The sequence below is a fragment of the Rattus rattus genome, chromosome 7 (genome assembly GCF_011064425.1).
Source record: "Rattus rattus isolate New Zealand chromosome 7, Rrattus_CSIRO_v1, whole genome shotgun sequence".
Taxonomy (NCBI): Eukaryota; Metazoa; Chordata; class Mammalia; order Rodentia; family Muridae; genus Rattus; species Rattus rattus.
In genome coordinates, this window is record NC_046160.1 from 117,161,736 (window position 1) to 117,305,914 (window position 144,179).

Genomic DNA, 144,179 nt, shown 5'->3' on the forward strand with positions numbered 1-144,179 from the left:
GAATGGGGAAAGGGGAGGGAGGATGAAGGAGGAAGAACAGGGAAAGGTCAAGGATGAAGTGACCAGAGTCCCAGTGATTCCTTCAAGGTTATAAACCATGCTTCCAGATTCATGACACAAAGGGAAAGATCAGCTGGAGAGCTGGCTCAGTGGTCAAGAGCACTGACTGCTCTCCCAGAGGTCCTGAGTTCAATTCTCAGCAACCAAGGCTCACAATCATCTGTAATGGAATCCGATGCCCTCTTCTGGTATGTCTTAAGACAATGACAGTGTACAGTGTACTTACATAAAACAAATAAATAAATCCTTTTTTTAAAGAAATGCATGTATAGTTATTTTTAAAAAGTGAAAGATCACTCAAACAGAAACTTGGGTGAAAATGTCCACAGTGGTTTTATTTATAAAACTCCCAGAGGTGGAATATGCACACAGAGTAATATTTCAGTCACAAAAGGAATTCGATTCTGATAAACATTTGAATCTTGAAACATGCTAAGTGAAAAAACCCAAACACAAGAGGAATCAGTCATAGACTTAAAGAAAAAGTCAAAGGTTCAGAGTGTGTACTAGAATTTATTAAAATTGGACAGTGAAAGAGTTATTATTTAACGTAAACACAACTCACTTTGGGGGAATGAACCTTGTTTGCAGATGACTAGTTATGCTGGTTGTCAACACTACATAGGAGCCTAATGTCACTGACCTTAACTCTACCCTTTTAAAATGTGATATTATTATTGTTATATTACCTATATTTTGACACAATCAAGTGACTTTAAAATTCTGCATTTCTATTAATGTCTCACATAACACTTAGTTGCTGGTTTGGAGACAATGAGTTATAAGACTTCAGTATGGTGGGGAAGGTAATGTAAGTTCCTTAGGAAATGGATTATCTTTTAGATTCTTCTAACTAATAATTGGCTCATATATAAACTCAGTGTTTTGAGTGTAATTTGTAAAGGAATTTGTAAGACATATAATATACCGAGGTAATATATTTGTAAGGTGAGCCAAATGTTGACCATAATACAGATATTACCAAACAGCAAACACAGAGAACATCCTAGGGAGCAGTATAGAGCAGTATAATCAGAGCCTCACACAGGCTGTTGCATATCAGTGTGCTGCTGATGTACTAAAAATTTTTGTTTTATTCAGCTATTATAAAAGGCTGGAACTAAACAGCAGAAACTATGTGTGCACTCATTGCAGACTGTTTTCAAAGAGTAATTTATTCTACTCAGTGGATTCGCTTTTGCTCTCATTTCCAACGGCAACATCATATGAAGAACACCATGTGCTTTATACATGGGACTTCATCGATGATTATATCAGATAGTACAGCTGTCTGAGCAGAACGCAAGGTTGGCTAAGCACCAGCATTAGAGGAAAGTTATTTGTTGAGGAGAAAAGCCACACATGAGTCTTGCGTACATGGACAACAGATCATGTTCTTACTGAGGTGAGATTTAATGCACCTTCATGTTATGAATGTGGGGTTTCATATAATTTTATTATATAATCATTAGTTTTATAATATGTTAATGATACTTACCAACTATTTCATGACTTTCTTATTTTAACACTTTTCTTTTCTTATGTATGTATGAAATTAGAGGTGTTACAAAATTGCTATGGAACGTGTCAATATCTATTATACTCACTATGGTGAATGACTGCATTGTTTTCTTTCTTGGTGCTGCATTCCTTTCTGACCCATTTGGGACACAATAATTCATCAGGGACATCATTACCTGAAAGCCTATTATCACTCCATATGCTTTGGTACTATTCAATTAATTAATTAGTAATCCCACTCTACAAGTTATACCAATATCTTTAGTATCAACTCAGTACAGGGCGATACGCTGTATGCTTTAACAAATGAGACTGGCCATGGGCATATTTTACCAGTACGGAAATAATAGCTTGTGCACCCAATGATGGGCTTAGGACAAGCATAACCTAAAGGAAGGATTGTGCTTAATGCAGCTCTAATGACAAATAGGTCTCCAAAATACTCTAAGCTCTAATACTACAAATCTACTTATGGTGGGTTATCTAACTCTGTACTTGGCAAAACAGAAAACTACCCCCTCAGAATGCTGGATAGAAAGAATAGTAATATTCCACATTTTATAGAGAGTCCCAAGCACCAGGTAACCTCAAGGCTTCCCATGCTAATATCAAATCAGGGTTAGAGTAGAAGTAAAATTTAATATCTGGGCAATCATTTCTCCCTTTACTTTCCTTGTTTTATTCCAATTCTAAAATTTCGGTTAACTCCAATCCTCAGCTAAGAATGAGGTAAAGAAGTCACAAATTCAATAACAAAATATGAACAAGATCATATTTTGAAGATCACAAGAAGCTTCGCATGCAAGGGAATGCAGGCAGGGTGCATTCTGAGCACCTTCTGTGGCAGATTGTTAAAGATGCAGCATTCTGTTGTATGACAACCAAGTGAAAACTTCACCTGCCCATGCTATATTGTTGTTATTTTTTATTTTAGGAGAATTAAACTATAAATAATATGGCACATTCTGAAAGAGCCAACGGGTTGCAAGAAAGTAATCAGAGATATGGGTAAGCTTCCCCTAAATTGTACAATTTTTCCTAAGATTTCATTATACCTTTCACAGCTATAATTTAAAAAGTTTTCAACAATGCCAACCAACCAGAGCTTCCAGGGACTAAGCCACTACCCAAAGACTATACATGGACTGACCCTGGGCTCCAACCTCATAGGTAGCAATGAATAGCCTAGTAAGAGCACCAGTGGAAGGAAAAGCCCTTGGTCCTGCCAAGACTGAGCCCCCAGTGAACGGGATTGTTGGGGGGAGGGCAGTAATGGGGGGAGAATGGGGAGGGGAACACCCATATCGAAGGGGAGGGGTTGGGGGATGTTGGCCTGGAAACCAGGAAAGGGAATAACAATTGTAATGTAAATAAGAAATACCCAATTTAATAAAGATAGAGAAAAACAGTTTTCTTTTTCAAAAGTAGCAATGTTTGTATTAGGTGTACTTTAATTGTTATTACCACTAATGCAGTTGTTATTACAATTGCTTCCATGTTGGTTCCAGGATAGGTAATTGCTACAGAAAGTGTTGAGTTAGGAATTCCGATATCACCTCTTTTGAATTTCTTGTGGCAGTATATCGAGTAAAGGAAAGATGGTTGCATAATTTCACTTCACATTGATAGACCCTTGGTTCCACATGGTACAGGTATTTTCACTAAATATATGTTTTTGTGCCTATGTACAGTATACTGTTTTCTACATTCAGAATGCATTCGTGTAGAGATACAAAATAGAAAGAGTTTTAAATCCTATTTTCACATTTGCCATTAAGCACAGGCTATATTTGGATACACATTCTGTATAGCTAGAGAGCAACTCCCTAGCCCAAATGGTTTATAACAGGAAATATCCAGAAAAGGATCTCCTACCATTTTAACAATTTTCAAGCATTCAACATTCAACCACCAGCTGCCCTACTCAGCCTACAACATGCACAATCACAATCTTGACTGTGGGTGTAACTTTTATTTCATATAAAAGTTAGACCATGCAATATTTGTCTTTCTGTGGTTTTCTACATGGTATAATGCTCTAGATTCTTACATGTTTTCATATATGATATAATTCTTTTCTTTCCAATGCTGAGAGGGATGGGACACATCTATTTTCACAATACTTGGAAGGATAAAAGAGGGGGATCTAAAAGCCAGCCTAGGCTGAATAGTGAGCCACTATTAAAAGAAAGGAAGAAATAAAGAAGGAAGGAAGGAAGGATTAGAGACATGAGCTCTGGCCTTATTTGCCAATTTGAGACATTCCTGTACTATTTTTCACATGGCTGAACTTGTGGCTATTACTAAAAATTTAAAAATAAATATTGGGAACACTTTGAAAGTCAAGAGTTGCATCCCACAACTGAATGTGCGAAGGCCTCTAATCTTTTGATGTGGCTGCTATTTTCCCATATTGTTGAGCTGTTTTCTTATAAACTAAATGTTCCTTCTCTGATTTCTATGCAATCGATGTCAGCATGAGGGAGTGATGTGGAGACAAATCTGTTTTAGATTTTGTTTGTGCATTTAAGCATTACCTGTGAACCAAATAAACCATATCTTCAGCTCACATTTATCAGCATCATAATGACTTCATAGATGAAATTCAAGTTTTGGATTATGATCAAGGTTAATCCCTAGTGGTGTAAACTAGGACTGTTCACTTTAGTGAACACTTTGTTCACTTTAGTTCAATTTAGTCTTCTCTGAAATGGTCATGGCACTATTGACCTTGTGGGTCTACTACAGCCGTAGACCACAGAGCAGGTAAGGAACACCTCGGAAAAACTGAAGTAAGGATGTGGCTAGTTTTGCTGGTTACCTGGTAGGACTGAGGAGTTACACAGCTCACTTGCCTTAGAGACAAAACTAAATAAGGGAGGATGCTAGAAATCAGCCAGTGGTGAGAATTAAAGGCTAGGTTGAATGGTTTTGAAAGGCCGGATTCCTGAATATGAAGGTTGGCTCTGTTCTTAAAATCTGGGCAAGATTCTGATGAGGTGAAGATTGCTCAGTTGATGATAGGAACAGAAATTTGGACGTTTTGGGCCATATAATCTTAGTTACTCAGTCATTAACTTATCTCAGCTTGCAGCCAAGCAGAGAACACAAAAGGCTCATGAGCAAAGATTCAGACAACCTCCCTGTGCTCAAACTATGCACCTGCACATTGGCAACCTGGCCTCTGACTGGGAGCCAGCCTGTGTCTCCCCTCTTGCTTCTGATAGAAAGGAGTCAATTACTGCAAGGTGACACAAACCTTCTAAAGGTCAGGGGCAAGGAAATGTTCTCCTGCAAATGAAATTTATCAAGTGGCAAAAGCTGAGGTTGGCCACAGGAAAGGAGTTTACAGTTTCCAAGCACTGTGATTTTTGTTTGTTTTCTTGCTTGTTTGTTTTTGTTTGGTTTGGTTTTTTCCACCTATGCCTCCTCCTAGACATCAGCCTGTACATAAATTAACTATTAACCTGAGGCAGGAGATGGGGCACAGAAAGGACTTCATCATGGTGAAAAGAATTGCACATTTCAAAGCTGGAGAAAAGACATGGAAGGGCAAGTTTGACACAAGTTACAGCTTTTCCTTCTTGTCTTTAATGTGTTAAGTGTTTCAGAATTGTGTGTATTTGGTATAAACTCAATGCACAAAAGTCACATGCTACATTTCAGTTTCCTTGAAATGTGAGCTAAGGGATTTTCAAAGGGATGACAAAATTCAGAGTATCCCGTGCAACGCACTTGACAGAGTTTGGTTCCTGTACAGATCACAGCTGCGCTTCCGCGTTTTATCCGAGAAGACCATTTTTGTGTTTTTTGTGTTTTAATTCCACTCTTCATGCTTGGTAGGTTGCTGCTGTCCTAAGGACACAGGAACAGATGCTGGTGCAGGTGTGAAGCAGCAGAGCCCTCATGCACTGTGGTAGGAAAGTGCTGGAAACTGCACAGCCTTCCTTGTAAAATTAAAAACAGGGCTAGTGCGGTGGTTATATGGGTAAAACTGCTTGCTGAGCAAAACTGATGCCCTCAGTTCAATCCCTGAATCCCACTTTGGAAGGGAAGAACTCCCAAGAGTTATCCTCTGCCCCTTCATTCATGTTCTGTGGCACACGCATACAGATACACACACACACACACACACACACACACACACACACACACACACACATGCAAATAAAACCTTTTAAACATAATTTAAAAACCTGCATACCTGGTGGGACTGAGAAGCTACAAAGCTGGCTTGTCTTAGAGGAGACTAAATAAAGGAGGAAATAGAAATCAGCCAGTGATGAGAACTAAAGGCTAGGTCGAATGGTTTTGAAAAGCTGGATTCCTGAATATGAAGGTTGGCTCTGTCCTGAAAATCTGGGCAGTCCCACCAGGTAATTGGTGTATTCATTAGAAACTATTTCTGGGTATATATCCAAAAAGATTGAAAGCAGAGTGTACACTCATGATCATAGATGCATTGGTAGCAATTGCCAAAGCATGGAAGAGATCTTAGCATGTGCTGACTTAGTATGTGAGGAAGACAGGCAGTCCAGTGAGAATAGTAGTCCACCTTAAATATTAGAGAGGGACTCTGCAGAATGGAGGAAACTGTCCTGCTAAGTGAGTAATTCCAAGATGAGCCTTGAAGACGTTATGCCAACCGCAAAAGGGGAAGTTCTGTATGATTTCACTCAGCTGAGTCACCTACGGTTGTCAGATTCATAGAGAAAAGACGCAGAATGTGGCTGAGGAAGTAGGACAATAGGCACAAGGAATAAGTTTTGTAATGAAGAGTTCTGTGGCCCGGCGCGGTGGCGCACGCCTGTAGACCCAGCTACTCGGGAGGCTGAGACAGGAGGATCGCTTGAGTCCAGGAGTTCTGGGCTGTAGTGCGCTATGCCGATCGGGTGTCCGCACTAAGTTCGGCATCAATATGGTGACCTCCCGGGAGCGAGGAACCACCAGGTTGCCTAAGGAGGGATGAACCGGCCCAGGTCGGAAAAGAGTTCTGTGGATGGCGTGAAAGATGCATTTGGTGACCTCGTCACTTACAGTGGTTATGAAGATGGCATCTGCTATATATATTTTAACACAATTTAACCATTTTCACTCCAGATGTATGTATTCAGTTCTATGCAGACAGCCACAGGCGACTTTTTTTTTAAAGATTTATTTATTTTATTTATATGAGTACAACTGTTGCTGTCCTCAGACACAGCAGAAGAGAGCTGGTTGTGAGCCACCATGTGGTTGCTGGGATTTGAACTCAAGACCTCTGGAAAAGCACTCGGTGCTCTTAACCAATGAGCCATATCTCCAACCCCACAGGCAACTTCAAAAGTTTGTACTTCCTGTCATTAAATCTGCTCTTCAGATTTAGCAATTTGTATGAACTTGCTGCCGAAGGTGGTATTTCTCCAGCACACTTTGGCAAAACATTAATTGGAAAATTATACAAATTTTATCCACATTGTACATTTTCTGTCTTCATACTTATTTTTCAGATCTCTGCAAGAAAAACTGCCTAAAGCAGGAAATCAAGCTGTCGGACCTATTGAGATAGTAAGTAAAACCAGGGCACAAGTGTATGCATTAGAAAATTGTGGGAATTGATGGTAGTACATGGAATGTTCTCATTTGTTTGCTAGTTTACATTCTCTATGTGCCAAAAACAAACAAACAAAAAAACAAACAAACCAAAGAAATGGATTCATCATAGTGTCTGCCACAGTCATTGTTCTATTGCAGTGAAGAAACACTATGACCAAGGCAACTCTTCTAAAAGAAGGGATTTGACTGGGACTTGCTTACAGTTTTAGAGGGTAAGTCCATTATCTTCACGGCAGGGAGCATGACAGCAGGGATCATAGTGACAGGTAGGTGTGGTTCTGCAGAAGTAGTTCAGAGCTATGTCCTGATCCACAGGAAGAGAGAGGAAGAGACGCTGAGCCTTTTGAAGCTTCAAGGTCCACCCCCAGTGACACACTTCCTCCAACAAGACCACATCTCCTAATCCTTCAATCCATTCGAGCAATTTTACTCCCTTGTGACTAAGCATTCAAATACATGAGCTTACAGGTGTCATTATTCAAACCACCACAGTGACTTTCCAAAACGACAAAATGAAAGAATCTCAAAGCTTCATAGCAAAAGATAAGAAAAACATGCAGTCTCTGAACAATGATATCAGCTTTCAGCAGCATAAAGTTCTAGATGTGATGGGCATAAATGCTACCTAAGCGTGCTCAACAGCATGGACAGTTATGCACAACTTTTACTATGTTTCCACTTGGATAAGTTCCAATATATAAACATTAATTTATGTCAATAGCATAAAATTTCTTTTTTCATGTAGCCTCTTTAATGATTATTTTTATTCTTTCAGAACCTTATATATTCATATAATGAATTTTAATCAAATCCATCAATTCCCTCTCTTTCAGCTTTTTCCCTATTCCATCCCATCACTATCCCCCCTCCCTCATATATCCTTTTATAAAAATCCACCGAGATCACTTGGTGTTGCCAGTATGTGCATGGATATGGGGCCATCTATTGGAGCATTTGTCATCCAGGGGCATCATGCTTAAAGAAAACTGACTCTCCCATTCCCGGAAACCATCAGTTGCCAATGGCTCCTGAGCTGGGGTGGGACTTCATGGACCTCTCCTAACTCTGCTGTGATTTTGTCTGGTTTACTCTTGTGTCAGTCTTATGCATGCAGTCCCAACCATTGAGAACTCATGTGTATCATAGCCTTGTCATGTCTATAAAATACTACTTTAGTGCACTCATCCATGCCCTCTGGATGTTTAATATCCTTTTGGAACCTTTCCACTTCCTCTTCCACCATGATCCCTGATCCTTGGAACGAGGATACTTTATGATATAGGAGTTCCACTTAGAGTCAAACTTTTTAGTCTCTTATCCTCAGCATATTTACCAGTGGTGTGTTGTTGTCTTAATTAATATCTACTATTAAAAAATTTCTCTGATGAGAGTTGAGAAATGCACTAATCAATAGATATAAACATAGAACTTGGGGGACAGTTTAATACTATACCCATTGAGCGGAATTATAGTATTAGGCTCTACCCTAAGGTCTGCAACCAACCAACTCATTAGATTTTTCCCAGTTGACTATACCATGCCTGAGTTATGTCTTATAGAACAGGCCTTAAATCCAATCAGAAAGTGGCTGGTTATGTCCATGATGTTTGTGCCACTATTGTACTATCAGGTACTATCAGATATATCTTGCAAAGACAGTTATTGTAACTCACAGGTTGGGTAAGACTGTTGATTGCTTTTCTCTGAAATAGAACTTTCTAACACCATAGATGCTAGCCAGAAGTGATGAAGCTTTCAGTGGAGCAAAAAACGTTGAGTAGGGTTGACAGTGGTGTGTGATAGATAGGGTAAGTGAGAAAATATTGGGAAAAATATAAGGGATAATTAACTCTTAAACATTTTTAAAACATTATATGGATACTTACTGTAGAAGCATGTATGTATGTATGTGTGTATGTGTGTATGTATTGTGCATGTATAAAAGAGTTTAAATGAGTTACTACCTTACAATAAGGAGATAATGCCTAGCTGGGGTGGCACAGGCTATCAAACAAAAAAGTCCAGTGCCTAGAATTTGGTGCCTTTTTTCATGTTATTGGCTTCTGGGATCCCATAAACCTCCCCCTAAACATTACAAAATATTGGCACTGCTCTTGGTTTCCCTTCAGAATTTGATACTAAAATTCTATTGCCGAAGTCCACATACTTGAGTTATAGGACACAGAGAAGTCAAGTTCCTACGAAGAGTTTTTAAATAATTACTATGTAAAGCCTGTATATAGTAGAAAACATGCCAACACACATATTTAGAATTATGTTAGAATTATGTTCAAAGAACACTGTCATGCATATCCTCTGATACATCTCTTCAACACTAATCTCTTTGCTCAGTTGACAGTGATGTGGCAACTGTTATGGCTTGGTTTCTGTTGATGTGATAAACATGATGAGGAGAAGCAACTGGAGAGGAAAGGGTTTATTTCAGTTTATATCTTATAGTTCATTGTCAGAGAAAGCCAGGACAGGAGCTCAAGGCAGAAGCTTGAAATAAAAACCAAGGGGGAATATCGCTCACTGGTTTGTTCTCTGACTCATTTCAACTTACCTATTTAAGAGCCCAGGCCCATCTGCCTGGGAATGGCAGTACCCACAGTTGACTGGGCCTTCCTACTATTGTGTCATGAAACATTCATGAACCCCAAAAGACCACCAAGGAGCTGAATCTGATGTAATCACATTAGGGTCTCTAGGGTCTGACACAGCAGGAAGGTGGAGCCCTGAGCCTAGGTTCAGGCAAGCATTTATAGAAGCAAGAAATGAGTGTCTACCCGGGTTCACATCTGATTGGGGGTGGGGGTCATTATGGCCTTTAACATAATTGGCTGTGCTGGGAGCCAAACTATAAACTTAACTTCTGCTTTCCTTGTATGGTTTCCTGCTGGTTATTAGGCAAGGGCAGGCTTGTAACCTGGAGGTGCAGATTTGTTGGGGGTTCCCCTGGAAACTGGTGCTAGGTACCAGCTGTTACTTGAGTTCAACCTTAAATCAGGTTCTCTAAGATAAAGTATGAATCCAAAAGATTTGGTCTCTCACTACATTGATCACCAATTATTTAAAAAATGCCCCCATAGACATGACCACAGGCCCATCTGATGAAAACAATTCTTTAGTTGAGGTTTTCTCTTCTCAGGTGTGTCAAGCTGACAATCAAAATTATCTGTCACAACAAAACACATCTGTTTCAAAAGTTAAAATCTAGGAAGTATCAGAATGTGCATAACATTATCAATAGGACAATAAACCTCTAAACATATGCACATGTGGACAACACTAATCTACTTAGTAGTGTTCGAATTTGTGGGTATGATATGTGCATGCGTGTGTGTGTGTGTGTGTGTGTGTGTGTGTGTGTGTAACAATGATAATTATAGATGAGATTATGAATTCAAGAGGGACTTAGGGTGACATGAGAGGACTTGAGGATGGGAGAGGAAGAGGTAAAAATTATGTAAATGAAATGTATCCATACATGAAATTCTCAAATTTTTTAATTTAAAAAACAAGATAAAACACTATGCTGGTGAAAATGGGGAGGCAGACACCCATGTATCATTCGTAGTGCTGAAAAATGCTCTGGCCATTCTTCATAACTACTGCTGAGCTACTGCAATGAGTGAACAAAAATACAGTTTGTATACACAAAATATGTACTGTGTGTGATGCTGTTCAAATCTAATACATTCCGGCAACATTGCATTATAATCCTCCTCTCTCAAGGGTCATTCATGGTTTGGTTTTGGATTGGTATTGTGGGGACTTGATATAAGATGGAGCATTCAATGTTTGGCTTTCAGGCATCCCATTAAATAATTATTGACCCTTGTTTACAAGATAGACATTATTTGAGGGCAAATTTAATATAAGGAACCGTAAATAAAAAAGTGGAACATATAATCCATCACGTTTTACCAGATGGGTGTTTACAGCTAGTAATGGAGATCAATAATGCTCATGAACAAACATGGGTTGATTGGCTTTGCATCAAGACCTTTAAAATAAGTGGAAATGGAAGCTTTGGAATCACTCCCACATGGGATCTGAAGTACATTTGTTTTTCAGCACCTCCTCAAACCCTGATGTGAATCTTTAAGAGCTAAGCCTGAGTGCTGGCTTGCTTTTTCCTGTGGAGAGAAAGGCATACCCATGGTTTTATGATTGATTTACTCTCATGCTCTGTTGGTTAGGTGATATTTGCTATGGGTAGAGCTATAGGTTGGAGTTTTGCTTGTGTTTTATAACATTTTCACAATTTGTTTTCTCAGTTCCGTTTTGCTGATAATCTGGACATTGTCCTCATGACTCTGGGAATACTAGCATCGATGATAAATGGAGCCACTGTTCCTTTAATGTCCCTGGTTTTAGGAGAAATAAGTGACCATTTTATTAATGGATGCCTAGTCCAAACTAACAAAAGTAAGTGCAAGACCTTCCTGTATCACTGGAGACTCAAACACATTAAATAAGGCAATCGGATATTGGGTTTATATATTATTATAAAACAACATTTGTATAAATGTATTTATCTACATTGCTTGATACTAAATAACCAAGGTCTGTATTAGAGATCTTCAGAAAAATCACCAGCAAAATGTGTGTCTGGATATATAACACTATTGGAGAGAAAGAAAAAAAGGAAAAGGAAGAGAGAGAGGAGAGAGGGGGTGAGAGGAAATAGGAACAGAATGGGAGAAAAAGAAAAAGAAGAGAGAGTGGAGGGGGACAAAAAGGGATGAAATAAAAAGGGGGTAGAGGAGGGGAAGGAACTGGTTTATATGACTATGGAATCTGGCAGAAAACAGCCAGTGCTGTAGCTAAAGTCCAAAGGCTGTTTATTGATGGGATATCATCTGAGACCTCTGCAGTTCATCTTGTCTCTCGAAATCTTAATAATGTTCTGAAAATAGTGGTGCATTGCGTCAGGACTTAATCAAAAGCATGACCCATTTGCATCACTCACCTATAATGCCTATAATGTCTCCTTATGAAGAAGAGATCAGAAAGTTAGGTGTGACTAAATCTGTTGGTTCACTAGCTCCTTGGTGGTCTTTACCTAGACATGGACATATGTGATATTACCAGCCATAATTCAGTATGAAGGCAGCAAAGAACATGCAGAAAAGTATTTTTGCTAAAGTCAAATGCCCCAACAATAGGAAAGAGGAGGAGACCCCTAGCAAAGAAGCTGAAAGCTGCTTTCACACCACTCGTGTTCGTGAGCATCTCCCCAGCATCACATCCCTCACACAGCTTCAAGGCGATGTCCTTTAGGTAGCTTTAATTTAGTATATAATTCCAGTGGTCTTTTAAGACATTAGGGCAGCATTTAACTTAATGTATAGTTTCAATGGTTCTCCTGTGCATGGATGTATTAAGAATCTGGTGTGGTTTAATGGATATTTTAAATATAGTAACTCTTTAACTTTACACAGGTATTCCAAATTCAGCATCCTTATAATTAAGTATCTGTATTTATTGCAACTGAGACAAATATCTCATTAAAAACCTGTCCCATCTCTTAGACACTTGCCTAGCTTTTGCAGTGTGACTCCCTCTGTGCCCTACTTGCCTTTCAATACATCATGCCTTCTCATTTCCTACTCCCTGGCTGGTATTTCAAGTATCTCCCTTTTATCTGAATAGAACTAATCCATTGCTTCCATCTCCGTGCCTTCCCGAGTGATTGTTTCCTCCCTAAACAGCTATGCGATTTTTGTCATTTTTATGATATAAACAAAACAAAACTAAATATGTGAGTAAAATTAAAAGTTTGTTCTTTATAGGGGCTGGAGAGAGTTTAGCCAGATAGGACACTCATGATGCAAATGTGGTGTGTGTGTGTGTGTGTGTGTGTGTGTGTGTGTGTGTGTGTGTGTATACATATAACACCTGTAACCCCAATGCTGCAGGAGTAGAAACAGGGGCTTATTAACAGCCTAGCTCCTTCAGTGAGAGAACATGTCTTAAAGGAAAAAGTGTAGAGAGTGATCAAGCAGGACACCTGATGTGTTTCATGTATGCAGGCACATACACCTATAAACACATGTATGGATACAACACACATACACAAATACACCACAAAATGTGTATGTAAAAAAAACGAGTGTACCCTTTAGTTGTCCAGGTATGGAAGTGAGCCTGCAAAGGGATGAAAATGAAAACTCAGTTCGGACTTCAGGGGGTCTAATGCCAGGCAGCTCAATGTCAGCATATTTGGAACAAAAGGTTTCCAGGCAACAATGATCCCAGTTACAGGTGTACAATAAAGCTTGCGGTGTGACTAATTAGGAACTCCTTTACAAATTATATATGTCCATGAAGGTGGGTTCTATGGCTAAGGATAAAGGTCTAGGGAGAGAGAGTCTGGGATAAACATTCTGGGGGAGTTAAGTGAGGTTTGCCACTATAGTAAAAGGTGGATGAAAATAGCAAAATGGTCACTGGGTCATTACAATATCTACTCCTAGCTTTCTGGGCAGGAAAACAGGTATTTTATCTCCTACTTGAGGAGAGGCCCCTATATGTTTAACATTCCTGTTTTCCCTAGTGATCTGTGGACAAAAAGACCTCTGTGCCATCAACACAAAAACATTTGTATTTTAGTAATATAAGCTAAATTTAGTGATATAAACTAAATATTGTTGTGCATATTGATTCATAAGTTCACTGAATAGATATTTACTGATTGTCAATTCTGTCGCAGGGAAGCAGTGATGAATACGGCAGCTTAAGGCAGTATTTTTAGGAGTATTCAATTTCTTGAGGTATTCTATAACTGATTATCTTACTTGATATCATGGTTTGAATGAGAATTGCCCCCATAGATTTATGTATTTGAATCCTTGGTTCCGTGTTGGTGAAACTTTTCAAGAAGGATCGGGAGGTGTGGTCTTATTGAAGGAAGTGTGTCACTGGTGGTGAGCTTTGAATTTTCAAAAGCCCATGCCACTTCCAGTTCTTCTCTCTCTCTCTCTCTCTCTCTTCCTCTCTCTCCTCTCCCATCCCTCCTTCCTTCCCTCCACCTCCACCATCTCTCTTTCTGACTCATGCTTGTGAATCAGATGTGATCAGCTCCAGTTCTAGCACCATGTCTGCTTGCCTGCTGCCATACTCTCCAACATGATGGTCATAGATTCTCACCCTCTGGAACCATGAATCTTAAACTAAATGCTTTCTTTCTTATAAGTTGTCATAGTAATGATGTCATGTCACAGCAATAAAAGTAAGTAAGACTCTTGCTTTGGGTAGGAATAATTAGTGCACATGCAATAGATACTGCTGTGGTGCATTTTCTCAGTGTGGCAAAATGCTTGACACAGGGCAAGTGAAGTAGCTCAGTGGGTCAAGGTACTTGCTGCTGAATCTGATGACCTAGATTTGATCACCAAGATCCACAGAGTAGAAGGAAAGAATTAATTCCTGAGAGTTGTATTCTGACCTACATACACACTAAACAAGCAAACAAATTTGTTGTCAACAAATTAAAAGAAAGCTTTACTTTGGCTATTGTTTTGCAAGGTTTGGGCCCACGGTACAATGGCTCACTGCTGTGGGCCTGTGATAAAGCAGAAAAGCATAGAGAATGGGTGTGGCAGAGATCAGAGCAAAGCCCTCCTGCTTACCTCCTGGTAGATAAGAGACAAAGAAAGCAGAGACCAAGCCTGAGCTTGGTGGCTACCTCGTTCTTCAGCTTTTGTCCCATGCTGGCTTGTTGGATGGCACTGCCTCCATTCAGAGGTAGCCTTCCCCTTCAGCTGTTTCCCTTACGTCAGTTGTACCTGAAAAGGCCCTCACAGACTCTCACAGAATGTGCTTTACGAGTTTTCCCAATCAAGATGACAGTCATAATTAACCATCACTGTGGTAAACATAAGAGCAGTTTAGATTTAGGTAAGTTTCTTGGATATTATTGTTATATCACATTACTAAAGAGATGCTCAGGGGCTGGAAAGGTGTCTCAGTGGTTAATAGCACTTGCTGTTTTTGCAGAGGATTTGATCCGAGCACACCACAGTTCCAGGGAATCTGATGCCTTCTTCTGATCTCTATAAGCACCTGACATGCAAGTGGGGTGTTTACATACACAAGTGGGGCAATACATTCATACATATAAAATAAAAATAAATGTTTAGAGAGAAGTATAAATATGAAGGGGTATTCTTTTAACATTTAATGATAGTTATGCTAATTACTAATTACTGATGTTAATTTTCTGGAGGATAATAAGGAATTATTTCCCACAAACAAAATAAAAATAGTAACTATCATTAGTTAGAGGTTCCTTTCTATGTAAACATTGAACTTTTGCATTGGCTACATCTATTGATATAATCTAAAATTTGAGATTACACTATTTCTATGTCAGGGTGATAATATTTTAGAAAGAGTATTGATTGTCTTTAGTAGCTGGGCTAAATCTGTTAACATTTCTGTTAAGATTTATTATCTGTACTCTTTCTGCATCAATTCTAATTTTTGAAATGGGCTAATTAAAATTATGTGTCACAATTCCATAAATGGCATGAGGGGGATAACTATTCACATATAAGTAAATACACAGACATTGGTATATGCAGCAGAGAACATTAAAGTCTGCAGTTTTTTCCAAATGTTTATTGTGAGGTTTATTTAAAAAATTGTAATATTGGATACAGTCTATGGTTTTATATTGCTGGTTAAGTCAGGACTTTGGTATTGCTAATGGTAGGCAATATTTTTCCAAGAGACACAGAGAAATTTTTGCATCAGAGACTCAAAAGCAAAGATTGTTTGAAACAGTTTTGTTATTGGTTCCCTTGGTGGTAACCCCCTATATTTCAATGAGATTTGTGTCCATTTTTTTGCCATGACTTTTAGAACTTCCCCACATATACTTGCATTTCTTGAACTTTCTAAGTCACTCTCTGGGACATGTTGAATTTAATACTAAAGTGCATAACCTTGGGCAGACAATGGGACACTATGGCTGTAACTCTCCTTGCTGTCAGCTGACTGTTAAAGGTATCCTAGAGAACTCTTCCCAGGTATGAGCCATGAGGTCAGTGTTGCCTCTTAGCTTTCACTGTGGGGAAACATTTTGAGAGAAGAGATAGTTCTTGCAAATTCTCCTTTAAAAGACATGGGCAGCAAGTAATCATGACCCCGAGGCATTGATTCCATTTTCTATAAAAGCAAGCAAACAAACAAAAATTATATATTTGGTTTGGAGGGATAATTATGAAACACTCTGGCCAACTATTAGTTAATTTCCTTTATAATTTAAAAAACAAATCTCTTTTTTTACAGCTAAATATCAGAACTGTTCTCAGTCTCAAGAAAAGTTGAATGAAGATATCATTATGTAAGTCCAAATGAATTAAGTTCCTACTTCCTGCATGCTGCTTTATCCAATACTTGTAAGAACTAAAAACCCTAATCATTTATATCATATGTAAGCGATTAAAGTAAGCCCGTGTTTTTCTTCCATTCCATATATAGAACAATTAGAACATAATTTTCCCATCTATTTCAAAGGTATGAATCTGGGGAGACGGTTAGTTCAGTAAAGTGCTTTCTGTGCAAATGTGAGGACCTGAGTTCAGATCCCCAACACCCAGGAAAAGCCAGGCACTCAGCACTGGAGAGAGACATAGAGGATCCAGAACTTATTAGCAAGACAGTAGTCAAATCAGCAAGCTCCTGATTAGGGGAGCTTCAAAAATAAAACAGAGGACAATGAAAGAAGAGGGAAAACAAAAGCATTGATACCTTTGTCCTTCTAAGAAGAGGGAACAGAATACTCACAGGAGGAAATAAGGAGATGCAGAGTGGAGCAGAGACTGAAGGAAAGGCCACCCAGAGACTGCCCTGTCTGGTGATCCATCCCAAGTGCAGCCACCAAACCCAGTCACTATTGCTGATGCCAAGAAGTGCTTGCTGACAGGAGTCTGATAATAGCTGTCTCCTGAGAGGCTCTGACACATACAGAGGCCAATGCTTACAGCTAACTATTGGTCCCCAGTGGAGGAGTTAGAGAAAGGACTGAAGAAGCTGAAGGGGTTTGCAACCCATAGGAAGAACAACAATATCAACCAACCAGAATCCCCAGAATTCCCAGGGACTAAACCACCAACCAAAGATTACACAGGGGATACCCATTGCTCCAGCCTCATATTTAGCAGAGGATGGCTTTGTCTGACATCAATAAGAGGAAAGGCTTTTGGTCCTGGGAAGGCTCAATGCCCCAGTATAGGAAAATGCCAGGGTGGGGAGGGAGTGGGTGGGGAGGGAGCACCCTCACAGAAGCAGAGGAAGAGGGAATGGGATAGGGGGGTTCCAGAGGGGAAACCCGGAAAGGGGATGACATTTGAAATGTAAATAAATAAAATAGCCAATTTAATAAAAGAAAAAAACTAATGCTGAGCTTTGCCTACACATGTGTGAACATGTACATGTTTTACACACATAAAGACTGGAAAAATAAAAGGTGTGTAGTCATCCTCTCTGAGTTATATTTGACAAAATTGTCACCAACCCAAAAGCTGTGAGGATCTTCGATTTTATGCCAGTTTTGTTCCTAGAACTGAAAGAACATCACTTAGAGGATAAAGGATTCTTTTTCCTTTTCTAAAAATTGTTTTTCTTTCCAACCATCATAGGAAAATGCTACCTAAATAGATTTTAAATTTGAAAAGGTGTGCTAAAGATAGCATTTACTAGAAGAGCATGTGTAAGGCCTTGGATTGATCCTCAGCATCATAAAAAGAAAAAAGGAAGGAGTTAGAAAGAAAGAAGAGAAGGGACATGAATTAAATGAATACAGTGAAGCAAATAATTTTGAAAATAAAATAACTCAAAATAATAATAAAGATTGAGAATAAATCCCATCCAGATTAATAATCTGAAAGTCTGAATAATAAAGAAATCATAAAGGCATTCTGTTTTGTAAATTATGAGGTAAATAGTAGATTTGACTTTATTTATCTACCAGATGCAGAGTTAAATGTTTTGTCTTTACTGGTCTCTTCATATTCTTCTCACTAAAAGTTTCAGTCTTCAAACAGACCAGAGTGACACCTAGTCTTTTCTTCTACGCCTTAGCTTTGTTTACCTGCTTTGGTTAAAACAGGATCTGTATGACTGAGACTTGGAACTCTCCATGGAGCTCAAGCTGGCCTTGAACTCATGATCCTCCTTCTCTAACCTCTATCCAAGGATGAGAATATGACACTATGCACTGTCTAATATGTTAGCCACAGCCTCGCGTAACTACAGAGATACAAACTAATTGAAGTTAAGTAAATTCTAAATTCACTTCCTCACTCTGTGTCATTGTTCATGGACTCCGTGAGTATATCCGTCTGTGGGTACACCCCCCACTGATGTTCTGTGAAGTACACATTTTTAAAACTGTAGCATTGCCTTATGATTGAGCTGAAGGAGATCTTATAAATTCTGAATATACATTCTTTCCCAGATTTAATAGACAACTATTTTCTTGCACTATGTGGCTAGTCTTCGTTTACTTAAATGGTTCTTTTGAAGTGAAAATGTTTTACATTTTGATGAATTTAAATTTATCAATTTTCTTAAGGACTGTGATTTTGAATTTAAGAATTTTTTGAGCAACCGAGGGTTACTACTTTCTTCGATAAGTTTTCGTGGCTTAGCCCTTCCCTGTAGCCCTGTGTCCATTTCGGGTTAACTTAGACTAAGGAAGGGTCTAACCTCATCTTTCTCACGTGTTGTCCCAGCACCTGTGAAAGACAAGACTGTACTTTCTCAGCCACACTGCTTGGCACTTTGGCTAAAAGCCAACTCTCTGTAACTGTAAGGATTACTTTCTAGCTTCTGAATTATCAATGCATCTATCTTTATGCTAGCACCACACCTTTTTAACTACAGTATCTTTTTAGTTAATAAGTAAATAAAATTAGAAATTAAGCCCCAGAACAATTTCCTTTTTTAAATTATCCTGGCTACTCTGAGTCCTACCCTCCTACATACATTTTAGGATGTCTGCTAATTTTTTAAAGGAAGATAGTGGATTGTTTGTTTGTTTGTTTGTTTGTCTTACTATGTATCACTGGCCAGCGTAGAAATTGCTGTCCATGGCAGGCTAGCCTTAATTCACAACACTCTGCCTGCCTATGCCTCCTAGTGGAGTTAAAGCCACATGCCACCATTCTGATAGATACCATTTCAGCCTGATGCTTGCATAGGCAGCAAAGAATCAACAGAATCACAAAATTCCACCACCAGGATGACAAGGTTTTCGTTTTGTTTTGCTTTGATTTGATTTGCTTTGTTCAGAGAGCTGAACTAAGTTTCAAACCTCAGGTGGAACTGTTGTGTCAGAGAAATTAATTATTTCACGTTGGAGCCAAAATCAAAGTTGAGTGCTAGACAAACTTATAGCTAACATTGAGTTAATGCCAGTTTTGTTTTCTTCTTTAAATTTACAAAGTACTTAAGTCCCTTGATTTCCAACCACCTCTCTGCTTCCTTTGCAGTCTCTTTCTCTTCAGGCCAAATCCACCTGTCTGCAGAATTTCTGAGCTTCATCCTTGTCCCTCTTTTCTTGTTCTACATTTTAATAGTTTGTCTCCCACAGTGGTCTTGCTCAACCTGTTTGCTGGAGTTACTGCCTGGAAGCTATAACTTTCAAAGTTACATCTCCAACTTAGTGACTTCAGTAACCCTTCAATTTTCCAGCTACCATTTCAGCATATTTAATATGCCCAAACCAGAACCCTTGGTAATGTCTAAAAAGCTGTCCTATTCCCAGCCCCCCATGTCTCTGAAGAGCATTCTGCTGACCCCATTGGTCAGCCAAAAGCCAGGAAGTCACCCTTGGTGTCTCCCCTGCTTTTGTTCCTTGCATCATGTTCTGTTGGTAACTTCATTAGGAAGGGTATATTAAAGGAAGAATTGCCTTATTATTATTATACACGCAAAATACAAAGAGGTAAAAAACACTGAGAAATCAAAACAATTGTATCATAGTAAGGAGATCAGCAGGATCAATCTGGTTCAGGAAGAGAGCTACAGATGGGAGCTTCACCATAGGTACCAGAGGCCCACCAGGGAGAGCAAATTCTCCCTCCCCGTTAGGGATCATGAGAGGCACTGAGCTCAAGAGTAAGTGTGCAGGCTAGCAATCAAAAGACAGGACATACTCTCAAGGTATATAGAATTTAATTATGGTAGGAACAGAGTGGGAAGGGGGTTGTTCTTCTTTACAGGCTTATGGTAGTCTTTATAACAAAGAAGACCATTTGCCTGAAGGTCCCATTCGTCTGACAAGTTGAATTTCCAAAATATATCTAGAGTGTGTGGACTTTTTTAAAAATATATATTACCTGTTTACTTATTTATATTTATTTATTTAATGTGTGAGTGAATTTTTCTCTTTGTGTGTGTACACATGTGTCACTATGCACATGTTCAGGTCACAGAATATCTTGTGGTGATCAGTTCTCTCCTTCTATAATGTGAGCTCCAGGAATCCAGCTCAGGCCATCAGACTCAGCACCTTTACCATTTCTCTGCATCTTCATAGTTTGGGTGCCACAGTTCTCATCTAAGCCTTTATCCTTTTCCTGTGGTGCATTAAAGTGACTTCTTGATTCCATTGCTATCATCATGTCTACCAGTTCTCCACAAAGAGGCCAGAATGGTCTTTTACACCGTTCGCCATCCTACCCATGGTTGTTCTGATGATCCTTCGTTTCCCTTGGAATAAAACGGAAAGAGTACGTGGTCTCTACAGGCCTGCACTGTGCCACATTCTCCTGCCTTATCAACTAAACATGTTCTTGGACCATCCCAGGAAAGACCTTCTCTTTCCCTAGAATGCTTTTCGTAATATGTATATGTATGTGTGATTGTGTATATATACATGCTATTTGTAGTTGTGTTCATTTACATATTCATATACATTTGCATTTATATGCAAATATATTTACATTTATGTATTTAGCATGATGGGATCGTTTATTTTCCATGCCACACGAATGGAGGTCAGAGGTCAGTTCACGGGAATCATTTCTCTCCTTCTACCATATGGGCCCAAGGGGTCAAACTCAGGTTGTCAGCTAAGTGACAAGTGACTACCCACTAATTCATCTTGCTAGCTCCTCTCTTTGGTTTTAATGATTAAATCTGCTTCACAGTTTAGATCCCAGCAATAGTATTAATTCCTCAAGGAAACTTTTCTTAAGCATTTTATTATCTGTATTAGTTCTTCCAACTTATGCTTGACCACCAATTATTCTGAGGCCTGTGCCCTGTTCACTCTGTTCAAGTACACCTGAAATTCTTTCTCTGTGTCTTGTCTGTCTTTCCATCAGAATGTTTCTTTAGAACTTCATATACTGTGCTCCCCATATGTGGTTATTAAATGACCCTGTTTCTTACCTGTCCTCCTAGTCAGGTATTAAAATAATTTCAATTCTTCTGTATTATTATGAATTCTAAAATGGCCATCCACAAAGTTTAACTTTAGTGCATATTAGCTTAACGTAAATTCCTTACATTGGATTTTAGAATTTTATTCCTGTCAGTTATTTTTGAATAGGAACATTTTCTTTCCACTCCTATTCACTTGCACTTATCTTAATTACCTCAATGTAATTTTTCCCTCTGAAGGTATTATAAATACTGGAAGAAGATAGAACAACCATGTTTCAAAGTACTAATTTCTACTAATAAGCACAAAGAGATGATCTAGATGTCTTAAGGGAAATTTTACAATACTATTCAATATTTGTTCATTCTGTTACGGGTGATTTCTACATTCTAGAAAAAACTTTACCAAATATTAGATTTCTTCTCTATTTTGAGTAGTGTTGTTGGTGACGGTTTTTGCTTTGTCTTACTTGGGGGAAAGCTGTGCTCCCAGCTAACATTCAGTCATCTTCCCTCAGGTTGACTCTCTATTATGTTGGGATAGGAGCAGCTGCCCTCGTTTTGGGCTACGTGCAGATTTCCTTTTGGGTCATAACCGCAGCCCGGCAAACCACAAGAATCCGAAAACAGTTTTTTCATTCAATTTTGGCACAAGACATCAGCTGGTTTGATGGCACTGACATCTGTGAACTTAACACCCGCATGAATGGGTACGGGAAGAAGGGTCTGTGTGGCCGTGGTGTTAACGTACAGCCTGTGTATAACTGAGCCACGGGGACTTCTCTGTTGCAGTGACATCAGCAAACTCTGTGATGGTATTGGAGATAAGATCCCTCTGATGTTTCAGAACATATCTGGGTTTTCTATTGGCCTGGTGATAAGCTTGATAAAGAGCTGGAAACTCTCGCTGGCGATTCTGTCCACGTCTCCTCTCATAATGGCTGCATCAGCGCTGTGCTCTAGGGTAAGCAAGCTAATCCTGGTCCTGGCAGCAGAAGAAGAAGCACAATGCTTACCAAATCTGCAAAAGAGAGAGGTGTTTATTCTGCCTGTCTATTCTGCCCAGAGTGTAAGAGTGTTTATTGACCTCTGATCTTTTAATCAATAATCATCTTTATGCCTTTAAATTAAATGGCTAAGATATGATTTTTCATTAATATCTTACTAACAGAAAAAACATAGCCTAGTACTGCTTCAAGTGATAGCACAGAGAGAGGATGACGGCATTACACACTGGGCATTTAGCTGTTGCAGGGGGAGTCTTGTATATTCTAAATCCCCCCAATGAATGCATTGAGGTTCATTGTACTGGGTACAGCTGAAGGGAAAGATCCTCAAGTAACACCCTTAAAGCGCTGTTTGATAGCAATCTCCTCCAGTTTACATTGTACACGCCTTTAAATGGTTTAGAAAATATGTCAACATCTAAGTAAACATGACTCAGCTCTTTAAACAAATTTGTATTTGCATTCTCAGTGGCATTCTGAGCAGGATTCTAATGTACATACTGGAAGATAATAATGTTGTTTACAAAAGTGTGTGTGTGTGTGTGTGTGTGTGTGTGTGTGTGTGTGTGTTCATCCTCCAGCAGCCCAAGTATCCCTAATATCTCTCAAAATCATATCTCCACAGTTGTTGTCCAGTGCCTGTGTCCATCACATCAAAGGCACTGTGCTCTTAGTTTTGTAATACTCAGTTTTCAAAAACCAAATCCATAAAATTTCCTGGCTCACTTGCTATCAGGATAATACAAGTTTAATCAGGATTTCTAGCAGTAAAAATATTCTGTAGTTGACTGTTTTCTTAAAAGGAAGCTTGGGTGTTTAGACAACAGATCTTTTTAAAGTTTTCTACTAGCATTTATTAATTGTACTTAGCAATGGGTTTCATTCGTGCATGTTTAAAATGTAGTTTATCACATTCTCTCCATTGTCTTTCTTGTTGCCCCCCACCCCACTCTCACTCCTTCGCTTCCTCTTCCTGACTAATCACCTGTCCCCTTTCATATCTTCTGTGTCTGTGACTCAGTATGTTTCAATGGGTTGTTCATGGGCATGTGAGTGAGTAGTTGCTTAAAGGAACATGGACAGTGTACCCATGTCTATCCCACTGAAGAGCATTAGACAGCAGGTCTCTGATCTTCTGGCTTCTCGTGTTGACCTTGTAATCCTCATCTTTATCTCAGGCTTGCATGAAATGAGGATCACCCAATAGGAAAAAACCCAGAATGTGTTACTAAGAGCAGAACCTTATCCTCTCATGAGAAAAGTGGACAGAAGTTATAAAGAAACAGCAGAGGGGATCTAAGTTCTACTACTATATTAACTGAAGAGAAAGCAAGTGAGAGTCAAAGTTCCCCCAAATGACTAGGGTGCATAAGTTCCCTCAACTCAGGTTAATTTGGCAAGTATTTACTGAATATTCAATCTGTACAAGGCTTAGCACTGTGCTGTTGCCCTCCAGTGATCTACTGTGGAGCTGTCTTTGTTAAGTAAACTCAGAAAATAATGAACTATTCTGACTAGTTTTATATCAGCTTGACACACGTTAGAGTCATCAGAGAGAAAGGAGCCTCAATTGAGAAAATGTTTCATTAGATCTGGCTTTAAGGCATTTTCTTAATTAGTGATCAATGGGGAAGGCCATCACATTGTGCTGATTGTCCTCGGTTCTATAAGAAAGCAGGCTGACAAGACAGTAAGCAGCACCCTTCCATGGGCTCTGCATGAGTTCCTGACCCCAGGTTCCTGCCTCGTGTCAGTTCCTGCCCTCGCTGCTTTTGGTAATAAAGTGTTAGACAGAAGTATGAACAAAATAAGCCCTTTCCTCCCCAACTCGTTTTTGGCCATGGTATTTCATCCCAGCAATAAGAACCCTAAGGAATACGTTAATTAGTATTTCATTTATGTCATCCATGACTTTACCAGCCACAAAAGCTTCTTCTACACCAAATCAACTCCAGTTGTATGGAAGGTACTCTGGTATTTTGGAAACAAGTGGTTTGTTACATGAGTGGGCAAGACAAAACTCCCAGCTTTGACTTGATAGTTTTCTCTTTGCTCTCACCGAACTGTTTTACTAATAAAACTACAAAGGATTGACAAATGGATGATCATAAAGGAAGGGGTACCTGCTATTTCAGATTTTTAAGACATCAGATAAACCCACCTACTGTCCACAATACTAATGATCTTCTTTTTTTCTTTTTAAGTCTCACCTCCTAGTGTTGAGAGATACAACATTTACTGAGTATACTCCAGCATATATGAATAGCAATGGTTTCAGGACCATTCTCCACATATAAGAGAAGTGAAGTTTCCTCTTCCTGCCATAATCTTGTGACCTAACCCCCCTGAATCTTTTCTTTTGTGCATAATAACAAACCAATTCAAGTCAGGCTCACTAATTTTCAGTGTCCATGACACAAATAATGTTTCCAATGTCCTTTGCTAAGTCAAATACTCCCCGTTGTACCAGTGAAACTACCCACATCCGAAAGAAGCTTTTAAAACACAGAATTCAGTGAAGCTTCACTGGTAGAAGAAAAAGTCAGACAAGGATTTCGATGCTGGGTAATGAGAAGCTACTGAAATTGTGTGAGAGCTAAGTGCTTTGTAAAGTCTCAGTCTCTCTGGTTCTCTATTGGTTAATGCCCTAGTTTCCTTTCCTGCTGCTGTGAAAATCTACTCTGATAAGGGCAACTTGGGAAAGGAAGGGTTTGTTTTAGCTCAGAGTTCCAGGATACAGTCCATCACAGCAGAGAAGTCAAGGGCAGAGAGAGAATAAATGTGTGTCTACTTGTACTCAGCTCCCTTCTGTCCTATACAACTCTGGATCACCTGCCAAGGGAATCAGTCCACCTGTAATGGGTTGGTCGCCCCACTTCAAGTACTATAATCAAGATAATGCTCAACAAACATTCTCAGACCAGGCTGATCTAATTCTAGATCTGCTGAGCTGACAATTAAAACTAACCATGAGAGTCAGTTTTGTGTTGCTGTAGTACAAATAACAAGAGAGAATAAAGTTTTATTTTAGTCCTGTCCTGACTGGGTTGGGTACTGAGATGCTGAGGTAGGACACAATGTCAAACAGAGGCCAAAGGCTGATGACTCCTGGCTTTTAACTCTATCTTACTGTTCTGGGGACCACAAACTGATGACATCTGGCAATTTTGAGTTCATAAATTTAATCCACCATGACAGAAAAGTTAGAGGGTGAGCCAGTAATGGATGAAGGGTGTGGCTAAGGACCCTTTCCTACCTCCAAGGACCAGGAAGTAGAGAAAGAGAGTAAAGCCAGAAGTGGACTATAACTCACCTGTAGTAGTCAATGTCCATCAGCTAGACCCCATTCCTGAAGGTCCCATAGACTCCCCCAAAATGATACCACCAGCTGACCCTCTGGGGAACATTTGAAATCATAGCAGATTCATTCTTTGCCTAACAGTGGTTGTGCTTATTACAGATGGTCATCTCATTGACCAGTAAGGAGCTGGATGCCTATTCCAAAGCTGGGGCTGTAGCTGAAGAAGCCTTGTCATCAATCCGAACAGTCACAGCCTTTGGAGCCCAAGAGAAAGAAATTCAAAGGTCTGTCCCTTTAATTATGACAAAAGACACTTGGTTCTGTTTTCTCCAAAGGCTACTATTTGGTGTTTTGCTTTGCAAGGTATACACAGAATCTAAAGGACGCAAAGGACGCTGGCATAAAGAGGGCTATAGCTTCAAAGCTGTCTCTTGGAGCCGTCTACTTCTTTATGAATGGAGCCTACGGACTGGCTTTTTGGTATGGAACCTCCTTGATTTTCGGTGGAGAACCTGGTTACACCGTCGGGACTATTCTTGCTGTAAGTTTTACTTGCAAACAAAGATGGTAGGCTTAGATCATCTTTCCTTACCTAGAGTTTAGTTTTAAAAACTTTACTTTGAATGAGGATGATTACCTTCTCATAATTTGCATTTACATATATATATATATATATATATCAAGATTTATTCATCTGACATGTTTTGTGTCCTCATTGTGGCAAGCATTGTGCTTTCAGGGGAATCATAATTGAATTCCCCACTAATACATACAGTTTTCTTAGTCTAACACTGAAAATGGCCAATCTGTAGTGAAACATTTCCTCTCAGGTTTCCTGGGATTCAATCACAGTCCGCAGAGATGCTGCTAACTGAAAAATCCTCCAATAGTTGGATCCATCTCTTGTACCTCTATCCTTTCCTCCATGTAGCTGAATGTAGGCTGGAGAGGTGGCTAAGTGGTCAAGTACACATTGCTTTTGCAGAAGACCCAGGTTCAGTTCCACCACCAATGATGGATGGGGTTGGTCCACAATTGCCTTTATCTTCAGCTCCAACTCCAAGGGTCCCCATGCCCTTTGGCCTCCTCTGATTTCAGCATTGGTGTGCAAAATCTCCCATGCAGAGACACATACACAGAAATATTGTTTTAAAAAATATAGTATTTCAAGCTTTGGAGCTAATATGCACTTATCAGTGAGTGTGTAGCATGTGTGCTCTTTTGTGATTGGGTTACCTCACTCAGGATGATATTTTCTAGTTCCATCCATTTGCCTAAGAATTTCATGAAGCCATCATTTTTAATAGCTAGGTAGTACTCCACTGTGTAAATGTACTACATTTTCTGTATCCATTCCTCTGTTGAGCGACATCTTGGGTTGTTTCCAGCTTCTGGCTATTACATAAAAGGCTGCTATGAACATAGTGGAGCATGTGTCCATGTTATATGTTGGAGCATCTTTTGGGTCTATACAAGAGGCTACCAGTACCCAACAGAAATGAGATTAGTTGAAATGCCCAACAAAGGGGAGAGAGAACCTGTAGAGATCATGTTCAGAATTTTATCCCAGACCATCTCCAAATTTTCAACCCAGAAAGGCTCCTATTTAAAATAAATTCAGGGACAAAGTGTGGAGCAGACTGAAGGAAAAGCCATCCAGAGACTGCCCCACCTGGGGATCCATCCCCATATACAGACACCAAACACATACACTATTGCTGATGCCAAGAAGTCCTTGTTATAGCTGTCTCCTGAGAGGCTCTGCTAGAGCCTGGCAAATACAGAGGTGGATTGTCACAGCCAACCATTGAACTGACATTGAGCACAGGAAACCCAATGGAGGAGTTACAGAAAGGACTGAAGGAGCCAAGTGGTTTGCAGCCCCATAGGAAGAACATCAATATCAACCAACCAGACCCCCTAGAGCTCCCAGGGACTAAACCACCAACAAAAGAAAACACATGGAGGGACCCATGGTTCCAGCCATATATGTATCAGAGGATGCCATTGTCTGGCATCAATAAGAGGAGAGGCCCTTGGTCCTGTGGAGGCTCAATTTCCCAGTGTAGGGAAATGTCAGGGTGAGTGGGTGAGTGGGTGAGTGGGTGAGTGGGTGAGTGGGAGGCAGAACACCCTCATAGAAGCAGAGGGAGGGGGTGAGATGGAGGGGTCTGGAGAGGAAACTGGGAAAGGGAATAACATTTGAAATGTAAATACATAAAATATCCAATTTAAAAAAATGAAGAAGGAAGGAAGGAAATAAAGCTTCATGTAACCCTTTCCAATCTTGCAATCCAGAGTCTTTTGAACTGCTACAATTGTGTATGAAATTATAAATCATTCCACTAACCTCCAGTCTCTACATCAGACACATCAGTTCAGGTTTAAAGAGATCTGTCATGGTGAGCAAAGGGACCTTCTCCACTGCTTCCATTTTTGTTTGGTCTTTCCATCTTAGGTAGGTGACTCTTCTTTCAATTAAATTGATCTTTTAAATTTGAGACTTTCATAGTTAAGGCTTTAAATTGTTCGTTCATCTCATATGAAGAACAAGGAGCTGATATCTTTATTCCTTTAGTTCCCACATCAGTATGACAGAGAAAAGCGCATGACTTTCTAGAACTTGTTCCTTATTTGACCTTTTCTTGCAGAGGCATTTGCCTAAATAAGGAAGGTGACAGAACAGTTTTAGAAACAGGATGGAAACAATACAATGTCTCTGAACTATCAGTTCAATCACCCTCTTGCTGAAACTCCCAACGTTGATCACAGTGGGGGAGGAGTCCATAGGAGCACACTCAGCTTGTGGTCAGCTTCCCGTGGGCTGGTACGGTTCAGGCAGCTCAAATGTTGCTGCAACTGGAGAGACACAAACTCATGCAGTGGAGAGTCAGACTGCTGGGGCAGCCTGTGTTCTCCTTACAGGCTTCATCCTGTCTTCCACATTCATATGTGAATCCTCTCATAGTCCACGAACACAGGCCAAACTTGCCTCCCAATCCCATTGTCTTTCTTACACCACTGCAACAAGGTGACTACTGTTTACTTTGCCCCTGTAGGTTTTCTTCAGTGTGATCCACAGTAGTTACTGCATCGGTTCTGTAGCCCCTCACTTGGAAACCTTCACTATAGCCAGAGGAGCTGCTTTTAATATCTTTCATGTTATTGATAAGGTAGGAGGTCTCATTGCGTTGAAAGATAACTGTCTCTTACTGCAAGAAGGAACCTGAAAGACAGGCCCATTCGACTCACTAAAACCACAGGTTGGGTAAAAACCTACACATTGGTCATTTGGTTATAGAATGAAAGATTGTGGGTAACTTTTTGAGGGGGAATGTTTTTTTACTAAAAACTTCGTGTATGCCTGGCGGTGGTGGCATACACCTTTATCCCAGCACTCAGGAGGCAGAAGCAGATGGATCTCTGTGAGGTCGAGGATAGCCTGGTCTTCAGAACCAGTTCCAGCCAAGGCTACACAGAGAAACCCTGTCTCAAAAAACCAAAAAGAAAAAAAAAGAGGAGGAGGAAGAAAAAAGAAAAAGAGATAAAAGACGAAACTTCATGTCTAGCTTCATGTACTTCTAAAACAGGAAAGATACTTTTAAAAGAATTTTAAGGTCCATCTCTATACTGTTCTTGGAGGAGTCACCAGCTTAACCCTTTAAAGATGTGTAACAATCTCTTTTTTTTTCCCCAAGAAACCCAATATAGATAACTTTTCAACAGCTGGATATAAACCTGAAACTATAGAAGGAAACATAGAATTTAAAAACGTTTCTTTCAGCTATCCATCAAGACCTTCTGCCAAGGTATGTTAATTCTTCCATTTTCTGACATTGTCTTCAGGCCAGAATCTTCTGTTGTGGGAAATTTTCTTTCTTTCTTTCTTTCTTTCTTTCTTTCTTTCTTTCTTTCTTTCTTCCTTCCTTCCTTCCTTCCTTCCTTCCTTTCTTCCTTCCTTTCTTTCTTTCTTTCTTTTTCTTTCTTTCTTTCCTTCTTTCTTTCTTTCTTTTAAGATCCTTTTGTTCCTGTTTGTGTGGTATGTGAATATATGCATGTTCACCTTTGGGGGGTGTGCACGTTCCTGTGTGCGTGCACCTGTGGAGAGATCAGCTTTTGGTGTCCTCTATAACCAATCTCCACCTTACATATTAAGGAAGTGTCTTTCATTTGAACGGAAGCTCACCAGTTCAGCCAGTTTGCTCCAGGGATCCCCTGTTGCTGCTTCTCACACTAGGATTACAGATGGGCTGCCCCCACCCCTTCCAGAATTGGTATGAGTGCTCAGGAGTTGAACTACAGTCCTCACGCTTGCAAGCCAAATACTTGCCCAATGAGCCATCTTTGGGATGATTTTGTCCACTTGCTTAAAGATACAAATAGACCAATATCTAGGCAGACCAACAAACAGTAAACAAGTATCTCTGGATATTACGGGGCTTTGGGGCGACCCACTTGTAGTTTAATAATAAACATGGGGAGACATCTGTATAGTGTTATGGTGTTGGCCTGTTTGCTGAGCTGTCGGGCTATACTCAGTGTCTCGCCATTTGGCACGTGCTCCACCCTCCCCCTCCCTCCCTCAGTCCCTCAGTCCGTGTGTGGGTGTGTGTGTGTGGGTGTGTGTGTGTGTGTGTCTCTCTCTCTCTCTCTCTCTCTCTCTCCTCTCTCTCTCTCTCTCTCTCTCTCTCTCTCTCTCTCTCTCTCTCTCTCTCTCTCTCTCTCTCTCGTCACCCACAGCCCTTCTGCCCTGGCGACAGCTGCCAGCTCTTTATTATGCAAAAATTCGCCACCACTGCTTGCCTTCCTCTTGGGTCAGGTGAGGAAGCAACAAACTTTTACATATACTGCTAGACCCAGCAATTAACAATTGAGAATTCAAGAACATACCTTAAAACACGTGTGGATGTGGGCTATCCCAACATTTGGAACAGTGATTTATATTTTCCTTCCTCTCTCCTGTACTTGATCGATTGGCATTTTTTAACTACCTATGTTTCCTCCACTCTCCACCGCTAAGCACACCAAAATGTCTTGGGTTAATGCTGCCACCTACTGGTGGTACCCGGGATATTATCCAGCTGCACTTAAATAATTCGTTTGAGTCTGGGAATTTCCAACCATCAGGTGTTGTGTATCACGTTCTCAGGGTTCTAAACAATTCTTGTTTCTTTGTTTTGAAGCTGGATTTTTACCCCAGGCAAACTTCTTACTAGTGTGTGCTACCAAATCTGTGTATGTAGGTTTATAACTGGCACCAGTTGTAGGGTTATTGGGATCTGCTCCACCACAGGGCTAGACCACTCAGGAAGGTAGGATGCAGGAAATTTGACCACACTTACCCCATGCCGCTGCCGGGCGGGTGTCAGATGTGGGAAGCCCCGGGACACTGCTCCAGGGTGGAGAGGTGGGAGCTGGATGGGGGTGGGGGGAGGAGCGGTCCCTGGGCCTGCAAGGAGGCTGGGGCCATCTGGTACTCAGGGCATCCAAGTGGAATGCTGCAGAAGAGCTGAGAATGGAGTGGAGGCCCACAGGCTGGATCTAGCCCGGGGCCGATGGGGAAAGAAGGGGAGCTCTGGCTGGTCCTGCAGGGGTAGTCCTTGGCTTGGTGGTGGTGGACTGCAGGCTTAGTGGTGGTGGTGACTGGGAGTGCAGGAAGGACTTCTACAGGAGATTAGACTGCAGCTCTGTAGGCAAAGAACCTCTGTGGCTCCCCAAGGTTGACCCTGATGAAAAGAGAGAGTCCATTGTTTTAAGGCGTTTATCATCATGGCGGAAAGTAGGTAGATAAAACTGTACCCCACTTCTCAGAGTGGGACTGAGATTTTGCAGGGAGGAGTGTCTGGGAAGGAAAGGTTATTGACTGAGTCTCTAGGCCTTTGGATACTTCATTATAATGGAGATCTGTCTTGAGCATATGTGACCTGTGGTCACCTCCACTACCTGTGGAGGGGCTTGAGGCATTGCCCTTACGTGACTGATGGCCACAAATCTATGGAGGGCTGTGGCTAGTGACCCATCTGGTTTTCTGGGAGTCAGGCGAAACGCCTACTATCCTTTTCAGAGTCACCGGGGTTTCAAGCCTCTGTTCAACCGGGAACCAGGGTGCCTTTCACTGTCTCACATGGGTAAACAATTGTCTTTAATGTGTGCGTCTGTGTGAGAGCCGGCGGGGAGGGGCATGCCATTTTACACAGGTGTAGGTCAAGCACGGCTTTGCTTTCAGAACTTGATTCTCCACTTCCAACTTGTTGAGGCAGGTTCCTCTCCTATCTCTGCTGATTTGATGAACACTCTATGCCAGCGGTCTTCCTATGTGAAAGCTACAGCACTGTTTTTGTTTGTTTGTTTGTTTTGTTTTGTTTTTCTTTTTTTGTTTTTTTAAACGTGGGTTCCAAGAATTGAGCTAAGGTCATCTGTCTTATGTGGATAGCATTTTTACCTGCTGAACCATCTTCCCAGCCTTTAAATGAACTTTTGAACATAACCCTTTCTGTTAAACTAATTTTGAAGACCTACCCACGTTAAGGAGAGGACACACTCTTTCATGGGATGAAGAGAAACCGACTTGGGTGCGAAAGTGACAGTGGGAAAAATACTCCTTATTAGTCCAGAATGCTCAATTCAAAAAACAAAAAACAAAAATTCTTTTCTGGTTTGCTAACACTGTGTGTGTGTGTGTGTGTGTGTGTGTGTGTGTGTGTGTATGTTTTTTATAAATGATGAAATCAAAATGAAAGATTCTAAAGAGCTACAAACCTACAGTTGCAAGCAAAGAATATTCCCATCATGCTGAGATGTGTGCTTAGATCCAGGCAAGTGTCCAGAATGCCATGGTCTCACCTGTGTCCTAGTGGGCTTGCCACTTGCTATTTTGAATGTACCTTGTAAAAATATTAGACCTATTCCAAGGGGGAACTTTCTTAAGGAACCCAATTATTTGTCAAGATTCCATTCATTACAAATTAAGAGATAAAATGTTAATTTAGTTGTCATAAGATTCATGTAAGGTATTTCAGTTAAAAATGTGAAGTTTGCGGGCTTGGTAGATGGTTTACTTGGTAGTGAGCAGGTAAGGTACTCACTGCTCAAACATGAGTCTCGGGGTCCAGTACCCCAGCACTCACTTAAAACCTGGTATGGCAGCCCAGTCAAAATCCCAGTATATGGGAGGCAGAGATGGAATCCCCTCCCCAAATGCTAACCAATCCAGACTCACTGAAAACCCAGGCACAGAGACCCTGCCTCAATATATAAGGTGGAGAAAAATTGAAGAAGCCTCCTGCTGTTAACATGGAGCCTCTGTGTGCATGCACACATATATATATGTGTGCATACCTGCACATATGCAAACATGAATCATGTGCACATACCAGCCATACATGTTTAGGAAAAAAATCATAAAGTTTATTTGGAAAGAGGAAGGGAGCAAGGAAAAGAGGGAAAGAGAAAACAATGAAGGATGAATGTGATCAAGATATATGACACATACATATGACAATGTCTTAGTGAAATACATTATAATTTTGTGCAATTAAAATATGCTAATAAAAATAAGTGAAGAGTTTGTTGTGGCTAGCTAGCTCTTAAAATTGTATCTCTTCTACGTATAAAGAAATGTTTAAATACTATACTTCCAAATTGTGTATTAATATAGGTATAAATGAGATTATTATACAAATAAATATAAGATCTGAATTGTTTTCAGTGCCACATAAGAATTTTTTCTGTCTACAATTACAGATTAATTTTCTGACTGTTTGTAAATAGTTGTCTATCATTCCTAACTGTATCATTTCCTGTGCACATGACAGATTCTGAAAGGCTTCAATCTCAAGATCAAGTCTGGAGAGACAGTAGCTTTGGTTGGTCCCAGTGGCAGTGGCAAGACTACCACAGTCCAGCTTCTGCAGAGGCTGTATGACCCAGAAGAGGGCTGTGTGAGTGCAGACTTCTTTTTAAAAGTCATGTAGGAGGGACTGGGGAGATGGCTCAGGATCTCAGGGCTTGCTGGGAAGTCAAGAGGTGCTGTATTCCCAGCACCCACATAAAGCTTGTGGCTTGCACATCTGCAATCCCAGTGCCAAGCAAGTGGACCTCTGAGACTTGCTGGCCAGCAAGTGTGGATGAATTGGTGAGCTCCAGGTACCCTAAGAAACCCTATCTCAAAAACTAGGAGATAAAGTGATCCAGTAAGAGACCCAACCATTGGTACCTATGCACACATGTGTACATTCCCAAACACTGGCCCCTAAGCACACATGTGTACATACCCAACCACTGGTCCTATGCACACATGTGCCCATACCCAACCACTGGTCCTTATGGACACATGTGCACATACCCAAATACTGGCCCCTATGCACACATGTGCACATACCCAAATACTGGCCCCTATGCACACATGTGCACATACCCAAACCCTGGTTCCTATGCACACATTTGCACATACCCAAACACTGGTTCCTATGCACACATTTGCACATATCCAAACACTGGCCCCTATGCACACATATGCCCATACCCAAACACTGGTCCTTATGCACACATGTGCCCATATCCAAACACAGGTCCCTATGCACATATTCCCACATACCCAAACACTGCTTTCTACACTCACATGGCATGCATACACATATACACAAAAATTAAAAAGCTAATTCTTAATGCTTCTACTTAACAGTGACTATTATCTTTAGAAGAAAACTTATTTAGAACTTTGTAGGCCTCAGTTCATGTTAATATTGACTAAATAAATTACTGGATCAGTGTGAAGCAGTGCCCATTCTCACACAAATGCCAGGGCTGTGAGGAATGGAATCTCTGATGGCCACATCCAACTCTGTCCCTGGAATGTTTTGAGGTGATTATACTACCTAAGAAGACAGAGTTTATTTACTCTTAATTTAAAAAATTATGAGAAAGAACTTTACCTTTTGTGATTGAATAAGGCATTGAGAAATAAAGGCTAGAACCCTATAGACACCATCACTCTTAGAACAACAAAGTTGATGGTATCTGTCTATATAACATTGTAGCACCTACACTGTGTGTTTGTGATTTCATGGGATTTTAAGTTAATTTTTTTTTGAAGACTTGTTAGTTCCAATCTACCAGGAAAAATAAATCTATTGGTGTTATCCATACCTTAAATATGTTTACCAAAATACAGCCAGTCTTTGTTGAGATACTACTTCTCAGTTTATTCACTGGATTAAGAAGACAGTTGAAAGCCAAGACCTTGGGCAGCATCATAGCCTGCTTGGTTCTTTGGTATGGCAGATCACGGTAGATGAGAATGACATCCGAACCCAAAACGTGCGACATTACCGAGAGCAAATTGGAGTGGTCAGCCAAGAGCCGGTTTTGTTTGGTACCACCATCGGTAACAATATTAAGTTTGGCCGTGAAGGCGTGAGTGAAGAAGAAATGGAGCAGGCAGCGAGGGAGGCAAACGCCTACGACTTCATAATGGCCTTTCCAAAGGTGAGCGTTGTGCCTAGGGTAGGCTAATTCTCATTACACAGTGGGTTAATATGGGAAAGAATTTTAGAGTGCAGCATCTGCAGAGAGTGGAATGTGCTAAAGTCCAAAAGAAGAAAGACGTCAGTGAAAGGCCGATCTCGAGAGTTAATTTTAATTTTTCTTCATGTTACTGTACACGGGAAAGCGAAAATAATATCTATGTTAAAGTAGGACAAAGAAATTTGAGGAAAAAGCATGAGCACAAGCTGAGAACAAACGTTGGTTTGTGGCTCCATCTAGTGGCTCGTAGTAGAAATGGCGTGCTCACACACTGTCAGGTCTGGTGAGCTAAGATGAGGGGACCAGGCTACTTCTGAAAATTCAAGGAATGAACACCGTATAAAAAATGTAGAACTGTAAAAAAGATATGATAACTTTGAAATTCTTGGCAGCAAGACGATATTAATGAACATCATGCGATAGTTTTTAAACCATTTGCCTACATTTCCTCCAGTTTAAGTACATTCGAACCACCTGATAATTGTTGCATGTACCCAGTAAGATATACAAAGCTTACACTTGAAATTAAATTACATCTACAACCCATCATTCCGGAGGGTCACAATAACAAAAGCATTAACCTTGAAGAACATACTTAAAAACCACACCGTGTGCATTGTAGCAAACTAACTCTTTTTAAAAAATAATGTTCCTTATGCAGTGATTTAACATAATGATTAACATAGCACGCAGGCCAGCAAGATCGCTGAGGGCTTGAATGTTCCTTTCCTTGGTTGGGAAGCAGTACATTGCCTTTGGTTGGTAATTTTCTCCTTTCAATGAATTTCTTCATAATGCACAGTGTTCTCCTGCCTCCCACTTAGAATTCGAGAGCATTTCCATGTACTCTTTAATCCAACTCTGCAAGTTAGCATTTACTTTACTAAAGAACGTACGCAAACAAAAATGCCCTTTGCTGTAAATCTAATAGTAAACCACATTCTGTGATCCAAAGGATAACAGAAAAAACTAAAGATTAGTATGGTGAATACCAATGTTCACAGTCATATTAACGAGAGAGAGAGAGAGAGAGAGAGAGAGAGAGAGAGAGAGAGAGAGAGAGATCATTCTTGATCACTAATATGACAGCCACTGGAGGATTGTACTTAAAGAGAAATATGATTTCCTTTGTCCCTGTGTATTTAACAGCTTGGAAGAGGTCAACCCTTTAAAGACACAAACTGCCAAACAAATTCAAGAAAAGGAAAATAATTAATGAACCCAAACTTTCTTACAAATAACTAAAATTTTAAATAGTAGCAAAAGTTATTTAAAAATGTAAAGCCCTCACGAGTCTTCAAAATAAATTTCTTAGGAATATGTTTAATAAAAGGTTGGCCAAAACAATAAAAGAAGTCCTAAATAAATTTTGCCTTATTGATTAAAGAGTCAGTTGTTTTTAAGGTTATATGTTCTTCCCACGTTAACCTCTAAATGTGATTCTTTGCCAATTAGAGAATTCCATGACTGTTCTGTATATGTGTACAAAGTGATGCATAGACTCCAAAATACTTTTGTATTTACAAAATCAAAATGTGAATATAGAGAAAACAGCTTCTAAAACAGAACAATGCTAGTACACAGTGACAACACCTGGTTTAAGACAGAAACCAACACAGTAGTGGAGGAACATCTGTGGATATGTAGAACAGTAGGGCAAAGGCTCAAAGCGGGACCATATATCAATTAAGTTTTAGCAAGGCTAATAGAACTAAGCAGGTGAAAGAAAAAAATTTAAGCAAATGGTACTGGAACCAGACATCCAATGAGCTGTGGCTTTTGCATCACGCCACACATAAAAGTTAATTCGGCATATATCTTAAAGCAAAGCATTAGCTTGTGTTTCAAAAATGTAGAAGACCATTTAGAGAGCCGAGGCAGGGGAATCACCCTTTGAAGGCCAGCCCACATTACATAACAAGTACAGAACCAGTCTGAACTACTTGGTAAGACAGTCTCAAGATAATGATTAATTACTAGAGTTAATACAATAGCAGAAAGAAGAGAATCATGATGTCGAGGTAATCAAAGAACGCTTAGGAAGCTATGTACTGCATTCTAAAGTGGTATCACAGAGGCTACTGAGATAATTTGGGAGTTAATGGCATTTGCTGCTCTTCCAGAAGTCTCAAGTTTAGCTCCTAGCACATATCATAACTCCAGTACCAGGGAACCACAACTGTCTTCTGGTTTCCCCAGGCATCTAGACACAGGCAAAAGTTAAAAAAAAAAAAAAAAAAAAACTTAAAAAAATTGTAAGGGGCTAGAGAGATGGCTCAGTGGTTAAGAGCACTGACTGCTCTTCCAGAGGTCCTGAGTTCAATTCCCCGCAACCACACGGTGGCTCACAACCATCTGAAATGGGATCTGATGCCCCCTTTCAGTGTGTCTGAAGACAGCTACAGTGTACTCAAAAAAAAAAAAAAAAAGGAAGGAAGGAAGGAAGGAAAGAAGGAAGAAAGAAATCTCTTTTAAAAGATATATTTTTTAAAAAAAAAAAAGTGTAAACTGTACAAGTATGTGTGACTGCACTTGTGATCCCGGTATTCAAGAGACAGAGACAGTGGCGGGCGAATGCCAAGTTTGAGAAGAGCCTTCGCTGGATAATAAGACCATTTCTCAAAAGAGGGGTTGGGATATGGTCAAGATACATTATATACATGTATAAATTTTTCTGAAAAATATTACAAAAGGAACTGAGACTACAGGCTGAGGATGTAATTTGGTGCGGAATGTTTGCCTGGCAGGCACAAGGCCCTGGGTTAGTTCCCCAAGAAGGGGACAGAAACAGTAACAAAAAGAAAGATACAAACTGGATTAAATTAAATTAAATTAAAACCTTCTTTCAAAGAACAATATTTAGAAAATGAAGATGTTAGATTCACCAAGCAAGAAAATGTTCCGAATATCTCTCTCCCTGACCAGGGCATACATCCAACTATTTAAAAATTGTTACAGGGGGCTGGAGAGATGGCTCAGAGGTTAAGAGCACTGACTGCTCTTAACTGAGGTCCTGGGTTCAATTCCCAGCAACCACATGGTGGCTCACAACCATCTGTAATGGGATCTGATGCCCTCTTCTGGTGTGTCTGAAGATAACGACAGTGTATCCACAGACATGAAATAAACAAATCTTTAAAAAAATAAATAAATAAAAATAAAAATTGTTACAACCAGAAACAAAGTAAAGCTAAGATAAATTAAAATAAAATAAAAAGAACCCCAGGTTTGGCAAAAGATGAACTAAGAGCAATGTATATATAAAAACTGCACATTTTTATTGGTCATCAAGAAAAACTGAAATAAAGCTACAATCAGATGTGATTTCACACTCGCTAGAATGGCCAAAATGAAAAACACTTGCTTAAGGAACTTGAGTGCTAATATAAGCACTTGAACCACCCTCCCATCTGAGAAGAGCAGCAGTGGATAAAGCAGTTTGCCGGCTGGGCTGTTGGACATGTGATCAGGACAGCTCACTCTTCCTGTGTATCAACTTCTGCTAGAAAGGAAAACACAATCACAAAATCGTCTTTTCCACGAATACTCCTGGAAGCTTTATTCATAATAATCGAAACTTGGAAATAAGGGCCTGAGTGAGTTAACAAGTTACTACCAGGTGAAATACAGGGTTCTCCGTTAAATTTAGATGTCAGAGAAACAGTGAATTTTTAAGCTTTGATATGTCAACCATTGTCTCAAATTCAAATTTAACTGACCTCAGCAGTGTTTGGGGGTATTTTTGTTTGGTGAGGCTGAACTTGGGAACCCAAGGCAGATTGACATGGGGGGCAGGGGGTTATACAAACACACAACACAACAGTGTAAACCACTGTCAAATCGTGAGCAGATTTCAAATTATACTGAGGAAGGGAAGGTCAGGCTACTACAGGGATGTGGGCTGTCGGAGGGGACACTTGCTCCAACAGTGCCCTTCACTCAAGTAAGTACACTGGACTCGGTGGGTCAGAGCTTGACGCTGGAAGCAGAAGCCACAAGGGCAGGAGGATTTGGCATTTGGGTGGAATGGGGTCCTAGGGGGTAGACAGAATCTAAATACATTGCATATTTGTATGAAATCATCAAAGGGAAAATGCAAAAGAACAAAAACCCAAACACCACTACATGGATCAAGGATACGACTCCGTAGAGAGTTTGTCTAGCAAGCGAGAAGCCCCGGGTTCAAGTCCCAGCACCACATAAATCCAGACTGGATGGTTCACACTTGTAATCCCAGCACCTGGAAAGGGTAAGCGGGAAGATGGCACAAGAACAGTTCAAAGTCGTTCTGGTCTGCATAGCAAATCCGAGGCTATCCAGAGCTTCATGTGAAGCTGTCTTTAAAAAATAATAAATAAATTTGCCCTGTCAGAATCAAATTTAGCTATTTTGAAGCAAGATCAGGTTTGGATTGAAAAAAAATTGAAGGTCACTGTAGAACTAATTTATTTGCCAAAAAAATAACAGGGCTATATCCATAAAATATGTCCGATTATTGTGCATAATTATTCTACAATAAGACTGATTTTTTAAAATATTTCATCCCTTTTAAAAATTTTTTTGATGTGTATGAGTTTGCCTGCATGTTTGTCTGCACACTACATGTGTGCAGTGTCCACGGAGGTCATCAGATTCTTAAGAATTGGAGTTCCAGGGGATTATGAACAACAAGTGGATTGTAGGAACCAAACATGGATCCTCTACAGATGCAGCCAGTGCTCTCAACCGCTGAGCCGTCACTCCAGTCCCGAGAGTGACTTTTTTAAAAGGGAATGGGGGGGTCTCTAGAAATGAAAGGTTTAGAAAGAATAGTTGAACTTCTCTCCTTGACGAGATGTGTGCCTAACCAAATAGACCTAATACAGACCACAGGTTCAAGAAATTACCACATAATATAATAATATCCAATTTGTTAAAAATGTGTTTATCAAGAAATAAATGAATAGAGACGACCTTAAATGTTTCCCAAGACTGAAGATGGTCTAGGGAAAAAAATAAAGCCTTTAAAAAAAGTTGTGATAAGTTCAGTTCAGTCTGTTTGGGTTTTGTGTGTTTATCTTATGTTTTTGAGACAGTGTCTCTCTACAGAGCCCTGCTCGTCCTTGAACTCTGGTCGTAGACCAAACGGGTCTGAACTCACAGAAACCTATGTGCCTCTGCCTCCTGAATGGTGGGACGAAAGCCGTGCACTACCACACCATCTTTTGGTTTTGGTTTTGAGGCACAGTCTCCTGTAGGCCAGGCTGACTTTGGGTTTGATGTGCAGTTGAGGATGGCCTTGAACTCCTGGCCATCCTGCCTGTGTCTCCTCCACACCAGGCTTAGTGGTGGGCATCACCATACCCTGCTAAGTGGAATTCACTTTTGTCTTACTATTTTTCAGAGTCTCCAAAGGAAAAGTATAGACAACATATCAAATTGCCAGCAAACACTACAGCAGTGAATGCTTCACAGATTTTTTTTAAAGTACTCTGAGGTCATCTAAAAGAGATTTGAAAACTCGCTCCAGTTAAGAATTTTTCTAATAATCCTTCTTTCTGTTTATCTGGTCCTAAGTCACCTTTCCTTGTTCTCTTTGCTAGGACTTTTCCTCAGAGGTGTTTGTTTTCACAATGATCAAATCTAGGACTCTGAACGGCCATAATAAAATGACCATTAAGCTGGTATCAAAGCATACGTGCCTGCCATTTCCTCCTCTAAGTCATTTAATCACCTTTCTGTTCTTGTGCTTTTTTTCCCTCTCTATATGTCATTAGAAATTTAATACACTAGTAGGGGAAAAAGGAGCTCAGATGAGTGGAGGCCAGAAACAGAGAATCGCCATTGCTCGAGCGCTAGTTCGAAACCCCAAAATTCTAATCCTAGACGAGGCTACATCTGCCCTCGACACAGAGAGTGAGTCGCTTGTTCAAGCCGCACTGGAGAAGGTAAGTGGGCAGAATCACTTCTGAGTTCCAAAGTACAAAAAAGTACAGATTTGGGATTCTTTGGATACCAGATAGTAGTTTTCAGAGTTCCTAGAGTGCGCCCGTATGCACGCATGTGCGCATGCGCACATGTGCGCACGGGCGCGCGCGTGCGTGCGCGCGCGCACGCACACACACACACACACACACACACACACACACACACACACACACACACACACACACACACACACACACACACACACACCCCATATATACAAGCCATCGATCTATACACCGTCCATTCCAGCAGGCCTCTTCTGCCAATAGCAACCACACCCTGATCACAGAAACAGCAGTGGGCATCCTTCGTTTTTCTTTTTTAATGTCTCCCACGGGTATATACATTAACACAATTTCACATCAAAGAGAGAAGCCTTGATTTCTATTTATCTTCCTCAAATGGTTTTGGCCACTGTCATGAATGTGAGAGACTTTAGAATAACTTAGATGTCACTCAGTGACTTAGCCTCACTTCTGAATGGCACACTTCATTCCTCACTACTGAACCAAATTATTCTATTACTGCTTTCCTAGATAGGTTGGCTGGTATAAAATATGTATGTACATACACACACACACACATACATAGAGAGAGAGAGATGATAGATAGATAGATAGATAGATAGATAGATAGATAGATAGATAGATAGATAGAATCATATGTGTATACACATATATATGCATGTATGTATATGGACTATTTATATATGTGTACACATTCCTAGCAAGTGTGGAAATATGAAGCTAATGAGATGGCTCAGCTAGTAAAGGCCAAGCTCCCAAGACTGAAGATTTGAGTTTGATCCCAGGAAGTTTTCCTATAACTTCCGTGTACACATTATGATATGAGCACACATACATACACATTCATACAGATATATATATGTGTGTGTGTGTGTGTGTCTGAATATATATGCAGGTATCTATGTGACAGTCACAGATATTTTAACATATTCTAGAATTAAAACTAATAAAAAGGATCTGTTTACTGTAAAAGGCTAGCTTTCATTGGTATCTCATGTCCAGTTTTAATTACTTACGTAACTGTAAAAATCAAATCCAGGAAGAATACCCTGTTGTCATCTGCGATATTGGTGTTAATCATTACTGCTCTTTAATGTTCCAGATCCTAGCTTAAGTTATAGCTTCCTGCTATCCTAAGAAAGTTCTAGTATCCCCCTTTTCCTCACTTTAGAGTGTCCTGGGGATGTCAGCAGATATTGGGTTCAGTGAATAGCCTCTGGGATTTCCGGGTTCCTGTGCCCTGGAACAAGAGGTTGGACAGGGATATGTGGAGAATAGTAGAAACAGATAGTTTATTTTAAAAAATGAAGGGGGGTTGGGGATTTAGCTCAGTGGTAGAGCACTTGCCTAGCGAGCACAAGGCCCTGGGTTCGGTCCCCAGCTCCGAAAAAAAAAAAAGAAAAAAGAAAAAAAAAATGAAGGAAGGAAGGAAGGAAGGAAGGCAGAAAAAGGAAAGGGAAGGAAGGGAAGGGAAGGAAAAGGAAAGGGAAAGGAAAGGGAGAAAGGAAAGGAGAAGGGAAGGAGAAGGGAAAGGGAGAAGGGAAGGAAGGGAAGAAAAAATTCTCAGGGAGGATTAAGCCAGAGCTGAGAGAAAAGTTTGCAAAATGGCCCCACACTCAGAGGGTAAACCCCACCCCACCCCCCCACCCCCCCCCACCCCCCCCCCCCCCACCCCCCCACCCCCGGCTTTCTTGCTCATTTGCATACCCCACCTAGTTTGTTTATAGTCTAGCTTGTTCATTTGCATATCCCAGCCTTTCACAGTTGCGTTCTTTTACATTTCAGCCTTGGTAGATGTTTCCAGTCTTTATCTTTCACATAATAACTCGCAGGCCTGTTGAAAACTTTTCACACTCTGCTTTACATTCCTGAACAGTAATACTTTTTTAAGCATAGTCGTAGTAGGATGCATCAGTTTCCCCTGCATTTTCCATGTAAGGTTGTATCATAATTTTATTTGTTTCGATTTTCAATAACTAGTGTTTTGAAGCCTTTCCTTCTCTTATAGATTGGAGATGCAAGACTTTGAAAGAAACCCACATTCGTTTCAGTAAGCACATCCATTGAGATAAAGAGACATTTATAGAGAGCAGAGAGAATTACATCAGCGCCTAGCTCCGCCCTTAGCGGCGCCCTCTCAGTGACTGGCTCTTCCAGCGGCCTGAAACAAGCAAGCTTCTTAGTGTTCAGAGTTCCAATTTCCTTCTCTGAAATAGATAAGAATAGAATTAAGAATAAGAAATTAAACAGCTGTGATACAGTGGTAGCATGTGGTACTGACATTCAGTCGGGTGCCTGCCCAGTGCCTGTTACCGAGCTGCAAAGCGAATTCGTCCAAGGTTGGCAAATGCACATGGAGGAAAACAAAGCTGGTAGGCTCAAACTACTAGATCACAAAACTATTTCAGCTTTATCCTGGTTAGCAAAGAGCATCGCCAGTGTAGGACGGGTTCCCTGACCCAACAGAATAATGCACAATACAAAGAGAGGCCTGAAATAATCTCAGTTTACATATGGAAGGGCCGCTAGAACACCCATTTAATTAAAACCAACAATGACATCATGCACAGAAATCGATTTCAGATGAATTAAAGGCGTAAACTCGTAAGCATAATAGTAAAACCTGAAGGAAAAAAACAGAAAAATATCTGTGTGAACAGAGGGGTCGGGGTTGGTAGGATTTCTGAAACAGGGCCCGAAAGGCATTTTAGAAAAGAGATGAGTCACTAAACAGAACATCATTAAATTTTGAAGTTTGTATCCATTGGAAAACAGCAGAGAGTGAGAAGACAACCACATACATGGAAGAACAGCTTCTCATGAAGTCCCGATACCGGGCTCTGAAAACAGTTCCTGATAATAGCCAAAGAAAGATGGCTCCCACACCAAAACGGGCAAAAGATCTGGGCCATTCACAAAACAGAGTTTCACATTTTCACTAACCAGTTGAAAAGTCATTCAGGGGTTGGGGATTTAGCTCAGTGGTAGAGCGCTTGCCTAGCAAGTGCAAGGCCCTGGGTTCGGTCCCCAGCTCCGGGGAAAAAAAAAAAAAAAGTCATTCATCTTCATTTTTCTTTAGGAAAATGTAAATGGAAGCTTCAATATAATAACACTCATCTATCAGACCAAAAGGGTTCTACCTTGTTGGTGTAAATAGAATGCTATCTGGTTTGTCCTTCTCTTTGGGCCTTTGTAGACTGGGACACCCTATGTCTTAGCAACCCCTTTTGAGCTGTACAAATGATAGGTATCTATAAATTTGTTCACCAAATAAACACATGAAAGAATCTATCTATTATAAAAAAAACAAACAAACAAGAACAAAAACTAAAGGCAACTCAAACCTAGTTAGTAATAGTAATAGAATGGATAAATTATAGTCATACAGTAAAATACTTTGTAGGTATAGGAAACAAAATGGTTAGTCTCAAAGCCACAAAGCTTGATGCTTGGACAATCAAGGATATAGACTGCAGATTCCATGTATATAAACACACACACACACACACACACACACACACACACACACACACACACACACGTTACTGGGAATAAGGTGGTCCCTTTAATGGGTGAGCATTGGCAGTCACAAGACAGGGCAAATGTTGGTTTCTAAATGCTAATAATGACATGCCCATGTGAGCTGGATAGGTTCAGTTTGAAATGTATCAATGCCCTTATGTGTACCCATCTAAGTACTAATGATTGTCGTAAGTCAGATTAAAACATATTTAACCTTGAGTCAGCACATAACTTGTCAAAGAATATGCTCATTTGAGAGATGACAATAGTTTAAACCTTAGATCTCTTTTGCTGTAATGGTTAGATAGTCCAAACACTCTTGTTAGGTTTCTTTCTAGATCTAAGATACTATGGATATAGTTTTTATTAAAAAAACAATTTGGAACATATTACTTTTTTATATACTAATTTCTACTAGCCCTTCTAATCTGCTAAGTATTCTGAGTTTCTGTATCCCAGGGTGAGAGTCTTTATAAAATAATTGTGAAAATAAGTAGCCCTGACTATCGCAGAAGTTATTGCTAACACTCTCCTGTTTATTTTCCGTGTCTTTTGTTCGTAGGCAAGCAAAGGCCGGACTACACTTGTGGTAGCACACCGGCTCTCCACTATTCGTGGGGCAGACCTGATTGTGACGATGAAGGATGGCGAGGTGGTGGAGAAAGGGACCCATGCTGAACTAATGGCAAAGCAAGGGCTGTACTACTCCCTCGCCATGGCACAGGTAGACTACTGCGTGTTCCATGTGTGTTCTTTGTAAAGCAAGAAGCAGGACAGGGCAGGGCAGGGTTACATTCCCCACAGAAGGGTTTCAAAGACTACAAGGTGGGGGATAATGCCGGGAAGAAAGTCAGAGAGATAAGACAGCAATATAGATTAAAAAGACAAACAAAAAAAATTGGTTGTGCCCTTCATGATAAAAGTTAGCCTTTCATGAAGAAAAATGAATGCTGGGAGAGACAGTGAGAGAAAGATATCAGCCATTCTTAGAAGCCTGTTAGAAGGGCCAGGGGCAGGTGTCAAAATGTGCAGTGTAGCAGACAGTGTGCGTGGCATGCAGTGGAACTTATTAAATATCTGTGGCATGAACGCACACACACACACACACACACACACACACACACAAACTGTTCCATATATAGACATCCTCATAAGTGGAATGCAGAGCTCATACTGGGTAGTCAAAAAGGTGGGGATAAAGTTACCACCTCCCAGTTTTCGGGACTCATATCTGCCTGTGCTGAGATCCAGCCTGCTGGATTTTACACGACTCTTTCCTTAAACACATGAGTAGAAGAAGACGGAAATTAACCCTCATCATCGCCTTCATTCTACTCCTGCTTCCTTCTCTTACTCTAGAGAACTGATGTCTTCCTAAGGGCTCTTATATCGGTAAATAGCTTTAGTCTTTTTCTGTTTATTTTACTTCAACTGTCTGGTCCTATCTTCAATGTTCACATTATTGTTTTACAAGTTAAGAAGTAGAGAGAGCTGTGAGTCTCCATCCCCTCACCAAGTTGGTAATAAAACTGCGAGTTCTAACTTTGTCCACTCCACTAAGTTAGTGTTATTTAGCATAACCTAAGGGTAATGAAAACAAAACAGAAAGTTGAAATACACTTTTCTTCTTTTTCTTTTCTTGTATTGGGTATTTTCTTTATTTACATTTCAAATGTTATCCCTTTTCCTGGTTTACCCTCCAGAAACCCACCATCCTATCCCCCCGACCCCTTGTATCCATGAGGGTGCTCCCCTACCAGCCCACCCACCCGCTCCCTCCTGCCTCCCTGCCCTGGCATTTCCCTACACTGGGGCATTGAGCCTTGACAGGATCAAGGGCTTCTCCTCCTATTGATGTCTGCTACGTATGCAGCTGGAGCCATGAGTTCCTCCGTGTGTACTCAATGGTTGGTGGTTTAGTCCCTGGGAGTTCTGGGGTTTCTGGTTGGTTGATATTGTTATTTTCCTGTGGGGTTGCAAACCCCCTTAGCTACCTCAGTCCTTTCTCTAACTCCTTCATTGGGGACCCTGTTCTCAGACCAATGGTTGGCTGCAAGCATTGACCATATTTGTCAGGCTCTGGCAGAACCTTTTAGGAGGCAGCCATATTAGGGTCCTGTCAGCATGCACCTCTTGGCAATAGTAACTGGGTTTGGTGACTGCATGTGGATTAGATCCTTTTCAACAGAGCATGGTGACTCAGGCCTGTATTCCCAGCACTCAGGAGGCAGAAGCATAAGGATTCTTGTGAGTTCCAGACAAATAGTGAGAGTAAGGTTGCTTTTGTTGTTGGTCTGTTTGTTTGTTTGTTTGTTTGTTTTTAAAGTGGGGAAGTTTCTGGGAAGATGTCTCAGTCAATAACATGCCTGCCATGTAAGCATGAGCACTTAAGTTCAGATCCCCAACACAACGTAAAAGCCAGACACTGTGGAACTGTTGTGGAACACCTTGAAACTCCAGCTCTGAGATGGGCAGAGGCAGGTAGATCTCTGGAGCTCATTGGCCAGCCAATCTAGCCAAAATCATGATCCCAGCTTCAACGAAAGACCCTACCTCAAAAAGTAAGATGGTGGGCAATGGAGGAAGACACTCAATTTTAACCTCTGTCCTACACACACACACACACACACACACACACACACACACATACACACAGACGTACTTATGTATAACAACACATATACACAGTAAAAAACGAAAAGAAGAAAAGGAAGTACAACCTACTTGATTAACTACTTGATTTTATTTCATATTTGTCTATAGTCTGTGTTTCCTTTAAAATTAAAGGGAGATGTTATTTGACAACTGAATTTGCATGACTTTTCATTCCTTAGACCACTGGTTCTCAATCTTTGTAGTGCTTCGACCCTTTAATACAGTTCCTAATGTTGTGGTAACCCCACCACCACCACCACCAGAGGACCAAGGTTCAGCTCCCAGTACTCACATAATAGTTAATAACCATCCATAACCCTAATTTCACCAGGCAGTGGTGTCACATACCTTCAATCACAGCACTTGGGAGTCAGAGGCAGGTGGATTTATGGATCGTAGGCCATCCTGATATACATAGTGAGTTCCAGGAGAGCCAGGGCTACACAGAGAAGCCATATCTCAAAACAAAACAACAAAACAAAAAACAAAACCAAAAAAATCCTCTCCAGTTCCATGGAATCTGATGCCCTCTCATGACCTTCATGGCACCAGGCATGCATATACATACATTCAGTCAAAAAAATCCATAAATAAATAAATCTAAAAAATCAACCAAGTACAGATGCATTTTCCTAGTATATCTTATATTTGTACCTTGACAAACTTATACATGTATACAATGCATCCTGATCTCCGACCTACTCCCAACTTCTCCAACCTACCCAACAACATCCCCCTTCCACCTTCACGGACTATTCTTTTTTTCGTCTTTTCTGTCTTTCTGTTTTTGTAACTCACTGAGTCCAATCAGTGTTGTCTGCTGGGAGACTGATTGATCTTCTTGGCTTGATCTTGTTCAGATGATCATGACTGTGTGAGTTGATCTTACTCAGGTAATCATGGCTGTGGTGAGTCAGTGGGGTACAGTGCGTGTTGTGTCCAGAAGACAGTATTTCACAGCACTCTTCTTTCCCATCCTTGGCCTTTCCCCCACTATGTTCCTTGAGCCTTGAGGTGTCCAGGTTGGTAACGAGTCACTTATTCTCAGCACTTATGGCAGCTCTCAGTCTCTGTACTAACTGCTGCTCACTGCAGAAAGTAGCTTCTCTGGACAAGATTGAAGAGTAACACTAATTTATGAATATAAGCGTAAATAATTAGAAGACAATTTGACATGTTCATTGAACAATACAACGTATGTTCCCTCCCAGGACTTATGACCTTCTGAAAATCCATGAGCTTTGACAATGTTTAGAGTCATGTAAGACTTACAGTTAGACATCAATTTCTTCCTGTGTCCAGGCATCAGATTTAATAAGAAAGCAGTTATCCCAGTAACCTTCATGCCACTATGGTATCACCTTGCAGGTGTGTTGTACATCAGTGTTGTTGTACTCGGGGACCAGTGCTAGGTAAGACTACTCTGCCTTTACTCCCCCAGCTTATAGTCTCCCAGCACTTGGAAAGAAAGAAGTTCTCAGGTCAATCTCAGCTTGGTTTCTCTATGTCTTACAACCAAACTGTGTTTTCTCTTCACAATAGGATCCTACCATCTCTCTAGTTCTGGTGAGCAGCTAACAGCAATGACAACAGCCTGTCTTGTGTTGGAGGCCTCTGGGGCCTCCTTAAGTTGTAAGGTATCCGAGGCCTGGCACTAGGGTTTGCATTTACTCGTGCGGGTATCTATGTTCAAATTATATCTTTTTTTTTTTTAGTTAGTTTACAAAGTAAATAGTTTTCCATAAAGACTTTTCATCCATCCTTAGTTTTGGTTGGTCCTTAGCCTTCCTTTCCTCGTCTGTACTTAAAACACTTAATACTCCCCCCATTCTCATTCTCTTTTGTCCAGCAAGCTCCTTAGAAAAATGGATTGTCTTTGACCAATAATAGAACTCTTTCTCAGAAAACTGTACTATGAGAGCTGGTCAGATTCTATTTTAAATTTTCCACAGAGTAACTCCTGAAGGAAAAAGAAAGATAGCCAATAAAAGATTTCTTCCATGGTAGAAAAATAACAGAAAGAAAGATGATAGCATAGGAGTGTCTGATTACAGATGATGATAACAAGTCAGCCTGGTTAAAATTCACTGTACCTCTGTGATTCATTGCTATTCTTTAGGTTATTGAAGAATCCAAACATCCCTGGAATGTGGTCCTTGTGCACAGCCTCATTGTCCACCTGCCCTTCTCTCAGCTGCTACCCTATCTGGGTTCCCATCATCTTGTGTAAACTCTCTGTACTAGAAGGGACATCTGGTAAAATCACAAATCTACTCTCTCACTCCTGGATCAAGGGAGAATACTGCTTGGGTGTCTCAATAAAATTGCCCTCATCTTTCTGAATTACAAAAAAAACAAACAAACAAACAAAAAAGGAAAAGATAAAAAGAAAAACTAGGTACAGTGCAATCTAGCTTAGAATTTAACAGATATACATACATATATATATATATATATATATATATATCACTTTATTCTTAGGGAGCACCAATAAACACCCACTTTGCTTTGAAATCTCAGTCCAGGAAAGTATTACTGTCTCCTAAGTTCTGTCTCAGGTACAGGCCACACACACATAAACTTTAAAGTGACAACAATAAAATACCTTTGTATTCTTTCCCTTTGTGTGTATTGGTGTGTGTGTATGTGTGTGTGCATGTGTGTGTATATGTTCTGTGTGTGCATGCATGAGTGCATGTATGTGCATGGGTGTATGCAAATGTATGTGTGCATGAATGTGTATGTGTGTATGTGTGTATTCATGTGTGTGCATGAAAGCACCATCCACCTTGTATGCTTGCTTTTTTTATGTAAGAGTATCTAAGTAGCTTATATCTCACCAATTATGCTAACTTTGGTAGCCAGCAAGTCAAAAGGATCAATCTACCTCTATCTGTCCATATCCTTACCCTCCAGCTGCTCCCTGGCCCCATCTCCCACCTCTTCCCTTCTTCTCCAGCACTAGGATGCTAAGTATAGTCCACCATGCCCAGCTCTTTAAAAACTTGAGTCCTGGGAACCCAACTCGGGTCCTTGTGTTTGCTGGGCAAGCACTTTGGCATCTGGGCTGTCTCCCTATCCCTGCCTTTTTACTTTTAAGTCATCAGCATGTCTGTTCTTCATCGAAGGCATCATTATAACAGCCTGTGCATTCTTCCTTGAAGGATATTAAAAAGGTCGATGAACAAATGGAGTCAAGGACATGCTCTACTGCAGGAAATGCCAGCAATGGTTCTCTGTGCAATGTGAATAGCGCCAAGTCCCCCTGCACTGACCAGTTTGAGGAAGCTGTACCCCATCAAAAGGTAATGGTTCACCTACCAACATGCTTGCATACATGTTCTCCAGAGTCAATTGATCCTTGTGAAATTTAGAATAGACTTACAATAAAATAGTACAGTGCTGATAAATCACAAACATTTGCTCTCATTTCCCTGTGATGCTAAGGGTGGGGGAGGGCAATCAATGAACTGCATTTTTGCCAAAAAAGTCCCTTGTTGGGAAGGAAAATAATTTTCATGAAAACATGGTGTTCCTTCCTATAAGGAAAACTATGGGTTAAAACAGCAGCCACTCCATGCCACCCCGTGGCTACCACCAGCTTAATTTGGTTTAAGATGTTGTGGATCTGAGTCTGGAGGGCATCCAATGGGACTTCCTCGTGTCTTAAATAAAGAATTGGATGAACAACAAGTGAATAGTCATGAAATCCAAGCCAACTATTAAAGAAGGAAAAGGCACTTTTCTAAGAATAGAGATGAGCCTAGAAGTCACAACCAATTCAAGATTCTTAAATCCCAGGCCATAGTATCTTGACCCTGTTGGTCATTTACATACTCCCTGCTTTCTCTACATGTAGAGAGGGGTTTCTAGTTCATCTCAATGTCTCTTTCACCTGCCACTGCTGCTACAACAGCCTGGATGCAGACAAGCCACCTGCACAGCCCTTCAGTACCCTCTGCTCCTGAGAACAGGGATTCTTGTCCCCAAGTATGTTCTCTGCTTCTAGCACAAAGGTCACTCGCTTTATCCCTCTGTGCCCCTGACACTATTCAGTACTCTCTTCAGTCATACCATTCCACCCTGTCTCACTTCTGTATCACAATGAAACTCCTTCCTCTAACACAACTTGGGCTCTTGACCTACAACTGATTGTTCTCAGTACCTTTCCTGGCCAGGTTTCTATTGCCATGATAATCACCATACTCAAAAGAAACTTGGAGAGGAAAGGGTTTATTTCAGCGTACAATTGTAGTCCACCATGAAGGGAGCAGGAGCCTAGAGGCAGTAACTAAAGCAGAGGTCATGGAGGTTGCTTACCAACTTGCTCCCCGTGGTTCACTCAGGTTGGTTTTCTATATAACTTCCTGCCCAGGAGTAGCAGTGCCCACAGGATCTGGGACTGCCCTCGTGAGTCATTAATCAAGAAAATGCCCCACAGATTTGCCTAACAGGCCATGTTGAGGCATTTTCTCAATGGAGGATCCTTCTTCCCTAAAGACTCTGGTTTGTGTCAAGTTGACAAAGAACAAAGCCCAGCTTGCCTTGTCATGAGCACCACTCACCATCTTCCCTGTTCCCTGAGTCCCAGAGCTCTCCTTCTCCCCAGTCCCACACTCCTGACCCCTGTGTGATGCTTCGTACTTGTGCTTTGCCAGTTATCTGCCTGGGCTCTGGATTGCCCTTCTGCTACCCTATCCAACACTGCCAGTTGTCGGTAACTATAGATGTCATCAGTGGGTATCATAGGGATTTTCATTTATTTCAATTAACCAATAGAGTAAAATTTACGACATCTAGCATTTAATAAAAAAAATTAGTAGTAAAACAAAACAAAATACAAAAGGACTGAGAAGATGGCTTGGGGGGGGTGTGAAGATTTCTGGTAACCTAAGTTCAATTCCACACCCGCATGGTAGAATACTAGACTTCTACAATTTCCCTCTGACCTATACATATATCCAGTGGCATGTGCATAGGTAGACACACACACACACACACACACACACACACACACACACACATTTAATTAATGTAAAAACGTTGAATTTATGTGAGAATACCTAATAGGAAATCTTTGCGAACTTAAGATTTCCTAACTATAATACCAAAAACATACTGATAAGAAAAGAATAACAACAAATCCGGCATTACCAGAGTGAAGAACATTGCCATTTATAAAACAGATTTAAGCAACAGAATAAACCATAAACTGAAAGTATTTGTAAACCTCATATCTGATGTAGTACTTGAATCAGGCTATATTAAAAACTTCCAAAGCATTTAAAAAAATTAGCAGCACCCCAACTACAAAGTGAGGGAAAAGAGGAAAAAAAAATAGACAGAAACATTCAGAGCCTGCCCCACATGTGGCCCATATATATATACGGCCACCAAAACTAGATAAGATTGATGAAGCTTAAAAATGCATGCTGACAGGAACTGGATATAGATCTCTCCTGAGAGACACATCCAGACCGTGTCCAATACAGAGGTCAATGCTAGCAGCAAACCACTGAACTGAGAACAGGACCCCCTTGGGGGGAATTAGAGGAAGGATTGAAAGAGCTGAAGGAGCTTGCAACCCCATAAGAACAACAATGCCAACCAACCAGAGTTTCCAGGGACTAAACCACTACCCAAAGATTATACATGGACTGACCCAGGGCTCCAACTGCATATGTAGCAGAGAATAGCCTTGTTGGGGCACCAGGGGAAGGGGAAGCCCTTGGTCCTACCAAGGTTGGACCCCCAGTGCAGGGGAATATGGGGGGCAGTAAGGGGGATGTATTGGGGGAATTCCCGTATGGGGGAGGGGGAGGGAAGGGGAGTAGGAGCTTATGGACAGGAAACCAGGAAGGGGTATAACATTTGAAATGTAAATAAAGAACTATATCTAATAAAAAATTTAAAAAAAGAAATGCATGTAAAGAGATTAATAAAAAATTTTAAAAAAGGAAAATATATTAACAGAGATGTAAATAGATATGATAAAATATTTTGACTTTGTGAGTTCTGTATAAAGAACTGTTTATTGTTATTCATTACTTGATTATAATTATATAATAAAAAACAATAGCATTAACTTGAAAAAAAATGTGTAGATGGATGAGTAGACCAGGAAGGGAGAAAGAAAAATCTAAAAAAGCAAGTAAACACTGGAGAGGTTATGGAAAATAAACTATGTCCTGACACTGAAAAACAAAACAAAACAAAACAAAAAACATAAATAATGTGAGTTTCAGGGATGGGCAAAGGTTGAAGGAGCTGGCCTGGAAACTGGAGGGAGAGGGTTTGCAAAAGGCAAGAGGAACCTTCTGGGGAAGCAGTCGTACTAACTATGGCACTATGTTAGTGGTCTCATGAATAACTAGAGGCTTCCAAACCCCCAAATTACTCATGCATGTTCAGTTGGCTCTGTACAAATCACAACTTAATAAACTTCTAGAATAATCAGAGGAAATTTAAAACTCTTTAGGAGATTTTTAACTTCATCAGATTGGTTTGTGCCTGTATAGAAAATGCCTATTTCATATTTCTACATCAGGTTGTCTCTAAGCATTCTTTAATCTGTAATATAAAGTAACGTTGCATTTGATTAATGTCTCATGACATTGCCCACGACTTTACAGAGATTTTTCATTTTTATTTTGCTTTATTTTATGTTTTGCTTTTCTGTCTTGTTAACACTATTTAAGCAGTACTCCTTTTAAAAAAAAATCTGGGCTTTTTAAATCCATAGGGACCAAATATAATAAAAATAAAATAAAACCACGTCTTTTAAAACTGTGATTCACAACTGCATACGTGAGCGTCACAACTGAATGCTGGCATCACAAAAGTAAAAGAACTGACAACAGTTAAATGTTCCTGAATGTGTGACGGCCAAACATTAACTCAGTATCAATCACTCGGTGAACATAGCAGTGTTCCTGGTTGTCTCTCCTGTACTGCATGGGACACCATTCCTGCAGTCTGTGAGCACACAGCCTGTGCACCTTACAGGATGTGCGCCCTCGAACCACACCACACAAAAGAACTGGAACACTTCCAGGGCTAAAATTCTAGTAAAGCACTGACCTCCTGTACTTTCTCTGCTGACTTCCTGCCTAACCCCTGCCTAGAGCATGGAATTTAATCTGACAAGAGTAAGAAAAATCGTCTCTTACTTCTTGTGACCTTAGCTACCTGAACAAGTGACCTACCGTGTGCTTTCTTTTTAAATTTTTTATTATTTTATGCTTTATGTATATGACTGCTTTTTCTTGTTTGTGCATTGTGTACGATGCCTGAGAAGTCAGAGGAGGGCATCAGATGCCCTGGGACTGGAGTTACAGGTTATGTGCTTCCCATATAGGTGCTGGGAATCAAATCCTGGTTCTCAACCACTGAGCCATCTCTCGAGTCCAATTTTGTACTTTCTTAGTACAACTAAGTAAAATTCCAAAAACTAATGTCGTACAAATCGTCACTTTGATGTAAGATTCTTTTGTTTGAGACTCATCATTAGTAATGATAGTGGTAAATTTTTTTCTAAGAAAAATACAATTGTACACTGGCATTTGTTATATATGATAGTTCCAGTGCGCTTCTGCGTGTCCTGCCTCACTTCTCTGGGCTCCATGATGCCCTCAGACTGATGTTGTTCTTAACCAACTTGTTTTATTTTTTAGACAACTCTTCCTGAAGTTTCACTCTTAAAAATATTTAAATTAAGCAAGTCCGAATGGCCTTTTGTGGTTCTGGGAACTTTGGCTTCCGCTTTAAATGGGTCTGTTCACCCAGCATTTTCCATCATCTTTGGAAAATTGGTCACTGTAAGTAAAACTCACGTGTTTATGCCTTCAACAACTTAAATTGAACATAATCTGAGAGCACAGAGCTGTAGTGTATTGGCCAGCCAAATGGGAACCAGAACTTTCAGTGGGTCAATCCCAGGACAGAGTCCCTGTTGGAAAGGTAGCTCCTGTTGTTGGCTGAGTGATCTGTAAAGAAATTGCTTTGCTTTTTAATTCTGACTCCAGTGTTGTATCAGCATTCCTAAGCACTGAAACAATAAAAAAGACAGGTACAGCTTCTCTCTTCCCAACCTGTCCAAACAGTGACAGACGTTTATTGCCAGCCAGCTCAGGGAGAGGGAATAGAGTTTGGGATTGTGCCAGAACCCTTGAGAGCTGACTAGTTCAGGATCTCACTAGACCAACACTGATTTCAGCACCCCCTGTGCACAGATGCATTCCGTGCCAATGTGTAGGTCTAAGGCCTAGCTCTGTGAACGACGTCTAGGGACACATACAAATGCCTCACTTTAGAAAAACATTAAGAAATGTGAGTTATTAAAAGTTATTAGAAACAATGATTCAAACTGCTGAACTAATTGAAAAAAAGACTATAAGGTCAGAAAGCTGTCTCCGTGGCTAGAAGTACTTGCCACACAAGTTTGACAACCTGAGTTTGATACCCAGAACACACATAAAAAGCCAAATGTGGTCATGTATGTCTGTACTCTATGGCAAGATGACAGACAGACAGACAGAGCGTAGGCAGGAAGTGTATGGATGGCAGACTAGAACGTGCAGTGCATCAGAAACAGGATGTGCTCTGTCTTAATAATTTGCAAAGCAAGAAAGAATCTATTACCAAAGTTGAACCCTGACCTATACACGAATACCCCAAAGATTCACACAAACACATAAAAGAAGGAAGGGAAAGAGGGAGGAAGGGAAGGAAGCAAAGAAAATTCAAATAATAATAAAAAAAAGGAAGACATACTGTAATACAAGACCCATTTGTCTGATATATTTACCAAGCAAATGCAGGCAAATTAAAAGTAAGCTGCTTTTATCATGTGTATTAAAAGTAGACGAGAGAGTAATAATAGTGGTTTGGTTTGTTTTTTGTTTGTTTTGTTTTCTCTTTTGCTCAGAAATGCATATAGCTTTTTCTTTACATTGTAATTCCTGTAGAAAACCCTGATGTATATAGATGTTTTAAGCGAGGTTGGTTTTGTTTTCTGTTTACACTTTCCTCCAAGCTTCTGAAGGAAACTCTGCTCCTTCTCAGATGTTTGAAGATAAAAATAAAACTACATTAAAGCAGGACGCAGAGCTCTACTCCATGATGTTAGTCGTCTTGGGCATAGTGGCTCTTGTCACCTACTTGATGCAGGTAAACCTTTAACTGACTAAACAGCCCTGAGCAGGATCACGTGTTCACATTATCTTCCCTGTTCCGGTTTAAAACATAATAACCGAAACGTTACAAAGAGAATTAAGAATAAATGTAGAACTTTTTGTTCATTTCCTAGGGGTTGTTTTATGGCAGAGCAGAAGAAATTTTAGCCATGAGGTTAAGACACTCAGCATTCAAAGCCATGCTCTATCAGGTCAGTGAACAGAGAGGAATTTTTCTTCTTTTAATTTAGATTTGTTGTCAAACATTCTAACCTAATGACCCGCCTGGTTTCCTTTTAATTTCCTTTAATTCTTTCTCATTTCTTGACATAGTCTTCATATCAGATCATTGAAAAGCATGCTTTTCGTTATTGTTCTAGGCAGCAAAATCTACCATTAGAATTCTTATGAGCATATTCTTCTAATAAAAGCCTATCCTGGGTCTGGAGAAATGGTTCAGCAATCAAGGAGGCATACGGCTCTTCTAGTAAACCTGAGTTCAGTTCCCAGAATTTCCACCAGGTGGCTCACCACCACCTGTAATTCTGACTGGAGAACGTGACCATCTCTGGTTTCTGAGGGAACTGCACTCACATGCACGTAACCATGCACAGTCTCACACACACATACACACAATTAAAAATTTAAAAACCCAAATTCTGAGGCTAGTATTCATTGTGTTCAGCGTCCCTTTGATGCACAAAGTTATGTCGGGATGAGAAAGGAAGACCACATGTTAAAACTGAAAAGAAGAGATATGAACTCTGGCACCTCAGAATACCCTTGCAGGACTCCCTGATGTCCTAAGGTCTCATCCATGAGCCAGAGAAGGCTTTTCTCTCCCCATTCAAAAGTCCCCCAGGCTCTCAGCTGTTGTGGAGAAAGCCATCAATTCAGATGACATTTGTGTGCCTGGCAGGCCGCACTATGCAGATGACCAGTCACTCTTGGAAATAGCTGAGCTAGGTGGATCAAGTTCTAATCTCCTGCCAGAGGGAAGTCTGGCATCTGAGGTGGATGGTATCCCCCTGAGAGCCCATAATCATTGAAGACTTGATTTACCTTCTGTCAGCAGAGCTCATGGGGAAATCGTTCTGCCATTGCTTTTCAGAAATGGAGTTGTTGTCATTCCAGCAATTGTCAAAATCAGTTTTTACATCTTAGCAGTCTTGGGGCTGCCATGCAATGAATTCCACAGCCCTTGTACTGCAGCACACAGCTTCCAGCAGTGGGTGCCATCATGCTTTCTGTACAGAAAGGTCCTAGCCCAGAGCTTTCCCCACAACAGAAACATCCTCTAATCTTAGACAATTTAAAAGAAAATAGATCTAACCCCTGCATGTAACTTGGTAAATTCTATTTCTTTACTTATTAACACCTTATATCTCCACCTCGAATCTTAATTAATGTGAGACTGTAATTAACTAAAACTATATTTCACACCTACTGACTCACCGTTTCTCTCTTCATGAATTCATGGTTTCCCTAGTTCAGGTCTATTTATGTCCATAGAATTTTTAACTGCTTCCTGGATATCTTAATATTTAACACAGAAAAAGAAAGCTGATTTTTATGTTTACTTTGGATCTCCTGTTCACAGAATATTCTTTTTAAAAATTTATTTTATTTTTAATCATTAGTATGCATGTATGTCCATGCGGGTGTGTGCACGTGAATGCAGGTAATAAAGAAAGCTAAAGGCTTCAGGTCTCCTAGAACTAGAGTTAGAGACCATTGAGCTGTCTGACTTATGTGCTAGGAACCTAACTTAAGTTCTCTGGAAGAGCAAAAGTATTCTTAACCACTGAGTCATCTCTCCAGACCCTGTTCACAAAATTTTAAAGAGGAAGAATGTAGGTTGATGGTCAGGTCCCGCGTCTGCTCCTGGAAAGCTGACCACACTTACCCCACACCGACCAATGCCACTGCTGGACAGATGTCAGGCTGTGGGAAGTGCAGATGCTGCTCCAGGAGTGGGGAAGCACAGTCTGAGGTAGGGAACGCAGCCAGGGCCTGCAAAGAGGTTGGGAATCCCCATGAAAAGAGACAGTCCATGATTTCAAGGGGTCTATTGTCCTGGTGGAAAGTGGGTGAGTAAAACCATACGCCACTTCTCAGAGTGGGCCTGAAATTAAATACCTTTTGCAGGGAGGAAAGGTTATTGGCTAAGCCTCCAGGCCTTTGGGTACTTCATTATAATGGAGATCTATCTTGAGCATATGTGACCTATAGTCACCTCCTCTACCTGTGAAGGGGCTTGGGGCATTGCCCTTACATGACTGATGGTCACAAACCTATGGAGGGCTGGGGGCTAATGACCCGCCTGGTTTCCTGGGAGTCAAACGAAACGCCTACCATCCCTTCAGGGTCTCTGGGGTTCGAGCCTCCACAACTGGGAACCAGGGTGCCTTTCCCTGTCCCGCAGAAGAACTGAACTGCTTTTGTGTACAGAACAACTATCAAGTGCTCTGGTGATTGCTGCCACAAATATCCTTCTCTAGCTTTAACTATGTGAAGACCACCAGCACAGTAACACTTTTAAACAAGGACTTGCTACTCTCCAGGCCAAAAACCATGAAAGATAAATAAAGAATTCAAGTACTGCTTAATCAACTTCATTCAGTTCCCCTATAGTTTCACTCGGTCCCTTTCAGCAGATTTTTCTTTTGTTTTTCTTATTCCTGATTGTTCTTCAGAATTCTTGCATCTTATATTTGCTCTTTTGGATGGGGGTGGGTGGGTATAACATTTTTAGTCTTTCCTTTGTAAGTGCCTTCACAGTGTTGCTTTGTCTGTGGCAAGGGAGACAGCTAATGTGAAACTTTTACCTAACTTTTATTGCCTGGGTTTCTGTGCTAAGATAAAACTTCGAAGCCTTAGAAAGCATGCTGAGGCTTGCAGTGCCTTTTTACAACCATTTTGGAATCTCACTGAAGTAGACATGTTTATAGAATTGGGTGTGGTTTTCTGTAGATATACAATCTATCTTTTATGCGATTACCTAAGAGCCTTTCAGCTAAATAATTATTCTGATTGTTGCTAAATTCCACGATTGAAACTATTGTTTGTCGCATTTTTTTAGTGGTCAATATTGATATACAGAACTGTGAGGGGGGTGAGGTTGGATCCCCCCCCCCATTTCCCCTCTCAACTGTTTGTTGGGGGAGTCTAGGTAAAAAGAAATCTTTCAGCCATTAGATAGTAACAGCGACAGCAGCCACTTAGAAGAACTGGAACTTTTTCCAAAAGGTTGTGAGGTAACAAATCCCAGAGCTCGAGAAGCAAGAAATAAAACTCAGCTAGATGCCTCTGCCAGATGAGAGGCAGAACAAGACGGTTTCTTAAGTACTGTGGCCTCTCTACTGAAGCTCACATCCTGGCCCTAGCACTTGCCAACTGTGCGTCCTGGGCTTAGTCCCTCCGTTCCTCCCTCAATACGTCTATTTCCCCAATCTACAAACGTAGATTACCTCATGGGGCTGTTGTAATAACTACAGGAAAAACACCTGCCACACTCGTCTTCAAGTGTGATTTTACCTTTATTTCTAGTAAAACGGTTGGTAGGAGAAGGGCATATCAAAATTCCTGATAGAGTCTACCTATAAATTACTTTACCTCTGGGAGGACAGAGTACAAGTCAATTTTCACTCAGGACCAGCCAAACTCCAGAAAAATCTGCTAAACATTTTGGCATCTATTGAATACTCAAGAAGACAGTCTCTAGGGTTGTACAGTCGCTGACTGCCATACTGCTGATTAGAGACGGGTGACTAAGACAGTGAGTACTACAGAATCTGGTACATAAGACTCAGATTTCACTTTTCTATATTTGTCATAGCACACCTGAAGTTTCCTCAAGTGTCCCATGTTATGTCGAAGTCTAGAAACAACTAGGAAGGAGCTGGAGTTTCTTAATTCGAGGACAAGTTCCGCAGAATAACAAGTGCTTGGCTTCTGGGTCCAGTGCTGTAATCCTACTGTAGCTATCACTCCCGAACATTCTCCTTGCTTCACGCAAAGAGGGTCATCTCAGCTTTGGTTACCCAAAACCCTGACTCCTTTGGGAAAGCCTCCCATGGTAGTGGCTCACAGAACATGGCTCTACAAAGCTACACCCACCTCCTCCACACTCCTCCACAGATCTTTCTTCTCACATGCTGCATGATTCATGTTCCGCTTCTGTTTAATTTCTGTTCCCTTGACAGCACTGTGTAACCTGGGCCTCAAAGCCCTGGCTGGGTTGTATGAAGCCAGCTGTTTTATTATTATTATTATTATTATTATTATTATTATTATTATTATCAATTATTAATTATTATAGAAACCATGTTCATCAGTGTCTCCACTGGGTTTTAGTCCACAAGTGTGGTCAGAGTGAGTGGGAGGAAACACTCAATAAAAGGAGATCATTTCCTCAGGTTAAGTGCTCAGAAGAGCTGTCTCTATCAGCTGCTGAAAATGAACCAGTTCTTACCAGTTCTTACCTTTAATCGCTCCTGTTTTTTACCTGCCTTCTTTAGACTCTGTGCTTCTAGGCAACAGCTGTCCAACACTCCACCTCTTACCTCACAGTGCCAACAAGTTACCAAACTCAGGGAGTAATAAAAAGTGCCAGGTAAAATCTTGCCTATGTGAATCCTAAAGGAGAGAAAAATAAGTTGTTTTTTGGTTTTGTTTTTGGTTTTGTTTTTTTGTTTTTGTTTTTTTGTTTGTTTGTTTATTTTGTGTTTTTTGTTTTTGGGTTTTGTTTTGTTTTGTTTTGTTTTTGGTTTGGTTTGGTTTTTGTTTTGTTCTGTCACTGATCTGTTTAGGTAAAAAGATTTGAAGATATTTCTAAGTTGTACTGGACATTACTCCACTATGCAAATAGAATGTTCTAGATATACAGCTCACTGCTAATGGCTATGTAACATGCATTGAGAGCTAGAGTCAATCCCCAGTACCAAAACCCTAAGCAAATGAATAAATAAATGAGTAGTCTTCTCCTCACAGAATACTTGTGGAACAAAACTGCGAGTGACTCTTCACAATAGCCACTTTAGCAATGATCATTCTACAGGTGTAGTTCTACACTCTACATATTATAATATGTATGTATAATATGTATAGGAGTCTACGAGTTGGTCTTACATTCTCAGCCTAGGGATAATGTCTCTCTAACCATTTGTCAACTCCCTCCTCCCTAGGATATGGCCTGGTATGATGAGAAAGACAACAGCACTGGAGCCCTGACCACAACGTTAGCTGTGGACGTAGCACAGATCCGGGGTGTATGTATATTGTGATTTTAAAATTTGTTTCTACATTTATGTATTCAGTGGGTGAGTGAGCTTGAGCCGCAGCCCACATGCAGTGGGCAGAGGACAGCTTTCTGAAGTTGGTTCTGTCCACCCACTACATGGGGTCTGGGGATCGAACTCAGGCACCAGGCTTGGTGGGAGGTGACTTTTCCCACTGAACCATCTTACCTCATCTTACCGCATCTGTTGTCTTTTTATTAAACAGCACTCTGCGTGGTATGCATGTGTACCTACACATAAGTGTCTGTGCCTATCTGTGGCTTATGCTGAAATGGCCTAGCATTAAGTATTAAGCATGAAGTAGTATCATGACCCGCAAGGAATTCTTAAGGAAAGACGCAAGGATATCTTTGAGATCTTTATTTTTTGCCTAAAATAAAGAAGTTTTAGTACATATATTAGAATAAATCTAAAACTAAAAAGGATTCTAAGAATTAGAGACAAGAGTTCATGAGGAAATAGTGGAGCAAAAAAAAAAATAGCAAGAGGAAAGAAAGCACAGCCAGCACAGATTTTTCCATTGCTTTGTTTTGAGGCAGAGCATCAATAAGTAGCCCAGGCTGGTCTTGAACCCATAAGGCTCCTTTCTCAGCTTCCAAATGCTAGCCTTAAAGACCTGAGCTTCACCAAGCTCCAGAAATGTCAATGAAGGGAAAAGTTTAATTTTAATTTCCTCAGAAACCAAGATCTCGCTTAAAGGGGTATCTATTGAGGCATACTCAGTGGTGTGCTCTCTGCAGATCATGTTAGGCTGTGTATATAACCATGGCCTGTCATATCGCAAGTAAATAAGACACTTGTTCATCATATGCAGGTTATTGGTAGAGTAGCAGCACACTGAACATGATGTTTGAATAAGAGTAGGAATAAGGTTGTGTGCAGGAGGAAAAGAACAACTTGCCAGCCAGGTGTAGTAGTTTATGTCTGTAATGTCAGGACTTGGAAAACTGGGACAAGAGAATTGCTCCAAGTTCCAGGGTAGCTCATTTCACATAATGAATTGAAGGCCAGCCTGGGCTATTTGATGAGATTGGATGGATGGATGGATGAATGGATGGATGGATGGATGGATGACAGATAGATAGATAGATAGATAGATAGATAGATAGATAGATAGATAATAGAGATAGAAGATAGATATAATAGATATTAGATACATGATAGATTATAGATTGATGACAGATAGATGGTGGGACAAATATCAATTTTTTTCTAATTATTTTATTAAAATTAACTTTCAGTGTTAGAGAGATGGCTCAATGGTTAAGATCACTTTCTTCCGAGGCCCTGAGTTCAATTTCCAGCAACCACATGGTGGCTTATAACCATCTGCAATGAGATCCAATGCCCTCTTCTGGTGTATCTGAAAACAGATACAGTGTACTCATATAAATAAAAAAATTAACTTTTATAAAACAATTAAGATTTTAATCTAATTGAGAAAATGAGCACACAGCAAATTGTCTTCTTCCTAATTTAGGTGAGATTGTTTCTGTTAATGTGGATGTGGGTGTGTGCATGCACACATGTGGATGAGTGGGCCCATACATATTTGGTCAGAGGCCAGAGGAGGACATGAGGCATCCTGCTCTGTCACTGTCTTCCTTATTCCTTTGAAACAAGGATGAACATGGAGCTAGGCTGGTACCAGAACACCCCAGCAATCTACTGTCTCCTACGGTGCTACAGTTACAGGGGAATATGGCTAAGCATAAGTTATGTGGTTACTAAGGACCAGAACTTAGAGAACTTCATGCTCTCAAAGCAAGTGCTTTTATCCACTGAGTCACCTTTCCATTCCAAGATAGAATTTTAAAGTTCTGTTGGAATATGAACTGTAGAAGAGTTGAGAATCTCTAAGATTTTATTAGGTAGGACTTCAATTCAAAAATAGGGCCAAAGACCTCATCTTACGAGCATACATGGGTTAAAAAAAAAATATGTAAAACACATCGAGCACGGTGTTCATCTAATAGGCAATAGGTTGGTGTGAACAGACAGTACATTTGAAATGCTAATTACAACCTTAAGCAGAAAATGTCAGTCCTGGTAATCCATGGAAACCCCCCAACTCCCAAAAAGTGGTATTTTTTTTTTCCTTTACTGTGTCAATAAGAGAGAGGGAGGGAGGGAGGAAGAAGAGAAAGAAGAGGAAGAGAGAGAGAGAGAGAGAGAGAGAGAGAGAGAGAGAGAGAAGAGAGAGGAAGAGGAGGAGGAGGAAGAAGGAAGGAAGGAAGGAAGGAAGGAAGGAAGGAAGGAAGGAAGGAAGGAAGGAAGGAAGAAAATGGTCCTGGAGAGCTCAGCAGGTAAAAGCATTTGCTGAACAGTGTGGCGACCTGAGTTCCAATCCCCAGAAGCCCCAGGTCAAGGCAAACGGCTAACTCCACAGTTGACCTTTATACAAGCATGTGTATGCACACACAGAGAGACACACGCATACACAAATAAAACATAAAATTGAAAAATATAACATTGTCCAGCTTGACACTTTATAAGTACCTGATTAGTGCTGGCAATCATACAAAACTTCCTTATTGTAACTGAAAATGCTGCTCTTACAACAGCTTTTGAATGAGCCGAAACATTTAACCTCAATCATAAGTAATTGTGATGGGGCTGGAAAGTTCTTGTAGAGGACCTGGGTTGAGTTTCCAGCACCCACATGGCATTTTAGGATTAACTGTAATGTCAACCCCAGAGGATCCAATGTCCTCTTCTGGCCCCCAAGGGCACTAAGCATGCCCAAGGTACACAGACATTACATGTAGGAAAAACTCCCATACATGTAAAATTCAAATAAATAAATCCTTTTTCAAAAAGCAACATCTATAAAATAAATGTTCAAGTCATATATACTTTGAACTCTGAACTCGATGACTTTAAGATGTAAAGTAAGAAAAGACTTCTAAATGTGAGGGAATCTGCTACTCTTCTAATGGAAGTTCACATAAATGATTGCTTGGCCACATAGGGTGATGTCGCACCTGGTGTGACGAGTAATCTTCATGTCAGACAACGAATGACTTGCCAGTCTTATTTGCCTGCTAATCCCTGTCTCAAGAAAAGGTATTAGAGAAAAGTCTAGAAATAATTTAGTGTCGTATCTGTACCCTATGAACCATATTCCAGTTCCTGTATTATACAGTTTCAGTTATAGTTTGTCAAGTATGTTAGTGTGAATGTTCACAAGACAAACCCTTAGTAATAATGTCTTAGTTAGAAACCTTTAACTAATGGCCCAAAATATATAATCTTCTATATTATATGTGTACATACACAGTCAGCTCTTGTGAGTTTGTCCAACAAATTCTTTTTCTGATAACAAATATTCTCACTGCCACTTTTAGAAGCTAGGATACTTGGAGAACTATGATCAAAACACATTGGGGAAGTGCAGTCACAACACCTTTCTTTAAAAAGTTGAATAGCATAGCCTCTTTAACTGGTATTGTTTTAGCCCAGAGTAATGGCTTACTGCCCGCCTGTCTGTCAGCAGACTCTCATATAATAAGTAGTTTTAATAAAAGTACAAGTCCACTTTAGATTCTTTTGGAATCTAGACTCCACAAGATTACAAGTTATTGTTCTTTCTGTATATTCTAATAATGCTGTCATCAACCAGAGCTCTTACTTCATTTTCACACAAGAAAATCCTACCGTCACCATGGGGTACATTCTATGCCACCAGCAGACCCATTGCTAATGCCAAGATCTCTGCTCATTGAAGCTATAATTATGCTGCCTGGAGAAATCATAAACGCTTACATCATTTATTAATTTCAGAGCCATCGAGCTGATCAGTTGGTGCTAGTATATTAACTTGGGCAATGATGATCTCATTTCTTGATTTCTGACATGGGAAGTATATAAAACAACTTGATAGTCCTTTTGAGCCAAGGCAACATTAGTAGTTATTGAAATGACTTTATTTAGCACAGTATAAGCTGACATATAATTATAATCCTGCCTTGGGGTTTTAGGCTAAGTTTATTAAGAATGGTTATCAAGTGTGTACCAAAATCTGACATCCAAATCTATGATAAACTCATGGTCAATTCTATGCTTTTCCACGAAAAGCACACTGCTAGAGAAAACAAGTTAACAAATTGGTCTCATTAAGTGAAGGTGTAAGTGGCAATATCAAGCCAGAAAAGGAGGAGACATTGTAGTCCAAAGCCAGAAAATATTCCAAGAGTGATCTTTGAAAAAGTAGAACTGACTTTACAATTACTATATAAGCACTACTTGCCTACGGTGGACATGGTAGTAAAGCTTTCAGACACAGCACTCAGGAAGAAGAGGCAGGTGGTTCTCTGTGAATTCAAAGCCAGATTAGTCTATGTCGTGGGTTCAAGGCCAGCCTATGTGAGACTCTGTCTCAGACCCCCTTCCCCAAATAAAATGCATAAACAAAGAGATACAGGTCTTATGAATCTTCCTTTGGTGGAAAGCTTGATACTTAGGCAATGCACTAAAATGTTAAATGTCTTTAGTGCTATGAAGAAAAATAATGAGAAATTCTCAATGTGTCGCCTTGGCTGGTATGAAACTCTCAATATAGATGGATAAACTCAAAAGATCCTCCTACCTCTGTCTCTCAGGGGCTAAGATTAAAGGCATGTGACACAATCTGTTAAATGTAAAAAAGAAAATGATAAATATCATATTGAAGCACACACTTGAATGAAAGAGAACCTTCAATCTTTCCGTTTAACACTGCTGGGATCCAATAGCTGAGCTTTGGTCTTCTATCACTGGGGAAGAAGGAACAGGGCCAGGTGTTAGAGACTAGATATGATGAATCAGGCATGCAGGCATTATGTCAAAAAAGTTGAGGGGAGCAGCCAGAGCAAGATGAGGAAGGTGCCATGCATGGAAAGGTAGTCACTGTGAGAACAAATGAATTGTATATGGAAAGATAAATCTATTAAGAAAAATTAGAAGTCAAATGTGGCAGCACATGCCAGTAATCTCGGCACCTGGGAGACAGAGGCAGGAGAATTTCCACAAGTGTCAAGCCAGACAGAATAAGTGTGAAACCTCATCTAAAAACACAGACAGGTAAGGGAGAGGAGGTTGGGGTAGGGACGGATAGGGTAGGGTAGGGTAAAGTGGATTAGGGAGGGGAGCAAAGGAACAAGCAGAAGAGAGGAGAGGGGAGGGGAGGGGAGGGGAGAGGAGAGGAGAGGAGAGGAGAGGAGAGGAGAGGAGAGACGGAAGAATGTAAAGAAAGAGAGCAAATAAGGAAAGGAGAAAACTGAAACCAACCTTGTAGCCTTGAATGGGAATTGGAAAAACTGCAGAGACTCTTAGATGTCAAGAAATTTTAGCTAAGTAAATGCAGAGGTAAATACATAAACGTATACACACATACACACACATACATGCACACACATGCACAGACACATACACTCACATACATACACAGACACACACTCACACATACACACACATACATGCACACACACAGGTACATAGACTCACACACATACACATATACACATCCACACACACATGCACACACATATTTGTGTACACACACATGTATACATTCACACACATATGTGTATACACACACAAATACACACACACACACATTCACACATACACACACATTCACACATACACACACTCACACATACACATATGTGCACACACGCAGGCACATAGAATCACACACATACACATATACACACTCACACACACACGCATATTTGTGTACACACACATGTATATATTCACACACATATATGTATATACACACAAATACACACACACACACATTCACACTCACACTGCCACCCAGTTCTGCTCACTGGTAGTCCAAGCACAATGAGCACAACTGGCACACATCTGTGCAGCAATCTACACTTTCCTACAAGAGCTCTTGTCTCTCCATGCTCCCTCATGTGTAGTCTAGGACTCACGGAGGTGCCTAGTGCTCAGTACTGCTATGAGATGAGCAAGAGTGACTGATGGAAGTTGTGTGACAGGTTAACTGTAAATCTATGCGAAAAGGTTTGCAGGTTCCATAAGGAAATATTGTTAAAATAGAAATTGACAATTCACCTTGGGATCTTTTTAGAGATGAAGAGTGGATTTTAATAAACATGTAAGCTACGGCACAGGATTCTTTTTTATGCAAATATAATACATGAAAGCTTTGTGAAAAGTTCATGTAAACAATTTAAAACATGTTTTCCAGGCACTTCAATTTTAAGTGCATGACATTATGCAAGTCTGTAAAGCTGGCACTTTAGTGGCATTAAACATTAAGATTTATTTTCCCACTGAATGTAACAACAATTTGATAACAGCAAACACTGAAAAATGCTTCACAAAAGACTAACTCACTCTTACTTTTTGTTTTGTTGTTCTTGCTCCCAGTACTCACTACTCAGCTACTTTTTCAAGCTACTGGTTTATTTTCACAAGTTTCTGAGTTAGGGTGCTGGTGAGATCACTCAGCCTGACCAGAACTTGAATGATTCTCACAGCCCACATAAAGGCAGACGGAAAGAAATAACTCACAGAGCTTTCCTCTGACCCCTCCATATAGGCTACATGTGCATGCGCGCACACACACACACACACACACACACACACACACACACACACACACATACATACACACACATACACATACACACACACACAATGTAGCAGTAATTTATAAGTTTGGGTTGAGATAGGTTATGCACATGAATTAATGTGTGTGTGAGCAAACACAGAACATCTTTAAGGAGACAAAGAAATTCTGTTACTTCAACTCTCAATACACTTAATTTTTATCAGAATGTGAAATCACATACAGCTAAAAAGAACTTTTGTAGTGACCTTTTAACAGGTTACATTTGCAGGTCTTGTATACAACTTCAATCCCAGCACTCAACAGGCAGAGGCAGGTGGACCTGTGGGAGTTCAAGGCCAGCCTGGTCTACACAGTGAGCTTTAGGACAGCCAAGACTATGAAGAGAGACCCTGTCTCGAAAAACAAAAGATAAACAAAACAAACAAACAAAGCAGGTTATATTTAATTTCAAATAATATAAAACATCTACCATACTTCTACATTTTACATACAGTGTTAAAATAGACATTTCATATGGATGTCTCAATACTGGATGTATGGTTGAAAAAAAAAAAAGAAAGGATTCCTTAGCCAGGTTTTCAAGAAATAAGTGTCCTCATTAATTTTTAAAAATAGTCTTAAAGACCAAATCCAACTGAAAGTTTAAAAGCACCTTATTTTATAGGAAACCATGAGAAAAATTCTTCTATATTTAACTCCCCGCTCCAAATATGTCTAATTCTAGGCAGCAACTTCAAGGCTTGGTATCATAACACAAGATGTGACCAACATGAGTTTGTCCATCCTCATCTCCTTCGTCTATGGATGGGAGATGACACTCCTGATTCTCAGCTTTGCACCTATACTTGCAGTGACAGGAATGATTCAAACTGCAGCAATGGCTGGCTTCGCCAACAAGGATAAGCAAGAGCTTAAGCGTGCCGGGAAGGTAAGAACAGGTTCTTGTTTCCACTCTTGGGATGGCAATAACAGTATCTACTTATAGAACTGTGCATTAAACAAAACATCCCTGTTACACAGAACACTTGGGATGGCAACCAGAAGATAGCAAGCACCTATAACATGTCCTTCATTAATGCTGTTACTGTCAAGGGGAGGTTTCTAAACCCATGAATCCCCATTCTCTATTTACTGAATAATTAAAATGCCTCAAATAATAATTATGGGCATTTTATTTTTCATAATGTCAGGAAGTCTAACAGTTACTGAGTACAAGATATTGAGTGCATTGATATTGACATCTAAATAACTCTATTTTTAATCATCAATAATCGAAATGAACAATTCATGCAACTATATCTTCTTTGACACATTGGAGTTCCTCAGGATCAACCGCAGTAAAAGAAAAACAAAGAACACAGTTTTTGAGGTTTAGGAAAACCCTTCCATAGAGTTAACCATCTGTGATGAAAGAGGGTCATGTGACCTAATGACTGACTTCATGCAGGCATCCTCCCTGTATAGTGCTGTGGTATCAAGCATTTGTCCATCTTCTACCTACCTGTTCCTTTAGTGGCTAGCAAAGCATTGCTATCTCAGGTTGCCTACTGTTACATTGTGTTTTAATGCTCGGTCTGGGGAGGGGGAGGTATTCTGGGTTTGGTTTGGTTTAGGTAACTTTGTATACCACATTCCTTTTTATCAGGACAACATTTTAGAAGATGCAGCATGCAAATGGGAGATACCCATTCCCGGCCTTGGTTGGGGAGGAAAGGGTTTATTCAGCTTACACTTCCACATTGCTATTCATCACCAAAGGAAGTCAGGATGGCTTTTGCTCTCTTCACATGGCTCTGAGCACTGCCACATTGATGGCCTTCCTCTAATATGAAAATGACTTTAATGTCAAGTCCACAGTACAGTAACTGGGTTAGAGCTAGCATAGCATACACATCACAAATACTCTTAAGTGCAGACAGTTTCTTAGTGATCCAGTTCTCCCGATCCTTAGACCATTCCACATTTCTTAAATGAATATGGAGCCTTGGAATGTCTGCTTATGCTAGGTAAACTGAACTACTTAGCAAATATTTGTCTCAGGGATAGTGTTCACCCTCCCCGTATGCTTTTAAAATGGTGATAATTTGGAAATTTTCTAAATTATTAAGACATTAATTAGATATTTATCTCATTTTTTGTCATAAGATTAACCTGACACTATACAATTAGTAATTGCCTTTAAATTAGGCAATCCGAGTCTGTACCTGTAGCTTTTAACAAGTCAATTTAGCAGGCAGTGAGATGGCTCGGCAGATAAAGGCACTTGCTACCACACCTAATGACTGGAATTTGATTCTGGAACCCTGCACAGTGAAGGAAAAAACTATCACACAAAGTTGTTCTCTGCCTTCCCTATGGATGTAAAAGCACACCCCACCATCTCCCATCTACAAACACATACACAATCAATCAATCAATGTAAATTTAGAGTTTTAATAATAAAAGATGCTGGCCTTCTGGCTTAGGGTTTCTATTCCTGCACAAAACATCATGACCAAGAAGTAAGTTGGGGAGGAAAGGGTTTATTCAGCTTACACTTCCACACTGCTGTTCATCACCGAAGGAAGTCAGGACGGGAACTCACACAGGGCAGGAACTTAGAGGCAGGAACTGATGCAGAGGCCATGGAGGGATGTTACTTACTGGCTTGCTTCCCCTGGTTTGCTCAGCTTGCTCTCTTACAGAACCCAAGACTACCAGCCTACAATGGGTCCTCCCTCCTTGATCACTAATTGAGAAAATGCCTTACAGCTGGATCTCATGGAGGCATTTCCTCAAGGGAGGCTCCTCCCTGTGATGACTCCAGCTTGTGTCAAGTTGACACACAAAGCCAGGCAGTACATCTTACTTTTAGTTGCTTATGTAACTGGAAGAAATCATCAAATGTTTGGGTTTTTAATGTAAAATGGCTTTATTAGTTTTGCTTGTAGTATTTCTTGAGGCTTCGCAGGTGGCTCCAATAATTAAGAGCCCTTGCTGCTCTCCCAAAGCACCTGAGCTCAATTCCCAGCACCCACACAGTGGCTAACTCCAGTTACAGGGAATCCAATGTCTTCTGACCTCTGTAAGCACTGGCATGCACATGGTACGCAGACGTGCATGCAGGCAAGACGCGCATATGAAAAAATATATACATGTTGTTTAAGAGACTGGAGTCTTTTCCAGATTTCTTGAGTGATGTTCCTCTCTCCGTCGTGAAAAATAATTTTTAAAAAGTTTCTTAATGATGCTCATTTCCTTTTTTTCCCCTAAAACAAGACTCCAGCAGTCTGATCCATTTTCCTTGTAAACAACTGTTGTAAAAAAGTGAGGGGTTCTTTGAGATTAACGAAGTTATAAAGTTAAAGAGAACATGAACACTGAGAGCAGAGACTGAGGCCTAAATTTGTCCTCTAATAAATGTGAGGGGTTCCACCTGGGTCTCCTGTATGACCTTCCACGGAGGCAGTCTGAAACAAAATGTTACAACACTCTATTGTTTATCTTTCAAGCTAAAGTGCACTCTCAGCTTCAAATGTTAGCCAGAAGCCTCCCACATTCTGAAACCCACATAACTGTATTCTTTTTGAACAGTATTTCAACATAAAGAAACATTGGTCATATTTTAGTTACATACCTTTTTAAGTTTCCAGACTTCAACATGAGAAATGGTTTTGTCTTACAAAGAATTTTACAGTCACTCTGCGTGGTGCCTTGTCCTGTTTGGCTATGATTTGCAATTCTGTGACAGAATAATTACTTATTTGATTTTGCCTGCTATCTTTGATAAAAAAAATTGTTTCATAATTTATAAGAGCTTATTTGCAAGTGAACACGCTCTCCGATGTTTGATTTCTCTGCTGGGGAAACAATCGAAACTGATATTTGGTAAAGACTTAAGGGCCCTAAACTAGATGTATTAAATCTTTCCAAAGACATTTTCATCCTCTGGGGTGATTGCCAGGAGTAATTGCCAGAAAAAAAAAAAATGATTGACTTGAAATACTGTATTCCCTAGACTGGGTCACTACCAGGGAATTTAACATCACCAACATTATGTCTGTACTTTATTTTCTCACCTTATAAGATAGCAACAGAAGCTGTGGAGAACATACGTACGGTAGTGTCATTAACAAGAGAGAAAGCCTTTGAGCAAATGTATGAGGAGACGCTACGGACCCAACACAGGTGACTATAACTCAAGCCCACTCTACTGGCTTTCGTGCTCAGGGTGACCCTGGTGGTTTGCTTGCTTATCTATTTCCATGCTAATCTTTCCCAAAACCAACACATCCTAACTTCTCATGTGACTTCACCAAGAGGAAATCAAGTGCTAGCAGAACAAGAAAGTGTAGGTCCCCACATAATCACCCGGATCCTCTGTGAGGGCACAATGTCAACTTATTTCTGAAAGAAAGGAAAAAAAAATAGGATAGCTCACCCTTTTACATTAGATCTCTATCGCTTCTCGGCCTTTTGGCTAAGATCAAGTGTAGATCTCTAAGAGAACTTAAATGTGAAACAGATGTGTGTACCGAGCTTTTTTTTAACAGCCCTTATGACACAGCCTCTGGCTCTGTATTAATCAGAGAGATAGTTTTGTTCTCATTTGAGCTGATGTCTGTGGTCTGCACCTTCCACTGATTGCCACTATGTATTCTACTAATGTAAGGCCATGATGGAAATTAAAGAATACTTCTAACTACTGAGCACCTCTCCTTAACTTTTACGTTAGTTATTCTTTCCCGACACCTGCCCACGCATTTGAAAGTAAAGGCAAGCATGGTACAGTAAGCCATCTGCAGAAATAGACAGAATCGCCTGTCTTCTCAGCAATAACTTTGAAATCCTTAGGAAAATGTATATCCACAGAATTATAGCTTTTCAAAGGTCTCAACGTTTATCCCTCTGAGTTTAGTCTATTGACCTTTTACCACCCGTGCCCTGTCATTTGGTAATTGTGTATTTCAGAAATGCCTTGAAGAGAGCACATATCACTGGAAGCTGTTATGCGGTCAGCCATGCTTTTGTGCATTTCGCCCACGCAGCAGGGTTCCGGTTTGGAGCCTATTTGATTCAAGCTGGACGGATGACGCCCGAAGGCATGTTCATGTAAGTTGTGCAAATACTTAAAGGCTGAAAGTGGGTTATGCACACATATCTAGTTTATGGAGGATTCTCACCTAGATCCCATGTGGAAGAAGGCTTCTTGAAACATTTAAGTGTATCTATAATGTGTATGTCATTTCGCTTTTAATCAACAAATAACATTTGTGTCTATTTACAGGGCAAACTACCATGGTTTGACAGATGTTACATTGTGTAATGATTCAATCAAGGTTGATTCTTTTGTTGGCCGTACTTGTTAGCTGTAAGAAGCACAGCATAACTAAACTTGGTGCGGTAACTCTGAATGCACCACGTACACACTGATGCAGTGCAAATGATCTGTAGTGAACACCCAAATAAATTATTCTCAGCTTCAGTCCATCACAGTGTGGGTTACAGGAGCAAATCTCATTTCCTGGGGAACTCAGAGGTGTCATGGAGTTTCCCCATGTAGAGAAGATGGCTTTCACCAGTTAGAGCACAAGTCAGGAATCAGGAATTAGCCATTGTTACAGCTTCCTCCCAAAGTGGTTTGTGGCAGCTTCTGCAGTCAGATCCTGTTTATACTGAGAGGACTTTCTTCACTCAATAGGAACAACTAACTGTTGCAACTGGAAAAGTTTTGAATGTTATTTTTCAGTTGCCCCAACCTAAAGTGTCAGAAATGTTGCTATTTATATTGCAATTCTCATTGTTAGCTATCTACAGCTACAGAAAAGTTATATTTTTTATTATTTTATTTATTTACATTTCAAATGTTACTCCCCCCCTTACAGTCCCCCCTCCAGGAGCCTGCCTCTAAGAGGGTGCTCCCCCACCCACCCACCCACTCCCACCTCTGCCTGCACATTAAAGCAAGGCTCAGTCCCTAATGATAATGGCTTTGTTCTAAGCCTGGGGCTGTTTGGGAAATACTAGGGCTCCTCCTAGGGTCTTGGCCTCCTACAGCTCGATAGTCCCTGTTCCTTCCTCCCTGGGACTTCTTTGTAGTTTGAGGACATGTTCAAGTAAAAGAAATGATCGAAACTCATTCGAAGTCCTGTAATGTTGAGATAGTTTTAAATAATTTTTATTTTTCACTCACACAAAAATGTCTTTGTTTATAAATGTCCCGGGACAATCCTTTGCTCAACGCCAGAAAGAAACAATATGCAAGTCACCAAATCAGCATTCCTGAATCTTACCAGCTAACTGTAAACAGTGGGTCCACAAGAACTGTGCTTCACAAGTTGTCCCTAAAGATGGGTTCCTTTCAAACAAATATCTGCATTTAAAACTACAACAGAGCAGGGCTTGGTGGCGCAGGACTTTAATCCCAGCAGGCAGATCTCTGAGAGATAGAGGCCATTGCTGTTAGTGCGAATCTGTAAAAACACAATTAAGGCATATTGCCTTGGGCTTCATTCTGATTGCTTAGACCAGTTTGTCAAATTAACAAGAAACAAAACCCAGAATCACATGGATTCATTTAACTGGTTCACAGACCTGGTTAAATTAACTCTTTGCTCTGGTTCTGGGGTCATGTGGCCACTCCCAGGATTGAAAATTCATTGTCTTTCAAAGTTTGATTTTCAAACAAATACTAGAAACTTAGAGCCGCTGCCCTCTGTAACCCTCCAAGCCCTGTAAATGCCCAGGGCACTGTGCCTGAAGGGTATCTGGCAAGCCTTCTGAACACAGTCGGGAATGTAGCCTGTCCTGTGATCCTTAACTCTCACAGCAGACAGTTCATCCTCTCATTGGTATTTTTTTTTTTTATCACTACTCTTCTTTGCTTTTTGATTTGTTTTGTGTTTTTAATTGTTTCTTTTATTTTTTCGAGATTAGAATATAATTACATCATTTCTCTCTACTACTTCTTTCTAAACTCCCCCGTGTGCTCTTTTTCCGCTCTCTTTCAAATTCTCCACCTCTTTCATAGCCTTGTTTGGCTGGAACTTGCTGTGTGGACCAGACTGTCTTTGAACTTAGAGACATCTGCCTGCTTCTGTCTCTGCCCCTGGAGTGCTGGGATCAAAGGTATGCACCGGCATGCCTGACTTTCTTTGCTTTTTAATCACCTAAGAAAAAGAAAAGAGTCTTCCCCTCACCCATGTCAGTGTCTCTATATTCTGTCAACTATCCCGAGGACAAGCCTCTTTCCACATCAGTAAAAAGACATTATCAAGGTCATCGCTGACCTCCTCTATCAGTCATGAGCCCTCAATTCTCCCGCCCCTTCATCCAGGCCTTTGCAGCACGCTCATTCCAGAATTTCCTCCTGCTGTTTCTCTAGGCTTTTCTAAGTTATTGGTCCCAGTTTTTCTACTTTCTTTATGGTTCTGGGTTTCTGTGTGTGGAAGGGCTGTAGAGTTCACAGACCTTCCAGTTAGGTAGAGTCACAGGTAAGCTCAGCTTTCTTAGTTCTAGTTCACAGAACATGACCAGCACATCTATGTAGTACCAGTGCGCTCTCTCTCTCTCTCTCTCTCTCTCTCTCTCTCTCTCTCTCTCTCTCTCTCTCCACACACACACACACACACACACACACTAGTAATTCTGAATAGTGCCGTGATGATATTTCCCAGAGCCAGGAAGGAACAACCGTCTAAGCTAGAGGCAGAGTAGTATAACATGATATAGACTTGTAGACTGAGAACTGTTTTAAAGCATATATATATATATATATATATAGAGAGAGAGAGAGAGAGAGAGAGAGAGAGAGAGAGAGAGAGAGGCTAATATACCCTCTACTATATACCCATGTGTCTAACATACCCATGTGTCTCAAGTGTCCCTTAGGATACCAAGACTATGCGCCTTACCCAATCTAGAGAGGCAGAGGACTTTCTTTCTAATCACCCAATTGAATAGAAAAAGTTCAAAAAGGAAACAAACCTCCTCCTCCTAGAAACCTCTCAGGAGTTAAATCTAATCCTCTTGCACTGGTCTCTTGGATGGTTTTCCAAGTCATCAATCTCAGAGTTGGTTTTAAAAGGTAGTGCTTAGAGCTCACCCTAATTTACACCGTGATTTACAGACCTGATATAGAGACAGAAATATGGATTCTAATTAAACATCCCAGATTATCCCAAGGCCCACACACTTTCCAAGGTCACACGCTTTTAAGAAACATGAACACCAGAACTATAGTCTACTCTGTTCTCCACACCAGAATAAATTTTTTTATTCATTTACTTAGTCTACTACCAGGAACTTTCCTAGAACTATGGAAAAGTTGGGGAAGTCATGTTTTAGCTTATTGTTAAAATAATGATGTATGGAGCATGAAATGACTTAGCAGGTAGAGGCACTTGCTGCATGAACCAGATGATCTAATTTCAATCCATGGAGCCCATACAGAGAAAGGAGAAAACCAACTGTATAGTGTTTCCCTGGCCTCCACATCCATGCTGTGGCATGTCCTTCTCTCCATTACATCACACGTCACAGCCTGTCACACGCAAGCAAAACGAATAAAATAGTGACAATGACAATAGTATACTTTGCCCAATAAAATATGAGTGTACTTTTTTCAAGACTTATAAGTACGGGTGTGGGGAAACTGTCTCTTCAAATGTGTCGGTGTGGTGAGAAGTGCAGGTGTACAGACAGTACCACAGCGCAGTCCCCTCATGCAGTCACATGAGTTTGTCGTGCTGTTGATGAGGGGAAGAGCCTCTTGATAAAGGGAGCATGCATGCCTGTGACAAGAACTGACCAGTGTCACCTGCACCGCTGTAGAAGTTTCCCTGAGGTGAGGATAATAAGATTTTTATTCTGTTGACTTTGGGCTAGGGATCAGTGCTGTGTTTTATAAAAATAGAGAAGGAATATGTTTGGTGGATGTAATGTCAGGTACAGGGGAAGGGGGTGCCCCTGAGGAACCAGCCACAAGACAGTATAGTATAGAATAGAATTTATTCAGGGCATGGGGATGGGAGTTGAGGGGGTAGAGACAGAGAAAGGTGTGGTGGGGAGAGGCCAGCCATGAGCACGTGGACAGGAAGGAAAGGAATGGGGAGAGAAGGAGCAGGAGCAAGAGGGCAGAGCAAGAGCAAGAAGGCAAGAGAGACAGGAGGGGGCAAGTAGCCCTTTTTATAGTGAGTCAGACACACCTGGCTATTGTCAGGTAATGTGAGGCAGAACCTAGACAAAATGCCAACAATTGGGGATTGCAGAAAAGCCCCTGTGTAGGCTCCTCGAACTGGGGGAGGAGGGTAGTAAAATACCCCCCTCACTGTTAGCCTGATAGTGCTCAGTTGATTACTTCACTATGAATGTACAGAGTTTGAGGATATAAAGTAAGTTTAGTTTCCCCTGTCTCATTCTGCATTAATAAAGTAGGTATCCTATCAAAAGCCTGTTATACTAGCACTTTCGAGGCTGAGGCAGGAGGACTGAAAATTGAAGGCCAACCTAGGTACACAGTGAGTTCTAGGCCAGCAGGAACTATATAACAAGACTTTATCCAAGAGCAAAATCTGAGAGGTTTGGTACTGGTGCCACTAGGCAGGGTCCGAGCTCACGCGTCTTCACAATAGAAGCCAGAAACTGTTGGTAACCAGCAGAGGCTTCTGGACCATCCCACCATGACGACTTCAGGCTTTCCTCTAGCTGCGAGCCACCTTCCTCTTTGTGGTACACAAAGCTCAGCCCTGTACCACCCCCCCACCAAATGAAATCCAGACAGTACACTATAGTAATAATAAGGGCTTGGAAACTTCCTAAGGTCAATGCATGTGTGCGTCGTGCGTGTGTGCGTGTGTGTGCGCGTGTGTGCCTGTTTCCGTCCTTCAAAATCTAAATACATTCTCAACAGACAGCCACCCTGAACTTTCGGAATAAAATGTAGCTATCAAAACTATAGCAACACAGCTTCTTTTTAAATGAATACTAATGGCAGACTGATACTTTGAAACAACTAAGGGCTAGAAAGAAGCTCTGTAGGCCTTCCTGGCCATCTTTGCTTAGGAGAACTGATCTTTGTAATTGAGACAGCCACCTCAGTTAGCAAGCAGGAGTGACTTCTTGGGCCCTGCATGACAACTGTCCACTCCTTCTGGTTCCTTCCCAGGAGTTATAAGAAAGGCCACATAAGTCAACCAGATAAATAGAGAAGGGATCTACAGAGAGAAGTCAAAATAGAATGGAGGTCTAAGTCCTGTGTAGATCCTAGGAGAGAGACAAGGGCTAATGAAACATAGCATGAAGGCGGACACCATGCTTACCACCAGAAAGTGCAGCATGTGAAGGAAACACAGTCAGCAGGATTTGCTCACTTTGCACTCTGTGTGATCTTGGGCCAACTGTGTAAGTTTCACAAGCTGGGGTTTCCTAATTTGTGAACTGGGAAGTTCCTGGCCTAATTATCTCCTAGGTGGTCAGATTGTATCATGTGTTTGAAAACATTCACCAGCTTCAGAGAACCAAGTAAATCTCAGTGGTTTGTGGTATCCCTTCATCCATCATGAATAGGATGTGGAGTGGGAAGAGAGGGCCTCTGACTTGTATCTGGATGAAAGAAGGAAGAGGATAATGAGCCAGTTCTTTAAATGAACACTGCCAGGGTGACAGCTACTCTTCTTTCTACCCAAAGAGGACTTGATACTCTGGGGTATTGACTGCTATAATGAGACCTACTGTGTACTATATCTCTAAAAGTGTGAAAGCTCCCAGTAACTCTTCATTCCATGAAAGAAACAACACACAGATTCCTTTGTTAACACTTATACTCCAGGTGCTGTACATCATTTAATTCTGATAACCACCAGGGAACTTGTAGAAATTCTCAGCTCCTGTTTACAATTAAGAGTCAGACATGCAGGGCAGATAAGCAGGAATTTAGATGTGATCCTGGGAACCAGTTTGAGGAACATTAAACCTCCTCTTGGGATAGGTCAATCACTCAGGGTTTATAAACTGGAACGGGGCTCAGGGGAGACACATGATTGGTGAAGCTGCTACTTACCCCTGTTTGGATCAGCTGGGTTAAAACTGGAATCGCTCATGTCTGTGCTTTAGGGGTTTATTTCTATTTAACAGCTATAGTACGTGTTGGTATTTGCAGTGATAAGAAGCTGTCAGTGCTGTCCACGTTAGAGAATCCACGTAAGTAAGATACAAGGCTTAAGAGTGCCAGGCTGCTCCTTCCTAACTCCCTGCTCACCCTTCTCGCTCACTCTGCCAACACCAAGGGTTTCATGATCGATTCAGTGGCATATGCTGTACTAAAATTTCTTCCCAAGGACAACACAGGTATATGAAGACAGGGTATGTATGAAAACTCATCATAAACCCCATTACTTTGTGTGCCAATTCAAAAAAATAATTTTAAAAGAGAAGACTGTCTGGGAGTGGAGCTCCAAGAGTGGGATGCTTGTCTAGCTACATAGGAATCCAGTTCAAATCAGTTTGTACAGTGAACTCTTGTTTGAGCCTTATTTACTTCCTGCTTTACATATTTGTGCATCAAGAGTTAGTTCAATAGGAGAATCACTTACGACCTGTGGTGTGTTTCATGTTCAGTGTCATGAGTGTACTTTAGTAACTTTAAGTATCTATCAATATATCTGACTAGTCTCATGGCTAACCTCTGGGTGAGATGCCCAAAGCCAAGTTTGGCATGGAGTTTGAGGGTACATTTCTCTGATTGGACCCTCCATCTAGATGCCCCAGGAGTTTGAGCAGGATTTGAAGGATCTGGTTTGACTGTATTGTAGAGCTCAGCCCTGGACGCTGTATATTAAATGCCTATTGAGTTGTAAAGATTTGCAGTTCAGCTCACTGCTAGTTAAGTCAGTCTAGGGAGATGAGATCATAAACCAGGTATCTAGGTATCTCCATGTTTTAGGTCATTGCCCTCCTACAAGAACAAGGCTTTAAGGAAAGCCCCTCTGAGTAACATTCCCATTTTAATGAGGAAACTGACAAGGGCAGAAAGCTCAGATTATCTGTGCCTAATGCTTAAAAGGACTCTAAAAGTAGAAATTTTAGGATGGATGAATATTTAGGCACATACTAAACCACATCATAGTAGATTTAGTAAGAATTACCTCATAGCCTCATATACTTGAATGCTTAGTCCCTAGAGAGTGGAACTTTTCGAAAGGGTTAGGATAAGGAGATGTGGCCTTACTGGAAGAAGAGTATCACTGGGGGAGGGATTTGAGGTTTCAAAAGCTCATGCCAGGCCCTGCCTCTCTCACTAATGTCTGTAGACCAGGATGTGAACCTCTCAGCTACTTCCTCAGTACCATCTCTGCCAGTGTGCCATCATGCTCCCCACCTTGATAATAATGAACTAAGCTTCCGAAACTGTAATCAGGCCCCCAATTAAATGTTCTCTTTCATAAAAGTCACCATGGTTGCCTTAGTCAGGGTTCCTATTCCTGCACAAACATCATGACCAAGAAGCAAGTTGAGGAGGAAAGGGTTTATTCAGCTTACACTTCCACGTCACTGTTCATCACCAAAGGAAGTCAGGACTGGAACCCAAGCAGGTCAGAAGGCAGGAGCTGATGCAAAGGCCCTGAAGGGATGTTACTTACTGGCTTGCTTCCCCTGGCTTGCTCAGCTTCCTCGCTTATAGAACCCAAGACTACCAGCCCATGGTTGGCACCACGCAGAAGGTCCTTTCCCCTTGATTACTAGTTGAGAAAATGCCTTACAGCTGGATCTCATGGAGCCATTTCCTCAACTGAGGCTCCTTTCTCTGTGATAACTTCAGCTTGTGTCAAGTTGACACATAAATCCAGTACAATTGTGTCTCTTCACAGCAATAAAGCAGTGACTAAGAAACACACTAGGCTTTCTCAGTTGCTGACTTCTGAGAACTTGTAAAGCTCCACCTTATAATTTAGGTCCCAGGTCACCACACTCCTAGTACATCTGTCTTCCCATCTCACCTTCTGAATCCTGATCTTAGGTCAGACTGAGACTTCAGTTTGATCCAGCCTGAATTTCCCTTGCATTTAAAACAAATACATCAGGGCGCAGAGACACTCCTGTTATTCCAGTTCTCAGTAGACTGAGGCAAGGGATCTGGAATTCAAGACCAGCCTGGCTTGTTTAGTAAACTTAAGAATAGCCTAAGTGACATAGAGAAACATTGTATCAAATAACCACAAGCAAGTTAGCCTGTTACCTAAATTTGACAGTTCTTCTTGTTACAGCTTTATATCTAGTTTCTACATGGCATTTTGAGCCATTAAACAATCTCTTTAAAGAGTAATAAAAATTTGTTAGTAAGTACCAAAGAACTATTGACAACAGTAGTTTTAGCTACAAATACCCTGTAAAGTGTGTGTTTGTATATTTTCTTCTGTGTTTCTTTATAAAACTAGCAGGACTAGATGTGGGGGGGTGTTGGTGTCCGAGTCAAAGTCACTGGAGAGATCACAGCCCCCAACCTTTGAGAGGTGACAGGGTAACAAAGAATGAAATTCATGAGGAGGGGTTGGGGATTTAGCTCAGTGGTAGAGCGCTTGCCTAGGAAGCGCAAGGCCCTGGGTTCGGTCCCCAGCTCCGAAAAAAAGAATTTTAAAAAAAAAAAAGAAAGAAAAGAAATTCATGAGGAATCCAATCATATCTGGGTCTTGGTTTGGTTTGGTTTGGTTTTTGAGACAAAGTTTCTCTACATAACCCTGGCTGGCCAAGGTTTACTGTGAAGACCTTGCTGACTTAGAACTGACAAAGATCTGCCTGTCTCTGCCTCTTGACTGCAGGGATTACAGTGGTACACTATGCTGCCAGTCCCCTGGACATGCTGATGATAGATCAAGGCAAACAAGTACTGGGGTCCAAAATGCCCTTTCACCTAGTGCTTAAATGTTGTGGTGAAGTGTGTCCCACTGTGTCTGAATTATTCTTTATTTGTACATCTAAAATGAAACAGAAAAATAGGAAGAAGATGTGTGTTAGGTCACAACTCTATGAATGCCCTGTGTGCTATCAAACACCATTGGCCCGCTTGCCGGGTTATAATAAACATGTCGAAACTGAGATCAGAATGTGCAACAAACTACAGGAGCACAGTTCCTCCTCTATGCTTGGCTGAAGTGTCCTTTAGTCACCACAGGAAGGGTAAGAAAGTGTAAGTGCACGTTTTGCCCTCCAAAGAGTGCAAAGCTTAAGGCAGAGGATTAATCTAACCCAGTTTCAGTCACCTGCTCTAACTACATTGCATGTAAACAGAGGGGACCTGCATCAGATCTCCCTATTGTCAGTGAGCTTCCGGTCAAATCTCTAACAATCTCACCCTTATCAAAGGTTTCATGTTCACTGGCAGGAATGTTTGATCATTAATCACAAGAGGCATTTTTCAGATAACCCAAAGATTGTTTTGCTGTACAGATCACCTGGCAGAAGGCTGTAAGGAGATGCCATTGTTGACCCTTCGGTATCAGTGGTGCTGTCTGACTTCTGCTCACACATGCTCTGCAAGTTCTGCTATTACTGTAGACCCGAGACACTGACTGTCTTATCTTTCAACAGAGTCTTTACTGCCATTGCATACGGGGCTATGGCCATTGGAGAAACGCTTGTTTGGGCTCCTGAATATTCCAAAGCCAAGGCTGGAGCAGCACATCTCTTTGCTTTGCTGAAAAATAAGCCAAGTATAGACAGCTGCAGTCAAAACGGAGAAAAACCAGTAAGCATACCATAGAATATCCTGCTAAGATCAGGAGCTGGAAGCTCGTCTAGAAGAATCTTAGCTTCTCCAGGAGGAGGACCTTATCGCAGTCAGATTCTCGCCTCTACACCTAAAATATGTTTTATGTTTTTTAAAAAAGAAATGTCGGGGTTGGCGATTTAGCTCAGTGGTAGAGCGCTTGCCTAGCAAGCTCAAGGCACTGGGTTCGGGCCCCAGCTCCAGAAGAAAAAAAAAATGTTTAAGTTTACATGCCTAATACCATAAGAATGCTCAATGAAAGATTGATTACTAAGCCAAAATGTATTTAGATAACGGTGGTTTTGGTCTCGAATTCATCCATTTTTTTTTCTAATCACATTTTCAAGGCAAATAATGCCTTTTGTGTCAAACAGTTTTTCATGGAAAACATATTGTTTCCATGAAAGAGGAGGACTGAATACATTTACTATTGTACACACTTTTAACTTTAAGAAACCATGAGTATTGAAAAAGAAACAACAGAGCACTAATTTGAAAATACACTTCTGGGTAACAGTCCTATAACGTATAGACATTAAGTACATGTTCAGTGTCAAAACCTTTCTAGGAATCTTATATGTAAAAATTAGAATCATTGTTAAGTATGGACTTTTCATTTAAAAACTACACTATTTATCCCTAATAGATTTGCTTATATGACAGTTTAAGATGACAAAGTTTCAGTGGAGGTATAAAATTAATGAGCTGCTTGTGGGGAATATTTGGTAACAGAAATAAAAAATATTTTAAAAGTCTCAAAGTGGGATACTCAAAGGCACATCACAGAAAAAGCAAGCTTATTGGAAAGTAAAGAACACAAGACTATTTAAGATCTTGGGATTTCTAAGTGTATAATGCTACTTTTGTTCCTCTCTAAAAGTTCAAAGAGAAATTGAGTATCTCACAGATATGTCCCCTTTAGAACTATGTGCATATAAAAGCTGAGGAAAAGGAAGAGAAAGGGAAGAAGGGATAAGCTATATGCGTGACACAGAACACAAATATTTCATATGAAGACTACAAACTACTCAGTGTTTTATTTAATACAAAATATTTCAGATTATCACTTCTGCTTGAAAAATTGAAATCTGAATGAATAAATTCCACATATTAATATAGACTAAAGCTAGCTGACAGATTACATTTTTCTCCCCATTTATGTAAGGCTGAAAGTTTCCATATTGTAATTAAAAATAATAAGAATAAACTCTGAAATGTGTTAAGATCTAAGGATTTTTCTAGGACACTTCTCTGTGACTTTCCAAAGGCAACAGAACACGTGCAGAAATAATTGCTCTATCCATTTTCTGCTGTGTTTTAACACAGAAGCAATAGTGTATGTTTGTAGGGGCAAAATGGAAAATAAACAAATCAAAAATAAGTGACTTCTATTCCCCTCTTAGCTCTGGTGCGTGTCACACGGTGGATATTTTATTCTGCTGCTAGAACCTCATCTGATCGTTTCAAACATGTTTTGTTTGTATTTGTAGGCTCGCGTTTGAGACAAGATTGCACATCTGTTGTGCAGGCTGGCCTCAAACTCATTATGTAGCCAAAAGGGATTTCTGAATGTCTGATGGGAGGATCGGATATTCCTCCATCTCCCAAATGCCACGGTCACTCCACCTAGCATGCACAGTACTGGGGATCTAACCTAGGACTTCTCAAATGCTAAGCAAATGCTCCTCCACTGAGCTCCACACCTACCCCCCACCGAACATGCTTTGTACTTTTTCTCCTAAGCTCAGAAGACTGCACATGATTATTAAATATGACTATTAAGGTCTTTGTCTATCTAAAGTCCAACTTTAGCCTGCATTTACCTTGATCACAAAAGCCAAAAAATACTTTAATGTATTAAAGAATGTTATTCAGTGGTAGCATGTATGAAGCTCTGGCCTTGACTTCCAGAAATACACACGCACACACCCACAGAGGAGAGGTACTAAGAGAGAAAAAGAGGAGAGGGAGGGAGAGAAGAAAGACCAACTGTGAATTTTAAAAGAACCCAAATCTTTGAACCAAAGATAAATAAAATAAAATAAGTAATCATCATTTAGTTATAGTCCTAGAAAGTTTTTTGAGAATGTGATTAGTTGGGCTGGAGAAATGGCTCAGCAGTTAAGGGCACTGACTGCTCTTCTGAGGTCCTGAGTTCAAATCCCAGCAACCACGTAGTGGCTCACAACCATCTATATATAATGAGATCTGATACTCTCTTCTGGTGTGTCTGAAGACAGCTACAATGTACTTATAAGTAATAAATAAATAAATAAACCTTTTTTAAAAAGAATATCATTAGTTGGGGTTGGAAACATGGCTCAGCAGTTAAGAACACTGGTTGCTTTTCCAAAATACCTGGGTTTGATTCCCAGCACCCACATAACAGCTCACAACTATCTGCAACTCTAGTTCCAGGGAATCTGACACCCTCACACCAAAGCACATAAAATTAAAAATAAATAAACAAGCAAACAAGTAAATAAATAAACTATAAAAAAACTTTTAAAAGAGTATCATTAGCATAGAAAAATATTCACTTACATAAAAACCACCAATGACTAAGGAGATTGAAAAACACAGAAAAGTAAACTTTCAGCTAAGTCTTTCTGCCAAATAATGGTTAACTGAAAATGAGGAAAGCTCATAGTTCAAAGCAGTGCACATTAACTGTAAAAGTCTGATTTTTAAAGACATGTGGACAGAGTTTATAAGTCATTTCTGAGTAAAGCAGGAAATGGTTTTTAAAGCTCAAACTAAATTAAAAAACAACATTTATTTAGAGAATATGGTCAGCTAGTCAGCAGAACAGGTAGTGATGACAAACAGAAGGTGTCTAAGGGCTTTACAGGAAGATAGTCCAGCAGTGAAGGCAGCCAGATACACGCATACAAAAATCACACATACGAATGCTGATGAGGGCCAGCCTTGAGTCAGTGGCTCTCTGGAGAGGAATGTGTTTGACCTCAGAATGGTGTGGGAACACGAATATTTTACAGTGAACACTTACCCAGGGCCTGGCCATGGGTGGGGCCTTCCTAAGTCCATTGTAAACACCGCCTTCTTCCTTTCACAGGACACCTGTGAAGGGAACTTAGAATTTCGAGAAGTCTCTTTCTTCTATCCTTGTCGGCCAGAAGTTCCTGTCCTTCAAGACATGTCCCTCAGCATTGAGAAAGGGAAGACAGTAGCATTTGTTGGGAGCAGTGGCTGTGGGAAAAGCACGTGTGTTCAACTGCTACAAAGATTTTATGACCCCATGAAAGGACAAGTGGTAAGCTGGACTTAAAACACCTAAGCTCGGTGTTAATGACAAACCCTTAAACGTGCAGGTAAGTAAGCCTAGTAGAGCGAACACAAAGCCAAATAAATTTTAAAAAAGCAACTCTGTCCAACTCTTACCTAAAGAAACAGCAGCCCCACAACAAAACTGGTGGGTAGGACTTTGAAATTGACAGTGACCCAGAATCTTGAGCTTTCCTGACTTAGAAGTTGTATAATTCTTTTGGAACATGGATGTGGGGACAAGTCACCTATCTCTTGCCCTCTACCTGTTCTGGCTCAAAACCCAAATGGTCTCCCCCGACCCCTTAGCTGATTTCACTGGCCTTCCACACCCTTAGCTGTTGAGGCCCTTTTTTGGGGGGGTAGGGGTGTTAAGGCTTTCTCCAAATCAACCTCCACTAAGCTGAGAGTCCTGATCTGATCTTGAAAAGAAACAGTCTCTCCCTCCTTTGAACCCAAGGATTACATCTTGACCTTGTTTATATCTTATATCTTGATACCTTATATGCTCATGTTCTGTATTCCTATTACCCTCCCCAACACTGCACCTCTCCTCTCCTCCCTCCCCTTCTTATACGCACAAAGCTTGCATCTTGACCCCCTCCCTTACACAATAAAAACTATAGTTCCCTAAAAGTTAAAGGTTGCCGTGTTAACCTTATTCTCCTATAATGTAGAGTCTTTCTCCATTATAGAGTCTCAACAAACATCTGGAAAAGCCGTTCACAAAGCTCCCTTGACCTAGGTGGCATCTATCTGTTTTCAGGCAGCATACACACTCCCTCCTTGAAACCACTGGGGAATGACTCCCCACCAAGCAAAAACATGGTTTAACACTACCAAAGCCCTTTGTGATCTGGCTTCTGCCTCCCTCTCCAAACTTCCCCTCTCTCTCCCTCTCACTGTTTACTGGACATCCATCTCCACAGCTTTTGTGTGCCTTTTTTTTTTTCTTGTTGCTCATTATGACTCAAGTTCTGCTTGTGTCTCATCTGGCTTAGTTCCAGAGTTTTTTCCCATGGCATCCTAGACACCCTCTGCCTCGATCCCTCTCTGTTCTATTACCTTGTCTTCATGTCACCTTCTCTTTCTGAGCTGCTGGGGTGCATGTATCTGTCAGCTAAAGTACAAACTTTCAGGGTAAAGAGGAGTTTTGCATCGTATCACTTCCCCAGTATGTAAAGTCCCAGGCACATAGCAGGCAATCTCGTCAAACAGCAGATGAAGTTTATGCATCTGTGTGAATGAATACATATGGCCCAGAGCCAAGTGCCCATCTCTACATGTAGACTTTTGTATCAGTCAGCCAACTCTTTCACTGGGGATCAGTAATGGATTGGGGATCAGTAACTGTTGTTTTACTTGATGGGGAGGTCAATTATTTTTCTATGTGATTTCAAGACAGAATACTAGGTATACTCTAGTCTCTGGGCATATCCCTGGAACCTGTGGCCATTCTAGAAGTATATGAAATAGCCTTTCAGTAAGCTGTAATCTGGGAGCTCCTACCTAACAGGTGATTTATGATCCTTCCTTTGGCAACATATACTTCAAAAAATAGCTTGAATTCCTAGGTTGCTTATTATGATTTGTGTATGGATGAACAGCATGAAGTGTAACATGACACGATTGTTAACAAACTAGTCTCCACTCTGCTCTGGCAGCTGCTTGACGGCGTCGATGTGAAAGAATTGAACGTGCAATGGCTGCGTTCCCAGACAGCCATCGTCTCCCAAGAGCCTGTGCTCTTCAACTGTAGCATTGCTGAGAACATTGCCTATGGTGATAACAGCCGCATGGTGCCCTTAGAGGAGATCAAAGAGGTCGCAGATGCAGCCAACATCCATTCTTTCATTGAAGGGCTCCCCGGGGTAAGGAACTAGCTGAAATCTTGAGCTACAAAGTGAGTGCTGAGTTCGATGCAGTCTCGCATAAAGATAGATGCAAAAAGCAAACTTGATATTTTCGTGTATTTTTTTCAAGCATGATAGCCATTCGTATATAATGCACTGGACTAACTTTAGCATGATATGTCTTTAGGTGCTTGCCATCTGTCTTGGTGCAGAAATGATTTTAAAAAATATAGTGTCACTCTGAAGTAAATATTTGGGGAAGAAATAAAAATGAACCCTGTAGTTCACTGCATTTTTTTTTTAGATAGATTTTTTTTTAAGACAAGATCTCTCTATGTTCTAGTTGATCTGGAACTAACCGTATAGATCACCGCATTGTCCTCTAACTCACAAAGACCCACCTGCCTCTGCCTCTGCCTCTGCCTCTGCCTCTGCCTCTGCCTCTGCCTCTGCCTCTGCCTCTGCCTCTGCCTCTGCCTCTGCCTCTGCCTCTGCCTCTGCCTCTGCCTCTGCCTCTGCCTCTGCCTGCCTCTGCCTCTGCCTCTGCCAAGTGCCGGGATTAAAGGTATGTACCACCATTCCTATCCAAGAATAGATTTTCTTTTCTTTTTTCTTTTTAGTTTTTCAAAACAGGGTCTCTGTGAAACCATGGCTATCCTGGAACTCACTCTGTAGACTAGGTTGACCTCAAACTCAGAGATCTACCTGCCTCTACCTCCCATACTCTGGGATTAAGGTTGTACCTACCATCATCCAACAAGAATAAATTTTCTAATGCAAACAAACTGATCTTGACATTTGTCCCAGTCTGAGAGCGCAATATCCATGTAAAACTCTGAAAGATGAGGTCAGCTTTGCCCGTAATTATCAATATAACAATTGATATATTTGCCCATAATTTTAGCTGCACATACAGCAGGCACCCCAGGGTCTTCCCCAACATCTAGATAGTATCAATCTGAATTTCTCCAGGAACAATTTAGCAAATCTAATGGCTGCCACCCTGTCAGTTTCTGGTGACCTATTTTACCTTTATGGGTTCACCCATCTGCCATGTCCTGATGGCTCAGATTCTGTACCTCCTATCCTCACCCTCATCCAAACAGTGATAAATTTATTTACTCAACACACAGTTACACAGCAGCCTTGCTCTTTGTACACCACTGAGCTATTGCTTATGACAAATCAAATGCAACACCATGCCTACAGAAACAATTGTTACAAAGAACACTCTATGTAATGAGCCCAAGGATATTATGTGAGCAAAGATATGGCAACAGAGACTATAGATGTGTTCACAGAATAAGTGCTGCCCAGTGTGGTGACTCACAGTTGTAATCTCAGGAGAGTGAAGCAGAGGGACTGTTTGAAGCCCCCCATGGTACTTAGCAGGACAACATCTCAAGAAAAATGTCTGAAATAAGAAGAGATACAGAGTGATAAGTGTTTGGACCAGGGAGAAGAATATATACAAGTATAGTGTTTCATGAGCCTGAGAAGGTATGACTGAGACTTAAATACCAAGTCTTAGATTCCATTCCTCTATCTTCCATAAAAATGCCCTGAGAAAAGCAACTTAAGATAGAATTTATTTGGCTTTTAATCCCAGGCTACAGTCCATCACCTTAGAGAAGTCAAAGCAGCAGGAATCTGAAACAGCTAGTCACCTTATATGTATATTCAAGAGCAGAAAACAAAGAATTAACGTGTACGTACCTGTGCTCAGCTCCTTTTCTCTACTCACGCAATCCAGGACCTCCTTCTTAGGGAATGCTGCCACCCATTGTGGGTAAAATAATCAAGACAGTTCCCCACAGACATACCCACAAAGCCACCCTAATCTAAATCTAGTCCTAATCTCTGGGACTACTTTCCCTGGTGACTTAAGATTTGTGTCAAGTGGGTAATTAAGACTAACCATCGAAGCAAGCAAGGACATGTTAACCTTAATAGTTTCTAAAGACTTACTGAAGGGTTGTGAACAGGGATGACATTTAGAACTGGACACTACTCACCCAGAGGCGATGGACGTGGAATGACAGAAATGAGGAGTTGGGAGATCCATTATGAGAGTTTAGGGGATGGGTTCTTAAAGTCTAGATTCATAAGCACACAATGCAAGATAAGGAAATGGATTTGAAAGACATGCACATGAAAGCAAGCTGGCCATAGTGGGGCAGGCCTGTAACCTCAGCACTTAGAAGAACCCTGTCTCAAAAGCAAGACAAAATAATGAAGCAGTATTGTAGGAATTGCCTCATGATTGTTCAACAAGCAAAAGTCTCTCTACACTAAGCATCCTACTGAGGCAAAGCAGTGATCAGAGTCCCAAACAGAGAAGGGCAAAGAAACTACGCAGAGGTTTATAATTCCTTTAAACTGAGCTTTGAAGATTGCATAGGAGTTCTCCAGACAGGGAAGGGTGAAACCATTCTGAGCAGATAAAATAACAATATACACACACCTAAAAGAAGCTTTAGATACAAGGGAGATTTTAAGATCCAGATGCATATGTCAAACAATAAAGAATCGAAGTGAGGTCAAAACAGGGCAGTGCTCAATGTGGAAAACCCCAGGCTAAAACATTTGAATTTCGTCTTAGTAGAAATGATATGCTTCTAGATGTTTTAGACAGGGAAATGACATGATCAAAAAAAAGTTTTTATAGGATAGAGACATAGCTTAGCAGTAAAGACACTCACAGTCAATACTGAGAACCACATAGCCAAGAAAGGAAACTGTTTCTCTCAAGCTCGCCCTCTGATCTCAAAATACAGACAGTGGTACATGAGACATAAGCACACACACAAAATAAATGAATTTTTTAAGATTGTTGTTATTTCTGGGTTTTATTTTGTTTTGTTGTTTTTTAGAGAAGTCCTTGAAATGCTGACCACATGCTAACTCAGCTCTTGAATTTTCTGACTCCACCTCCCAGGCACAGAGGTTATCTGTTGTCCCTAAGGATGACATTTTTAAAGGATAAAAACACCTGTTGAAAGCAGTCATTTTGGAGGGTTAGAAGTCCCAAGTCAATCTGGGCTGCACAGTAAGAATATGTTTAAAAATGTGAGAGATGGCTAGAGGAATGGCTCAGCAGTTAACAGCTTAGCTGTTCGTCCAGCAGATCTGGGTTTGATTCCTAGCACCCACAATTGCCTGTAACTTCAGTTCTAGGGAATCTGACGACTCTTCTGACCTTCAAGGACACTGCACATTTGTGGTTCTTAGACATACATGCAGGCACAACACCCATACACATATAATTAAGTAAGCAGCCTCAGCTACGTGGCAAGTTCAAGGCTGACTTACTTGAGGCCCTGGCTCAAAAAGAAATAAACAGAAGTATCCAAAGGCTTCTGGTGAGGGCAGAAACTTGTGTTAAAGCAGTGGTAGAGACACCACAGAGGCACTGAGAGGAGCAGAGTGTGACCATGAGCACTTGGGTATGGGAATGGGTATGGGTAGGAAATAAATGCCAGGCTCTCTGACTTGCAGAAGACACGCATCTAGTGAAGACTGCATCCAGCTCTCTGGTGATATATATCACAGAGAGTTAGCATGAGATGGAAACGTCATTCTTTGCCTAGTGGTTTTAAATATTCTTAATTGTTTTGAACTGAGAAGCAGGGAGTATGAATTCACCTGCGTTTACTAACAGCTTTTCTTCATTACTTTCCCCTTGTGCTATAATTCTGAGGTTTCCTTTGAAGGCGTTGTAGTTCAGTTGGTAAGGTGCTTTGCTGGTGTGCACAATGTCCAGGTTTCAATCTCTAGCATCACATAAGTGGGGCATGCTGGCACGTGCTAATCATCCCAGTACTCAAGAGGTAAGAAAGAAGGATCAGTCCAAGCCCAGCCCAGGCTCACTCTCTCAATAAAGAGAAAACAAGAGAAAGGGAGGGAGGGAAAGAAGAAATTCTTTCATAGGAGAATAATGACCATGGTCTGCATAGGACCAAGAATAGATTTCAGGTGTGTCGGGACACACCTTTCAAGAGTATTGAAATGTGAACTCTCTAGATGTCTCTCTCCTACAGTTGCTGACGTGCTTTGTTAACCTGTATGTTTCTGAGACAGAAATACAGCACCCAAGTGGGACTAAGAGGCATGCACCTTTCTGGCGGCCAGAAACAAAGACTGGCTATTGCAAGGGCTCTTCTCCGGAAGCCGAAAATTTTACTGCTGGATGAGGCCACTTCAGCCCTTGACAACGAGAGCGAGAAGGTAAACACCCTCTTCCTTCTAGTCAAATGGGAGTGCGCAGTATCACAAAGACCAAGGTCAGATTGGGGAAATGAAGGCCCAGAGGTGGCGAGGAGAGGGTTGAAGCCAGGCAGCCAGGTTCTGAAAAGTATTTCTCCTTTGAATTCATCTTAGAAAAACGAGTCAAAATTCTGAAAGTATCTGCCCAGTCAGGAAAAGCCCAGGGAAATGTTATTTTCTAGTTTGTTCTTTTCCATTGATGCCAAATCATCTAGTAAAGGAAGAGTTTACGTGTGAAGGAGGAAGTTGATGCAGGGAGAACGTCCTCGTAGTCTACCTTCCTAGACTTTTCCTGTGGCTAGAGCAAAGTGAGCTGGTGAGGGGACATGGAATGGAAATCCAGGCTCTTGGTTTCTAGCTTGGGACCATCTCCTTACCTGATTAACCATTCCATTCACACACATTGTCGTACCTGCTCTTTCAACCCAGTTCTACTTCGGTACTCTTTTCCCCATTTCTATCTGGCAGAGTGGATATTTCCCGAAGCCAGGCAGTAAAGCAAAAGAGCATCATTAGGTTACCATAACGACTGAGTTTAGTTAGGCATGCTTGCGAAGATCTGCCCCTGACTGGGAGTAACTTGGTCCTTATTTTCTTCCAGATGGTTCAACAGGCCCTCGACAAAGCCCGGAGAGGGAGGACCTGCCTAGTAGTCGCTCACAGACTCTCCACAATACAGAATGCAGACATGATCGTCGTTCTGCAAAATGGAAGAATCAAGGAGCAGGGGACTCATCAGGAGCTTCTGAGAAATGGAGAGACTTACTTTAAATTAGCAGCCGCGCATTAGTAGTGGCGCCAGCAGGTGCACTGACGCTGCCGGCCTCGCAGGCACTTGGATCTTGGTGGAATGAAGAGTACACAGTCATTTCTTGGCCTGCTCTAGACTCTTACTGCAATGTCAATACTTAGAATCCTGACATTCAAGTCCAGACATGTTCTGTCTAACTGTCTTCTCTTTAGATCTTCAAAAGCAAACCAAGGGGGCTGGAGAGGTGGTCTGCGGTTTAGATCACTGTCTATGGTCTTCTGGAGGGCCCGGGTTTGAGTCTCAGCATCCACATAATGGCTCACAACCACTTGGAACTCCAGTTCCATGGGGTCCACTAAACTATTCTGGCCTCTGTGGGTACCAGGCACACATGTGTAGCACATCCAAGAACACGTGCAAGAAAAAATATAATTTTTTAGTTAAGTAGAAAAAAAAATCAAATCAAACATTTACAAAATTTACCTGGAGAAAGTGCCTGTATCTCTTATTCCATAAACATTTCCTAACGCATTTTCTTGTAAACAGCTTTAGGCAAAACAAAGGCATTTCTCTATCAAAGTGTTGTGGTGAAATTGCGGGAGAACATCATCTAGTTGAAAGGTTTCGGCTGAAAGGGTAAGGTGTGTAAAGTTAAGCTCCTGGCACTGCAGAGAGCATCTTTAATTGGGCAGACAGCTTTGTAGTATATCAGCAAACCATCTGTGCCTCCTTTTTCTCCAGACTGTATAGATATTCAGTTTCTAAAATTCTGTTATATCCCCTCATTGGGCACGGGTAGGGGAGTTTGAGAGTAGCACGGGGTAAAGTAGCCAGTAAGGGGAGATGGCTCCTGCTCACCCCCCACCCCAGCTAGTCCTTCCTGAAGATTCCATTTTAAGCATTGGGTGTTCAATATGAAGCATCAGCTTACTGAAGTGTGAACACTAACTTAAAACAAACGATCCTTCTGCTGCACGTGAGAATCGCTTCTCCGTATTTGATCAAACAATTCATTTAAATTCATATGAACTTAATAATATGTAATATGTGATTTACAAATTCTACATAAATGGCAATATTAGTTAACCAAGTCGTGGTTTCAACTTCCTTGAGTGCATAATGCCCATCTTTAGTCTCTCTCTTTTAAAAGTTACTTTGCTAAGGTATGTTATGTGTAGTAGCAGATGTTATTGTGTCATCTGCATACATGACATTTTCATTTTATACATACTTCGATCGAATTCACCACCTGTCACCCTCGTTTGTCTACCCCCTTCTGCTTCCATGTCCCTTTGTGTGTTTCCCAGTGACTTAAGCGGTTGTTTTCAGGAACTCAGGTAAGGGGTTACAAGAACATGGGCAACTTAACCAATAACAAAAAGTCTCACACACACACACACACACACACACACACACACACACACACACACACACAGCAGCCACTTACTGCCTATAAACCTTCAGAGAGCAGCAACAACTTGTGAACCCTTCTCTCTGTCCTATATCAGAATGTTGATGGCACACTTTTGTGCAGATCTCATTCAGTTAGTCAAAGCTTTGATAGTCCAAATGTGCCAGGGCCACAAGAAGGAGAAGAAAAAAAAAAATCCAAAACCAGGAAAAAGAGTTGAACAAAATTCTCAAAAGGAAGAAACGTGAAGGCTAATAGATTTTTTTTTTTTTTTTTTTTAAGTTTTCAACATCATTAACTATATAGGAAACACAGATGAAAACTACATTGAGAGTCTGAATGGCTATCATCAAGACAACAAAAGATGACAAATGCTGTAAGAGGGTGTAAACTAGAACAGCCACTATGGAAATCAGTAAGCCTCAAACTCACGATTCTCTCTCCCTGCTTCAGCACCCTGGTGCTGGGATAACAGTGTGCACCACTGTTCTCTTTGCTGCTCTAAATTATTTTCTTCTACTTAAAATGTCACCTACAACCAACTTCTCTAAATGCTTTCAGCCAATGGTCTGAAATCTTGCAGAAAAGCATTTGAACCATTTATGTACTATTTCGCCTTTAAAAAGAAAATACGAAATGAAAATAGGGTTGAGATTGAGAACCAGAAGCATTGTTTAGAAATGTTGACCCTGACTACATAGTGTCTATTCATCTCAGTGTGGGCAGACAACCTTTGGTAACTTCTCTTCCCAGAGCAAGTTAGACAGGAAGAAAGAGAAGTGTGGTATAAACACACTGGAGCCCAGATCAGGAGCAGCCCAGGTTCAAGATCTGTAATCCTCACTAGGTGGGGCAAGTACTTGTAACTACTTACCCCTGAGCCTGTTGGGACCCACCCTATACTGTGTGTGTGTGTGTGTGTGTGTGTGTGTGTGTGTGTGTGTGTGTGTGTATCACTGTCCTTTCTCACTTATAACCCTCCTCATTTTCATCAGTGCTTTACTTCCAATGATTATGAAGAACACACAGACATCGTTCTCCTAAGTAAAGCCACTGTTGGTTCCAGTCTGTGAGATTTTTAGTTAATGAAAGAAGAAAGTAAGTAGAGACCAGATGCTTTGTAGTGGCAACCATAGCTGAAATGTTTCAAATAGTTTCCTTCTCTCTCTCTCTCTCTCTCTCTCTCTCTCTCGTGGTGCAGGGGAGCATGGATGCAGAGTTCAGATGTCAACATTGGATATCTTCCTCAGTGGCTTGCTACCTTACTTTTTGAGACAAGGTCTCTCAATGAAGCTAGAGCTTACTGATTCAGCTAAACCAGATGGCCAGCAAAATTCCAAGCACCCTCCTTATCTACTTACTCTGCACCAGGATTTCAGGAAAATGATGCCTCTATGCCCAGCTTATATGTCTGCTGAGATTTCTGAGTGCAGAATAAAAAGACAGAAGGCAGGAAGGAGACTAGAGTCTGACTTCAACAGATTGAACCAGGTTTATTAGCATACACAGTGAGGGCAGCCTCTCTCTCTCTTGAGAAATGAAGGGATCCGCAAGGGGGAAATTTTGGTTATAAACTTGTATACGGGCAGGGTGAAAGGCTTGAGAATAAGAAAATTGTTGCAGGTGTAGGGGACTACATGTCTCGCCTGCAATTTCTCCTTCCTGAAATTGTTTGTCCAAGGCAAGACAGGCTGTCTTAGGAGAGGCTGTCCCAACAGACATTCCTTTATGGGCTGACCAATATCTGGAATTGGATATCATTATGAAACAAGAGACACAAAGACAAGGAAGTTCTACATTCAACACAGAAAGTGTCCAGAGAAATGAAGACCCATTACACAGACATCTAGAAATGTTAAGTGTGTCACAGCAGCTCTCAGCAATGGCCACATCTTCTCTTGGAAACAATTGCCCTTCCATCTCAGGAGAGATGATTATCTAATGAGCCTTAACACACGTGAAGAACCAATGAGGATTCCAAGGGACAAGAATGAGTTATATGCATAGGTTTCAGTGAGAACAAAATATGTGATGAGGTCACACCTGTTTTACAGCTAGCTCAGCCAATCTATTATACACCTACCATCTTTTAATCCAATAGTAGTATGCCTTCATGTGATGTCACAGCAAGTAGACTCACCTGTAGTCTATTCTACAGTCCACAGAGAATGGACTTTCTGCCTACTGAATGTGTCCATTCACATGGAGCATAGAGATGCCCTATGGTCAGGAGAAAGTCTGTACTACATTAGCATCAACTCATGTGTTCACTTTGTTTCACTTTTACTCCAAAAGTATTTGTGAAGTGACACACCCTAGGATGGTTGGAAATTTTACCTATAAGCAATAGTTAAGGGAGTGTCTTAGTTACTTTTCTATTGCTGTATAAAGCACTATGACCAAAAGTGATTTATGAACTTATTTAAAGAAACGCTTATAACAAACAAACAACAACAAAGACATTTAATTGTTCTTTTGGTTCCAGGGTTGGAGTCCGTGATGGCAGAAGGCAAGCACGGCAGCAAGAACAGCTGGGAGCTCACACCTCAGATCATAAGCAGGAGGCTGAGAGAGAGCATACTGCAAATACATGAGTCTTTTAAAATCTCAAAGCCCACCCTAATGACTCACCTCCTGCAACAAGGCCATACCTCCTAATCCTTCCCAAACAGTTTCACTGACTGGGAAAAAGTATTCAAATATGTGAGCCTATAAAGTATTCTCATTCAAACAACCACAGGGAAGGAATAGAAATTTTGAACTGGAGGAATGTGGATATGTCATAAAAGATATGACAGTGCTTTAGCTTTTAAACCTTTTAGCTCCCTATCAATACAAATTATATTCATAATTATTATTAGGCTGGGCAGTGATGGTGCATGCATTTAATCCTAGCACTGTGGAGGAAGAGGCCGGGGGATCTCTGTGTTTGGGATCTGGTCTACGGAGTGAGTTTTAGGTCAGCCAGAATTACACAGAGATGCCCTGTCTTGAAACAAACAAACATATGTATATATGTGTATGTATGTGTGTATGTGCGTCTGTGTACATATATTTTGTTTTCATTTTTAAATGTTCATGACTAAAATCCTTTCTACACAGTTGAAAGTCAAGAAGAGATTTTAAGAAAGGGTTGAGGTTAAATTACCAAAATGTTATAGACAAATGTGAAGCAAATAGTCAAGAGAAAAGGAAGAAAGTGAAGGATAGAGTGAAGAAGAAAGGAGAAAAGGGAGGAGGGAAGGAGGCTATGGGGCATTGTTCAAATGCTAAATAATGTAAGACACTCTAGCAATCAGATTAGGAGTAGAAGGAAAGTATATTTCACCATCAAATCCTCAGAAAATCCCAAATGAGATAAGCAAACAAACTCCTGTTCCCAAAGCTCTAGTTTCAGCAAAAGTTGCCTGCACCACTTTCATAAATTCTGTTACTCTTCAGTTTCCTAAAGCTGTGCGCCCTAAAAAGGCATTGAAACTCAACAAGGTCAATGTAATTCTCAAACATGGGGTAGGACAAAACCTTCAAAGGAACAGAAAAAAGGGAAAGGCCTGATTAGTAATTCTAAAAAAAAACAATGCATGTGACACTGAGAAATTCAGAAGGAATTATAAATGTGAGTGTTTCTGGTACTTAGTAGGATCATAAGATCAATAGCATAGATTCATCTGGGACCATTAAGAGTATGTTCACAGTCCTGAAGCTTACAGTCATCTATCTAGCTCAGTAGAAGGTTGGACCTACATGCTTTGGCTTACTACTCAAACCTTATTGTGCTGAGAGTTTTACTTTAGACTGGTATAAGCTAGAGTCATTTTGAACCCCACCATATAACCTACCCACCATCCCTCCTGGATACAACTGGGATGTAGAGATATTTTTTGATGTGACTTCTCCTTAGGCTATACAACTACAAATGTCTAAGAAAAAAGGTCTATGCTTTTCATTTTGGTGTGGAACTGTGGTTGTTGTTGTTGTTGTTGCTGCTGCTGCTGTTGCTGTTTTCCAGCCCTTCCATACTGAAATACTTTTCCTTTACATCCTTACTATACAACACAGAGGAATTAGGAATCCAATGCCTCCAACAATGATGCCCAGTAAGGACTCAGGCTTCCCCAGCCTTTGTTACAAACACTCAATGCAAGAAGAGATTAGATCCGATGTCTACACAGACTATTGAACCATCTCTGCTACCTTCACTTTCCAGGGTCTTATCCTAACTCCTTTGTTCTTCCTGCAACCCAATTTTATCATTCTTCTCCTTGGACTAGATAAGAAAGATCTTGGTAATTATCTCGCAAAACCAAAACAATCAACGAGGAAGATGATGCTCAAAGATCCCCACCGTGCAGTTAGAGGCTGCGTATCATCATCAACATCAAGAAAAACAGAGTTTTAAGGGACAGATTTACAACTGTAACTTTGGGAGGGTGGGGTCTTTTAAATAGAATAAGCTTTGAATGGCACAAACAATGGTTAAGATTTGAAAGAAAGCAATTGTAACCCTCCAAACTCTACTGAATTTCAACTCTGGGTCCAAACACTACTGAGATTTGCATTGTTGTGAGTGGCTTTCTAAATACTCTAAAATAAATACTGCTTTAAAGGTAGAGGATATACAGAATTTGGATTTCATGTACAATGCCCTGGATTCCATCTCCAGCATATCACACACACACACACACACACACACACACACTTTACTAGATACTAACTCAAGTAATGAAATGGTTTTAAAATTGGAGGTCTCCACTACTGATAGCCCAAATTGACAAACCTAGCGCAGCCCGAAGTAGCCATAAAATGGAAACCCCAACATTCTGTCCTACTCTGGAACTGAAACAATACTTCATGGGTTTTTCTCTTTGATGGTTATCATCTTCATTTAAAAACAGAAAAAGAAAAAAAAAAAAACCACGGTAGTCACATGGGATTTAGCCCTCCTTTGTCTACATTAACTTTTGTTAAAGTAAATATTTCTGAAATGAGTCCCGTCAGAGCCCTGACGTCCCCTGACATTATTTTGTTTATTTGTATTCGTTTTTGTTTTGAGACAGGGTTTCTCTATGTAGCCCTGGCTATTTCTTATTAAAGCATCGTGTGTGTGTGTGTGTGTGTGTGTGTGTGTGTGTGTGTGTGTGTGTGTGTGTTTGTGTGTGCCTGAGCGCACATGCGTGAAATGCAATGATGGAATGACTTAAGTGGTTGATTCGGCCACCGTTTGTTGGAGTATAAACTGCTTTGTCCTTGGATGAGTAATCTGGTCATTTCAACCTAGAAACTTTACAACAATGTTTTTATCTCATAGAAGTCCATACTTTTCTAGAGTCTTAAGAAAATTAATCAGAAGTTTAATGAATTTGACAACCCAGGATGTATCTGGTAGAGTACCTGCCTAACACACACAAGTCTCAGAGTTCAGCCTCCAAGGACTGCATACACCAGACATGATGGTGCACACCTGTCCTGAAATTTCAGCACTGGAGAGGCAGAGACAGGTCACCCTTTGCTGCACAGAGAATGTAAAGTCTAGGCTGTCTGTATGAGACCACGTCTCAAAAACAAATCAGAAAAACAATAAAAAGTAGTAATTAAGGATGACCAGTGTATCGCTGTGTATATAGATCATGTAGGGGGAAACTAACTGTTCAATGTTAAGCAAGTGCACAACATTTTGAAATATGCAATTTTAGTTGTTCAAGATTAAAATTTTTTAACATAAAGGAAATTTATTTTGATATTAGTGAAAGAAAAGGAAAAAAAGCACATAGTAAAAAGTTAATGGGCTGGAGAGATGACTCAGTGGTTAAGAGCACTGACTGCTGTTCCAGAGGTCTTGAGTTCAAATCTCAGCAACCACATGGTGGCTCACAACCATCTGTAATGGGATCTGATGCCCTCTTCTGGTGTGTCTAAGACAGCTACAGTGTACTCCTATACATTAAAAATAAATAAATCTTTTTTAAAAGTTTATGAAGACACAATTGTATTCAGGAAGTGAAATGAAGTCATTTTGTACCTATGAATTCTCATACATTTCAGTTAGCACCAGATTGTCTCTAAAAAAAAGGGGGGGATAAGAGTTAAATTTTTTCATTATGACTGAAGATAGGACTTAGCAACAGGCACCTGCCTAGCACCAGGAGGCTCTGGAAATTTAAAAAGCAATCAAGCGAAATCGATAGCTTTTATTGAAGTATAAACTTCTGGTTTAGTATAGCAGCAGGGGTACTTACAAAAAAATTTGATTTTGGGGTTGGGGATTTAGCTCAGTGGTAGAGTGCTTGCCTGGGAAGCACAAGGCCCTGGGTTCGGTCCCCAGCTCCGGGAAAAAAAAAAAAAAATTTGATTTTATAACTAAATAGCAGTCAGAGAGAAGTATGATCACTTGTGGGAATGCACATACAATTTAACATCCCAAGGAATGCTACCACAAACTCGATTCACATTAAAATTCCCTAAACTTTCCACCTTCTAGTTCCTTCAGAATTTGGTTGTGACTGGATCTCCTAGTAAAAGTGGAGTTTAAGGTTTATGTCTCTCTTTGAATCCCAGGTCTAAAAAGTATCCTCAGTCTATGTGTAAAAAGTTGTGTGTTGTTCTCTCTGATTATCTGGTAGACAAGCAAGGTCTGTTAATACCATTCTTGCTCCCTCAGATGTGCTCCTTAAGGCAAGATGAACAGTCTATAAGTAGCAAGGACTTTATCTAACTCTCCTTGATCAGTACATAGAACTTTACTCATTTCTGGAGATACTCATAAACAGTAACTATCACAGGAGAGGAAGCTATCAGAAAATGAAATAAATAGCACAAATAAGGGACAGGCAAGTAACTGGTTGCATAAACATAATGAATTGCTCTTAGCCATGGCATCATGAATCAATGGATGGATACAGTATCGATTTCCTACAGCCATACTTTCATAGAAGGAAAAAGAAACTCTCCTGAGACACAGAACTTTCCTGTGTAATTGTTTGGTTACAATTTATGCAATACCTTGCAAGTGACAGTTTGGAGGCTTCTATGGGTCAACCTTTGAACAATTAGAGTGAGAGGGAATCAGCCAGAGGTGAATGTAACATCCCAGGGTGTAGAATGCGGACAAAACTTCAATGCAGAGCCACATCGGGAGGGAATGAATACATTTCAGATGCCTCCTGATTGCAACTTTAATATCAGTAACTGTGGAGTGGCTAACCAGCAATCTCTAGCTATTTCTCTTCTAAACTAGGTAGGTGTGGTCCCTTAGTCAGCCAGGCTAATGAGTAACAATAGCACAATGGATTGCAAATGAAGACACACAAAACAGTAAAAAAAAAAATTCAATTCCACAACTTCACCTTCCAGGTAATGAGTAATCCTAACATTTCACATCCTAATTCTTTTTAAAACAGGGCAGAATATTGTCCTTTCTAATTTTTTATTATATTTTTTCTAATTATATGAAAGATATTCTAAGTAAAATATATTTTACTGCTTGCTATAATCATAATTAAACCAGACAAAAGTACAAGCATTTTTTTTCAATGTGAGAGACATACTGAGAAAAAAAAACAGAGACAGAGAAAGACAGAAAGTGGTCCAACTTTTAAATATGTTTGTACTCTGACAAACTCAATTTTAAAAACAAACATAACCTAAAAATTAATTCAGAAAATAAGGAGATAAATAAATTAAATCATTAAATTATTTGTATTTTACTCACTATAATAAGGAAAATAAAGTCATTTCAACATATAAAAATTTTAAAGTACAGATTATAAATAGAATGCTGCTAAAATGTACATTTAATCATTTGAAGTAACCATTAAGATTTTAATCTGGCCGTCCACACATGAAATAAAACCAAACTAGATATAGTCTTAATTTTATTTTAATTAAGGCAATGATGGAGAAATTCTGTATACCGCCTAAGGTCTACAACCAATAGTTACCTTTAAATGAATTTTAAAACATTCATGCTTTCAGAGCATAAAAGGACAAAAGAAGTCACAGCCCTAAGCATCATTTCTCTTCCATCAGGAATCTGCCACCATGCTATTGTGAAAGTAGCTCTCTGCAAAGCAAGCAGAATTTTAAGAATGGAAAAACTTCACTAAATCTGACTTTCAGGGTATTCATACTAAAACACACAAGTAAACACGTCACTGACAATGCATTTCATGTAATAATTACATGCTAAGTAAAGCACATCATGCTTCCTATTAAAGTGTATATATCAGAATGTGTATGTAGCACCATGCTCTATTCCCAAAATATTTAAGTGGTTTAATTGCTCTCCAGTACATTAATACAATACTTAACTATGATCTTGCCTAAAATATGTTAATGCTGAGGACATGGGAATTGTAATGTATGTGTGTACCTTACCCAAATTAAACTCCCACAGTTCTAAGTAAATAGTTATTCTTTGGAAAAAATATCCAAACTTATTTTACTTCAAAGTATAACAGTTAGTAAATTGTAACCCAATGCAGCTCATTCTTTTAATTAAGGTTGAGACACTTCTAGCATAATGCTACAAAGATTATTTTCCAGCAGATGAGTTCACCTGTCTGATGTCAGAATGTATATAACTCAGCAATCTTGTTAAAGCACCACCAAATCCATGAGTATATCTTTTAAACCCATTTCCACCAGTCACAAACTGGCTAAACTAAATGGAAAAGAACCAGCTTAGGGAAGGGGTTGGGTGGGGGTGGGGGAGCCGAAGCAAGGAACAGGTATGCAAGAGAAATGAGCTGATCAACATAGGAGCAAGAGCTCAGCGTCCTGAAATGATGAGAAACCTGATGACAGGGTCCCTGCGTAATTAGGGTCATTAAATTGGGTGCAAAATTGGGCTGTACAAATCCTTTACTTTCAGCTGAATTGGACAATTACTTGAACTCTGGGAATGAGGAGACCATCTACTTCCCCCTCCCGCTTCTATTTCAGGACTTAAAATGAAGTGGCCAAAAAACTTGAAAGCTGGAAGGATTGGTTCCCCTACAGACATAAAGGTTACCCAAGGTGAAATATTGAAGGTTTCCAACACTCGCACAGAGTTCAGGGTGAAGTGAGCGTAAGGTAAATCAACTCATTGTTTGGGCCCTTTCACATGGGTTGCCAAGAGAGGTGAGAAAACTTGATAAGCAGGCTCCAGTTTCTATGTGTTGATTTAGAAATCTTGAAGCTTGTGGGAGCTCGATTCATCTAAGGGAAGAAACTTAAAGAAAGGAAACCAAACAAGGAGACTGGTGTGAAATGCAGCACACCAGTACAAATGGAGAACAAGGAATTTTCTTAATGATAATAATAGTAAAATACAAAAAAGCAAGAAAGCCTCCACTGTGCTTTAAGTGACAAATTTAGAGCTCTTTTATTTTTAGGTTCAGGGTCTGATTTCCTTTTGGTATTAAATAGCCATGATTCATTTACAGAGTCCAGACTGTTGGCCATTCTTACGGAGCTTGGCAGAAGATTAAATTAAGTCTCAAAGATTTGGTCCTCCTCAGCAAAGAAGCATGGAACAGCAAAGTCATTTTTTCCTTTCAATCTTCTCCAGTGGAGAACCCATTTAAATTGTGTGGGTACAGAACTGGGTGGCTTCAAAACACCAGTGATCAGATCACCTAAGAGCTCAGTTGCTTCAGACACACCCCCCACCCACACCCACCCCCCACCTCCACCCTGGGCAACCAAGAGAAAAGCACTAGTTTAATAAAAGTCAAGGGAGGACTAGACCTAAATCCTAGCCAGGGCAAATCTCAGGTGGCTCTTTGTCTTGGGTATATGTGCCTTTTCCCAGAATGCTGCTATAGCTTTTGCTGGTGTCGTGTTTGTCACTGTTTTTTTTTTTTTTTTTTAAAAAAATATGATCTTTAAAGTATTGATTGCTTCCGTTTTTAAAAAGTCATCAATAAAACTTGAATGTAAGGAAAAAATAACACTGCTTAGCAGAGGCAAGAAAGATAAAAGTAGAAATGTCCTAGATTATCTGCAGGGGGATTTGAAAGACACTTGTGGCTTACTTGAGAAGCTTCATTTAGCATTGAACATTCTGTTCCTGGTGACAGCGCAGTGGGAATTCCCACTCCAACAACCCATGAAATGTTACTGCATAATTATTCACCTTCTGAGGCCCATTAGAACTTATCAGCAGAGAAAGAAATTTAATTTAAACTCACCCCTCTGTGCTACAGAATGGCAGGGACACGAGATCAAAGCACAACGCTCTGTCCTTTAGTGGTTTGCAACACCTAGGCACAATAGGGTGAGAGAACGCAGCATTCCAGTGCTTCCCGGCTTTCCGGACCCGTGGGGATGGGGGTGGGGGTGGGCTAGAGTCACCAGCTGGTTTCAGGGAGGAGACTGGTGCTCTGAAGGGGGAGTTGTCAATTATGTTCTAGAGCTGCGGGTGGCCACATTACTGGTACCCGCCGCTGCAAGCACTTTGCTTTACTTGTGTTGGGCACACCACGCACCAAATAAAGAACCTTTCCTTTCCCGCTATAGGTAGGGAGTCAGTGGAAATGAGGATTTTTAACTACAGAAGTAACTATGAGAGCCCAGTTTTGCACAGGTGTGCATCCCTGCTAGTGTTTAAGACGAGTTTCCACAAAGCCTCAGTCTGAGGGTGCGCCATACCAATACAAAATGGTGTACAGGCACCATCAATAATTTTAAAATTTGACCCTTGGCCAATCTCAAGGATACAAAGTAGATCCCAGTTAACACAAACACCCATAGGTCTAGGTCCTAGAGGGGTCTACAAAAGTCCATGATGGGAAAAGTTTTGCCAAATGCCGGCTCTTTTCTTCAGACAGCCTGGATGCTACAGGCACATTCTCCAAATGAGTCTACTCTTTCCAAACGGTTGATCTTTCTTTTGGGTCTTTTTAAATATCACCAATATTGTCTGGAGAAGATTGCTAGCGTGTCCTGGTTCTCAGTGGCCCAAAAAATAAAGTGGAAGAGCAGAGAGATTGAAAGATGATGATGATGATGATGATGATGATGACGATGATGATGATGATAAAAGAGGTGAGTTTTAGGTACAAGGCTTTAAGAAAAGTTTTCTTCTGCTCAAGGTACTATGAATCTGTACCTTCCTACCAACTCTCTTCTCTGTTAAGTGGCTAAACTTATTCCTAAATCCAAAAACAGAAAGACAAAAAACAAAAAACAAAAAAAAAATTAAATGAAAACAAAAAAGTCAAAACTCAAACCAACCAACCTGAACAAAACAAAAAACAACAAACAAACAAACAAAAAACCCGCCGCAAGCTTTCTCTACGAGCCAGACTTAGTGGCAAGGCGGTTTGGGGGGTGGGGGGGGATGCTGATGGAGCCCAAGGTCAGGCTGGAGAACCGCGGGCTCCCGGCTTTGCAGCGCGGTCGCCCGGCACAGGGTGGCGCTCGCTGTCCGCGTAGAAGGTGCAGGCGGCCGCCTAGCCTTTGTGTGCGCCGGGAGCCCAGAGGGTCCCAGCACAAGCACCTCGGACACCCCAGGCTTCCACTGCTACCCCGGAGCAGCTGGCGCCGGTGCAGCTTAGCAGCTGGAAGCCTTCCTGGGGCGACTGGGGATCTTCCCTAGGACTGCTTGCCTGCATGTGAAGAACGCCAAGCTGAAGGGAATGGGGTTGGGGTAAAGGGAGCGGCTAGGAACTCTTCCCCGGCTTCCTTGGTTGTTTCCAAAGAACCGGGAAAACTGGGAGCCCGCGGAGAACTCGGCACAATACCGTCACTTCCAGTGAGCCTTCAGCAGAATTTAAGGCAAGGGCAGTCAAACTGGGGAGTGTACTGCAAACAAGAACCCAACTATACGAGCTTAAAAAGATGGCTTTAAAACTAACGATAAGGGACTGGTTTGCAGCGAACGCATTCTGCCTAAAGCTAAGTCACTCCAAGCCTTTCTCTATTCCCAGGGTTCTAGGAGTCCCGACTTTCCTCAGGAATCAAAGCCAATGTAGAAACCGACTTCTCTGCTGCCAAGAGGCCCCACAGAAATTAAATTAAATTAAACACGCGTCCAGGGACTAAAATAAAATAGACTTTCCCTCCCACCAGCAGCAGTGAACTAACTAACGTTCAGCTCCCAGGGAGAGACTACAAGGTGGCCACGCACTCTTCCTCCAGGAACCAGGGGATGGAGTCCAGGACACTCTCAGGGATTACCGTCTGTCCCCTGATCGGAAGCAGAAAATAGGGACACAAGCTAGTTCTGCATCTTGGTTCTTTTTTTTTTTTTTTTGTAACAGCAACCATTGTACTGGGCAAAAACCCTTTGGAGGACAGCACTCAGGGAACTGCTGAAAGCAGCATTACCCTCTTACACAACATCTTCTCTCCAAAGTCAGTCGTAGAATTTTAAGGCTATTTCGGAAAAGAAGGGCGCGCGGGTAGGGGAGGCAGGATGCCCGAACCTGTAGTTATTTTTAGTGAGAGGAAGGGATAAATAGAAATGCCCACTTAGACACAAACATTAAAAAAAAAAGAAAGGCAGAAAAAGTTAAAACCATACTTATTCAAAAATACTGGGATCAAATCAGTACCTCATAAAAACAAATGAGTAGAATTTATCTTTATTTTCTTAAGCAGCCTGAGGATATTTAAATCTAGTTTTACCCTATACATGTTTGCTTTAATTAACCAGCTCCCCCTCACCACACACCCCAAGTCCTCTGACTTGTGAGGCATTCTTCTAAAAACAAAAACATTTATTCTTAAAAAATTTTTTTTCATTCAATGACCTGAACAAACAATTCACCGAGAGACAAAGTGTTGATGTAGAACTCTCAGTATACTTAAGAAGCACAAGTCCAGCTCCTTAGTACTTCAGTTCTTGGTTGCAGGTTCCCTAGCTAAGGAGCCCAACTGAGAAGTTATGCCAAGACTAGAGTAAAAGGGCAGTGGAGAGAGACAAGCCTACCCAGGAAAATTGTCCAGATCTCTCACTGTGGGAGAGCAACTAACACATTGGTTTAAATCAGGTATCCTGCATAGCATATCTTAGTTGATGGTCAACCTTTACCAAATCAGTCACATACCTAAGTGAACAAGTTCTTCTAAAAAGGTGATAAAGAAGCTAGGAAAAGTCAAGGAGGCTGGGGAAGTGTTGAGGGAGGAACTAGGAAGGCTAGATAGCACCAACCCTTGGCAGGGGTGGGGGAGGGGGTGGAGGGGAGCGCAGTGCCTTCCCAGTCTCCGGAGGATGGGCTGATACATGCAGGCCTGACCTCTGGGTCAACAGCTAGTTTGACTCTACCTTGATCTGCAAGCCCGGAAGCTTGTCCTTTGGTTCAAAGTGACAGCTACTCTGGCTTCATGGGAGTGAGTTTCTAGCCATTATCAGACTACACAGAAAAGAATCCCTTTTGTGTTTCATCTTACTTCCTCCCTAAAGAGACATGATGTTCAGCCCCCAAAGGGGGATTCTAACCACTCTGTGCTAAACTAAATTAGAAATACTGCTAACAAAAAAAAAAAAAAAATTGCTCCATGCTAAGCAAAACAAACTAAAGCCAAGCTATACTGTGAGGGAAGCTGAAGGAAGAAAGTGAAAGTTAGAACACCTACAACACGAAAATAAGCCCCGATTTCTGCACCCCAAAGAAATCATCTTCCAAATACTCTCCCTCCTTGGCACAACCCATCTCTCAAATCAAGTATTCATTCCTATAAATTTGCCAAGCAACTGTCCTCTTACCTGCCTCTACATTAACTGTAGAACTGGCCTCTCGGTATCCCCCAGCTGCTGCAAGTTTCAACAAAAAAGAAACACTTAAACTGTGTTCTGCATTATTCCTAGGGAAAAAAAGTGACAGAAACTGTTTTATTTTTCTTAGTAACCATTTCTTAGAGCCACAGTATCCCAAACTAGGTAACTTGTTTATAACCATAAGGGCTTGAGGCCTCCATATGTATACAAAGTAAACAACTTGATAAAGGCTACTACTTGGGCACCAACTGTATTATACTACATACTGAACTACAAATCTGATTGCTTTTGCCCAGGCTTTATATAGTATTTATAACCCTCTGTATTTTTCATTTGTTTCTATGTAGTATGATTTTTACATAAACCTCAATGCAAATTTTTCATTTCAAAATGGATACCAAGACTGAACTGAGTGAGGAGCATGCAAACAGAAAGAAAGAAGCTAAACTTATTAGAATCTCAACACACTAACTTTTTATTAAGTTTGATTCAAAATAATATTAATCTAATAGTGAAATAGTTTGATATAACATCAATCAACATTTAAAGTATACTATGTTTCAAAGTATGGCTCAAGGAACACCCATTGCTTAAATGCACTTAGACATAACAAGACAATGTTTTTTATTGGCATCATTGACACCTTTGAACAATAGCCTCGTAGATAGATTAAGGTTTAACCTTCCTTTTCTTTGGTGGCTGTTTAGAGACTTTTAAAGAACAGATAACTCATTTCAACAGGAATCTACTGATATTTACCTCTGCAGAATGTTTAGCTAAGACATAGAATGCCAAAAAAACAAGCTTTTGTTAGCTTGACCCCCTCTGTCTCCTAACAGAAGGTTTCCCCAAATGATGCTTTTATTTTAGATGTATTGATCTTCCATCTAAGTCTTGGCCTTTCAACTACTAAATGCAATCAAAGGCCAACAACCTGACTCCTTCTGGAGACTGAGAAGGAAGTAGCAACATGGAATTTCTTTGAATTGTTTGTGAATTACTACAAGTTTTAAGAGGTCAATAAATCCTGGTGCTGAGCTAAATCTAATGGTAAATAATTAATTACATATCTTAGACACTATAATCTTTATCTTGGTAAACAAAGAAGACAGCTTTGCCAAATAGATCTTCCATCTACATAATATCTTAAAGGCAAATATTTAAATATTACCACAAAAAAACAGGGTCATATTTTGTTTAAATTAGACATTAAAACTGAAGATAAAATGCAAATGCCCAGTTTTAAAAGGGAAAAAAAATACAAATTAACTGACCTAGTCTTTTTTCTGAGTTTATTAATACCATTTAAAATATTACAAATAAATCAATTACATTTCATGCATTTAAAATGCAAGTCTAATGTTCCAGAGAAAGGCTTTTCATTTCAATGTGAAATATCCAAATTATTTCAACATGACAATGAATAGTTAGTTTGCAGACTCTGCAAACAACACTTAAATGTAGTGTCAGGAGTGTTTGTCAACAGTTAACAATATCACCTTCAGGAAATACACAAAGGCCAAAGTTAGTCGAGTATCACTTGGACAATTTATTTAATACATGGGTTTGGCAGACCCCGTTATTATGAAGTATAGGAGAACTCTCACTTTAACTATACCTGAACTGCCAGCAAATGCAAATAAGTACATGCGCCATTAAATTAAATGTCATCCAACATTTATCAAATAGTGTCTTAGATACAGCTTGATACCTATCTAAATTCATATTCGAGCAAAACTAGGCCCGGAAAGTGCGTGTGTGGCTCTGCACCTCCAGAATTGAGTTCAGGAAAAAGAACAAAAACAAAAACAAAAAACCTGCAGTTCATCAGAACCTCAGCAATAACTCTTAATAGTTCCTTCTGACGAAAAAGAAAAAAAAATCAAGTTTACTTCAATATATTTTCAAATATTTACCGGAAGTAATGTACAAGAAAAATACTATACAAAATCGTCTCCTGGACAATGTACCTCACACCTCACACAGGCGGAGTCATGTTTAATGGGAAACTAATCTAGAACGATTTTCCAGTTGTACAAACCATTAGGTTCAGATATATTTTACAAAGAATTAAAAAAAAAATGTTTCCCCATTTCCCTCTTTTGGCATTTAAACTACAGCCTCAACTGAAATAAACAATAGCTTCTTCACTTGAGTTTAAATCACAAAGAAAAAAGTTTAATCCTTAAAATATTCGATGACTTGCAAATAATTTACAGAAATCAGTAGGTTAAATTGACTCCTGGACTAACCCAAAAGTGGCGGTGGTGTGGGAGGTTGGGGGAATATGCTTGGGAATGGTGAAAAAAACGAGGTAGAAAAGGACAAATACGAAGATGGTTAATCTGGTCTCACCGGAAAGGGGGTATTTTTGCATAAGAAAAGACACCTACCCTCACTCCCGCCCCCACCCCATAAGTTACGGTGATCAAAATAACTTTGGGATCAATATTAGCAGTTTGGAGAGAAAGACGTGCTCGCAAGCAGAGGGGAACTATCTAAACGGGAAGCTAAGAGGAAGATTGCTTGTTTATTTTTTTCCTCTCAGTTTTTCAGTTAAAAAATAAAAAGTTACAAAGACCAGGGTGGCCGCATTGATTCCGGTTCGCAGAACTCTCATCGGTTCACCCGCAGGGCACAAAGACTTAGGCAGAGAGCTGAATGGGTAGATCTAAACTCTGCTAACCCGGTCTGGTGCAGTAGTCCTCCCACCAGTGTAGTGCTCATCACGGGACAGTCGTCCAAGGGGCGTCCAGGAGGGGATTCCTTATCTGGACTCCCGCATCCCTCTCCCTAACAGCTGCGGCTCAAGCCGATTGAGCACTGTTCTTTCCAAGGCCGCAAAAGCCGGTGGTCTACCAGACAACCCCATTAATCCTGTCCTAACTCCAGAGGCTGCAGCCTCCTCAAAGTTCCGCCAGCCCAGAGCTGGAGGAGCCGGTTCCCACTGCGCCCCGCATGGCTGTCCCCGTGCAGAAGGGAGCCAAGGATCCAGCCACCGATGTGTGCTACTTACTGTCCACATCCTTTTAATAAAATTTAAGAGCGGAAACCCGGTGAGGGGGAGAATGGGAAGTTGGGGGAAAGAGAGCGAGACAGCTAGCCTAGACTAGAGCCCAGTCCAGGCACACAAGCCCGACGGGACTCAGGTGGGAGGCATTGCGACAGTCACTCCAGGCCATTGCGGTGGCCGGGCTCTGGAGGCTGCAGAAGCTCAGGGGAGTGGCAAGGCGGGCTTCCCGCCGCGCTGTGCTCGCTGTCGGTGTCGCTGCCCTTCTTGCCGCCACCGGAGCCCGCCGAGCCGCCGCCACCGCTGTGTGTCTTCACGTGCTTGCTCAGGTGGTCGCTGCGCATGAAGCGTTTGTTGCACACCGGGCAGGCGAAGCGCTTCTCGCCCGTGTGGGTCCGCAGGTGCCGCTGCAGCTCGTCGGAGCGCGTAAAGCGCTTACCGCAGAACAGCCAATTGCACACGAACGGCCGCTCGCCCGTATGCCAGCGCAGGTGCGCCTTCAGGTGCGACGTCTTGCCGTACACCTTGCCGCAGCCTGGGATGTGGCAGCTATGCAGCCCTTTGCGACGCAGGCTCGCTCCCGCTGGGCCCAGACGCTCAGCCTCCTGGCAGTTGGGGCAGTCGCAGGTGGCGCGGCCGGAGTAGCGGCGCGCAGAAGAGCGTGGAGACCCCCCTAGGGGCGCCGCGGGCCCCGCGCTCAGCATAGAGCTGCCCGCGCCGGCCAGCGGCGAAGGGGCGGAATCCGGGTACGAGCCGGGCAATACGGGCTTGAAACCGTCCATGAGGTGCTGTCCTGCAGGGCTGAGCAGGTGCGACGAGGCACCACTACTGAAGGCCGAGTGGCTCAGGCCGGAGTAATCCGAGTTGTAGCCTCCCAGCGGTGAGTGCAGCGACGTCTGGAGGCCCCCGGCGGCCGGGTGCAGAGAGCCGGGCAGCGCTGCTGCCCCATTGGGGTTCTGCACGTCGATCCAGCCCGCGCCCACATCCCACCAGCTGGAGGCGCCCGCGGAGCCCACGTCGGCCGCGGCACCAAGGCCCGGGTGCGAGGGCTTGAACCACGACTCATACGGGTGCGCCATTCCCACGCGCGGGTAGATGCCTTGCAGTCCGTCCACCGACGTGTGCACCTTGGAGATGAACACCGGCTGATGGGAGCTGTCCTGCGAGTGCGCTCCGGAACCGCCGCCGCCTCCCCCGCCGCCGCCGCCGCTGCCCCCTGAGACGCCCGGGGCCTGGAACACAGAGTAGTCGTTGGCAAAGGGCGAGCTGGAAGCGGCGGCCGCGGCAGCTGCTGCCGCTGCGGCGGCGCTGCTGGAGGTGAGAGAGAAGGCGCTGGAGCCGGGCGAGCCTCCGCAGCTAAACGAGTCGGACACCAGGGCCGCCGCCGCCGCCGCGGCCGCCGCCGCCGCCGCTGCGGCCGAGGACGAACCGCCGTTCCGGGAGGCCCCCGACACGCCGAAGCTAGAGAGACTGGAACCCACTACGTTGCAGCTGCCGGAGGAGGAAGACGAGGAGCGTTTCCAAGGGTGGAAGCCTTTACCGAAAGAAGAAGAGCTGTCCGACAGGGAGGAGGGAGACGGGCTGGGGCTGCCGATCTTATTACAGGTAGCAGCAAGCATGGCCAGAGGAGTGGATCCCAACCTCGGTTCTTCCTGAGACCGGAGCGGAGGAGAAGGGTGGGGGAGGGGTGGTGGGCAAAGGGCCGGTGGGGGAGGGAGGAAAGAAATGTGCATTAGTCTCCTGGTAGCCTTCAGACGCCCCACTGCTGCCCATCTCTCACTGCGGCACGCTGCCACCAACTTACCCTGCACCCCCAGCTGCCCCGGAGCCCGTCAGCCTCCTACTCTACAGGAGGGGACAAGTTTGGCTGCGGGCGTCTGATTCCGGAGCAAAACGCCAAGCTAAAGAAGAGTTTAACAAGAATTCTCACTTAAGACGGCACTCTTGTGTTTACAAAGCCCTAGAAGCTTTCGACCAAACGAACAGAAAGTCCAGATCCAGACTAGGAAGGGAGAAGTTTCCTTTTACCTTACAACCTGGGGAAATCTCTGGATTGCATTTAAGATTGCTACCCTGCAATCCCGAGAGAGCTTTGAAAATTCTGTTCCGATGCCCCTCAACCCATCCTTAGTTTCTTCTCCCTGGCCTAAGGCTTACTCGCTCTTCCATTTTTTTCTTTTAGTTCTCTCTCTCTCTCTCTCTCTCTCTCTCTCTCTCTCTCTCTCTCTCTCTCTCTCTCTCTCTCTATTATATCTATCTATAATGGTAGAAATAAAACGAGCTCAACGTACCTGCAATACAAAGCGGGCTGACAAGGGGAAGGAAAGGGGGAGAATCTGCAGTATGCCCAGGAGGGAAAAACTTACTCGCGGTCCCCTTCGAAATCGTCGCGTATATTAGGGGCTACGCTCAGTTCTCCCGAGCAGGGAGCGGCCGGGCTCTGCGAGGTGGCGGGTCTCAATGCCCTACGAACCTTTCCTGTGCTGAAAAAAAAGTGGCTCTGCCTCCTCTCCCCACCCCCCCCACTCTTTCTTTTTTCTAAACTCACTTGTATTTAAGGGAGGGGGGGTGCCTCTCAATAGAGAGACTGATAGCCCGTGGCCTGGCCGGGGCGACTTTAACCCCCTCCGATAGGCAATAAAAGGAAACTAATTAAACCAGCAAGAGAAGATCCTGAGACTCACCCCTAGAAGTGAAGTTGCCATCACACAGAAGCGCCCTCCTCCTCTCAGAGGATCTTTTTTATATTGATAAATCAGAGGCAGTGTTTTTTTTTAGAGGTGTGCAATACAATGATCAGTTCCGCCCATTCCGCCACAATTGTAGCTCCCTCTCCGGCTTTGAAGTGCCGCGGAGGCGCGGCCAGCCAATCTGCGGCCTCGCCGGGCCGCGCGGCGCGCGCGCTGTGAGGTCATCGGCGCCGGCGGGAGTGTGGGGGGTGCGAGTGTCGCAGAGTGTGCGAGTGCGCGCGTGTAAAGTGATCGCGAGTGTGACCCACGTCGAAGTGAACCGTGTAGAGAGCGTAGGGTGGCTGGGCAGGGTCACAAAAACGTGGCCTAGTAAGGGCAGGCAATGGTGGTGCAAGCACCGAGAGGATGTGTGACAAAGGGGGTCAGGGACAGAACTGGAAAGTGGGTAAGGTAGCTGAGTCCCTCTTTCTTAGGGAGTCAGGAGCGACAGTACGTTCAATCCCGGGTGCGGAGAGGCGCGTGCGCGTTTGATGAAGGTGGAGAGTGGGTGCGCGCGATCGAGAGGGAAGATGGATGTGTGCGTGCGCGCGAGCACCAAAGCTGGGGGTAGGGAATCGAAACAATACAATAAAGTGTACGTGCGTAAGAGATTTGGCGATCTGGATAGAGAAACTGCGAAGTTGAGTGAGGCCCATAAATAAATACCCCAAGCCCTATCTTCAAATCACTAACTTCCTCTGTCCCTTGAACATAAAAAGCGGAGTGATTTTCCCCCTTAGCTTCCCGGACTATTTCAGTATAGTTCTGAAGAAAATTTTGATACTTACCTTCCGTTTCCTGATGTTTCGGTCAAATAGAAAGATTGGAAGGGGGTAGCGATATGGGGCAAGTGTGCGCCTGCGCCTTTGAGTCGTTACTTTGATCTGGTCGCCTTTACCCTCTTTGAGAGGTGGGATTCAGCTTTGGAAGTGCATATCCTAGAGGAGGTGTGTTTGCCCCGTGGCATGCAGTAAAATTACAAAAGGATTAGATGCATAGAGGAGTAAGGGGTGTGTTTTTCTCCCATTGGATGAGAAATTGAGGAGCCTTTTACCCAGTGTAGAAGTTTTCTCAGGTAACCCTACTGTGCCTTTCTGACAGAAAAATTAGAATGACCGAAATATGTTGGTACCATTTATGTAAGAATGGAGGTGAGCTTTTCGGGTTACATTTACAGGAGCGTCTGTGGTTTGAGCAGGCCATCTATGAGTGTGTTCGAGTCATCGTGCGCATTTACTTCAAATTCACTGCATTTTAGTCACTTGCTTGCTATTTTTATTATTAGCTGCCTTCAGAAATGTCATTACAATTCTGTGGTCACCACAACAGAACTTCTTAAGCCCCAAAAAGGCCAGTACCAGTATAAAGGGTGAAAATCCAGTCCTTGGAGTCTTGTTGAATATTCATGCATTTAAAAACCACAGTAATTCCTATTTTACCCTGTTAGAAAGGCTCTCAGAAGTCTAATCCTAAAGGGGGAATTGATTAAAATGTGAGTAGATGAGAGAACTGCTGTGTTTTGACTTGGGAGACATTTTTTTTTTAATTGTTGTTCTCAAGTGTATTGTAGGTTCTGAAGATGTCAAAAAAAATTCTCCTGGGGTATGCAGAAGTCCAAAGTAGGGCTTCATCCCTTGCATAAATTTCATCTGCACAGTTAGACCTGATGTTTGTAGTGCAGGGGTTTGTATTCTGAGCCTTTTTTTCATGTGTAGGGGTATTGACTGTACATCATATCTATTGATTAAGGGAGTAAGGGACATCCACATACTTAGAAGGAAGTCTGAAGTAAATTAATGAACTGCTTTCTTTCTCTGAAGGCTAACGCTTACCATAAATGTCGTGTTTCTCTCTGCAAGCCCCTCTGAATGATTTTAGCGTGTTGAGAAGGCGTGACAGGCCAGCCCAGAAGGAGGAAGGGGTGGGGGAAGGAGGGAACTCCGTTTAACAAATAAAAGAGAATTAACTTCATTGCTTTGGTCTCCTTCCATAATGATATTCATTTTAAGAACCTAATATACAGTTGTTCAAATTTGGGGTTTAACGTTAATCAATACCATCATCCTCAAAGGTGGAGGGAAGTGCTTTGAAGGAAGACTCCTTCCTATGAATAGTTATTTTATCTTTCTATCCTCCTATCCTCTGGAAGGAAAAGAGGCAGGGCTATTAAAAAGTTAAATGCTGAGCATGAGAGTAAACAGAGGCGTTAACCACTGTTTCCTCAAAAATGCAGGAATTAGAAAAACTCAGCATCACATGACTGTAATTTTGAGCTACTCCATTTTAAGCTAACGCTAAGATCTTTCATTTGTGTATGAGCATTTAGAATCACATGCCATTCTTCTTATGACAATGAGTCACAATGTTAGTGTGAATTTAGTGAAAATACTAGATTCTTCCATTTGCATGAGGATTGATTTCAGCATTGAAGGCTTCGTGAAGGTTTGTATATATAGCTTACACTAAAAAATGTTTATCAGTTTATCAGTGTCTCTGACGTGTAATACACACACACACACACACACACACGCACGCACGCACACACACTCAAGTTACCCCCCATTTATGAAAGTGAGGAGTTTGCCAAAGGGCTTCTTTCTCCTTTGCTTGATTTCTTGATTCGCTTTCTTCCCTTCCTCCTTGAAATGGTTAGTGTTTGTGTCATGATGTTATCAACAGCAGAGTTAAAACAATCATAGTCTTGCTTCTACTTTAAATGAAACTACTCTTAATGACACCCCCTCCAAACATACACATACTTTGAGAAGTAACCCAAGCACACTTGACTCCTGTCCTATGGAAGAGAAGATGACAGATACAGCTGGCCTGGTTAAGCCATTGAGGGCAGAGTTCAGTTCACCTGTTTTGATACTAAGCGCTGTTTTGCAGTATCATACTTAATAATTAGAGGAAAGGAGGAAGAACTACAGGAAGCTCAGCTTTCCAAACATCAGGTGAAAGTTTCCCCCTACCCAACAAGAACTTTCACATGCTAGAAAAGGAACATGCTTAGACAGTGTGCTGTCTTCTTGCAAACCTGTGGGATCCACTATCAATAAAGCTAAAATCTATTAGCATTCTGTATGCATCTGCAGCATAAATTTCATTTGAATTTCAAATTTAATAAACCAGGAGGTTTTTAATCATCCCTGGTTTTATTTGTTTGATATTAACATGCTTATTGACCGGGTCTGGTGACCAGTTTGATCATTACAGGACAGCAAAAAGTTAATTAAAACGACCACAGCCCCTTAATCATATCATCTGTCTCATCCATGTCGCTCTCTTTATTACCGGTGATGATGGATAGTCTCCCAGATTAATTTCTCTGTTTCTTCGATTTGGACAACAGCTTTTGGGACCTAATTTACATCCTGGGAACTACTTGCTCAAGTATATCTAACACCTTGCAGCTACAATATATACATCACCTTCTCTTTAGCTGGAGAAGAGAAAGGGAGTGCATGTTGTTTGTCCTGTTGTTTTAGGTGGTGGTGGTGGTGGCGGTGGGGGTGTTTTTGTTGTTTAGTGTGTGTGTGTGTGTGTGTGTGTGTGTGTGTGTGTGTGTGTGTGTGTGTGTTTTTGCAGGCAGTTTTGATGCTGGGAATCTTTCTCAACCAGAGAAACGAGGTTATAAAAGCAAATCAGAGGTTTGGATCTCTGCTTTCGCTTTCCGGAGAGTGGGGACTGAGATATGCTGCTTCTGCTTCTTGATTAATAGATTAAAATGTGTAGATTCTGAGACAAGTAAATAAAGCCATTTGTAACCATTAAATAGGAATGGGGATTTATCATTGAAAACATCAAACTTACCCAGGCTTTCTACTATCCTGTAACGCACTTACTGCAAATGTAGTTTTGAATGCAAGTATGGTCTGACATATACACGGACTAACGGGTAAAGAAAAAAAAAAAAGGAAGGAAGGAAGGAAGCTACGGGAAAGCCTGGTGGGAGAAGACACGGGAGCGGAGCGCGTCGTACCTCTGCAGGGTACGGATAAGCCAGCTGCTGGCGTCTGTGTTGCTTAAGGTTTGGCTGCAACTTCCCAGCTTTGCTAAGCGACCCGGGGTGTCCTCTGCGACTGAGCGCGCTGCCAGCCGCGCGCGACCCTGGCAGGAAAGGTGGGAAGGGGAGCCTCACCTTCTCCTCAGTGTGGGCACCTGGTGTGGAAGCGCTCAGGCTACTAAAAGCAAGTGGGGCCGAGCGCCGCCGCTGCCGGCTGGAGAAGAGGACTGAGCCAAGAGGGGGTTGGTGGGGGCTGTTGGGAATTCTGTGGTCAAAGTTGCTTTCCTGTTGAAAAGAAAGCCTGGCCAGGCGTGGACCTGTGGATTCCTGAGGGCCCCCTCCACGGCCCATCCCTGCTCTCGGGTGGTTCTACTTAAGAACTTGCTTGACATTTCCTGGGAAGGGATGTAATAAAAGCCCCTCGCTGGTGGCAGATTGTTGAGCCGTAGGTGGGAAGGGATCAGTCGGCTAGAGCTGAGAGAGGGCTGTATTTTCCTGATTGGAAAATGGGAACTTCCACGCTGAACAATAGCCCCTATTAGCGAGGTTATTCGGTTTCAACTGTCCGGCCACATTTACAGCCGGGTCCTTACTTTCCTGGCATTGCTTAATTGGATGTATTTGTCGGCCACAGCGAGGCCGCCATGACTCGTGAGCTACTTGCCCAGGGGACTCTTGCGGATGCAAGGCATATTTCTCGAATAAATGGAAAAAAGTGTTTCCTTTTCTTTTTACTTCTTTCTGAATCGACTCAATATTTTCTTCCATTTCTCCTTCATATTTATCTCTTTTCTTCTCTGTCTTTTAAAGCATTCAAAGTTAGGAACACTTTTTAATTAAAAGATGTATACGGGTTTAACCTTGGGTATTATGATCTTTGATTTACTTTAGCTAGGTAATTCAAATTGTATATAGTCAGAAGATAAGGACTCCCCCCCCCCATGGATCAAACAGTCTTAACAAGTAGTTAGGTTCAGAGGGGGAGAAAGAGATTGCTTTACCAGTAGCCCAAACCTCCACTATATGTGTATAGCCTATTTAAATGAAGAAAACAAAACACATTTTTTCCTATTTATTATCTCCATGCACACTCATATCTTCATTCCATATTGCTGTGGCCTTATTCTACCTCTGCAGGCAGGCATACAGTACATGGTTTATTTCCCATTCATCTTTCCCAGCCTATAGATTAAATTGATAATCAGTTCCACAGCTTTTTTGTACTTCTTCACCACGTAAATGAAGAAAACACTTGTAAGGAAAAGGGTTTGCTTGTTTTCAGAGGGTGGTGTTGCTGTTCTTGTGCAAGGCTTGTTGTGTACAAAAAAAGAAAAAGGCAGCTTAGACATTCAGATGAGTGATTTTTTTTTCTGGAATAGATTTGTTTGGGCTGGTTTTTTTTTTTCTTTTGGTATTATATATTACTTTCTCACAGCTAACGTGCAGAGTTAAAAACTACTAAATTCTTATCCTCAACGCTATTGATTTCTCTTCATTCTGTTTCTGTCCCTGGGAGAAGCAATGCTCCCAGCTCACCCAGTTGCCTGCTCCTCCAGACGGTTGACAACTGCAATCGCAGTTTCGGGAAGATAAATGTTACTTTGGGAATTGTGTCTAATTACAAATAATCTAGGAGCTGCTCTGAGTCTCTGTGCTTTACCACACATGTGTTCAAATCAGTGTACAGGGTTCCCGAATGGGGATGTTTGTGACCAGGACTTTATAGTTCACTTTCTAAATCCGTAGTACAAACTAAGGTGCTTCTTGAACCTCATCACCAGGACCCAAGAGATCACACAGATCAAAACAACACCGGGCAAAAAGAAAAGAGAAAAAAAAAAAGAAAAAAGAAAGAAAAAAGAAAAGAAAAAAAGAAAAAAAAGTGTATGGATTTTGGGGGGGGGGAGCGTGTCTCAAAAATACTTAAAAGCCTAAGGAAGAAAAATGTTTGCTGGAGTTTACATTCAGCTTAGTTTCATTCATATGAGTTCGTGGGATCCTTTGAACAAATCCTTTTTTTATAGGGAGCTTTTTTGACCTCACATATGTAGATTTTTCTTCATGGGTTATTTTTCTGCAGGAAATTCTGTGCCTTTCTAATATTATTCAATGGTTATGTTTTACTGTTCCTCTTGTAACTACTGCTACTGTGTGTGTGTGTGTGTGTGTGTGTGTGTGTGTGATTCTTTGCTTATATGGCAGTCAATTAGTGCTGCTGCTGCTGCTGCTGCTGCTGTCTGTGTGTGTGTGTGTGTGTGTGTGTGTGTGTGTGTGTGCCTGCTTTTTTTCTAATAGTCTTATTAACAAGAAAAGAAGTGACGAACAGGTTATTCTCTTAACCTGACCTGGCTGTAAGGGTAAGATGAGCAGCACTGAGCAGATGTCCCCATTTAAGCCGTTCTTTTCCCACATGCCTGCTGGATATTGCAGGCGCGCAGGAAGCTCGCTTCAAACCTGGCCCATTTCAGGCCATAATGGCCACGTTATTTCGGCCCAGTGAACACGAACAAAATCGCGAGCTTTAGAATCATTCGATTCTGAGTCCAGGAAAAGCAGGGGGTGTGGTGGTAGTGGGGGTGGTTAGGGAGGGGTGCGTGTGTGTGTGTGTGTGTGTGTGTGTGTGTGGGGGGGTGATTCCATCTCGGATCGCAGGAAGAGAACTTGCTCAAAAGAATTTTCCCCAGCAAATATAGTATAATTTACAGCGCAACTTAATAATCCGAAGGGCAATGCAAAAGCCCTTTGCGTTGTAAACCGCTTCTAATTACCTGCCAGAGCAATTAGCTGACTATCACGAAGAAATTAGATCGCTCAATGTAGCATAAATAATGCGAATAATTTTGTAAGAAGAATGGAAAGCGAGACCTGGTGTTTCTTTATAAGGAAATAACACCTCGTACTGTACGAGCCCTCCATGAACACATATTAATGTCTAGGCATGCATGGCAATGAGTCCAGGCAGGAGCCCTCTGGCTGCGGTTCAGCACTTTTTCCGTTTACGTATGCGGGGTGAAAGTCGGCTTCCAGGCGTTCGATCTCCAGCCTTCCAGCTCACAGTAATTAACACATAGCGACTTCAATGGGAAAACCTGTTTTCCAGATGATTTTTACAATGCAGCTTTATGTCTCATTTGGCAGTTTAAATAGCTGGAGTTGTTTTCTGGCTTCATCTCCACTATCATCTGTTGAGCATATTTTGCTTAGAATATTGAATCCTAACCAAACCTCGGGCGCAGGCTTGTATTGACTTTTATTCTCTCAAGTGAGAATATCAGAAGTCACTTTAAAAAACAAGAGAGCTAGGAATTCTTATGAGGAGTTGCGAGTCAGCTTGTGTATGAAGGATGTTAATATGGTTGCCAGTGGCTTCTCTTGGACTTCTTAACAAATTCTACCTCCATCGGGTCTCAAATCTAGTTCATTTCTCTTAGCGTTTCCTACATAAGGGTCCCAAGTTTCTCAGTAAAGGAAAACAAAAGGAAAACGAAAACCTAATTTTGGAGTAAGGTTGACAGTGCAATAGGGAGTCTGAAAACACCATTAAGCTCTCTGAAATTTACTAGGTTTAGTAAATTACAAATAAGAACACAGCTCTTCACAACACCCCCTACCAGGGAGGGGGGGCGGGGGGGGGAAGAGGGAAGGAGGAAGAGAATTGCTTCCAACTGAATGGCTTTCCGATGCCTTAAGTGAAGAGAATCAGGAGCCCACCCACCCTTTTCCTGATTGACTAGGTAGGTCTCACATTTGAATCAAATTAGGTCACCTAGGAGAACTGGGCATTTGTGTTGTTCATAAATGCCTAAAACAGCTGGATGGGTTTCCCTGAGTCCTGTCCCAAGAGTTCTCCTCCAACTAGGATGGGCAGTCCCTTCCCCTATCTTAGCTCATCTCCTTACCCAACTGTTGGCACAAGTCATTCTCTAAGAATCTTTTAAGTCTTCAGTTAGTAAGTCCTTTCCCAAGTGAATTTTGAATTAGTGGTCTGGGGGCGGGGGCAGGCAGCAGGGTTTATACATTTTGTATCAACCTCTTTCACTTCGAAATATATTAAGATTTTCTCTTTAATCCATATATAAAGTAACACTCCTAACCCTGGGTTCAAGGGCATTAGACTCCACAGCATTACCAGTCAAGTTCCCCAGAAGAAAACACTCCCATCTAAAAAGAACAGTTTTTTGTTTTTTGTTTTGTCTTGACAAGAACTATGCCTGTATTCAGCAGTAGTTACTTTTAAAGAAGAAATTCAGTCTTCATTCTCGCCTATCAGTTAGAAAAGTAATGAATATTGGTAGCCTTAAAATGTCTCCAACCTATTATTCCAATTTGAATTACACTATAAAGCTTTGATTCTTTCAAACATTTCAAATCATGTACTACCTCAACAGTAGTCAAGAAGGTTCTGTCTCAAATAAGAAGAACCCTACTGGCCACCAAAGGAGCCTGCCCCATTTTAATTCAAAATAAGGCCCAGAAGTGCAGAGGGAGGCAGGATCAAACTTTTCTTCTAGCAACGCCTTCACTTAAATGGCCACAGCCAATGTCATTCCTCCTTCTGTCTCCTTTGTCCTTATTGAAATGAGTCATTCTATTCACAACTCCTCCCTGGCTTTTTCGAGGGGGAGAAGATTCCATAAGGTAAAAGAAGCTGAATTGATTATTGTCATGTCTGTAATTGCTCTAAAAACACTGTCCAATGCAGCTTCATAAGGCAAACACATTGGTCTTTGATCAACACTGAAGAAAGCAAATATTTGTAAAACAGACCCACAACTACGCTGTCCACACTTGGTATTTACAGCCCTCAAATGGAGTGTCTATTACTTTCAAAGGGGCGGCTATTAAGGACCGAGGTTTTCTGTAGATGGTGCTTCGCTGGTATTCCAACCTGGATATATTCCCCGCCTCCACCCCTTGGTGCTGTAGGGAAAATCAGTAGTCATCTACTACAATGAACTTACCAGCGTGATCATGTCTTTGCTTATATACTTGAAATATGGACAGTAACTGATCCACATTCTTTGGTTTGGTTAAGAAGAAAGTGCAGTGATTGCTAGAGCTAACACACTGACCAGGTGGCGCCTTAAGAACAAGGGTGCAGCAAGCCAAGAGCCCACAACTAACCAAAAATTGCAAGTTTTTAAGTTAAAAACAGCACTACTGTTATTTTATTCATTGACATTGGGATATTGAGCTTGTCGATCCATTTGGTGTTTTAATCAACATTATAAAATATAACAAATTGTTTATTATCATACAGTGTTTAAAAGTTCACTACACCTTTTATATTCATAAGTAATTTTATTAGGCAAATTGCCAAACGAGTCAAAAGTACACTTTTTCTTAAGCGGGAATTCCCTTCCCTTTATCTTCCTCAGCCAAGAATTAGGAAGAGAAACTCCAAAATGGTTAATGATGGGTGGGAGAAATTATAGAATTTACAACCCAATGCTGACTTCGAAGTTGCCTGTTACGCCCCAGTTCAGCGCTCAGCCTTGAGAGGGACTTGAACACCGTTCTTGTCCTTCTCAGGGCAGGGCCCACTGAGGATGCCCGCACGCAGAGAATCACCCGGAGTTGTGTTTTCTGCAGTTAATTGTACTTCAGACTGGCCCCTGCTTTCATGTGAACCTGGCGGCTTTTGCTATATCAGTTAACCTGGCTGTCCGTGTCCGTGTTATGTCTAAGATACTGGACTAAGATACTGGAAGATTCTAGGGAGGAGAGGAAATGGGAATGGCACAGGAGGAAGAGGACAGGCCCCGGGTCTCCCCCACCTTTGGAGGCAACTGCCCAGCCCCCCAGCATCCCAGGTGGGCAGTGAGCTTCGGCAGCTTGTTGGTTTTAGAGGTGGAGTGAAATGGAGAACCACTTTTCCCACCAGTCGCTTGAGAAAGTCACTGCCGACGGTAAAGGCGGTGGAAGTGTGACAGCTCCAGACTGAGTGGGAGGGAGAGGGCGTCGGGGCTTCCCGGCTTTAGGGCTGCTCCGCGAATACACAGGTCCCCAGCAGTGCTCTCTTTCCTGCTGACCCGCCTAGCCCAATTCCTCCGCCGAGTTCCCCAGCCTGGGAGCGCACGCGCCCCGGGCCGAGGTCCGACGTCTGGGGAGAAGGAGGAGCACGCCCCGGGTTGCTTGTTGCGGGCCGGGCCCCGCCCCGGCCCTCCCACGGCCCTCCCATCCGCTTAGCCGAGCTCCCCCGCCGCGCTGTGCGGACACGGTAGCCACGGGCGCCGGAGGCTCCCGGGCTGCGGGCTGTGCTGGCTCTCGCCAAGGGGGAGGCACCAGCGCGCCCCGGGGCGGAGGCTGCGCACGGGTTGCGGCGCGGGTCAGCAAGCTGCTCCTCTGCGGGTGCGCTGCGGCTCCCACCCCTAAGCTTAGCTGCCCGCCCTGATCCTCCCAGCTCCTCCCCGGCCCTCCTCCGCGCCCTCCCCCGGAGAGCTCGCACACCCTGCGGGCGGGAAGGGGCCGCCCTCGGGGCGGACAAAGGGGCTGAAGGGGCGGGAGGGGGCTGAGGCTGGCACGCGCGGCCGCGGGAGGGGCCCGTCGCTCCCCGGGCCGCCCACCTGACACCTGCTCTGCGCGTTGTCCCGGAGGCGGGCGCGAGCGCGGGGTCGCCGCCGGGTCAGATTGCAGCGGACTTTCCCTGCCTGGGCAATAGCTGAACCCACTGTGGCCAAAGCTCCCCCGCGGGTCTTGATAGGACTTAAAGGCTCCTTTTGAAAAGCGAGGTGCTGATTTTTACGTCCGGAATTATGTATCAGCATCACCCACGGAGCTATTCCAATTACCAGGCAGATTGCTGGGCCAAATCCAGAGGGTCAGTTTTGTGGCTATACTTGTATAAAGTATATTTCCTTCAAGTGCCCACGCCCTATGCGGCTGATAAGTCACTGGAGATGAACTCTCCCATAGGCGAACTACAGGCATACCAACTGCATTTTCCCTGCGGAAACTCTGAGATTGATCAAAGCCTGGAGGTAATCTTCATGCTCTTTCAGGAAAGACCTAGCTAGGCCTCAGTCCAGCGTGCCACTCTCCACTTAAAATATCAGTATCAGAGTTTTGAGTCTCAGATTCAGATTCAGAGAAAAGTAACTTTCGTTTTCCTTTGGTCTCCCTAGTCCAGGCTGGCCTGGAACTTCCACAATCCTCCTGCCTCAGCCTCCGTAGGGGTTGGGATTGCAGGCGACCCATAAATAAGGCCCGGGTTTTCCTTTTTATTTAGTGACAATTTCTGGCTTTTTTCTCTACTCTCTTCACACCCCCTCCCTCAACCCTCTGCCTTGCACATTTTTATTGTATTATGTTGTATTATATTTTATTGTACTGTATTGTATTAAGGATCTAAACGATTCCAAAGGTATTAAATGGCAATGATTTAAACAAACTTTTTAAAAAGCACAATTTTAGATTTGAAGTGTTCTTTTTCTTAGAAATAATCTATGTATGTAAAATGAGTGTAATTAATTCTACCATATTAAGCACACCTCTATCCTCTCAAATATTGTTCCTTTAAAAAAATATATTTGAAAAATCCGACTTGAAATATATTTTGACGTTCCAGCCCAGTGAGATTTAGTTGAGGGAAACTAACCCAAAAAAAGACTTGCTAAACTTTTCTTATCCCCAGTGGGTGGTGTTAATTATCTAGTTTGAGCCTTGTAGTTTTCATTGTCAAATACTTGGGTTCTCTGAAAGGGAAGAAAGTTGGGGACTTGCATTCACTGTTTTTCAAGAGGAGATTAAACACAAAATCGATTTAATGGAGCATCTGTAATCTTAAATACAAGAAGTCAAGAGCTAAAGCTGTAATAGGAAGGTTAGCTTTCTCCCATTGTTCCCGCAATCTAACTCATATTTTTGGAACTTAATTATCAACGAAAGCTACTACATCAGTGCAATACAGTATAGGCAAATTACAAGACCTTTTACTTCTCCCAACTGGGTTTAAATTGCAAATCTTAACACAGAACACTGTGCTTTTGGCATTGAATATTCAATACAGTGAAATGTGTTTTAAGTGAACCACCCAAGGGCCCAGGAACATTTGCTTAATAATGATACTCTACAATTCTATAGGGCCTTTCAAGCAAGGATCTCAAGTGGTATGCTCTTTAACTATACCCTGCATGGGAAACCTTGGGGATATTTTAAAGTGCTCACTTAAGGCCTATTGGAAAGAATTTTTTTTAGTATAGATTTCACAGTATGGTCTTAAGAAATGAGGGACTACAGAATTTTCAGTCTCAGGCATATCATATTCGTGAAGGTTTGATGGGTGTTCAATGTTTATTAGTTATTTTATGTGGCGCTTAAAAATGCACTTTTGGGGTAACTTTTTTATTTTGATAATTTAAAACCAACAAAAAAAAGAAAAGCTGAAAATAATGGTCCAAGGAAACGTTTCATTTCAAAGAATGTATTTCCTGCAGTTAAGTCCTTTAGTGTTAAGAATTTATTGCTATTGTCTAGGTTTTCTCTAGGTTGATAGAAGATGGATGGATCAATGGATCGATGTCATTGCTATTTCCTCTATCTGGTTAGATATATAAGAACCAGATAACTTACAACTGGAGCGTAAGTCCTGCCCAGAGACTATTTTTCTGTATACCCTTAGTGCTACTATAGAAAATTCTCTTTTACATTCTGCTCACCGAGGTTTACAAGCATTCGCATTCCAGGGACTTTACTTTTGTGTTCAGAACATCCATAAATTTTATCAGTGTTGTCTATGAATTTAGAAAATAAGATTTAAGCTAGCAGTGATAAACGTAACTCTAAAATACTATCCTACAGTATAGGTATCTTAGGAGTTTTCAGAAATTTGGGCATTCTGACTAAAAGTGGCTGGATAATTAGATTTCAGAAACAATTGAAAAAGCCACTTTTTGGCATGCTTATGGAATACAAGTAGAATATTTAGATTTGTGTTCAAATTTTAAAAAAATGTATCTGCTTTTACCTTAATTAATGTTTGATCTAAAGTTATCAGAGTAATGGTCCTAATTATCCACTTCATTTTGCTACATAACATAGTCTTGACCAAAGTGAAAATAGCATTGGCAGTTATGTACTTTGAGAAGTGTATGTAGACAATTTACATAATTTAGCCAAAATGGCCAATTAATTGGTGTAATTATGAATGTCTAGACTTAGTCTTTAATGGGGAAATGGAAGTAAGATCTCTCATCTTCCCAATGGTGTGTTGCCTCGAGCTGTACAGATCCATATCCTTCTTGCATTGAATATTTTTACATTTTTAATTTTAAAATGTTCCCATATGTTTTTATAATATAGACATGTTAATTAAAAGTAATTAGTTGAAGAATATCAAGTACATCTTCTTGTCTCTTACAAGTCCTTAAATTATTATATGACTTAATGTGTGATTTATCCCACTTTGGGAAATGGAGGTAATTAGATATTTACATCTGTAAAATTACTATGTTGTATTTAGTATTCACTCATTTGCGTTATTTTTCTCTTCTGATAAAAATTCAACATCAAACCACATGATATTCCTGGAGCTTAAGCCCATATTTGAAATAAACGTAGATGAATTTTTGCAGTTTGTTAGGTATTAAACCCATACAGCCTTATACAAAAATGAACGGGAACATCCAATTTTTAAATACACATAATTACCTCCTTGGATCCGACTAACTCTTATCTTGATCATTTCAATTTAATTTAGGTAGGCATGGTGGTCCCAGCACTCAAGAGGCAGAAGCAGGCGGATCTCTGTGAGTTCAAGGTCAGTCTGGTCTATGAAGCCAGTTTCCAGGACAGGCAGGGCTGTTACGCAGAGAAACCCTGACTCAAAATGCAAAACAAAACAAGTTAATTTAATTTAACATTTTTATTTATTCTCATGTAGTTCACATCTTTAAATGTCCTTCAATAGTTGAATAGTTATTCCATCTTTCAAAGCTGTATTTTAAGGCAGAGCAAGAAAATATTGACGATTGCATTAAGCTTATTAAAAATTCTGATTGGTTAATCAGAATTTCAGCTATAAAAACTACAATCTAACTGTACAGTTAAATTATAACACATGTTTGTGCATAATATAATAATGTATTGTAACATTTATATATATATATAATTTATTCTTTTGTTGTTATTGTTAGTTTTTGAGACAAGGTCTTGATATGTAGCTCTGGCTGGCCAGGATCTTACTATGTAGCTCAGGATGTCCATGAATTCACAGCAATCCTCTTGCCTCAGCCTCTGAGTGGTTATAGACCTATACCATAAAGTCTACCTTGATTTTTTCTTTCTTTTTCCTATTGATTTTTTCACATTTATGTATGAGTGTGTGTGTGTGTGTGTGTGTGTGTGTGTGTGTGTGTGTGCGCGCGAGCATGTGTGCGTGCATGTATGGAGTGGTGATGGTAGCACTGGTGATGGTGGTGGGGTGGGGTGTGTATACATACAACAGCATACTTGTGAGGTCACAGGACAACTTCTATGAGTCAATTCTCTCCTTCCACTCTGTGGTCTGGGAAGCCACTTTGATTGTCAGGTTTGCTAGCAGGGCCTTTACCTCCTGAGTCATATCACCACCCCTTGTTTACTTTTTGAGATAGGGTCTTTATGGTGGTTTGTAAGACATGTTCCCCCATAGTCTTAGACCTTTGAACACTTGGTCCCCAGTTGGTGGAACTGTTAAGGTAGGTTCAGGAGGTGTGACTTTTCTGGGAGAAGTCTGTCAAGATATGAATCCCCAGCTTCTGTTCATGCTGCTGTACCTGCTGTTTGCTACCATCATGGACTCTTAAACCCTTGGGAACAATTAGCACTAATGAACCATTTCTTCTATACCTTGTCTTGATCGTGTGTTTTAACACAGAAGTAGAGAAATAACTAATCCAATCTTACCATCAGGCCCAGGCTAACACAGGCCCAGGTTATTTTCCTGCCTAAACTTCCCTACCCCCGAGACTGAACTCATGCTTCTTCGTCTTCCTCTTTGTTAGAACATTTGCTTATTTTATTCAATAAAATGCAATATGAGCCTACATTTTAAATTTTTCACTAAATATATTTGTTGACATGGTATATGTTATATATTTCCCCAGGGCCCCCTACCTCCTGATGGTCCTTTGTTCCCTAGATAGCTTCACATTTACTCTCTTGGCAAATATACTCACATGTTTGTGTATGTCTTTTTAAAATCTAGGAACCACATGTGAGACCAAAGCATCATGCTTTCTGACCCTGAGAAACTCGGTCTTATTGAACAATGTAAGAAATTGACACATTTCTGTATAAAACTGATTATATTTTCCATCCATTTGGAGAAACCATATGTTATAATAAGATGGACGCCAACTTATAAACTAGCAAAACTGGTCTCAGTTTCTAATTTCCCCTCTTTTCTCTGCTGGTTCATTGATGTATCAATGATCCTTCCCAAGGCTCCATTCCCTTAGTTACAGAACAAAGATACTGTTGCCCTGCCAATTGCATAAGTGTCTGAGAAACCTCTGAGGTGATAGGTATCTGCTGAGCGTCTACTCAGGACACACTTAAGCAATAGTCATGCTCAGTTTAAAGATATACATAGTCTCTGGTAAGAAAAGCAAAAACGGGGCTGGAGAGATGGCTCAGTGGTTAAGAGCACTGGCTGCTCTTCCAGAGGTCCTGAGTTCAATTCCCAGCAACCACATGGTGGCTCATGACCATCTGTAATGGGATCCAATGCCCTCTTCTGGTGTGTCTGAAGACAGTGACAGTGTACTCACATACATGAAATAAATAAATCTTAAAAAAAAAAAAGAAAAAGAAAAGCAAAACCACAGGGTGTTGTTGCTGCAGCCTAGTGCACATTCAGTGAGTTTATTAAGGTCAGTTACTCTGGATAATAAAGACCTGCTAGAAGACAAAGCCAGGATGTTTTGGAGTTGCTTTGATTTGCTTATTTTCTTTCATTTTGCTGAGACAGAGTTTCAGCATGTATCTCTGGCTTAAATCAGGAATGGCCTCAAACTCAAAGACCTGTATGCTTCTCTGCCTTCCCAGTTCTGGGGGTAAGCTACACCTGGTCAAACCAGGAATGTTTTTGTTTGTTTGGTTTTTATGTAGATGATATATTTAGCTGGGCATGGTACAAAATCATGAATTCCATACCTGCTTGGGCTACCAAGGAAGACCCTATGCCAAGAAATCAAGGGCTTGGGAGTAGCATAGTAGATGGAGGGCTTACTGAGTCATGGGATCCATTCTCCTAAAATAATAACAAAACCAGACAAAGGCTTTGAACACTATACAGAATTTTATTTCTAATGCTTTTTTTTTTTTTTTTTTTTTTGTAGTCATGGGATTGAACTCAGGACTTCACGGATGACTTTTTGGGATGTTGATGGATCACCTTAAGATAAACTACAGAAGCTCTTACTTGAGACGGGAACTAAATTAAGGGGCAGAGTAATAGTATACAGTGCATACTTAGCAAAGTATAATAGAATATAAAGTTAATAGTCATGAAGTGAGGAAAATTGTTTTACTTGGCTTATCAGATAAGATGGCGTTTGAGAACAGGTAGGTAAATGCTGCCTTTTACCAGTGTCTTATATATAAAAAAGACAGCTGGCTCTTAAAAAATGTTGCTGAAATAAATGGGGGCTCTGAGACTGTCACCCTCTTTTGTTTGTTGGGGACAAGTGCCTGCCCACTCTGGGGCACGAGCTCTACATCTGTCACTCCATTCACCATTGAATCTCAGTCGAGACACTACAGCTGTCCTGCTCTTTTCAATCTTTTCTTGGGTGGACGGGATGGGAAGACCGGCTCGCCAGCCAAGGCTTCCTCTGCACATTCAGCAAGGCTGTAAGCGCACTATCATGTAATTGTATTGCTCTCCCCTTTGTCTGTGGAACAGAACTTTCCAGTTTAAAAGGTCAATGAAATGTTGGTTTTTACTGTGTGTCCCTGTTTAGTTATTCTACTCTGGATCACATTTGCTCATAAAACAATGCTGTCAAATTGTAGCCATAACTTATGCTCGATAGCCTCATGGGTTCATTTGCATAGCCAGAATCGGTTAGGAGAAGGAAGAAGATAGGATAGTCTAGAAAGCCCATTTAGGTTTCCTTCCAAATAGGGACTAATCTGTTGACTGGTCAAATAAGATTTGTAAACATAAGCAGAGTCCTTTGCGTTTAAAAGTAGCCAGTTCTACTAATTCAGCACTAATGTCTCGGCTTCAGCCTAGGAACTCAAAAGTAGAAAGGTCTAATAGGTTTTCTATTTAGGTGAATTCTGGCCAAACTCTCCAGCTTTCAGTTGGAATGGATATCATCAAGATCAAAGTTGATTTGAGTGTGTGTGTGTGTGTGTGTGTGTGTGTGTGTGTGTGTGTGAATTTGTCTATGACCATCCAGTGATCCTAACTCCAGCAATTTCTGACATACCACAGGTGGGTTTAAGGTTTTATAAAGTAGGTTTTAGAGCCACATGACAGTGAGTCAGGTTCCTAAGAAGACATAGAAAGCAAACAGTATGAGACAAACAAGAATTCAGATTGACAAATTCTCTATCCTTTTTTAAATAAAGTCTTAGATTTTTATTTATTTATTAATTTTGTATCTATGATGAGTATATTGTAGCTGCCTTCAGACACACCATAAGAGGGCATCGGATCCCATTACAGATGGTTGTGAGCTACCATGTGGTTGCTGGGAATTGAACTCAGGACCTCTGGAAGAAGAGTTAGTGCTTCTAACCACTGAGCCATCTCTCCAGTACCCCAGATTGACAAATTCTATTTGCCTTGTTTTTTGTTTGGTTTTATCATTTTGATTTTTGTTGGTTTATTTAGTTTTACATATACTTTGCCAAAGAAAGCTACCGTGCACACCTTCTTAACCCCAAAATCTTAGTGATACAAGTAACGAAGAATAAAAAGATTTCTGCATATACATTCTCCCTTGCACACAGATGATTGAACAGACATAACTGGAATTAATGCCAAGTGAAATACTAAATAAGACAAAGGAAATATAGAACTTGAGTTGGAAATGAACGTGGTAAAATGCTCATCTTTCACGTGTGAATCTCCTCAGTGTCGCTTCTCCCCGCCTTGAAAGGAAGGAAGGAGAAAGGAAGAGAGAGAAGAGGAGGAAGAAGGAGGAAAAGCCAGAAGGTAGCCAAGGCTGTAAAATTACATGTTAGTTGTTGGGTGAAATTAGTAGTCCTTGATTGTGTAGAAGCTCAATTTATCAATGTGAAGAACATCAGAATCATTAAATTCCCACCAAGCTAGGTCTGCCTTAGAACATGTTTGACTTCTTTGTTAGGCTTTGGTCCTTGGTGTTTGACCCCAATTAAACTGTCTCTTGGGTGCTATCTGGTCATTGACATACAGCTGCTATGGACTTAAGTGTGTAAGTTTGCTGCCTAACAGTCACATCCTTTGGCTTTTCCCTTCAGTCTTAGTAGTTCTTAACCTTGGCTGTAACTTCATTTTCCTCGGGGTTTGAACAATCCTAGTGTCTTGACTCTCAGATATTGATTAAAGTGGTTTGCCATGTGCCTGAGCATTTGGAATTTTGATATCTCCTCACCACACCCCACCTCCACTGCACATACACACATCATAGCTTTGACTAATCTTGGATAAACTGGAGATCCATAGACCAAGAATGAGCTAGGAGGAATATGTTTGAGAGGTTACAAGAGAGGTCCTTCTCTAGATCTTTCCTGCAGGTCTTTAGTGTAAGAGGTGAGCATCTCAAATATCAACAGGAAAGAAGCAAGTTAGAACAATGAGTAAAGGTAATGTCTACAAAAATCAAACAGACCGTACTGGACTACTGCCAAATAATCTAGGTCCATTGATTTCCTGCTCTTGCAATTCCTTAATAGTAAGTCATTTGGAGTCCCTTTTGTGGGTAAAGTCTTGGTGGTTTAAAGCATTATCAACAGACCTTTTAGTCCGGTTGGCAAGAAAAATTATTAGTAGTTCAGTAGTTAGTAGGTTCCACTTCTTTATCAAATTGCCATGTTGTATGTCTCCTCTCAGCCATTAACTACACTTACCACAAATTGTTTCCTTTCCCCCCTTAAGCTCCTTTAATAGAGTTAATATATTCTAACTACAGAGGATCCTTTGTCATTATTGGTTTCTTTATCTGTGTCTGTGAGGGTGTGAGTGCCTGTGAACACATATACAGAGACCAGAGGAAGCTGTTGAATGTCCAACTCCACCACTTCACCTCATTACCCTGAGACAGCCATTCAACATGGAACTAGCTGGTTTCCACTGGTCTGAGTGGCCAGCAAGCCTCAGTGATCCAGTGGTCTCTGTTTCTCACAACACTGGGGTTACAAGAGCATATATAGCCATGCTTGTTTTGTTTTTTTTTTTTTTTTCATGTGGGTGTTGAAGATCTGAACCTGGGTTCCTGTACTTCCATTGAGCCATCCACTCATCCTGAGGATCCTTTGTAGAAATATAATATCAGGGGTCAAAGTAGGGATGATCTTAAGTGTGGTGCATCTTCCTGACTAAAATGAATCAGATCCCAGTGTAATAGGTACTTTACCATGAATCTTAGATTTCTCTAAAGTATTAGTACTAAAAAATTACCTTCAGAAGCAACCTGTGAGGGGGCCGGGAGAGGGAGACATTAGCTGAAATGCAGCCCTGAAAAAGATTCACATGGGAGAGCCTTCTAGTGAGTTGTTCTTTTCCAGGAATTAAGATAGCTGACACCTCTGGTGGGTTGGTTCTTGCGGGGGACCTCCTTCTTCTTAAAGGGGTGAGGGAGGTATTGTGGGGTGTGATCAGGATTTAACACAAATAAATTAATTAACTAATGGAAAATAAAAGGATAACTAGCACCTCTGTCACCAGATTATGTAGTATGTAGAATACTACATATATATTAAACAATTACAAATAGTTTTAGGCACCATGCCATGCAACCTCTGGCTACCTTCTGTCCCCAGAGGTCACTCTGCCTCCATGGCTAGCCCCATGTAATGGCCACCTATCTCGTGGCTGTCTGTTGCAGATTCTGCTCACATACCCAGCATTTGCCCCCTGTGGTTATAGTCACAATTCCCAGTAACCCAACAAAATCAAAACTCTAGAAGCTTGTAATTTATCTATCATATGTATATTAGTAAATTCTTACACCATAAAAAAGTCCTCACAATAAACTCAGAGCCAATTGATATTGATAGAAACTGCCCATCTAGATAAGATGAATTGTCCTGTAGTAATCTATCCCTTATAAGATATTCACAGCTACCTGTGGCTATTTAAAGCATAAGAAGGTAGATCATCTTTCTTCTCCATCTCCTCTCCTTCTCTTTTTCTCTCTCTCCTGACTTTCAAAAACTCTGCCCCAGCCTTTCTTTTTCACTACCCAATCATAGGCCTTGATTTATCTTCTGCCTGCACTCACCTGCATATCGACACCAACCCACAAGAGTACACTGCACCAGTGATGGCTTATGCCAAGAATAAAGGCCCAGACTGTGCCTCAACTCATAGCTCCCCAAATCACCTTTGCTTCAGAGATGATGATGGAGGACAAATGAAGTTTTGTGACAGCTCTGTGTTAGTTCTTGTCTCCCTTCCACGTGTTGCTTCAGAAGGCACTCTTTAGCACTCCAGCATTCTGGAGACTCTGTTTCTGGGGAGCTTGTCCTGCAGTGATGAGCTATGAACTAAAACAGGGATCCACGTGGTGGTGAAAGTTACCGTGAACCCTCGGTCACAAAAATCTCTGAAGATACAGCTAGATGTGGGCTTTGTAGCTCAGAGTTCAAATCTTGACTCTGCTAATACAAGTGTGTGTGTGACATTAGGCCTGCCAAGTAGCAATTTGTGTTTCAGTTTTGTCATGTGTAGAGTGAGTTTACGTAGCAGAGCACATTTGTAATTATCAAGACTGCACAAACAAGGTCAAAGGGCATCACAAACAGGGTCCTGGAAACACTGAGATTGTTGTATGCATATCTTTATGAATATTTTTAATGTCCCTTCTCCATACTAAGGTCTTCTCTGCTCTCAAAGTCCATTGCTCACCAATGCAGAAGTCAGGATCAGGTTCTCCCACCAAGAATGGAGGCCACCACTTACAAAAGATCTCTCTCTCTCTCTCTCTCTCTCTCTCTCTCTCTCTCTCTCTCTCTCTCTGGAACTTTGTTCATCAAGGCCTTAGTGGTTTTACGGCCCTGTACTTGTCTCATAAAAATATTTTATTTCACATTTCCATTTCTTATTTTTTTGTTCATAACAGGGATAAAGATATATTTGCATTCTATGACTATTAAATAAATTATCACAAACTTACAACTGAAGGAGCCAACTTTTTATTTGTTTGTTTGTTTTTCAAGACAGGGTTTATCCATGTAGCCTAGACAGTCCTGGAATTTGCAATTTGCTGTGTAGACCAGGCTGGCCTTGAACTTAGAGATTCTCCTGCTTCATCTCCTGAATGCTAAAATGTAAAGGTGTGAGCTGTAGTGGCTTAACCTGATGCTGTTTGTATTCTGATGTTAGTTAATTGTTAACTGGTCAATAGAGGCTATAGTTGATGATTGGGTAGATTTAGTACTATACTAACTTATTCTCCAACTATAAGAGCCCTTGTTACTTGCAGTTTCTCACAGCCACATGGTTCTAGTCTATTATGGCTTCTCCTCCACTTCCTCCATCCTCTCTTCTTCCCCTTTCATTTTTTCCCCTTTTCTATCTGCCCCTACTCTGGAAACTCCAGTCTCACCTTTCCCCTCCTCTGCCCAATCAATGACTCCAGCCATTATTGACCAGTTAACATGGGAAGAAGGTTCGTATGACATCACCTGAATATGTGATTGGCTGCTTGTTTCTCTAGAGGAAACAGAATTAACTAACATCAGAATACAAACATCAGGCCAATCCAGTACAGTGAGCCATCACTGCCCAGTAAAACAGCCTACTCTTACTACCTCAGCTTCTGTGACATAGTTGGGGTTTAATAGGCTGACATCGAAACATTAACTGGCCTGTAATTGTGTATGTGTGTTTTTAAAAGATTTATTTATTATATAAAACTACACTGTATCTGTTTTCAGACACACCAGAAGAGGGCATCAGATTTAACTACAGATGGTTGGGAGCCACCAAATGGTTGCTGGGATTTGAACTCAGGACCTCTGAAAGAACAGTCAATGCTCCTAACCACTGAACCATCTTCCAGCCCGCTGTAATTGTTTCTTAAGGCTTGACAGAGAAGAATCTGTGTCTAAGACCATCACTGAGAATGCTTAGTCAAACTCATCTCCTTACATGTGTATGATTAATGACCCTGTACATTTGCCGGCCCTACAGCTAGAGATTGCAGCAGTGCTATGTCATGCTTCCACTGCCTTCATCCAGCCAGTAAAGACAGTATTTAGAACACTGCTATCATCAATATACTTATGAAATGTAACCCTAGGAGACAATCCCAATGCCTTTGATGACAGTAACTCACAGATGATGTCCCTTTTCCTATTCAAGGGGTGGAGGTCACACATGGACATGCAGAACCAGAGGCAGGGATGTAGGTAAGAGTGTCAACCACCAAGGATCATTTGTGTCTTAATCTCTCCTCATGTAAAGTCTATAATAAAATTATTAAAAGCCCAATGTCTTTATGTGGTAGACTTACATTGCTTAAACCAAACGAAAGCCCCACACCATGGTGAAAGTTTTCAGCAAACTCAGTTCAGCATCACACGGTTAGAGCTGAACACTGTCTATAATGGATAGAAGAAACATAGCCAAGGTCTAACACTAGGCAAAGCTGGCAGGAAAGCTTGCTGGATAATCCCTCAGACAAAAAGCAGACTATACATCTTGATCTAAGTCATACATTTCTGCAATTAAATAAAAATTATGCAATGTTCATCTTGCAGTTACTTCATGCAAGCCAAGAAAATGAAGGAAAAACAACTTCAAGATATTGTGGGTATCATCATTCCAAACCACGGGAAGCAGACAGCAGATGCATTGATGAGGGAGACAATAAATACAGTCACATTCTGATCCCATGGATTAACTGTGATTAACATCTGTATTGGTCAGGGTTCTCTAGAGTCACAGAACTTATGGAATGTCTCTATATTAAGGGGACTTGTTCTGATGACTTACGGTCTATAGTCCAAGTACCCCAACAATGGTCAGCTATGAATGGGAAGTCCAAGGATCTAATAGTTTGTCAGTTCCACGAGTCTAGTTGTTTCAGCTGATCTTCTGTAGACGTAGATTCCAACAGATGTGCTGGCAAGTAAATGCAGGCAGGTGAAGAAGAGTGAATCTTCCTTCTTCCAATGTCCTTCCTTATGTAGGTCTCCAGCAGAAGGTGTGGTCCAGATTAAAGGCATGTACTACCTTGCCTAGGCCTAAGCTTTTTGAGCCACTATGCCTCATGATCTCCATGCTGAGATCCAGGTCAGAAACTTGTGTCTTCCAGCCTCAAGATCTGGATCACAGGTGAGCCCTCCAATTCTGGATTGTAGTCCATTCCAGATATAGTTAATTTGACAACCAGGAATAGCCATTACATCATCATTTGACTTGGCAGTTGTAATTATAGTTACTATGACTTCTAAACAAACGGTCTGTTGTCTCTTACCTTTGGAACCAAGTGACGAAACAACCTACCACTGCAGGTCTTAAAGAAAACTTTGTGTTTTCTTGTATTTGGACCATAAAGAAAGAAAGCTCAACATATATGATTAAGAGCTGCCTAGTTCAGCAGGTGCATGCCACCAAGCCTGATGACCTGAGTTCAATCCCTGTGACCCTGGAAGGAGAGAACCAATATTTGTGTTTTTATTTGTATATAACAAAATAGCATTTTATATAACAAAACTGTTTGTTTTTATTACCCATGTTATCACTTTTTGTATTAAATAATTTAGTCAATGCCTACAGACAAATTTCCCATTTTGTGTGTGTATGATACCACATACTTTAGTAAGCCAGACATAAAACTGTAGGGCAAGCAGCCATATGGGCAAATTATATACACAATCCAGTCACTCAGGGGTCAGCTGCTGCTGGTGGCAATATAAGTTGCATTTATAGTTGTTTCTCCTTTTATGAAGTTCATAAAGGCAAGGAGTCTAATCCCGTTATCAAAGGCCACCTCAGTGTAAACAGGATCAGAAGAAAATGTGGCTTGGGGACTTCCCATTAAAAACAGCAGACTGAACACACACACTTTTTCTGTCCCCTCCCTAGAAACTTATCAGATCATAAAGAGTGCAAAAGAGAAGGATCAGAAAGTAAACCAAGAAATGAGCAATTATGAGACCCAGGAAACAGACAAAGCACACTGAAGGAAAAAGGAACAAATGGGGTTAGCTTTAGGAAGAGTGGCCAGACCACATCCCAAGGGGGATGCATTAAAATACAGAATTTTGACAAAAAATGCAAAAATAACATGACATTCTGATGTTTGTGAAGTTTTAGAAAAGTTTATGGACATTTTATAGCTCTATTATGACTCTGAGGGGAAGGAATACCTGTAAGTATACAGAAGATTAAATCAGAGAAATTAAATGTAAGAGAAATAATTAAAATTAATGTAAGAGAATAAGAAGTTAAGGGACAAAGGGAAAGGAAACATTAGAGATGTCACTCGCTCAACAGCAAACAATATACATGTAGTCATAATGGAGTAATTCCTGTTACTGATTTAAGTAAATTTTTGATGTAACTGTGTGGAATGGATGGGAAGGGAAATATGCATTTTTTTTTTATTTCCACGGGTTTACTACAGCATACACATTCTCCAAATGTTAATCAACAGATGTAACAAAAGTACACAAATTATTCAAAATCAGGAATTTGTCCTCTCTCAGCAAGGTTTGATTACCATATAGCTGTAGATATATGTCCTACTTTAAAAGTAAAGGAATGATTAAGACAACAATATTAACAACAATGAGGATTTCCAAAGTAGATTGTATTGGATACAGCTAAACTCCAATGTATATTATTACTTGACTTGAAGAAAAATGAAAATTATATAACTTTACATTGCATAAACAATATCTTCAAAGGTGGTACAATTCTATTGTTAGTTGTTATTTTAAAATTCTTCTAGAGGACATAACATAAAATAGTTAGATTAGTGTTTTATTCTATTTAACATAGCCAGCAGCCATTTTGGACAAATGTAGGTGTTAGTATTTGTTTCTTGTTCATTCTTCTTAGAAACATGATTAAGTAAAAAACCGTTCTTATAAATAAAGTAGAAGTATACTTTTATTGTCAGGAGGGCCAGAGAAAGCATATAATACCAACAAAAAGCATAAATCACTGCCAATGAATAACTATTAAAAATAGTTCGAAATGGCATTCTCAATAGCGAAAATTTCTGAAATATGCATTTTTTAAGAAGGTGGTTTTGGTTTGTAAAAGCTCAAATTGAGTATGGTTGTCCACATATTTAATCCCAGTGCTCCCAAAGCACCAGGGTAGGAAGGGCCCGAGTTTAGAGGAAGCCTGGATGGCACACCGAGAGCCTGTTTTTAATTTTCTTTCCTCTCTACTCTTAAAAAAAAAAAAAAAAAAAAACTCAGTCATTATTCACATGATTCATAGGATATCACTGTGCTATGTTACAATTTCGCATATATGCAGTTTGGACGATGGTATTGGTGACAGGATGAGAGTGGGAGGAGTTGGCTTTGCGACAGAGTGTTTGAAGACAGATACATTTACGGAGGATGTTAGTCAGGGCTCCCTAGAACAGAACAGGTAGGGCGAATATATATTGCAAAGGGGACTTATTACGTTGGCTTATACAGTGTGGATTGGGTAGTCCAACAATGGTTGTCTGATCCTCTTAGACTAACCACCCCTTATTTTATTTTTCCAAGACAAGATCTCACTATGTAGCTCTTGATGTCCTCGAATTCACTATGTAGACTAAGGTGGCCTCAAACTCACAAGTATCCACCTGCCTCTTCCTCCCAAGTGCTGGATTAAAGGCATGCACTACTGCACCCAGCTCAATTTTTATACACACGTGACGTATGGATCAGACAACTAAGCTAATTTTAATAAGTATTTCAATTATTACTATGCAAGAACAGGCGGCTAGTTTCAGATAACCCAAAAGAGTAAATTTAACTAGGCAACACTTTTGTTTGTTGGACTTAAATTAGGCATAGATATATGGAGAGATAGATGATAGGTAGCCTAATGGGAACTTCAATAAAGATAATAAATTATCTTCTTGACAGATGAAAAAGATGCTTAGCTTCTTGTAGTTGGTGTAGTACAGGTCTTTTTGAAAGGTCTGTATCTCTGTTCTAGAACCCAATGTTATTTGTCTTAGTTTATTTATTTATTTATTTATTTATTTATTTATTTATTTATTTAGAGCTGGGGACCGAACCCAGGGCCTTGCGCTTACTAGGCAAGCGCTCTACCACTGAGCCAAATCCCCAACCCCTGTCGTAGTTTATTTTAACGTTATCATTTTAAGAGCATCGTAAGTGTGGCTGATAAAGCATGTTTCAGATAGATGGCTCGCTCCTTCCTTCCTCTCTTTCCTTCCTTCCTTCCCTCCTTCCTTCCTTCCTTCCTTCCCTCCTTCCTTCCCTCCCTCCTTCCTTCCCTCCTTCCTTCCCTCCTTCCTTCCCTCCCTCCTTCCTTCCTTCCTTCCTTCCCTCCTTCCTTCCTTCCTTCCTTCCTTCCTTCCCTCCTTCCTTCCTTTCCTTCCTCCTTCCTTCCTTCCTTCCTTCCTTCCTTCCTCCTCCTTCCTTCCCTTCCTTCCTTCCTTCCTTCCTTCCCTTCCTTCCCTCCTTCCTTCCCTTCCTTCCTTCTCCTTCCTTCCTTCCTTCCTTCCCTCCTTCCTTCCTTCCCTCCTTCCCTCCTTCCTTCCCTCTCTTCCTTTTCCTTCGTTTCTTCCTTCTTCCCCTCTCTTATCCTCCCCCTTCTCCCTTCCTTCCTTCCTTCCTTCCTTCCTTCCTTCCCTCCTTCCTTCCTTCCTTCCTTCCTTCCTTCCCTCCCCCTTCCTTCCTCCTTCCTTCCTTCCTTCCTTCCCTCCTTCCTTCCTTCCCTCCTTCCCTCCTTCCTTCCTTCCCTCCCTCCTCCTTCCTCCCCTCCTTCCCCTCCCTCCTTCCCTCCTCCTTCCCTCCTTCCCTCCTCCTCCTTCCTTCCCTCCCTCCTTCCTCCTTCCTCCTTCCCTCCTTCCTCCTCCTCCTTCCCTCCTTCCTTCTCCTTCCTTCCTTCCTCCTTCCTTCCCTTCCTTCCTTCCTCCTTCCTTCCTTCCTTCCTCCTTCCCTCCTTCCTTCCTTCCCTCCCTTCCCTCCTTCCTCCTTCCCTTCCCTCCTCCTTCCTCCCCCTCCTTCCCCTTCCCTCCTTCCCTCCCTTCCCCTTCCTTCCCTTCCTTCCTCCTCCTTCCTTCCTTCCTCCTTCCTTCCTTCCCTCCTTCCTTCCTTCCTTCCTTATCTCCTTCCTTCCTCCTCCCTCCCTCCTTCCTTCCTTCCTTCCTTCCTTCCTCCTTCCTTCAATCCATCCTCTTTCCTTTATCTCTTCCTTCCTTTTCTCTTTTTATATATCTTTTCCTCCCTCCTCCCCCCCCCCTCCTCTCTCCCATCCCTCTCCGTTCCCCCCACTGTGTGGTTCAGGGCTGGCCTCAAGTTCTCAATTCCCCTGCCTCATCCTCCTCAGAGCCATGACAGGTGTGCATACCACTGTAGCTCCAGGCTCTGCAAGATTATGGGCCCAATAAACAATTTATAAATTGAAAATACCAAAAATCAAAAATACATGTAATACGCTTGGGCTCCCAAACAAGTCCTGCAATGTGGTTGTTCATTCTCATGGTTGGGGGCTGTAAATTGCTGTCCCCAGATCCGCAATACAGTGTCGCAATGCTTATAGTAGGCTGAGAACAGACCGAACAAACCCAAACGCAAAGCGTGATTTGCACTGAATGCCTGTTGCTGTGATGTCACCACACAGTTGAAGAAACCACTTACTGTAAATCAGGAAACTTATGTATTATCGTTGGTTTTAGGGTTTCCATTGATCTGAAGAGTTACCACAGAAACTCTTATAAAGGAAAACATTTAATTGGGGATGATTTACAGTTTCAGAAGTTTAGTTCCTTATCATAGTGGCCGGAAATATGGGAGTGTGCAGGCAGACATGGTGCTGGAGAAGGAGCACCACTTCATGATCTGAAGGCAGGAGAAGAAGGAGACTGTGTGCCACACTGGGTGTAGGTCAATTGTGGTACCTTTGCAAACAGGAGGGATATGAGATTTCCTTAAGGATCTCATACTAATTCCTCATTAGTTAGGATGTGCTGCTCTGGCCTGTCTGCTGCAAATGTGAATTAATTCCTTTATGCTGCAATGCTATGAAGGTATATGGGCGAATGGCTGCACTTCCTCACACATCTCTGTGGTAAAGACGTTAAGGTGGGATATTCTGGCCAAGGGTGCAGCAGTGTGACTATGGTTCATCGTCATCTTGACCTTGGCACTTCTAGTGCCAACTTCACTCTTCTGTAAAGGGACAATACAGTTGTATCCGTTACTTTCATATAGTTGTGAAGAGCAAATAGCATAATCTACTATAAATACCTAAGGCAGGATGTCAAATCCTGCTAGTGTCTTGTGCCTATTACTCATCGTGATGGCTAGTATTGACAGTCTAGGATCGCCTGGGGAATGGGCCCCTGGGTATGCTTGTGGGGAAAATATCTTGAATATATTGAGATAGAAGACTGTCTGCTGTGAGTAGTGTCATTCCGTGTCTGAGATCCTGGACTGTAGATGTTGAAAACAGCGAATTGAGCAACAGCATATATTCATCACTTCTCTGCATTCTAAGTATGCGTGTATACATATATACATATATGTTCCTGCTCCTATGCCCATCCCTTCTTGCTGCTGGCTCTTTCCTTCATGGTGGACTATATCCCACAGAATAAGCTAAAATAAACCCTTTCTCCCTTATAGATAGTTTATGGTATTTATTTATGTGGGGTGGGATGGGGAGTGCCACAGAATATCAGAGAACTACTTGTAGGAGTCGGTTCTTACCGAATATGTGTCTCAGGGATTGAGCTTAGGGTTTCACACTTTAGGGCAAGAGGTTTTTGTTGTTGTTGTTTTGTTTTGTTTTGTTTTTTGTTTTCCCTACTAAACCATCTCATCAGGCCTCAAAGGCTACTTCAAAAAGATTTATTTTTTTATAAGTTTTAATTATGTGACTGTCAATATATTAATGTGCATGTGAGTGCAGGTGTTCAGAGAAGCCAGAGTCATCAACTCCACTGAAGCTAGTTACACGCCGTCGTAAGCTTGGATGTCAAGAACCCAACTTAGGGTCCTGGGCAGTTCTGGAGTATGGTCTTAACTACTGAGCCATCTCTCTAGCCCCTCTCTGGGGCAATTTTTAAAAGAAGAATATTCAACAGAAATTTGAAACAGTTACTTCCTGTCTTAGGGTTTTACTGCTGTAAACAGACAGCATGATCAAGGCAAGTCATTTAGTTGGGGCTGACTTACAGGTTCAGAGGCTCAGTCCAGTATCATCAAGGCAGGAACATGGCAGCATCCAGGCAGACGAGGTGCAGGAGAAGCTGAGAGTTCTATATCTTTATCTGAAGGTTGTAGCAGAATATTGGCTTCCAAGCAGCTAGGATGAGGGTCTCAAAGCCCACGTCCACAGTGACACTAGGTTCTAACAAGATCATACCTCCTAATAGTGCCACTCCCTGAATCAAGCACATACAAACCATCACACTTCCCATG

The 144,179-nt window shown here is 41.3% G+C and overlaps 2 protein-coding genes across 3 annotated transcripts; one reads left to right on the plus strand and one right to left on the minus strand.

The window, feature by feature from the left end:
• Positions 1–2,536: 2,536 nt before the first annotated feature.
• Positions 2,537–93,811, plus strand: Abcb5 (ATP binding cassette subfamily B member 5). The gene is made up of 27 exons (XM_032908872.1): positions 2,537–2,589; positions 7,071–7,128; positions 11,460–11,610; positions 16,480–16,534; positions 22,101–22,292; positions 22,375–22,546; positions 26,050–26,174; positions 26,254–26,431; positions 28,950–29,063; positions 29,589–29,699; positions 33,705–33,830; positions 35,173–35,376; positions 41,172–41,342; positions 45,493–45,654; positions 50,750–50,890; positions 55,259–55,402; positions 56,649–56,753; positions 56,893–56,970; positions 61,945–62,028; positions 69,375–69,578; positions 72,717–72,817; positions 73,601–73,741; positions 83,213–83,369; positions 86,467–86,664; positions 88,340–88,546; positions 92,609–92,755; positions 93,396–93,811. The coding sequence occupies exons 1-27, from the start codon at positions 2,537–2,539 to the stop codon at positions 93,582–93,584; spliced, it is 3,768 nt and encodes a 1,255-aa protein (XP_032764763.1). The 3' UTR covers positions 93,585–93,811.
• Positions 93,812–110,190: 16,379 nt separating this feature from the next.
• On the minus strand, positions 110,191–114,478 carry Sp8 (Sp8 transcription factor). 2 transcript variants are annotated; one of them, XM_032908344.1, is made up of 3 exons: positions 114,356–114,478; positions 112,935–113,323; positions 110,191–112,826 (listed from the first exon to the last, which is right to left on the minus strand). In XM_032908344.1, the coding sequence occupies exons 1-3, from the start codon at positions 114,374–114,376 to the stop codon at positions 111,830–111,832; spliced, it is 1,407 nt and encodes a 468-aa protein (XP_032764235.1). In that variant the 5' UTR covers positions 114,377–114,478; the 3' UTR covers positions 110,191–111,829. The 2 variants fall into 2 exon arrangements, with proteins under 2 accessions (XP_032764235.1, XP_032764234.1); XM_032908343.1 differs by having other exon boundaries at positions 110,191–113,323.
• Positions 114,479–144,179: the final 29,701 nt, after the last annotated feature.

Excerpts from the sequence above, each read along its gene's own strand:
- Sp8 (XM_032908343.1), bottom strand. The coding sequence starts at position 114,376 with ATGGCAACTTCACTTCTAGGG. Across the intron at positions 113,324-114,355 it reads TGGCAACTTCACTTCTAGGG|GAAGAACCGAGGTTGGGATC; the intron begins GTGAGTCTCAGG and ends CTCCGGTCTCAG.
- Abcb5 (XM_032908872.1), top strand. The coding sequence starts at position 2,537 with ATGGCACATTCTGAAAGAGCCAACGGGTTGCAAGAAAGTAATCAGAGA. Across the intron at positions 7,129-11,459 it reads CTGTCGGACCTATTGAGATA|TTCCGTTTTGCTGATAATCT; the intron begins GTAAGTAAAACC and ends TTGTTTTCTCAG. Across the intron at positions 22,293-22,374 it reads CTTAACACCCGCATGAATGG|TGACATCAGCAAACTCTGTG; the intron begins GTACGGGAAGAA and ends TCTCTGTTGCAG.